The following is a 144179-nucleotide window of genomic DNA, read 5'->3' as shown; positions in this document are numbered from 1 at the left end:
AGCAGGTGCTATTAATCTATCCAAACGTAAGTATTCACATAATGGACTTTTTACCTCTGAGCTTCTCATCTAGACTTATAGCCCATAGAAAGAAATGGGCAATTCTAGAGTCATGCCACTTGACTTCTGAAGTGGACCCAGAATTATCCATTTCTTTCTGTTGAATAAATGCTACAGAAGACTAGCTCAGATATTTATTTTGAAAGCTGATAGCAGTATGTAGGATTTCATTTATTTGCTTGTCTCTCTAAAATGGAAAGTAAGGAAGGAAAGCAATCCTCTCTACAGGTCGACTCCTGTAATGAATGGTGTATAAGCATACATTGGAGGAGTTTGGTGTATTTTGGGACATTTGACAAGTTTCAAGTTTTCAAGAAAGACATATTTTATATCCAGCTACTTTCAAATAACTTCAGCAAAACTGTATCAGCAGAAATGATCTACATAACTATGTGATCTACAGAACTGCGTAGAAATAGTCTTCTTTTTATAAAAAATAGGTACTCCTAGATGCAAACAAAAAGCTGTGGGTAGCTGCCTCTTTTAGTTTTTTTGTTTTGAGATGAAAACTTAATTAGCTGTGCATAAAAATGCACATGTGCATGTAGGAAAAGAGGTAAAAGGAAAACAAGATAACTTTCACTTTCTTGCTAATCCAGAGAAGCCCAGTGTTATTTTAAAATAGTAAGATAAAGCTGATATTAACATGAGAGACTGGGATTGAGCTGGAGAGTATCAACCACATCTCCTTTCCTGCAATGCTCATGAATTTTATTTTCAGGAATGAACTATGAAAAGCTTAGTACCCTAGCAGTCACACCCATTTGTGTTTTGCTTTCTACACGCAAATATCCTGCTAAGAACAAAACGCAGGTCTGAAATACTGTAAAACAGAAAATTGGGAAAACATCAGGAAAAGTTAACTAGTCTAATGATAAAGAAGTAAGTTCAGGTGGATGTTTAATTTCAGTTTCAAATCTTCCAGACTGAATGTGACTCTAGAACAGAATTTCTGATGTAGACAAAAAATTACCATACAAAATTTCTCTCCTTAAATGGTTCCTGACTAGCAACCGCATAAAGCTGTTTGTAGAGTTAAAAAGAAATACTGCAATGTATAGATATGGCCACTGCAATAGGACTTTCTTGGGTGGTGAACACATATAGCTAAAGAACTTGGTGAGGAAACTGAGCACCGCTTTTATACACATAGGTCTGCCCTATACTCCCTCATTGTGGGATATTTCTTCTTGCTGCATGACCGCACTGATCTTCCCTGCTGCTGATCCCCTTTCCATACTTTACTAGACTTAGATCTTCTGAAGATTCAAGTTTTATAACTACAAGGACCTAATTCACATGTCCAGTATTTTGCAACCACAATAGAATACATTTAAACATATTTAATAGCTATTGAAAAAGTCATTTCACTATGGAATGGTGTTTGGTGACTCAAAATAATCCATTGATGATGGGGTCTCTGGCTTCCTGAGATGCTGAGCTCCTAGCTATTCTAGTTACACGTTAGATGCTTTACATTTTTTTGAAAAACAGGTCAACCTACGTGTTTGTATTATAGACAGAAACAGCTTGGTCAGTCAGAGAAGAATCTCAGTGGTGCTTTAACTTGATGTTATTGGATTTTCCTCAACCAGCAGTAAAATTGAAGATTTTCAGGGGTCTGAAATAGAGACTTAAGTAACTGTTTTGAAAGCTCATTAAAACAGACAGCTACAAAGGACTGTTTCCTAGAGACTTTTAAATTGCTTATCTGGTATGGTACGGAAGAAGCTATTAACCTCAGTAGCTTTATTACACTGCTGGCCATACAGTGATTGTGAACTCTGGAAATAATCGGCTTTAATTGCCTTTAAAAAATATGTTTTGACATTTGAACTGCTTCACTACTTGAACTTCTCTCCTATCTCACAGCTGCTCAAAACAACCTCAGAATGATATATGGGAAAGTGCAGTTCAGAGGAAACATCTACTGAGAGCACAGTCAACTCAATGCTTTTGGTCAAGGATTAAGTGTATTATGAAATAGTAAGTAGAAGTAAAAATCTTTTCTTCACATAGGTTCTGAGAAATGGACTTCTAGAGAAATAGAAAACCTAGATGATGGCTTACAGCAATCCATACTTCAAAATAGAAGTTGGAAATTTAGGAAAAAAATACTACATGACAATCCATGTCAATAACTATCCAGGCAAGAAGAAATTATTTGCCAGGGTTGAGAGTTATCTCCTCTAGAAGTAATAAAGATGAGGGAAGTACAGATCTAGCTCCCATATGAACCCATAGGAACTCTTGAATTAAGATTTCTAGTGTGTTTTTTGATCTTTCCAACTTATATTCAGGATAAGTTACACTATCACCCATGTCTGAAAAGCATGCAAACTTGAGCTGTTATTTCCCCCATTGCTTTGAACTGGTACTGCATCAGAAAAATGTGTCTGCTTGTGGAACAATCACTTCTGGCCCAGCACAAATAGTTAGTGTGAGGTCACTTTTAACTGGGCTACTTTTAAACAGAGAATGGAAGAAAAAAAAGCAGTAACGTGGGCTTAATAGTCAGTCATGAGGCTTTGCTGAAAAGATCATTTTATTTAATAAAAGTAAGTTGGACAAATCAAGGAAAGTAAATGCCTCTTTAACAGAGACACAGACGAGCTCCAGTGGCTTGATACCAAAGCCAGATAAGTTTAGATGAGGAGTAATGTATGACTAGCACTGTTAAAAATACATTGAAATGACTTACAGACAAGAAGGATTCTCCATTATTTGCAGATATCAAATAAAAGTGGATTCATTTTCTTGAAGATGTGTTCTAGTTCAAAAAAAAAAAAAAAAAAAAAAAGAAAAGAAAAGAAAAAGAAAGAAAGAAGTCATAGGCTCGATACATGTATGTTCTTGAATTAAGTTCCACAAACTGTAAGAAGCTAGGTCAACAAAACAAATCTTGTCAGCGTAAAAAGCTAGAACTTTGCATGTGAAGATATATCACAACTCATCCTGAAAGGATCTCAAGTGTACATAGTTCACCCTGTAATTACACGTAGCTTCATGACTCTCGAAGCAAAAAATGTATTTTATCCTTGAAGATAAAGATATTGCTCTTTGGTTTCATTCTAGTGCAAGGAAAACATTTCTTTATGCTAAGAAGGTTATATATGCTTTAATAGAGCATTGGCATTGATGTATAACATGTCATTATTTATCTGATGTAGACTGGATTGAATTGTAAATTGCAGATGTAAATGTCTTAATTGTAAAAATCTTTTCTGTTTTCAACAGAACACTGAATATTACGAAAATTAACACCTTTTGTAGCGGAAAGTCTTAAATTATAATTTCCAGCTGACTGCTTGCTGAGAAGAAATTACAACAGAAGAAAGGTCATAGTCTTTTGCATTTACAATTGAGAGAAAAACCATTAGTAAGTTTTACTACAGAGGCTCAGAAAATGATTTCCTTTGTATGAGCACAGTAGGCCAATATATACCATTCATCAGTCAAATAAAAAACACAGTTTGCAAGCTTAAATTGCTTTTGATTATTTTAATTCTAGTTTTTGTCAACTCAACTAAATGTAGTAACACATCTGTATATGTCATTACTTCTACAGCAAAAAGGTCCATTACATGTAGAGCACGCTTCTGCATACTTGGAGATCTTAAAAAAGAAAAAAAAAAGCCTGATCATTTCTAATTTTAAGTATTTTTCTACTGGAAAATTCATCCATCAAAATTGATGCATTTTACAGGAAATATTTGATTCCAGTGAAATAACAAAAGACTTGAAGAAAAGTTTTTGAGATCATTAAACATAACATTTTGACATTTACAAAAACAAAAACTTAGCCATCTCCTGTTTCACATAGCTTTATATTTATAATAAGTCATACTGTAATAAGTCATACTATTTTACGTCTACTTAGAAATGAGCTGGAAAGGTCAAACGCTACTCCACATAACATTTGTACGATCTCAACTCATTTTTCTCAGTTCTGAAGAACTCTATGGAATTCCACCCCCAAATGAGAAAAGAGATAAAAAAAATATTATTCTATGATAGTTAAGTTTATTACCCTTTCTTATCAGCACTGAAGGAAGCTTAACTGTTACGGGGAGCACACTCCATTTCTATGGGAACATTTGCCCACTGGTGCTACACTGGTCTGTAAAGGACAGTTTAAGAACAACTTGCTGCCCCAGAATGGTGGTTCTGCTCCCCCAGTAACTCAGGTTTCCAGTGGAAATGAGCTTCTACCAAGTATGCTGGACTACTCCTAGCTTTAAGCTACCTTTAATTTTGTTCCTTCTGCCTGAAGTATCCAACTCATAATTGCTTCCTGCTTTAAGCAGATCATAACAAATGGCTCAGCACTCAGATTCAGAGCCTACACATTTTCTAGCTCACTGCTGGCTGACAGGGTAAGCACGGAGGAGGTACTGAAGGAGAAGACGATGGAGGTTGGTGAAAAACTGCAGTCTACCAGGAAACTAAATAAAAGCAAATGATGCTTATTGCTCTGTCTTGACTAATGACAGAGGAAATCACTTTCCCCCTGTATTTTCTACAGAATAATTCATCAGTGTCTTGCTTTGCTAATGGGTATTACATAGAGCTGAGTCAGCTTTGGTCCCACTGCTGACCTCAGGATTACTCATGTTTCCTGAGATCAGGAACAGAAGTTTCTTTTATATATCACTAACTTTTCTGCATGTTAAGCAACTAACAACAATTACACTCCAAAACACAGTGATTTCTCAGTTATTGTTGATCAGAGCAAATGAAATCAGATCTATTCAAGTAGGGTATCTCCTTGTTCACTGACGCCAGGTTTGATTGCATGCACACTTCTCTGCATATTTGAAATTTCACAAGGTGCAAGCCTTATTTTGATTTTTTTACTGATAAACATCGGTACATCGTTAATAAATGAAGATTCTCAGCTAAGAAAACACATGACAAAAATGAGAGAGCAGGCTTTTGGGAAAAGCTATGAAATAAAATACCCACAGTTAAGTCTTATTAGCAAACTTTCAGCTGAACAGCTCACTTTATATTCAGTATTTAGCTTTCCTGTTTTTACTGAAATCTTAAGATAGCAAGGCACACACAATGATTATCTTTTGTTTTAATTAGAGGTGCCACATATAATATTCAAGCAATCTGAAAGAAGTGTTTGATGTGAGGGTCCTCTAACTTTCTTCCCTAAACACAGTTTAATAGATAAAAACTGGGATTTTGAATTTCTGGTTCTGAATCTACTTTTGACTGTAACATTTTAAATGGATCTGAACAAGTGATTCAAACACTACATGCCCTAGCTTTCCGTGTTTACAAAACACATACTGAATAATGCCAATATATTCTGCTAACATAGTGCTTGGGCATAGTGTATGCCTTGGTCTGGTTATGAAGCTGTAAACCATAGATTAGCCTTTAAGTTCATGCTACAGCAGGCTACCTTGTGAGCACTAAAAACGTGGGTCCAGGTTTTGTAGCCTCGACCAATCTTTATTTAAAATGGGCTCTAGAGCTGAAACAGAGAACGGGTAGCATTCAGCTCAATATAATCCAGACTGCAAGTTACAATTTGAAGGCCAGTATTTTGCACCACAAGCCAGTTCATGCTCCTCTGTACATTTACATTAATTTCTACAAGGAAAGTCAAGAAATATTAACAGCTGCTATCGTATGTTTATTCTAGTAAGTAGAAAATATGGCTTCCCCTTCCATCCTAAAGCCCTCAACAACAACCAGCTGTTGTTGCTGAGTCCCTGATGTGAAGAAATGGTCTGAAAGATTAATCACTTGACTTTGCAAATGCTCCTGTTGCAAAAGAAACACAATCATACCACAATCATTAGTCAATAGGTAACTATAACATAAGTACCTATGATACCTAGCTACCCTGATACTTAGTGGCTCTTCAGAGCCACTCTCCAGAGTGGCTGAAGAAGTCAAACAGAAGTTTTGGAACTTAGCAAGCAAAATACTGCCTATATTACACAAAAAATATGGGTGCTTTTTCAGGCCTTGCACATTTCCCCTGCAGAGCTACTGTTGTAAGCAAACAAGAATCCATGATGTTTTACATCTACTTAATTTACTTGCTGCTAACTCATAATGACTTGCTAATAGCCCCCATCTTTCAAATGTTAGCACATAGATTAGAAAATAAATAAGCTCAGTAAACATAAACACAGACCAAAACACTCAAAGGAAAAGCAGAAAGTATTTCATAGATTCATAAAACATACATGCAGACTCAGGTTCCCAACAGCTAGAACATATTTTAATGATTTCTCATTTGAGTTACTTGAAAATACGTATTTTCATGTAAAGATAAAAATTAGTTCTTATTCTCACCAGATGTGGGAACAAGATTTTAGATCTACAGGAGGATGTTTCTATGATAAAACCTCCCACTTAGATACAGTCATCTGACAGAAGATAAAAGCACTAATTATCAAAGGTTTTCCAATTCCTTTTTTTCTGTTACTGTAACTTAAAGATATCTTCTGTACTGAAAGTAAAGGCTATCCATATGGTAGCCTAGACAGCAGATATTTTTAACACATAGCTACTGTTAGCTAAATATAACTAAACACTCACAGCTAAACACGTAGCTAAATACTCATCAAGACTGAAATTTGAGTAGCTTTTTTTTCCCTGTTTTTTCTTCATAAATGCCATACCTTCAGAGTTTATCTTAAACTGAGATACAAACATTTATCATAGGAAAAACCTTTTGAGTCAGGCTGACGCAGAAGTTATCAGCTGCCAGCAATTTTTTGAGGATGTTGTCAAGATCGCAATGTAGAAAGTTGTCAAGTTTGCAATATATGATTTGCCAGAAGGAAGCAGCAAGAACTGGAAGAAGTGTGGATTAGGCCAAATTAGTGAAACATTACTCTTCTGCAGTGTCTTACAAACATATATATTAATTTTGCTGAGTATAATATTTCTGACTTTATAAGAAGATATATTATCCTTGATCCTAATAAAGAACTTTTTTTTTTCATTATAACTTTGGGTTTTGATAGTATGACTAATAGTTCTATATAGCTTTCTTGGTATCGTTACATATACACTTCATAGCATGTGAACAAAAGCTGGCCAGTCATTCAAGACAGAAAGGCCGATTTGTGAACATACTCTTGTATGTTGTTACCAGGAGAGTGAATAATTGGCACATACCCCAAATTAGAAGGGGGTGTCTATATTAGAATAGCATTTGACAGTTTGTTTTATTTTGTATTATTATTAATGTCCTATTAAAAACCTTTAGCATAGGATTTGTACTTGCAGGTAATTGGGATGCTTCACTTCATCATTTTCAGCTAAGTCATGGCAACCGCATTTAAATGCAATGCTACTGGAAAACGTAATCTTGCCCGTCTTTCCCTACCTTTCTCCCAGCTCTGATATTTTGCTAAGCAAATGAAGATAGCTGTACCCACAGACTATCCCCTTTCTTGACGGTTTAGCTGTCTGTTGGTGTAGCTGTTTTGCTGTGGGGGTAGACCAGAACCACAGGAGAAGAGGCAGAGGAGTCAGAGAGAAGCAGGAGGGGTACAGGGCTGTCTTTTCAGCAGCAGCAGGGTGCTGGCGGGATGGCATTGCCATCTTCTCAGTTCTTTGCCCCCTTGCTAATAAAAAACCAAAATGTGTAGGCTATCATGCCTTTACAGCTGTGGCCAGCTGCCATGGCTCATTTGACATGCTTTTTAAGCTGTGATCATTCAAAGTGCTTGGGATCATGTGCCTGGCATCTGACTTAATTAATACAAGTGAAAAACGGAGTAAAAAAGGTAGAGTAGTTGTTTTCTGATAAATATTATTGAACAAGGATGATGAGGATTCAGACCCCTTCTGTTGTGTGTATTCACGTAATTTGGAGTAGATCAGTTACCTTTACCAAGCTCTACTTTTTCAGATTTAAGATAAGAATAATTACTATTTTGAGCATCTAACAAGATGCTTGTACAGGTCCTGAATTAGGTATCATGTAGTGCTATTTCCTTACAGTTTTCTTGCTTCTAATTTTTCCTAATTCCACCAGCATTTCTACTTCTTAGGAAAATTGAATTCCTTGGCATGAGAATTTGACATGGATCAAGGCGCAGAAATTAGAAGCACAGAATTTACTGCTGGTCTCTTCCAAGAGCATAAATGCCTTTAGACCTAAACTTAGAAAAGAACCATTATGCATTGACAAGTATGACAATTGCTCATCTATAAATGCAGTAATACAAACAAGAAGTATTTATGACACTACTTCAAGAAATATCTCTTCCATAGAGATCACTCTTATAGTCTTCTAGCAGGCCCGTGAGCAGAACATAAAAACAAGGAGTCACAATTTTCTAACTCTATTTTCCCTTGAAATAGTAGTTTATTAAAAGTGTACAGGCTGCTTTCGGACTTAGACATTGAGTCTTCGCTGTGGCTAAGATTTCACCCCTCTAGGAATTGCTTTAGTTATTCATCACTGAAATCTACCCTTCTCATGTATTCAGCTTATTGAAAGTCAGAATACCAAAAAAATTACCTGTACTCCATGTAAGGAAACTTTGTAAATATTAGCAAGAATTTCTTATAACAAAATGGGGGGAAGGAATCCTTTAGCAAGCTGATATATTATCTAAAACTTTCAAAATATTTGTGCAGAAATGATATTTTTAGTAAACAAATTAGAGGTATTTGTAAACATCTCAAGAAATCACTCCATGACAAAAGACACACAAAGGAGAAAAAAAGAAAATGAATATGAAACATTAAAAGAATTAAACTCATTGTGAAAGGATAATAACAAGGGACTACCAAATAATCTAATTATGTTGCTTTACAAGAAAGAAGGAAGGAAGAACAAAATTCGTTATTCAGTGCCCTTTGCTTTTAGAAGATGGGATTTTACAGACCTTAGTATATACCAGTCTTCAATGCACGTACTCACATGCTAACTCATGCACTCTTGCATACAAATCTCACAGCCTATGACTGAACACGCTTTTTGTTCCTATTTTTGATGTATGTGGAAATATTGACCACTGTAGAATTAATGATGGTGAAGCACAAGAAGGTCAGAGTTGTGTTTGAATTAATCTCCTGAAGCTTGAATAACCATCAGAAAACTTTACTGGCTACATCAGTACTAATTTGTCCAAAGTGCATTTGGAACTGCAAAACTAGACCAGTGAAATTTATACTAGAGATGTCAACCTAGCCAAACTTTTCTTTGTTTTTCTTCGAGAAGCGCTCTCACTTTCAGGCTCTTATGTAAGAACCAGGCTCCTTATTCCCAAGAAAGAAGTCCCATCTTTTCTACTTTGGTCTGCAGCCCTTGTGCACAGTCCAGACTGGAATGTGTATCCGTGTGCCCCAAAAGCCTTACTAGATGAGGCTTCTCAGGGTATCGAATCTTTATATTGACCTACATGCTGAGCTGGTCATCTGTGTCCAAGCTGAAATGCTTCTAGGTAGGTATGTATGCTCCTGGAGGACTTCAGAGTCTCAGGGACTGAGGGGTTTAGGTGTGTGCAGTAAGAGCTGGCAGCTCTGGAGAGGATCTTGGACTTGTACTTTGGGATTTGAAGGCCTAAAACTCTCTTTCAGAAGCAGAAATCTTGTTGTTGGTGGTGGTTTTTGGGGGGATCTGGCCCTAATTAAACTTTTTATTTTCCACCTGTGACGTGAGAGTAGCAGTGTTATTTGCTTCACTCGGACACTGTCTTATACAACAGCATAACAACATTTGTTGTGGACTGCAAGATGATCCAGATACAACTGCACCAAGGCCTATGGAAGTACTCAAGATAAACAGATTCACCCTATAACAGTTCCAGCCTTCTACTCTTTATATGTCAGGCAGTAGCACTCAGCCAACAATTTCTAATTTTATGGGATAGTACAAGAGAATATGGCATTATGTGTGTGCAAATGCAAAGACCTGCATGTATACACATATCTCATTGCAAATATAGCCCTTATTGAATATTACTAGATTCTCAATGTCAAAGCAACCATGGGATACTCAGCCTTGTCCCTTAACCCTTCGTATGGGGTAGTGCCTCAGATCTTGTAGTCTTTGTAATAGCAGACACATGAAACAACTAGATTGTGAATTTTCAACAGGGCTATTCCACATTGTTCTTTGCTGTTAGCAAATCTCAATTATATAATTTTTTACATACAGTATAAAAAGACACATTCCTACTGGGATACTATACATGTAGTATAAAAGGTCCAAATCTGTCAGCTGAAAAAAAAGGAGCTGTAGTTTTGTCCTACATAAAAAATGAACAGCCTAACAGTCCGATTTTTCCTATTAATGTGCTATTATTCAATCATAAACCCAATAGATATTGTTTAATAAAATCATACAATAATTAAGTATATATGATAGAACTGAACAATAGGATTTATTTATTTATCCACTTTAAAGAAAACTGCTATCTTAAAATCAAGTGTTGTTTCATGATGCTATAAGAATTTGCTGCTGAAGGAGTTTTCCATTTGCAGATTTGTGTGATATAACGGGTCCGTGCAAGCTTTTCGTTTGTCACCGTACTGACTAATATGTACTCAGTACTAAGAGAACTGCCTGGTTTCACAAAAAACAGAAAGAGCATCCAGTAGAAACCCAGTGCTAAGTGTTTGAAACGAAGCAGGAAATACTGTGAGCAAACTGTCTGATAGAGAGGCTGGCCTGGAAACATAATTTAAAAACTCATTAAAAAGCTACAACTGCTTATGAAACTGTCCCCAACAAATTTCTCACAGAGACTCAAATGAAACACATTAGGAGGCAAATATTCAACTTAAGACATAACTAGACCATTCCAGTGTATTCAAGAAAACACTAACCTCTACGCAGCCTCTCAGCTGAGCTCTCTGCATAGTGGTGTGATCATCACTGCGTGTTTCACAGCTCTGGAGTAGTTAAAGAAAGGCCTTATGGCCTTTCTCAAAAAGGATAAGCCAGCTTCAGATGGGTTTTAAGAAATGAAAAGAGGCACAAGATAACTCATTAATAATTTTGATAAGGGACTCACGAGTTCAAGCTGAAATGATGCTTTTACCAGTTCTACAAAATAGCCTATTTTTTCAGATTTATAAAGGCAAGCACAGAGGAAAATAAATGATAATCACATTGAATTAATATAGTAGAAGATGTGGTAGCATTATTTCATTAAGACTCTAATTCCTATTTAAACTGTCAAGTAAAGCGATGTAATTCTGACTTGGAAGTCTCAGCTAACAGATTCCGTATTGCTACATAAGCTGTGTTATTGCCTGTCCTTTCCCCAACAGTCGAACCTAGTGTAATTTGCATAGATCTAGCTTCAGTTTTCAATTTGCTGTATCTGCTAAAGAGCTACTGATCTCTAGAATCTTTTTCCCAGCCAGTAAATCTAGACCATGGCCTGAAACATGGCCTGAAACATATCTGGTGCCGCTTTTATTACAGTAGAATTATTTTACAGTAATTCCACACTGGAAAATTAAATTGCTTCTGGTCTCCATCAGTGTAGAATGAGATATCCATTGCTATGAAGTCTGACCACAGATTAAAATGTTACATTGTCTATCGTCCCAGTTCTGCTCTTAATTGTGGCCTCTGCTTCATCTGGATTTTTAAACCTAACGTCATAAACTTTGAGCCTTAAATCATTCAAAAAGACTCTCCGATTTTGCGGTATCTGTAAAAGATGAACTATGATGATCTGATCTTCAGAAATCTAACAGCTGAATTTGTATGTTAAAAACAAAATTATGAAATACTCCAGTATAATATGAAGCTTGAAGTTATTTCAGATTCTTAGAATAAGTCAATAGTTCAGAGATGGCCCAATTTCCAGGAGAAAAAACTTATTCTGGGAAGGAAGAGTAGGATTTCAGCAGAAATTAAGATGTTGCATAGAGCAGGATGCCAAAGGCGGCGGGGGGTGGGGGTGGGGGGGAACAGTCTATTCTTTCCTTTCTTTGTGTGTCCTATATACCATCTTTCTTCATATCTTTACAGAACTCATTCTTTAGCACAAAGAAGCACATAGAATATTTTGCCTCTACAATCCCCCTCCCTTTACTCCACTCTGAACAGCATACCGTTTCTGAGAAGCACGGTCACGTGCTTCTAGCATGTGCCAGTAGCTTACTTGTGTATGGTACGTGTTAACTGGGTTCTTTGCAGGTATTATCTGAAATAACACCTTTAATTATAACTAACTCTGGAAATGGAAAACTGCTGCCTCAGAAGCTTCTAGTGATTGTTTAGTTGTGTAGACCTGGAAGTATAAATATTCTCCACCAGCTTGTTGTCAATAACTCCAGCTTAGCTGGTTTGCTGCTCCTGCTGCTTTATCCTTGTTGTTTTCTTTTTCTTTAGCAGACAGACAAGGCAACAAGATGAAGATCAAAGAGAGTATACTCTCCATATTTTTCACAGTACAAGTACTCCTATTACAGCTTATAAATAGCTATTCTGTTTTTGCACAGCTTTTAGAAATCATGGTTCACCTCAGAGCATAAAGAACATCACACCATATTCCCCATACACTCCAAGTCTTGTAGCTTAACCGTGAAAATGTTTTCCTCTGCGGAGGCGTCAGTCTTTAATTTTACTTCATCTGGAAGTAAGTAGTCTGTATTTTGGTTGCAAAAATTAGATTTTAAGTCCCTTTACATGGAGAAATTTTGATTACATATTTAGGGAAACGCTAAGACTACAAATGAATTGGGGTACTCTCCATAATACCTCATTTTATCTCAGAGCTTTCAAGGTTGAAAAGAAAGGATGCCTTGACATGAAATAGAACACTGGCAATTTCCTTAAAATGCAAAACATAAAGTTAAACAAGAAATACATGTGTATAGTAAGAATTGCTTATTGAATGGTAAGAGCTTACATTTTGGGGAAAGAAGACACTGTATCTGACAACTTCTTAAATTACAGTGATTTGTTACTTTCATTTATCTTGACATAAACCATAATTCATTTCACAAAATGTGATCAGTACTTTTGAAATAATGAATTACAAGGATTCAGTAAAAACATCAAGACAACAGTTAGCACAGGGTCCCTATTTTTTAGGGAATAAAAATATGGCTATTAGAATTGAGGAAGGTGTACTTTTTAATTTATAGTAATACATATGCACAACTCAAAACCTAACAACTGAATCTACATCATGTCAGACAGCTTTCTAGGCTGTCTGATCCTCTGTCAGTCATTCATTCTGCCTCCTTTAAAATCAACATTGACACTTCCCATATGGTATCTGGGGTCAGGAATTCCACTTGGGTTGTATGAACACAGACAAAAAAAACTGTCCAAGGAGCTAAATCTATTAAAGACATGAGTTTTGTATCAGTAAGCAAAGATAACAACATTATGTGAGACATTGTTAATTGATGATTCAAGCAAAGAGCTCATAATAAGCCTTTAATATAATGGGTAAAGCACCAAATATTAGCAAATATTAGGGGCTTATGAAAGACAGAAATAGATTTATATTTCTTTTTGTCAGGCTGCCAGCAATCAAATAATTCAAAGGGAATGATTTCAAGGATTCTTATATTTCTTCCTAAGCCTTTTCAAGAGCTAGTTACCAGTTAGGAATACAAAACATCAATCTTTTCTGTTAAATCTATTTTCATTTGTAGCAGGGCTTTTCTAGGTGGCCACCATATATTTAACATCATGCTTTAGTTCACATGAGAAGAAACACTCTGAGAGTGAAAAGTGAAAGGGTGAGTTGGACAGATGTCCCCGCGGCTTAGCACTTCTGATAACATTAGCTAACTCCTTTCCCCCCTGCGTCTGTGGAACTAACAGCTGCTTCTTCAAGTGGTGCTCTTTCCTTCAGACGGATCCCAGGGATGCTTCAGAATGCCACTGAGTTTATTCCCTCATTTCTTATGCTTCACATCTTGCAAACTGTAGTTCAGATTAATTTGCATAAACCAATTCAAATTTCAGGACACATTTATGAAGTCATTTACATAGCTGACAACTGCATTTCAGAGAGAGATTCATAGCATGACTTCTGGTCTCCTACTAATTGAGGTTAGAAAGGCATTGTTGATGTAAAAATAATAATGATATCCTGCAACTCAGTACAAACCTACTAATAATTCAGATCCAGAAAGACAACATTTTTTTCATATTCCCTTCTGAAATGTCTTTTAAAACCTTTATCAGTATTCTGTTTCAATTGTTTTCCTGATTCTTGATAACACATACAAACAATTTTACTTGATTTTTAGGTTGTAATCTCCAGAGTTTTAGGAAAATTAAGCTGAAAAAAGATTGAAGATGAACACTCAGACTGTTTTTAAAAGTTGGCTAATTTTTATGACCAAAGGTCATAGGTGATATTACTGAAAATCTGTGAAGTAGCATAAAATACAATTCAAAATATAGTTCACTGAAAAACCTCAAAGTCTAGCTGTACTAACTCATCTAATGATCATCTCAATTTATAGGCAGAAAAAAGTGAACCACAAAGGATTACATTCCCATTTTCAGAGGTCTATTTATTTGCATTCCTTATGCCAGGAGAATATCCAACAAGGATTCAACATCTTTTTTAATTCTTTCAAGTAAAGACAGTTGAATGTCTCAGCTCCCTTGGCGCATCTCCTTAACAGAGTAACTGTTAGTACTGCTTTTGTAATTGTATTGATCAAATATAGGCTTTAAATTATTTCTGCCTCTGCCTCCCCACATATTTTTTTCCAGCCTGGAAAAAATTTTTCCTATTTTTCCTATTTTTTCCTCCTCATTTCCACGTTAGAAGAGGCTTCCCCTTCTGTACAAGGATGCCTGGCTTCCAGCCAGGCTGCCTTCAATAACTCGAACCCATTTTGAACTCAAGCACTACCTAATTTCAATCCAATTTGACAAGGGTAAAGGCTTTCAAAATGTTAAATTCCTAAAAGTATCCTGAAAATAAATCAGTGTGGAAAATCCTTATATTGCCCCAGTTGGGAAAAAGCCATTATACAAGCTCTTAAGCTCTTTTAGATACTAGAGAATCCCTTCAGATCCAGAGCAGAAAGGTTTCATTAGCTTCATTGCTCGTGGAAATGCTTGTAGCAGGCGACTTCCTCTGCACCTTTACGTGCAGTGGGCCGCGGGGTGCCCGCGGAAGGGCTGCGCGCCTCCTCCCTGCCTTTGGGGATAGCACCAAGGCTGCTCTGCGATCTGGCCAACGGAGGGTGCAGTGGGTGCGCTCATCTCCGTCCCAGGGCTTTAACCCCAGCCCCGCTGACAGCCTGACTCCAAGCTGACGATTATGCTCTAGAGGCTCTGCCTAAGACAGCAGTGACACTTCTAGCTAGGTTCGTGCTTGCTGCAGAGCAGCATCACCCCACAGACCTGGGCATCTCCTCTGCTCTCAGTCCTCCACAGAGAAAAATCCCTATATTGTCCAGCATTTTGGAATTCAGGGATCCTTCTGAATGTTGCTGTGTACTTCATTCGCTGCTGAAAGTCCAGTTCCTTGGGCATGTACGGGAGAGATGAATTTCTGCATTCAGTGTGATGACCACTGTAGCTGTGTGAAGAAGGAAAGGACTGGGAGAAAGCCTTGATGAAATCAATGGGTAGAATACATGTATGCCTGTTTTTAACCAAACCTGACTCTGTCTAAATTAAAAAAAAAAAAAAAAAAAAAAGGATCATTATGATTTTTTTAAAGGATAATAGGTTGTGAATATTTCTTGATAATTCTTGATATGGACTTTTGTTCCGTAAGATCATGGTCTTGAACAACATCACATTAAAATGTGCTTCCTTCTTTATATGTAATTGTTTGGTGATATGAGAGCATCATTCTGCAAAACTCTCTGCACAGTCTGCATTTTTTCACACAACTGGAAAACCCAGTGCAATATCAAAACATACATCAAAACATACAGCTTATTTTACCAAGATGTAACTATTTCCAAATAAAAGTTTTTCCTTTCTGTTCTAAACACTTACACAAATTAATATAATTAATATAGTTTTATGGAATTAAGTTTGTGCTTTTCTTTTCCTTCTTTTCCTCCAGCTTGTTTGCTTCTAAAAGGTGGCAGGAAATGCAATGCTCACAATGACTTAACTGCATAAATATGTCAAAAGTTACAAGTGTTATGAAGTATCTAGGGAAGGTAATATGTCTTTGTTTATAATTTACATGATGGAACCTGTTGTTTGACTACTGTAATGCAAATAATGATCACTCTTCTCCCAGCAGATTTTGGGGAGATATCTTGTCTTTGCATATAATTTACATGATGGACCAACTCATTTGACTCTACTGTAATGCAAATAACAATCATTCTTCTTCCACTGACTTTGAATAATACTTTTATTTCCTAAGGTGCATGGCACTTCAATATCCTAAGAGCATATTAGTAACGATGGTTAAATAAGCCTTTTAACATCCTTTGCAAGAAATCAACTTTTGTGATAGGGAAATTGAGCAAAAGAGATGTTAAAGACCTAGCTCCATCACAGAATTTATTTTGTAGTTTAGAATACAATTATTTTCACTCTCCATTCTGCATATCACTTTCTACTCACACCTTTTGAGGAGGTAATTACCTTGTATGATGCAAGAGATGATAGGAGAAAACACTGCCCTTTTTCTCATAGTAGTGTTGGGTGTGAGCCTACACTGACATCTTTGCAGTATCTTTATGTTACGAGGTACAGAGCTAGAATTAAAGCTAGGCCTGCTCTCTTGGCAGATCACCAGGATTTCTTTCTGGGACTTGGTCCAGCTTCTCCTTCCTGTCTTTAGGGTCTTCTATGAATCACAAAGGTCATGAGTCAGAGCTGAGCGCAGTTGATCCAGTGTGTCACGTGCACAAGCAAGTTGAACTCGCCAGTGCTTAGTGATAAAAGATATAAGAGCTGACAGACTTTGAGCCAGGCACCAATAGACAACAGAGCACCAGCAGCAGGATCAGGTGGACCTTGATCCAAGGAGCAATCCACCTTTGGACCTTAAGACATTCACAGCAGGATGTAGGCTTCATGGCCTTGAACTAAATAAGGTAGAACCCTTTTTATCCTGCAGGCAGTTCTTCAAACCTTTTGCTTAATGCAGTCCCTGAAGGGAGAGAGGATTTTGATTATTGTCTAATCATGGGGTTTAGGAGCATTCCCTCTATCCATACAGTGGACATTTATATGTGGTGGCTTACATTTGTACATTGTCATTTAATTCTGAATCATATACCATGTCTTTTTTTGCCTGTATATGTGAGCCAAGGGCTTTTCATGTTATTTTTAAGAGAGTAAGATTATTTCTGTTTGTGAATCATCTGTCTTAATGGTATACAATAAAACATAACTTGCTTTTAACTACATCACAGAAAGTCATGCAAAGAACATGCAACATTTAATTCTGAAATACAATAATTTTTTCAAAGACTTTATTCTTTGATCCTCTGCCATAAAAATTGAAGCAATTTTATTACTGGCTTCATTACAAGCTAGATCAGGTCCTGAAATTTTCAAGAACTTAAAAGAACTGTCTCTTATAAATGCATTGATACATCTTTATGGAGTACTGTTTAATAATTTTTTAACATTTGCTATATTATATCTGACAAAAAAAATGAAAATATAGAACTCATTCTATATATATTCCTGTGGCATAATGCAGTGTCTTGAAGAAATACCCAAGTTAATTGTGAATGGGCCAGCACAGTACAAAAAGCCATACATTCCCATTAGCACAGCTTTCCAGTAGAGCTAATCAGCCCTGCTGTTGTGGTCCATGTAACAGCCTAAGAAGATGATCTTTATTAAGGCACTTCGAACGGGTAATTGCTCTGTGATGGCCCTTCCGGAAAACAAGGGACTTGCAAGATCTTTTGCAGATGCTAGCTTCTCTGATTAATCATCCAACAAATCTGGTTTTGTGCATGATTTGTTGACCTATGAGTAAACTAAAGAGAGTAAAGAAGCATACCAGATTTTTATTTAAGTAACTCTCCAGTGGCAAAGTATAAAGCTGGTTCTAGAATCCAAGAATCTTGACTCACATTCTCTCTTTTGCTTTTCTGGAAAACGTGGAAGTATTATGGTAAAAGTGCCAGAAAGCCGAGAAATTAAAGTCAGCCCAGTAACTTTATTCATCTTCAACGAAACAAGTGTTACACCTGACCCACTTGTGTTTGGAAAATGTTCAACCTAGCTATAGGTCTGGAAATTAGCTCTCCCCTCTTTGAAATTCATCGCATTTAAAGTCTCTGTTTTTATTCAATTCTCTGTTTTGACTGGTGAAATCATTTCCCATGTGTCTGAGAGGTCAAAATAAACACAACTCAAATCATCAAATTATTATTTAACTGCATCTTATGAAGCTTTGGAACTGTATGCTCCACTCATCTCATGCATGAGTTTTACTGAAATGAAAAATTACTTCAATTTTTTATTTTAACTGTATTAATCCTCCTCTTTAGATATTACAGTTATTAATGTTCAGGCTGCTGCAATAGCTCTGAATTCTTATCACTCATTCAACTGATATTAGTACCCAGTCAAAGCTGACATCAGAAACGGTACCTTAATATTAGAGAAAGAAAGCATGACTAGAATTATTCATAGATTACAGAGCAAATATTACTTGAAAGACAAAGGATAAGTGGAGTTCTTTTTTTAAATAAAAATTTATAGCCTGATCCAAAGTCAATACAAAAATTCTGTGTTACTTCGGGAAATTTTGGTAATGAAATTTAGAAAGGATACCAGGAGCTGTGTCCATAACATTCCTTCTCTATTCCAATTTAATTCAACAGCGCTGACAATAAATCTAAAAAAATACAGCAGAGATTTGTAGGAGTGTTTCTGTTACAGAATCAAACAAAAAATGCAGCAACTTATGCTACTAAAAAGTAACCACAGGAAAGGATAAGCATAATTACAGCATTTAGCAACAACAATTAAGTAAATGGTAATTATTTTTCAAATGTTATTATCCATGAGTAAAGAAAGTGACATATTACGCAAATATAGCTTATATCAAAGTGAGGAGAAAAGCATTCATTGCTATTTTCTTTTCTTAAAAAAAAAAAAAAAAAAAAAAAAGGTTGCAAAGGTCAGAATGATTGTAATTTCTTACTTTAAGTATTTTTTCTACTAGATGCTTTCTGCTGATGCTAATGTAAATATTGCTTCTCCTTCTCTCAGACAGTACTTTGTTGCTGAAGCGTGCCTGATCAACTAAGCCGTCAAACATTAGGTCTCCCTGAGGATACGAAAGACTACTATAACTGTAAAAACTGAGATGATATTGAAGTCAAGACCAAGAAAACAAAGCAATGGGCATTACTGTCACAAGTGTATATAAATACACACTGTAAGTTTTGTTCTAAGCATATTTAGTGAATTGTAAAATCTGATCACAATTTTAAATAGCTTTGCAAACTGTAATCATGTGTGTGTGCAAAGCTGTGGAATAGGAAGTCTTTATAGGTGCAATGTGATAAACATTTTTTGAACCTTTGTATGGATAGGCCTAGGATTGTTAGGAATGGATGAGCACAACCCTGTTTGTTCAAGGAAGCCCCAAGGATTCCCAACTATGCAGTCTTGTCAAAGATAATATGAATTCTTTGTGGCTGAATGTTGTCAGTTTGGTATCTTCTAAAACCAGTAAAAGGATAGTTTGGCAGAAACTTGGTAAAGGGTTTTATTAAAAGAACCACATAAAAAATACAGCAGTTTGAAAACACAGTGTGATGAGGAGACTCCAAACCTCACCCCCGAAAGAATCTGTGCCATCAATGACGGAAGTGTATTAAGACTGTTAAAAGCTATGGCTCTCCGCAGCAGTATTTAATGAAGTTTTGAATTATTTTGATGGGTGAAATTAGTAGGTTTGTCTGTACATGAGGTGATTTACTTGTTTTTCCCGTCATTAAAGAACTTTAACGAATCCACACAAATTCTACTTGTGACTTACATGATTATTTCTTTGCTTGACAGTCTAGGCAGCAATGAGTAGCAGCTGTGCTCAACCGCCTTCAAACATTTAAGGTCTTATGGAAGGCAGAGTTTCACATGGCATCTTCTGCTTTTCACGATGGCAGTATTTCGAGAGTATATCCAGTTCAGTAACAGTTTTGTCAGCTTTCAGAATACAGGAGGAAATGCCTGAGTTCACTGATTTTGTTTTAACAGAGATTTTAGAGCTCTCAATTGCTAAATAACATTACATTAAACCAGAATATTAAGTGAAAAGGATACTGATGAAAGTTGCTGACATTATCTTTTTTTGAAGATACTGAACATAATTAGAAATATTCTGAGATCTAGTTCTGCTTTTACATGGTTAATAGTTTTATTCAGAAATCTCTTGTCAACTGTTATTTAATTGCACAATGGATCAAACTTTAACTAGCAAATATATATATTTTTAAATAATTGCAACTTACTGCTTAGCAAAACAGTGATTGAAACATTTGATACTAACACTGTATCGTGTAGTATCATCTTTTCAATTCTAATGATGTCTGTGACTCATTAGGCTGTTTTCACAGCTGTTAATTGTGAAAGTAGCAAGTTAATCATGATGACTGTGAAAACCTGTTTTTCAAACATGTAAGAATACTGACATTTTGGTTACTTATTTAATAATTCATGTCATTATTATTAGCATGTTAAGATTGCTGGGCTTTTAGTTGTGTATTGGAAATATGATTGCATGGGCTTTTCAGACAGCTTTCTTGTTTTTTCCCTTTATGGTATCTGTGATGGAGTCATGTATTAATTTATTATTAAAATACATGAGCTGTTTGCAGTGTAAATGTATTCATCTAGTTTAATTGGAGGCAATAAAGAGAACCAACAAATGGTAACAATAAGAAAAGGCACCAGCAAGTGGGACATGTGGGACATTCCTTTTACAAAAGACACCTTTTAAAAAAAAATAATAATAATATCTTGGGGAAAGGAGATTGACATATATACTCCCTAAAAGGGGTGTTTGAAGATGGTACACCTGCCTAGGCTATTATTCAAAGATCACAGAAACACACTTAAGACAGTAAGCTTGTAGACTGCAGGCTGTGTACTTTTTTTCTATCCTTTTTTCTTCTTATGGTGTTTTGATAAACAAAACTTTCATCAGTCAATCATCTTAAAACCTTAAAAGTTAGCTACTTATTTTGGCTTCCTGACAGGAAGAGCTGCAGGTGCTAAGAACATCTGCAACCACACCTGCTGATCAAGAGTGGCTGATTTACAAAGTGATGTATTCCAGGTCGCAGCCTACATGTGAGAGAGCTCCCAAGGAATGGGCCAGAAAGTGTACAGAGGTAAAATTAATCATGGCAACATACTAATCTTATTAACTTTTTTTCCTGTGAAATGATTAACATGAATAAAACTGATTGACGGAAATATAACATAAACTTAAGTGAATGTTAATGATACCCAGTTGACCTCTGTGCCCAACTTGTGAGACAGAACCATGATTTCATTAACTTAATGTCAACAGTACTGTAACTTTTCTAGAAGGCGCTTTCAGTGTATTAAAAAAATATAAATTCAATAGGAAAAGTGTATCTGAAACATTAATCATGTCAGTATCATTTCCATGCTTTGCTGTAAGAAAATCTGAGGAATTAAATGTGGTTGTCATACTTTATCACTTCATTTATAAATCACATATAAAGACGTAATATGTTATTTTAAAACATTATAAGCAAGTTACAGACATGAATATTAGGAGTTGTGAACACCTTATGTAAGACTAACTTGCGTTTATTTTTATTTTATAGAAAAAAATAAGTGAAAATGAAAAACAAGCCCCTTAACTATGAATTACAATTCTAATACGGAGATGTATCTTTTTACCTTGATATTTATAAATTCATATTTCTTAGAATAAAAAAGGAAAGGGTAACGGGAAGAAAAGAAAGGTGACACACAGTATTCAAATATTGCAAAGAAATTCTTTTCATGTAGCAGTGGCTCCAAATATTACAATTTTCTTGGGTAGCATATAAGAAAAAACGTAAATAAAATTATACATATACAAGAGACTCAGCCAGCCAACAAAGACATTTTTCTGTTTTCTTCTGGACACAGTTTCACTCTCTGGTTCTGAATTTAGTTACAGCAAAGACTGTTTTTCCTCCTAACTGTATTGCATCAACTGTGTCTGACCAGGATATTGCTCCTAAAAGAGTTCAGATTTGTAGAACTGGGGAAGAACGTTTTCTCAGAATCTGCCCATTTGCTATAAATTTTACAACACTGCAGTTTTGCTGTTCTTAGAATGTAATTCTTTAAGACACCTCTTTGTCCTGGCAAAGTTAAGAAATGGCACCATCTGTGTACTTCAGACAGTTTTTACCATCTTTAATCTGGTGACAGCACTGGAAGAGTACTTCTTTTCTTGAAAGAACTGATTTACTTCCCTGAGTTGATGTAAATCAGGTCTCAGTTCATCAGTGGTGGCAGCTTGCCAGCTCATATAATTGCTGAGTTTCAGACAAAACTCCATGGAGATTTGCCTCATACTGCCTGGTACGAATGATAATTCTGCAGCTTGTTTCTTCTTTTTTCCTTCTCCTCCGTTTTCTACCTGCAAATAATGCTTTAGCGGAAATCTTGGATAGACTGTTCAAAGTAATTAGCAAATATTACATAAACTCTAGAGCAGATTTCTGCACTATACTCATGTCACTGTTCATAATCCTCTTTGAGATATGGGCATTCAGTTGTGATTGTGAAGAAAATAAATGAACAGCTTCTCAATGTTTATCTTAAAATTTGGCTGATACAGGACTAGTATCTCAGTTGAACTTTGACAAGCATAAAAAAATATAAATGTTACAATTATTTGGGTTCTACCCAGGGCAAAAGGATACACGAGCTGTCATATAGCAATTACATAGGATGCTAGCTGGAGAGCAGAGGCTTTCATATTGACCAGTGGTATTTTATTCTTCCTTCTTCCGCCTTACGCACTTAGATAAAGACTTGTTATATTGCAGACTCCTGAAAGCAGGAGTTTTGGACATTATTCAGCTTGTATGATACAAGTGGGTCTTAATCCAATCCTGCATCTTGTAGGACCTACCAGAACACAAATAAAGGCATCGAGGGGATGCTAGCTTGTTATAATTGGAAAAGCCAGTGTAGCTTCTTTAATCCCATGGGTGCAACACCTAAAATAGCAAACTCTAAATTGACTCCATGACATTGTTTGCTTTATGCTTGAGGACTGATAAATCACTCTGGTTCCGTCCTGGGAAATGAATTCAATTCAATGGCATAATGAACAAGCCAAATCTCTATTAAAAGGAGGTAAGATTCAGTTCTGACAACGCATTACATGAGGTTAAAGTGTGTAGTGGAGAGTAAGTTATCTTTGCAAATGAAGTTTGAATCATTCTGAGCTCTGAAGATTCAATAATAATAAAATCTGGAGTTTCCAGCCGGAGTTGCTATATGCTGCAGTAGCTTGCCTGTTGCTTACAAAAGAAAACCCCCAAAAGGGTGGAGAGGCTAAACTTGGCTCTGAATTTTTATTTTTTGACCATGTTACAACTGAAGACAATCATTGAGAATCCTTTTCTAACAAAACGATAGGGTAGTGATGACCTATTAAATTGAAGGCTCATTTTTTTTTTCTTTCAGGATCAATTCTTAAACTTTAACACACATTTAAAGAAGTGATGTATTGCATAAATTCATAGTTGGTTTATTTTCAGTAGAACTTGTTAAAAAAAATGAGAAAGTAATGATGCATCTGCTCTGTTAGCACCTAGTTCAGCCACCTCCCCTGCTGCGTTTTTTCCCCTGCAGCATTACTCAGCCGGTTTCTTCTGCCTCTCGATCTACTGTCTGGACTCCCTAAAATTTACGCGTTTAATAAATAAAGCCATTTTTCAAGGCCTGTTGTGAAAACAAACGCTGCCGCGGCCGAACTGCCGTTCGCTCTCTGCTTCCCGCCGCCTCAGAGCCCCGCGCCGGCTGCCGGAGAACATCCCCCGCCAGAAGATGCCGGCGGGAGGCCCGAGGCTCCGGGAGGCGGCGCCTCCGCGAGGCAGCGCGGCCCCCGCGCCGCCCGCCACCCGCCGGCGCCAGGGCCGGGCCGGGCGCGGCCGCCTCGCCGCCCTGCCCCGGAGGAACTACGCTACCCAGAAAGCCCCGCGCGCGGCGTTCGCGCTACCCGGCGGGCCGCGCGGCGGCGGAGCGCTGTCGTGGCGCTCGCGGGGTGAGCGAGCCGCGCGGCCGAGCGGGCGCGGGAGCCGGGCCGCGGCCGCCCGCTGAGCCCCCCGGACCCGCTGTCCGCAGCCGCGGGAGCCGCTCCCCTCCTCCTCCTCCTCTTCCCCCGGCAGCCCCGGGCACGGCCATGAGGCGCGCGGGGCTGGGTAAGCGCTAGGCCCGCGGCGGCGGGGGCGCCCCTTGGGCCGCCTCGTGCTGCCGGACGGCTCAAGGGGGAGGGGAGGGGAGCGGGGCGGGAGGCTCGGCGGGAGCGTGGGCCGCGCTGAGGCGGCCGGGCAGCAGTGCCGTCCCCGCGTGGGGCCTCGGGGCTCGCCATCCCGCCGGGGCGCTGAGGGGGTTGTGTAAGCGCAGACGGCTGGGGAGCTGTGAGTGGGGGAGGTGGTGTGCGTGTCACCCGGTTTCTGGCTCTCTTCGCTTTCCAGATCAACGTAAATTGCGGAACTGCGCTTGGATTTCCGTTCAGTACTGTTTTCCCAATGTGATCCTGCTATGGTTCTAACGCAGTGCTAACTCATGCCGTGTTTCCACGGATGGACAGATTTGTCACTCTTCAGTCAAATGCCATTTCCAAATTTTGATGTTGCTTCTTTAATTTTAATAGTTCTGTGTGTTTCCCTGGTGTGCTGGTTAAAAAAAAACACACACCCCTTTGTCAAGTTTGTTGCAAACATAGTCTAGTGGAAATGAAGAGGTCTTTGAGAGTTCCTGCTGAGTTTTGAGAAGCCTGTGGCCCATTTTTCAACCCCCAGCCACGTCAGTGACTGAAAGAAACCTTGAACTCTCATACCATGTTCTAGGACTTCATAGTGCTGTTACATCACGATAAATCTTAGGTAGTATGAAGTTCATGACCCAGAAGTTTATGATCAAATTCTGTTATTTCTTCATAGAAAGAAATGTTTCTAAGTGAATGTTTGTGGGCTGATGAACACCACGTAGACTCATAGTCTCTATAATACTGCCCTAGATTTATTTATCCACTTTTCTGTTGTGTTTTTAATAGGACGTGCAAGTCAGAACAAATATTGGAAATATGGAGCCTAGATTGAAAGTCTGCTCTTTCTGAAAGTTTAATTGAAAGTCTGTTCTTTCTGAAGGTGTGAAATAATGGATGTTTGTGGAAAGAGCACAAGAAGAAGAACATGCCTTCTTCTAATATGTCTCTTGGAATCAATGATGTAGAGAACAGCCAAAAAGTACATCTTAAAAAAAATACTAGAAGGTCAAGAAGAAGGCTTAATGTCTGTTAGGATTGTTTCCTGTTGAAAATAGAAACTGGCCACTAGTACTTCTGCTATTGTCTCCAGCCATCTTGTGCCATTTTTTTGGTCTCCAATTGTATTATGGTCCTGTCTGTATTATATGTCCTGTCAGTACAGTAATCAGCCACGTTGCAAGATGGTCCATAGAACAACCATGCTGAAATGTCTGCTGTTCCTTTAAACTGTAGTAGCCAGACTTCTCCTTAGTGTTTTCAATATATATAAGTAGATCTGCCCATTTAAAAGCTTTGGGACGGTTGTTAATATCTTTTATGTCACAGTATAAATAAAAATCATATATTTTGGCTGTAAGCTACATTGTATATTAATTTACAAGCATATTTTAAATCTTACATTACTTGATAAGAAATACTGTAGTTACATGCATTTGTAAAACAGGGACCATGGAAACAACCCTAACTGTCTAAAATGATTCCTTTTTAGACAACTTTCTGCATGTGGCATGAGTATATTTGATTAAAATAGCTAACATCAGCTCCTCTTGCTGTGGTGAAAAAGAAACATGCACTTTACCCAGTCTTGCTGAGAATTTGTTGTTGAATAAACTTACAGAACAAAATAAAAAAGTTTACAGATGCAGACTAAAAATTTCCATTACTTAGACTGAAAGAATGGCTTTATAGGTTAATATAAAATGGTATCTGTTATCAACGTAGCATCATAATTCTTTCTCATAGGACCTTAATGTAAAGTACCTCAGGTACATAGTGAAACTGGTTAAGAGGTGTAGTTTTATCTGTGAATGTGATTGGTGTCTCTTTCTCTTCTTTGTTTTCCCTGGAAAAGAAAAAAGCTGTCCAAACATACAAAAAAACCCCAAAGAAGTGTATTGAAGAGGAAACAAACAAAAGCACTCAAAGAATTTTGTGCAACATTCTACTAGTTACAATACTAGTATTGATTAGTATTATAACTAGATCGGTAGTTGAAATAATCTGGTAGGATCTTTATGCTAAAGCTTGTAATAGTTCTTTTCTGCTTGCCCGTCTTAGTCATGGACTGTCTTCTTTGGTTGCAGATGTTAGATTTGAGTCACGCAGTGACTTTTATCTAGAGTGGATGTTGCTTTCACTTTCTGTCTCAATGCTCCTGTCCAGCTGCTGTTTTTAGGAGATCTTTATTAGAGATGGGAGGAACTGATTCCCTTCTCTTCTGGTTAGTCTGTCTGCTGAGCTGGTTGGATAGCAGTCCTAAGGCTCTGTCACCCAGTAAGCAAAGGCACAAGTGGCAGTAGAATTGCTGAATGATGATAGAAGTGGCACAGTGTACAGCTGCCTAGCAGGCTTGGCTTCTTGTTTAAGTCTTGTTTGTAGAGGAACACATGTAAGAATCATATTCAAATGTGGTTGTGATCAAGTGTTTGAAAACTAATGGCTTAAAAATCCAAGCCTGAAGTCCTTGTTAGAGAATAATCTCAGGAAAAACGTTTGGAAATGGCAAGTGTGTTTTTCCCCATATGAAGAGCACTTGCTTCAATGGTGTTTTCAGTCTGTAATTGCTGGCTATTGTGTTTATAGGCGATGGAGGACCTACTGGAAACTATGGCTATACCAATAGTGGATACAGTGTATATGAAGAAGAAAATGAAAGGTTAACAGAAAGTCTGCGCACAAAAGTCAGTGCCATTAAATCAGTAAGTATGTAATTACAGTATTATCATCACGCCTGTTGAATTAAATTACGTGGACTAGTGAAGAAGTAGACTTAGTTTAGAACATAAATTTAATGCAAGAATTAGTCAGCCGGAATACACAATGTGTTCATTTGTGTAGCTGATTTTTCCTTTAATTAGATTGTAGCTCTAGGTGTCCTTTTGGGCTAATCTTGAGGACAGCTACAGTGTTATGTACTGCTTATTGTTCTAGAGAATGAATAACTTTCTCTGCAGAAACTGGAAACTTGACTTTCGGTCAGTGAATGATCTGCCAGTAAATTGGCTCTGGTTAATTTAAGAATTTGGACTACTTCAGCAGAAGTCAATAAGCCGAAATGATGATAACAAAAACATATGTTGATAAATCTGTAATGTGTAATACAACTGCCAGAAATAAATACTAATGTCTTCTGTAAGAGGAGCTTCTTGTTTTAATGATTCTGATTCTTTCCAGAAATTGAGAACTTCTTTCAAGCAAATCTAAACCAAAATCTAACTGAAAGGCAGCTCTGTGATAATTCTTTTTAAGCAACACTTTGTAAGATTAGCAGTAGGTGCTGTTTCTATAGATGTACAAGCCAATGTTATAGACCTAAAAGCATTCTAATTCCTACTGTGGCTTAGAAGTAATTTGTTAGTTTCAAATAGAAATTAAAACCTTTGATGTAAATTATGAAATTATCCACCTAAATTATTTAGAATAAGTTAAGGAGGTAAAAGAAAAAGCTTTGGCCTTCTTTATGGTATTTCTTTTTGCTCCTTTTTCCCTAGTGTGTTCTATTCCAAATAAGTTGCATCGCAGTTGATAGTGCTCCATGAGTAGCATGTGTGCTCTTCCTGTAATTGTCTTCTACTGCTATGGAATGGAACCTTGCATTATGGAATTGTCTTGAAATTACGTACCTAGACGCTTCATGTAAAATGAGGTTTCACTCTTGACTTGATTATAGATTGCTGTGAAATTCAGCAGTAAGAAATCATGGGATTGAGGTTATGGCACAAAGATAGATAGGTTTTGATTAATCCAAAGCATCAGGTCTGCAGCACATTCCCCTTCCTGACCCCACCCTCCTACCCCCTCCCCAGCCCAGGAGATGCAGCAGTTACGTTGTTTGCACCAGTCTTGTACCTCCTGTATTCTGACTCTGACCTGCTGAACTGCCTTTCTGGCTTGACCTTGGACCTGTCTTATCACTATGAACTTGCTGGGTGATACGGACTGTGGCTGACCCTGGTTACTATCTCTGGACTGACCCTGGCTTGCCTTGCTGGCTCCTTGTCCTGCTGTGCTCCTGGCTTGCCTTCCCTTGAGGAGCAGCTTGTACTTGTTTCCTGATGCAAAGCAGGGAAGGAGTAGGCAAGTTCACAAAAGAAACCTGTTGATAGTGTAGCAGCAACTTGTCAAAAGAGATGTGTTAGCAGATTAAGATGTCAGCTCTAGCAACACTGAGTCGAAAAGAGTGCTCTTGAATCTCTGTGTTGTATGCTAGTAGTTTTAACAGTTGTTCTAGAAAACAGATTATTGTTACTCAGACCTGAAGGACTTAAGTTTTTTGAAAGTATATGCAGTAATTCTAATAAGGAATTCTCAGTTCAAGGACAAAAAGGGAGGAAAAGCATTGAATACTTTCTGTGACTGTCTAGATTCATGTAGTCAAATGATGAATTTTTACTTTCTTAAGGATTATTGATAGAATATTGTACATCCAATTTTTATGACTTCCGGTTTTATTTTTTGAAAATATTAGATATTTTGTCCACATTTTCCCTGGGAAAATACTAGTTTGACTAGTCACGTCAAGTATTTTTAGAATGGAATCTCTGATCTAGTTATGTATAAGTGATAACTTAAATTTAATGCTTTCTTTTAATAGCTTTCCATTGAAATTGGAACGGAAGTAAAAAATCAAAATAAAATGTTATCAGAGATGGTAAGTAAATGTTCAGTTACCACTGACTTCTTAATCTAGCCCCATATTTAACAAAGTTAATGTCAAATTCTCCTTCTTTTAGTATAAACATTTGTATAAAAATGTTGACTGCTTACTATCGTTCATTAAATGTGACCAGTTCAGCAGCAAGATTTCTGTTTTACAGAGAATGGTGTGCAAGTATGTTGTTCCAAGGAGCAGCTAAAGTTGTTATGCTCCAGAGCTGACTACTCGTTTTGTATCAGCAAGCATATAATGTTACAAAAGACAATTCTATATTATTTGGACTTAATAGAAGAAGGAAGCAAAAAAGGAAGAGGGGAAAAAAAAGGAACTCTCAAATGCATTTTTTGCTTAAAAGTGAATTTGTTGAGGGGAGAGTGGGAAGAACATCCTGGATCAGTGGGCTAAACTTCTTGTTGTTAATTTTCAGAAGACTTGGAAAAACAGAAAGACTACATTTTACGATGAGAGTACTTTTCCTTATAGTAACTTGGTTTTGCTTTGTTTTTAAATGTAGGATAATGACTTTGACTCTGCGGGTGGACTTCTAGGTGCAACTATGGGCAGACTGAGAATGCTTTCCAGAGGGAGCCAGACAAAACTATTATGCTACATGATGCTCTTCGCATTGTTTGTTTTTTTTGTAATATACTGGATTATTAAACTAAGGTGATGAAAGTTATCTTCAGTTTAATTTGTGTAATTTCAACCGTAAGAGTCTGAATTAAGGAATACAGTCATCTAAAGTGGCATATTCTGTTAAAACAATATTGCTGTAAATTGCATTAAGTTTTAATGCAATGTTATATATTTTTTTTCTTACTGTATTAGAATATTTCCCATCAGCCCCTGTTTTAGGTGGATTATTTGTAAATATGCAGAAACCACTAGCACACTAGGTTTCCTTTTTAAAAAAGGCAGAATGTTTTTTTAGAATTAGCTTAAACAAACAAACTGTCCAAAGATTGTTCAGATGTGAAAAATCACAGAATTAGAGCTTTCTCTTTGATTCTACTTTTCATTTGGGACCATGCTCTAAATTAGAGCTCCAGTTTCAGGCGTATAATAATTTTGCGTTTACAGAAGCACAAAGAATACTTGGATCTTACTGAATTGAGTTTTATTTGCGGATTTCTAGAGGATTGGCATGAAGCTAACAAACGGTAATGTTAAAAATGATGCTCCTAAAACTATTTTTGATACTCAAAGGGATGAAGGTCAATCGTCTACAGATTGTGCAAGCTTAAAATTTGTGTCTTAGAGAGAAGCTGTGTAAAACTGGATTTTTTTTAAATGTAGCTAAGTAATGCTTATGCACCTGTTCCTTTAAGTAAATACCTTTGATCATTCAGGTCAACCAATATGGACACAATACAAGTGCTTTCCATGTTTTATTTTTATAGTATCTGAAATTTACTGATTCCATTGAATCACCAGACTTTTTATCAGTAGTATGTTCACTTTTCCATCAAAAATCTCTAAAGCTGCATGATATCTGAAATGTGAGGTCTGATATTTGACTTCTATATTGAGGTATATAAAGATGCACCTGTTGAAGGTGCTCTCATGTTAACCTTTTTTATGACTTAGTTTTGGCTCCCCAAATAGTTTCTTATATTTGAAGCTATTACATTGCAGAGTTCAACATTTACAAAATCAAGTTCCCTGGCAATTGAAATTGTATCTACAATTTTTTGAATAACTTTACTAGAAACACTGAATAAGGTGTTGTTTTGAATAACCTGATTGCAAACTGATAAATAAAGTGTCCTGTAGTACTCTAGCTAGTATGTAGTTTGTTTATCCGCATTCTTTTCTAATGCAGAATACCAAGGTTTTTTTTGGAAATGTTGCTGCATGTAAGGAGTTAGACTTGTGAAAGGATCACTATTAAACTAAGAAATGGATGTGTATGCTACCTGGTTTTTTCATGTTTATTTCATATGTTAACAAAAATATGGCAGATAAATCACTTGTTTAATTCAACATATTTATACTAAATGTGTTACAGTAAATAAACTTCAAGTATTTCTTTAATCTTTGACTGTTAAAAGGTCTATAAAACTTCTGCAAAAACCCAGAAAATCTGAATATTAATGCCAGAATAATGCATGTTCTTTATTTAAGAATTTCTAGGCTTGTTAAGCAAGTGTAATGTTCCCAAAGCCAACCTATAGGATGTAATTTGCCATCCAAAATTGATGTACTTTTATAATTTTAATGAGACTTTGGAGTGGAAGGTACTGAGTGAGATAGTTATTGACATAACTCTTTGACAGCCACACTCCCCTGACCACTGATCATCTTCTAGAAATATAGTTAGTCTTCATCTCATATCAGCTTTTTTTTTAAAAAAAAAAAAAAAAAAAAAAAAAAAAAAAAAAAACTTTGTGGCTTTCAAACATGATGCCTGAACAATTTCTAGATGTTTTTTTTTCTCAGTAATCAAGCTGTTTTACTGGTAAATGAAAATAGTTTTTAACTATCACTAGTAAGTAGAAAATGCAGAGATACAATAGATACAACTAGTTACATGGCTGATGCACTTATCTATGCTCTTGAGAATATGGCATTGTGGCCCTTAAGTCTTGACAGAATATGTTCCTAAAGTCTCTTACCTGTCTTTCAGGTCATGTGTAAAGTAGACAAGATTTCAGTTTTAAATCTAAAACCAGATTAAAAGGTAATTTGTGTAGGATAGGAAATCTTCCTGCTTTTCTGAAAGAATACTTTATTTTTATATTCCAATTACTATTTTTTTCAACCTTGTCTAATAGTTGGATGAGAGGGGAGTAGAGGGAAAAAGAATGGTAAAAATTTTGCATCTCTCTTCCTTTCTCTGTTTACTCTTTTAAAGCTGAGTGTCTTTTTTTTTTAATTTATCTAGACAGTACTAAGTTGAGGCAGGAGAGGGAGTGGGAGAAAGAAGGTATAAGCTCAAGAAGTATATTGAACTCTTCAAAAAATTTTTTTTACATCTATATTTAAAAAGGATAGATACGACTCTAATAACTTCTTCATTAGAAGAGGCACAAGAACTTTTTAATTAAATGGAAATAACTTCTTCAGGCTGTTTTATTTTGGAACATGAACTTTTTGAACTGAAAGGCAGATAAGCACATGTTATATATTCAAAACTTTGTTTCACATTTCTGTATGTCTTTACCTTATTTTACATTTGAAGAAAGTACAGAATATAAAATGTTTCAATTCACTTCCAGGAGAAGGTTAATTTTTAGTATAAAATCTGAAAAATCCTACAAGTTTCCTCAGAACAGTTAAGACAACTTGTGTAAAAATGGAACTGTCTTGAGAATATTTCATTAAGGAAAGGGAAATGTCCATTGAGGGGAACCATGCATTGCAGCCTCAGAATTTTCTTCTAGAACTGCTTTTGGTTTTGTGATTGTTTTCTGTTAGAAAGTTACTACTTTAAAAGTCTTTAGAATTCACAAATAGTAGTTAGCAAGATTTCAAGGTGTTGTAATAATGGCCTTGTAGAGTAAAATATACTATACTTGGGATGTTATAGAAAAATAGTCTTACAAAGTTGTGATTTATTGTATGAGTTGCATGAGAATGCTGCAATATGCCCATTCTTACTTTTGAAATTTTTACACATTTTTAATACTATTTATATATTGTTTCTCAATTTAATGTAACTTAGGTTTTTCCTACCAGATACACAGTCATTTCCATACAAAAGGTAATGTCATCTTTCAAATATTAAACTGTTAATCTTACAGCACCATGGAAATTCCTTAGAAAATGCTTAACACTATCATTTGGTTATAAGGGCAATTCTGCTGAATTTTTTTTTTTTTTTGCAGGAAGACAAGCTATATGTTCTGTCTTAAAAAGCTGTTTTAGAAAGAGTTGCTGATGTTTATTTTGAAGGTATGGCTGATATACAAGTAAATGTAAAGAATGAGATTTAAGTAAGACCAAGTTAAGAATTGGTGTTTATCATTATGGATGTATATTTCAGTTTGTGTGTGACAAGTCACACTAATTTTCAAAATACTTCATTTATTACACACCTGCTTTAAGGCAATTACAGCATATAATATAAATTGCACCATCCCTCATAAGTTTAAGCATTGACAAGCAACTTTGTTATTAACATGTTCAGCTTTAATTTTTTCGTTAATGATTCCAGACAAAACATAATAATCTTACTGAGGAAATTCAGGCTTCCAAAAGCTTAACATATAATTAAACAGTTGTTTGTAAACATTAAAAACAAAAAAGTCAACTCTCAGTCCCACCACCAAATGTCAATGACAGAGCATAGTACAAGTAAAAGTGAATGAATTGAAGATCACAGTTCCCTGTGCTACTGTGTTAGAGAGAAACTTGGGATTTTGACTCAGCTCTGTTGAAGAAACTCAATTTGACGATTACTAGCTAAAAGTGAAAGCTGTGGAAGGTACAGTTAATTGACAGCAAAATTATTGATCGCATATTTGACTTGGAATAATTTGTGCCATAATACTTTGCTTTCAAGATCAGTAAATTTAGGATAACTTTACCCTGAAATTTGTTTAGGGTACTAGGGGAATTCTAACTGTAGCCGTATGTTTAATTGGTGGGTTAGATACGCTAAAGTGTCGGTATACATTGGCTAAAGAACACAGGTGCTTAGTATAGGTGCTTAGTACAGCGTGCTAGACTGCTCAAAGCAGTAACCACTTCACTAAATGAAAAAAATCTTGCAGTAGACCATACGCTTTCAGACTGCTTCTCATCAACAAATTTAATATTGGAGACTATGTAAAACAAGTAATACTGGTCAAAGGCTGTGATGAGCATTTCATTGGCAAAATTACTGGTAAGTTTTCTCCTTATTTTACTGTTGAAATGTGCATTACCCTGTTACCTTTGGTATGTAGTAAAAGCCATGCTCTTGAGTCCTTTCAAGAAAGGAGAGATGGGCTACTTTTTTGGAAGTGTTTTCATGTATTTGCATATGATAGAAAGCATGGTTTCATCCGTACCACCTCCTATTGACATTAATCTCAAGTCTCTGTAGAAATAAAAAGGAGAAATTAATATATTTGTATGCTATATTGATGGAACATAGATTTTTCTGTGTTTAATATGGAGCTGCTTTTGTTACATTGAAATTTCTTGTTTACAGAAGCACATACACTGTATACAGGTGTTACCAGCACTGTAAATACCTTTTGTGTAGAGGAACGTTGCTGATTCAGTATCAGAAAGCTTAAGGTATAATTTGTCATGTTCAGTTTTCAGATTCTTTCAAAAATAACCTTAACTTGTCATACCACTAAGACTTTTCCCAGTATATTAGTGGCCCTGCCCAGCAAGAGCTCCTGCAGCTGAACTCTGAAGTGACTTCTATTTAGGTCTCATCACTTTGAATTGGCACATAATGTATCACTGGTTCTTGCCATGGTTTTCTGGCACAGTTGCTGGACTGTTTGGTTGCGTTGCCAGTGTATTACATACTTAGGCCAGTTGTTTGCAGAATGTCTCATCTGCTACACTATGTCTTGCTGAGTCTGCTGGTCTGTAATGCGCCTCACAATATCCCTCGTGATCCCTTGGAGCTGGTTTTTAAGAGTGGAGAGAGCGTTTGGAGAGCAAGCAGCAAAAAATCTTGCAGCACTAAACTGCGCTCAACTGTGTGGTAAAGAGTTGGCCTTTGATCCATAAGGCACTGCAAAATTACATGTTCTTTGACTGAGGAGCATCCTGGTCTTTCTAAAAGCTATATGAGGTCTGGCAAAACTTTAGTATAAATCCTTACCAGTATTACATGTCTGCTTCAAAAAGGAAAGGCTGCTCCAACACTATTTAATTTTGATTTGCTAGTTCTAACAGGACTCATTTAAAAGCCGACATTTATATCACAGAGTCATCCCTACCAGAATCGCCCAAGTTCCTTGCGCTATCCAGATTACAAACTACTGTGCACCTTAAGCAATTTTCTTCATAAACTTCATCCTCTTTGGAGAGAAACCTCGCCAAACAAAACAGTTCTAAACTACTGCTCTGGTTCAATAGCTTGAAAATTCCCTACCTTCCTATGGGCTTTGTTGATGGCAAGGGAGCTAGAACAACCGTATGTTATTTGTTCTTTGTGCTGTGGTGCTCTTGCTTTTTCGAGCTGTAGAATTCCCCTGGCAATGCTTAGCATCTTGCATCGTCACGGCACTGTATCAATAGTAAATAATTAAATCTCAAAACTCTTCTGGATTGCAGATAAAAATCCTCAATTTGCAGCAGGAGTCCTGGACACATGAAGCTTGTTTATATGAAGTTATAAATAGGCAGTGTTAAGATCTAGCTTTGGTACTGTGTGACAGGTATGTCAGACTATTTAATAGCAATTAGATAAATGTATTTGTGTTTATATTTAAAAAAAAAGTGGTATGTCAGTATTTGCTTATTTGCTGATGGATTTTATTTTTGTCTCTATGGGTAAGGAACATTGCCTGCAGGATTGACAAACAGGCAACCAATACAAATCTCTTCCCTCTGGAGAAAGGACAGAATGTTTTACCTAGTTAAAGAGGATCAAGATGACAGAAGGCTTGCATGATATTAATCTAGCAGCCCTCTTTTGGGAAGCAGAATCACTATCAACACAAGAAACAAAAACACAGGACTAACTATCCTGCCAGGAATTCTATGATGAAGCTGGGGAAGATGACATAGGAAGGTAGGCCTGTATATAAGCTATTTATGATTTGATCATTAATACTATATTAATAACACATATGCCTGTATATATATATATATATATATATATATATATATATATATATATAATTTATTGTTTCAGACAGGTTTTTTCTGGAATGCTTTTGTTCTGAAAAAGCAATGCTTTGCTTTCTGATTGCTCAGTAGTCTTGTCATTGCCCCTACAACAGAACTGAGTGTTTTGAAAAATCTTCCAACTTTGCAGAGCTGATCGCTGACCTATGGTTCACCATTAGATAATAATGCCCTCTGCGGGGCAGAGGAGGTTCACCATTATCTAGGGGGCAGAGGATGTGGGGTCCAGCTCTTTGTAAGGCAGAGGAATCCTTTTAGGCCTTAGTAGAGTAGTTTTGAGAGGGTGACAGTGTGGCAGCTGAGGTGCTATACGATATATTGCCAAGAGTCCATTGAGGAGCAAGTTTGTAACACACTGAACAGTTAAGTAAGGTATAATTTTGAGGAATTGAACTTCTAGCCGTTTCTTGAATTCTGTTTTCCTCAGAAAGTAGAGGTGGGAATCAGAATGCTCAAGCAGTTTGCCTGAAGAAAAAGATAAACTCTAACTATTTTATTCTGTTCTTCCTGAAGTACTCTCTGAAAATGGTTTCCTGTCACTCAGGAGGTCCCGTGCACCTGAAACATCAACTTTAGATGATAAGATTTATTTTGCTCAACCAAGTCAAGAGATATAAATATTAAGAAGCAATCATTTTTTTTCTCAGATGAAAAAAAAAAAAAAAAACACATTTGTGTCTTCAGTGCTGAATTTAAGAATTATGAGGGAAGGTGAGGAGCCCTTTCCACCCACCAAACTCAAGCCACTTTATCAACAGTTTCTGGTTATGCAGCAAAGAGCACAAAATGGATCCTCCAGATTGTCAGTTGAAGTTCCTTGTCTCCATAGGTACCATAACATATAACCTCCTTCAGAAATTTTTCAAGAACTACTTTGTGGGAGTGTGTTGTGTTTTTTTTTCCACTCAATCTTTCACTATTCTAATTTGAAGGCTGTCGCGTAACAAACTTACTCTGATGATTAAGAACCCTCTAATTTACAGCCTAATAAGCATGTTCATAACTAGTATAATCCACCTATTCTGATGCCAGTTTAAGTGGCATCTCCTCTTTCAGCTAGTACTTATCCTTTTGCTGTACCCACAGAGAGCAGTTCAGCCTTTTTCAAAAGCCAAGCTGTGGCTTTTATCTGGCTATAAACCTTTTGGTCCTCAGTCATCCTAAAAGCCAGGGTTGGTACTTGCTTGAGTCTGAGATCTTCCTTCAGTGTAATTTCACTAGGTATAAAGCAGGAACATGAACCTAGCTCACAATGAACACAGTCAGTGAGCATCAATAAAGGTTTTTGAACTTGCAGCATGCTATTCAAGCACAGAGACTGCAGGTAACACTACTGTATAAACTACTCTCCTCAGCCTCAAGCCTGAAAGCCTATAAAAAGTTTAGCATCTTGTAGCTCTGCTTTCTACAACCATATGCTACATACAATCAAGGATCTGCCTCTGCTCAGGTAGCCCTTCTAAATTACATTTTCCTCTTGAAAGCCATATGGTATTATGGTGTGAAAACCCCTTTTTATTCACAAACACTGTGAAAGAGGCTGCTACACTATCTTCACATAACTTTAAAGCTTGAGAAAATAAATTAAGTTTTTATCTTCCCCTTGTCTGGCAGGGATTGTTGGAATTACTAGTGCCCCTTTGATGTGGAGAAGAAACTGAGAATTCTATTGAGACTGAATTTTGGCTAATGCAGCTGTGTGGGTTCTGTTTTTTTCTGCATCAGCCTAGCATTGACATCACGGCAATAATTTCTCAGAGACTCTGTTCCCCGCTTTTCTGGTTGGGAGGGTGTTGCTAAATCTTAACAATTTTTTTTTAGCTCAGACTATCACTGTTTTCAAAAAGGCTATTTAAATGCTGCTTCCTTTCAGTGCAACGTGCGCTTGATTACAAAAGGCTAACATGTTTTTTAGTCAGCTAGATTGTTTACTGGCCATCAAAAAGTTAAACATAGTTTAAAAGAGTCTTTAGAGGGAGAAGATGGATCTGATAGCACATAGTGTAGTAGGCTCTAGCCAAACTAGCACAGAATAGCTAGTGGCTGTGCACAACAGTTTTCATGACCTTGCCCATTTCCTTCAATGGAGATTTTGAAAAAAAAATGTCTGTGCAGGAGTAGGTATAACCCTAGCTTGTTCTGGAGTATAGCTCTACTTTAAATTTACATCATTGTATGGTTACCTACTTTGATTTCCAATATTAGAGCTAGATGTCAAGTGCTCCATCTTCTAAAATCCCTCTCCCCAGTTACCTAGGACCGTGATACAGCAATGGTAGACCTTCCAGTGTTTGCTATGCAAGCCTGGGACCAGGTCTGTTTTTTTTTTGTTTTGTTCTTTTGGGGGTTTTTTTTTGTTTGTTTGTTTTTTTGGTTTTTTTCTTCCTTTCCCTGCTCTTTCCCCTTACTCTTTGCCTCAAAGAAATCATGAGAGCAAACCTTTCTGCCTTCCACATCCAGCCCAAGCCTAGACTCATTCTAGTTTAGTCATACTTTGTAAAGAATGAAAGAGTAAAAAAAAATAATAATAATAAACTGAATATTTCAATTCATATTTTAAAAATTTGAGGAACATAATAATTTAGAAGGAAATACATATTCAAAGAAATTCAACTTAAAAGCTATATGGAAGTTTGATTTTTACTTATCCTTAATTAAAAATAAAAACTCATACTGCAATACCTAGATGACCATAAAGGGTGAAAAAAAAAATCTGTTTCCTTCTGTAACTCTATGTATTTGGCAATGCTATTTTTATACTTTCTCTGTTTCACATGAGTAGCTGGTCAATATTTTCTACCTTTGCCTTCTTGAACCTTTCACAGTGCGTCAAGGAAAGAAATTTAGCATTCTTTCTATTACACCCCCCCCCCCAAAAAAAAATAAAACTTGTAAGAATTGGCAGCAGTTAGAAACAGTGCTTAGTGCTTGAAATTATCTTAATTAAAAAAAAACCCACATTTTTTAAGAAGGTAAGGTGACAATTTTTTTCCATTTTCCTGGAAGTGTATATAGTTGCTACTAAAATAGCAGTAGCTGAAGTAGCTTTCAGATCAGTAGCTGAAATAAAAAAAAAAAAATATTGTGATGAAGTCCAAAAAATTGCAGTATACTTGCTAAAAATTTTTCCCTCCTTCTGGTCTCTCATAACCTGGAGTTTTCATATAGATAAGTGTCTTCAGTAATTGATCTTTCCTAAGTCATGAGATCTTTGAGGCATTTGTTAAGGGGGAGAGAAAACCAAACACGAACACCAGTCTGTCTCTCTCCTTCTCCAGAATCATGCCGGGTGAATAAAGTTTGGAAAGTCCAATCCACTCCTGTTGATTTATATATTGGCTTGTATAAAATATTTCTATTAAACATTTTGATATTTGGGCTCAAAACTTTTTCCAAACTCATTCTCCTTCTCAAAATCCCTTCAACTGAAAATGAAGCATCTAAGAAGTATAAAAAATCAGCCTAAGAGAGCTATCTTTAATTACTCTTTCCAGAGAATATTATACTTTAGAAAAGTCATGTGTTCTACAAAGCATAAAAGACTAATGATTTAAAAAGAATGTTTATGAATAAAGTAAATTGACAGATAGTTTTATGTGGGACCTGTTTAGTATCTCCCCACCAACACTGATAAACAACTCCAAAGACATAATGTACAAACCATGTGTTATGCCATGTAGTCTTTGAGGAGTAACAGCCTGATGTATCGGACACTAACATTTCCTTGGAAACTTGGTAAGCCTTACGCTGCAAAAATCTTTGTATATTATACTGAATGTCATGCTGTGCACTTACGGTAAGTGCTGCTTGCTACTTTACCAACATCACAGTGACGTGAATGGTTACTCAGACTACTGCAGAAAAAAGAACTGTTTTAAAAAAGTTGCCGCTTTGCTTATCATTAGAGATTAATGTTTATAACATGAACCTGTAATTGTTTATTTAAGTAATATTCTACTTCACTTTTCCTGGAGCTTATGCTTATTCAGTAATGGAATTTTATTGATTCACAGAAAATGTTAATGTGTGGATATCCCAAGTCCTCTAACCTCATTTATTTCAGAGACAGAAAGATACGTTTCTTTGAACAGCTGACAAAATTGATACCAATAGGAAATACTCTGTATTTCTTTTCAGGAAAGCAAAAATGTGACTGTACTACTGTGCTTAGAAACTACTCTGGAATTTATATCGCAAAGCTCTGTCTAGAAGTAGCAATGATATATAAGGGTAGGAAATATATAAATGCTCATGGATTCATGGACTCAATGGACACATTACTAATTTGATAGTAAGTAAGTGCTTTGAAACAGGATTCATTTCACTCAGGGTGCTCACTTCTGCATCACTGGCAACCATTAGCTGCTAATAAAAGGTTGTGAAAAAAGTAGCTAAGAAAAACCGTCATATTGACAGCTGACTTAAAGCCACCATGGAACAGTCTGCACCTTCACTGGAAAATTTCAGGAATCCACAAATCAACAAAGATTGAAGATATCTCTGCCCTACCAGAACAGTATTTTTGTTCATAATATTAAAAATCGAAAAAAGAATTCCTAACTCAGATGAACCATGCCCTGCAACTCCGCTGTCGATGGTTTTCTCACTTGAGAGGGTGGACGCTGCAGAAAGACATATTTGACAGTAGAGAGCTTAGCTGCTCCATTTGCCAAAAGGGAAAGTGACTGTATGACCTGTACTGTTAGATCATATTACCTACGCTACATGGGTGAGGCAGCAGAGCATGACCTGAGAGTTGGGATCCCCCCACAAACAGACAAACTAGGAAAGGATAAGAGTTAAACATCAGAAAGTATCTCTCTTTCACTCCCTGGTTTAAACAGAAGAGACATTATCAGGAAATTATTGACAGGTTTATATGCCACTCTCTAGCATACTGTTTCTGCTTTTCTCCTGCTGTTTTCTACTGCTTTGGAATAACCTTCATTACTGCAACCAAATGAGCGTGCTATAAAGAAGTGAGCTTTTTATAGTTTTTTTTTAAAATGTGCTGTTCTCATTTTACACAGATGCAACGCTTATCAAAACTTTGACCTAACTGAAACACTAATTTTGCTAACCTTTGATTACGTATTGTATTATAACGGCTGACCTGAAATTTGTTAGAGTAAGAAAACAGAAGTTCTATGTTGGTTCTCCTAGAGGAGGACCTTTTTAGCATGAAATTAAAGAGGACAAATATCCCATATAAGGTATTTCTCATTTCATATTTTTCTTACATTAGTAAAAGAATTTTCCCATATTCACCACTCATTTGCTTACCTGTAAAATCTGCTCACCAGGACCTCACTGGTGAATCCCATTCCTCCCCAAAATTGAAGACAACTATCAGTCACCTCACGTGCCACACGACCTGCCTTTAGCTTAGCCATGGAAGCAAGTTTGGTCACATCATTGCCTTCTATATAGAGAGCTAAAACACAAACAAAAAAAGCCCCGCACAGTTGTACACACAGACTCTAATCACCGCCTGTCTCACTGCCAGTTGTCTCTCTATATTCCTTTATAAAGAACCTGAGAAGGTTCTTTACGTTAAGAAAAATACGTCTGAAAAGATGGACATGGAAGCTCACCAACAGTCCGGTACAGCAGAGAGCGAAGGAGTTCCACCTCTGTTGCTAGCTCTGCCAGGCGGAAGTGCACTGCTTGGTTATGCAGTATGGACTGATCAAAAGCTTTTCTCTGGCGAGTGTAGTCAATAGTTTCTTGTATTATATTTTCCAGTGGTGTCAGGACTTCAAGAATCAAAGCACAGAACAACACATTGTTTTACTTAGATCTTTTCAACAAGAAAGGAAACAACACATTTTATCCCCACACATTGTACAAGCAGTACGTTAGGTTTTTTGAAGTAAATTATTTCATATGCTCAAATTGCAGTGCCTAGTTCAAGTTCAAGTTCTTACAAAAATGTGTGTCATTCCCTTGTACCTTAAAGATAGGTTCTTTACATCTGATAGATTTTTTTTAACACCCCAAACTGAAAAAAAAAACAAAGGAGACTGAGGAAAGTGGGGAGCAGGGAGGAAAAATAAGAGAAAAGTATTCCTAATGACAAGTATGAATACTCTGTCTTTAGGGCTTTTTATCATTTGGGGCTCTATCAAAAGCTTGTGACAAATCCTGCTTTCTGTGCTACGTGTGTTCTAAAGTCTGTTACAGTCTCAAAAGAAAGTCTGAAGGTACACAGTCTGCTCATCGAGGAATGCCGTAGAATATATTTAAGGAAGCTTTCATATGGTAGAAACCTATTCAGAGATCAAGGAACACCAGTAGGCTGTTTGCTGTGTTTGCATTCTGTCATCCAAAATCCCAATAAAGGAAGTGAAAAGTATTAAGCTTCATAGCCATGTTTAGTAAGTCCTAAACTGCATTTCCAATAGAAACAAAACTGAAGCAGGAGACTGCTGGAAGACAGATGAGAGAGAGAGAAGAGAAACTCTGCTTTAAAGTAAGATGACTAGTTCACTGCCATTTTTTGAGTAACCTTACAGGGACTTTTAAACATTAAGAGAAGGAAAAGAGTTTGCTTTCCAAGGCAAACCAGCCCTGAGATGAAGGACTATGTTATCAGTCTCCTGCAAATTAGCTAGAGTAACATCAGGTACTGAATCAGTGCAGAAGAATTTTGCTTGACAAATGTGGAATCACGGTCATTATGGCAAGCAGTAGGGAGTGGGGAGAAAAGCCATAAATCCATCTCTATGAGAAGAGTCACATTTTCTCATTTGAAAGTATGCATATCCGTATATATAAAATTTACACTCTGAAATGCAAGAATTGGAATCCAAAATGCAAAATACAAACAACCCTTGGCTTCTACAAAATTCCTTTTCCATCTACTGTGGCTCTTCCAGTTTATCCACGACAGTGCCTTACAGGATTCCTCCATGCTTCCAGAATCTCTTTTACATCATTTTCAAGCCCACATCAGGAAATAACTTTGTATCCCACCGGTTCCTCACCTACACGACCGCTTGTCAACTTTTCCACAGAGCACCATTTTTCGCATACTGCCCCCACACTCCAGAATGTTATCAGCTTTTCTTGTTCCTTAAATATTACCCCTCCTTTTACAAGCAACTATATCATCAGTGCTTATTTTGCAAAGAGAATACAGAATAATGTCCTACTTTCACCTGCATTAACACACTAGTCTATGCTGTTACCCTGCTGCTGGTTCTCTAGACAAGTAATTGCTTTTTTGAGGGACAGCTCTTCTTCAGAGAGAACATCCCTTTTGAAGGACCATGTTATGCATTGCTGTAACACGTAAGATGCTAATAGGTTTTTCTTTTTACTTCTATAGCCTCTAGCTTGAGAGATGCTATAGAAAGTGATATCTAAGAGTCTCTTGTCCCTTTTCTTTGTACTTCTATAGTCTCTAGCTTAAAAGATGCTATAGAAAGTGATATCTAAGAGTCTCTTGTCCCTTTTCTTTGTACTTCTATAGTCTCTAGCTTGAGAGATGCTATAGAAAGTGATATCTAAGAGTCTCTTGTCCCTTTTCTTTGTACTTCTATAGTCTCTAGCTTAAGAGATGCTATAGAAAGTGATATCTAAGAGTCTCTTGTCCCTTGTCCTCAACCTGATACCTAGGAAGTATGCAGAGTCTGAACTGCTGGGAGGGAAAATAAATAGCATGCGCTAGTGCTAGGAAAGGAGAAGTGAGGTGAGAGGGATAAGGATGAGGAGTCCCTCGCTTTGTGTTGGTCTGTCAGAGCAAGGCAATGCAGCTTGGCTCACGTGGTTCCCAGCAGCCAGCAGCTGGTGTAATAAGGAATGAGGAATGGCCAAGAAGGGGCAGAAGCAGGACCGATTAAGAAGCAATAAAGCAGCACCTATTGGCTGCAAACAGGCCTAAGGTCACAAGGAGAGTTTGGCCCATCTCTGCTCAGGCTGCCAGCACACATCAGGGCCGGGAGCAGGGTGCCTGAGAGAACTGCATGTGCTTCCCTGCCTCCTTCCTATCCCCATTTCTCAGCTAATCCATCCTCCCTGTTTCTCCAATATTCCTTTAGCTGTCAACCCTGTCCCTCTACTTGTTCTCGGAAGCTGTAATTTGCATACAGAAATAAACAGGAAATCTTCAAAGGACAGGTATTTAGAGCTACGCACATAGCTCTATTACGGCAAAGCTTAACTGTACTGCAAACAGTGCAATGCAAAACATGCAAACAGCAATGACATGCAACATGCCATGAATACTATGAGTGACAGCAGCCTTGCAGAACATAATAGCTTACGATGCTTTGTTACATCTTTGTTAAAGATAGAGAAATGCCATTCTTAAGTTAATAGTGAAACTCAATTTCTCTCTGAACTTCTATCTTTCTTTAATGTACTCACAAATTTGTTTCTTCTTTTGTCACATAATCTCCATATCCTCAGGTAATACTGGATCCATCAGTTTTAACTGACAGCACATGCAGGAACTATCATTCTGGAGTGGCCCAAGGAGTCCTTTAGACATCAGAGATCATGAAGATCTTCAAGTTCAAAGACCCTGAAGTTGCCAAATGTGGAGTAATTTTTTTCCTTATACTTCTATCCAACTTATATTTTCCCATTTAAACTTTCTACTCACTGTAAATATAGTTTGCCTGGCTATGTCTCCTCTTAAAATGAAAGGAAATTAAAACATTTTTCTCACAATGTGGCTGATCACTGTCTAGTGAGATGCACGATGGATTACTATCCCCACACTGAACAATCTGTCTTTTAAAGATGTGGGCTATACATGCAAAATGATCCGTCATCCTGTTTACTGGCCATGACTCAATGCTACTCAGAAAAATTAGAATACAGAAACAGATAGAAGTAATTAGAAAAGTGCCATTCTACTTTCTCATATGTATTAAACTCCCTCTTTGCCCCCAAGTTAAGCAATTCACAAAAAAAAAAAAAAAAAAAAAAGTTTGCTTTCTCACCATAGCAACATCCTTTTCCTGTGATCAGTGTAACTGGTTCTTAAAGTAACTGCATTTACTTAGTGTCACAACATGGGAAGAGATGTGGCAGTTGCTTTTTTTTTTTTTTTTTTTTTTTTCAATGAAGCAAGAAACAGCAATTTTTAACAATGCTGTGGATACATATCACTCAGTAAAAAAGACCGTATCTGTGACCAAATTTTGATTTGTTAGAATAAGATTATTGAAAAAATATAACTTTGAATAAAAATGCTTCCAGGAAATTTGTTTCTCATTTGTGTTTTAAATTTGGTTCACTGAAAAATGATTTAAAAAGAAGGTGAAGTAGGAAGGGAACTTCTCACAAACGTTCTAAGAGTTGGCCACAAAGAAGAAAATTAATAACCAAAAGGAAGGCATGTGATACTTGATACAAAACAATACTTCAGAAGGAAAAGAAGGAAAGGAAAAGAAGGAAAGGAAGGAAAGGAAAAGAAGGAAAAGAATTGTTGTCAATTTATTCTTCCAGGTTTTGGGAAGCAGTCAAAACAAGCATGTCAGGATTTATCCTTGAAGTGATAAAAGTAGATTGATGATTTTCAGTGTTAAATGAGTAGTCATGATTGGGGAAGGAATAGAAATGTCTTTCTGAGGGCCAGAAATGAGGACTAGGAATACACATGCAGACCTAATCCTGAAACTAATCCTAATCCTGAATCCACCAAGCACCTGGTTCCCATCTGAATATCAGTTACTTTCTTTTTTTTTTTTTCTTGTTTGCCATAATTGGTTTCTTATAAGGTTTGCAACTTGACTGAAAGTCTGGGCCTTGTCCCTGCTCCCCATGATCTTCATGCATTTTGTATCAGATAGTCAATTGACAAAAAATGAAAATAACCCAGGGGGTTCAAAGCAAGGCCTAAATACACTGACCACTAAGCTGCAGGATCAGGCTTTCCCTCCCTTTGCCAGCTCCAAGGCTCTTCCATTCCAGCTGTGCTCGCCGGGCTTCCAAGGGGTGAAAGATGCCTTTGTCAGATTGCTCATCTAGATGAGAGGTTAGCCTGCTCTTACAGCGTTGTTCTGGCTAAAAAGGAGAATTGAGACGTGGCATCCCACTTCCTGAAAAAGCACTTTAACTGCCAGGCTATTATGCAAAGTTGGACAGTACCAAGCTACCAGCGGTTTTAATACAAGTGATCTAACCTGCTGTGCTTTGTGTTTTGATGCAGTCAGTATGTGTCAGAGTTGCTCGGAGCATGACTAACGCAGCAGGTTTCTCCACTGCCTGGCAGCGAGATGCTCAGGGAATGTCACTGGAACCTGGAATGTTTGATCATTTTGTTTGGCTAAGATCCCAAATCGAGCATAAAAATGTGCAGCTAAGTCCCTACTGTCTACATAAGCCTTGATTATGTTTTAGGGGGCAATTATTATTAAAATCCCCCTATTGCTTTGAAATGGCAGGAAGGCAGTCAAAATTTAAACAACTCTTCCAGTAATAAGTGCTTGAGGTGATCAGTTATGTGTACAAGAAGGGGTGAAATGCAGCTACTTGCTCTGGAAGGTAATTAGCATAAGACACAAAAGAACTTTGTAAATTAAAACAAATCCTGACAGCGGAGCAAAACTTTCTCTTCCTTTTATAAGCTCTGCTAAGGGGACATGGTAACTACTGTTTAATAGGACAGTCATTGGTTAGTGAAAAAGAAAGACTTTTTTTTATTTTGATGATGCTTATAAAATAATGACATGACAATATATATATCTACAGAAAAACAACCTTCAGACAAATTGCTTGATATTGTTTAATTTATGTTTAACAAGTTTGGGACAAATCTATGCTTGCGATAAGCAAAGAATTCTGAAGTCAGATAGCTGAAGGGTTTCTGGTGACGGATACCTGAGGTACCATTCAGTTGCCTCTGGAGCATAAGGGCAGTTCTAGATCAGTGTCAATGGTGTACTATCAATCCTATAGGAAGAAAAACTGTTTTAATTGTACCCTATTTACCAGATTTGCTACATATCTGCCTAAGATGTCCTAGGCAGGAATACTGTTATCCTAGAGATTTCAGAATTTGCCTGGACAAGGCCCTGAGCAACCTGATCTAACTTTGAAGTCAGCCCTGCTTTCTCCAGGAGGCAGAATTAGTTGACCTCCAGAGGTCCCTTCAAACTGAGATTGCTATCTGAATATGCACCACACGGATGAGCTCTGCTTGCAGAGTAAGCCAGGCATGCTAAGATCTTGGTTTGAAGAGCTACTCCCCTGTGTAAGCAGCTCTTCAGCACAAGTGCGCGGCCTGCAACCTGGGTGCTGCTCTGCTGACCTGGGCCGGCCCAGCCAGCGTGATGCTGCCAGAAGCACCAGTCTTGCTAGACACGTTCTGGAGGGCTGATCTCTGCACGGGCCACAGCTGCTTGCATGCAGTTTCTAGACATCCAGAATCAGTCCAATCTAAATATGGGGACAAATTTGAGAAATGCTAAAACAAAAGGCTCCCTGTATGAGAGAAAATGCCTGAATTGTAGTCGGATGGCCAAGCGTTTAAGGTGCTCATCTAGAAGAGATCTACCCCTTCTAGCCCTTGCTCCATGGAACATTTACCTTTGAAAGCAAAGCAGAACAGGAGAGGCTGACTGCTCACAGAGCATCTTAGAACCTGTGGTTAGAGCACTTCCCTTTATATAGCAGTTCCCATCCATGTTTTCGATATTAGGCAGACAGATTTGAACAGAGTTTGACCCCCACCTTGTAAGTATCCTAAACAGTGTGCAAAAGCAGGACCAGCAGTAATGCCACATCTTCCCAGAGTCTGCAATGGCATCCCTTGTAAGTCTAATCTCTTGTTCTTTGCTGAAATTGCCCCATGTTTACAATTTAGCTCAAGTGGAACTAAGAACTTTGGCTGAAAACAAAAACATTTTTTAAATATCTGAACTCCAAAATATTTGGCCTGAGACCAAGTCATAACAGATACTATTTTTTCTTAAATTTGGTTACTGAATCAGAAAATCAGTTCTTACAGTTCCTAGTTCTCAAACAACACAGACAGTAACAGATAAGGTATGTATGAAAGAGTACAAATATGGCAAGAATATTTATACAACTCTAAAATGTAAAGACCACCAATCTTCTTCCATTGAACCCCATTATACTTCAATTAAAGCAGTAAATATTGTAAGAAAAAAATTGGAATGGACAATCCAGACTTGGGTCTGGCAATCTGGAATATCCAGAATCTGGATGTCTCAGATATCCAGATTTGAGCGTGGCCTGGGTTCAGAAGAACAAGAACTCTGTGACAGCATAACTTCAGGAAAAGAAATTGGATGAGGTACTGCATACATCCAATATGCACAGAGGTAAAACAGCAGATCTGCAAAAACAAAGTTGCCATTTCAATTCATTTTTAAAAATCTAGAATAAACATAAACTGACTGTGCTACAGGAAAAGTCCCCATCCACCTATTTCATGTCAGCATTTTGATAAACTTTGTTCTACATTTGCAGCCCACATAGCACGATGCTGCATTTTCTTATCAGCAGAAGGCACCAAGAGGAAGAAACAAGGCAAAACCAGCCCTTATGATGCCTCACAGATAGTTCTCTTTCTATTTCAGGTTTTCCTACAGAAAGGGAAGGTTCTGAGTTTCCAGGCTGTGACAGATTGTAAAAACAAAAAAACAAAAAAAAAAAAAGGTGTAACTTACAATAAAACGAAAGTGCTATTAGTCATTCTGTAAGAGTGACTCCTGTGTCCCAGTCAGGCCCCAGAAGCGCAAATGATGACTTACGACTTACCAGTGGCTACTCCCCACAGCCGCTCTTCTTGGAATTGCAACATCTGATATGTAAAACCCATTCCTTCCTCACCGATGAGGTTTTTGCTGGGGACTCTTACGTCTTCAAAAAAGATCTGAGCTGTGTCCGATGACCTCATGCCCAGTTTGTCTATCTTTTTAGCAACGTGAATGCCTGAAGAAAAAGAGATATTAGAAAGGCAACAAAATGTAGGAGTTGGAGGTACAAGTATGGCATTTTTAAAGCAGTGAAGCTGCATACATGTTAAGATGTATGCCAAAGCTGCAGTGAACGTACACCTTTAAGAAAATATGAAAGTATTTTAGGCTTTAAGAACAAAAGAGCCCACAACCTATTTTTAAGAATTTATTTTTATTTAAGCAGCAAATCAGAATATGCAGTTGTAAAGATTTTACTTTTCAGAATGTACACAAATGAAAATTATTTGCTACCAGAAATAATCCTACCTCATAGATCTCTTGAAATCATGTGCTATTTGATTGCTTACATTTGATTTTTAATGCACTATAATCAAATTCTGGAATTCAACTTAAGAATACTTGTTGGATGCCTGTGCTGCAGTGAAACAGTAAAGAAATACTTAACAATGACAGACAGAGTTATGTTTTAAACTTAAACTAAAGAGTTCTTCCTTCTCTCTCTCTCCTACATTTACCCTCTCACTTTTACCCCATTCTGATCTTCTGTACTGACCTGTAGAAGAGAGAGTTACAATCACACACACCTCTCTTTCCTAATGATAAAAAGGTTAGACTCAAATTTACAAATACAAACATCCAGCAGTTCCAAGTCAACTGCAAATTTTGTTTAAACTATGGCCTACAATATACTACTTAGTCCATTTAAATAGTCACAGAAGGGATTATAATGGTCACGATTCACTCCTGTCGAGTTTTCATGTGGACATCCTTGCAGAGGGGGGTTGCTTTCCCACAGGCTTACCTATATAGAATAGATTCCCACCCAATGTGCAATGGCCTGTTGGAGGTGAACTGTAGAGAATCCTGTTGGAATCTCCACTGAGACCTCAAAACCACTTCAGTTTTGGCCACAAAAGATTTCAGCTACAAAATCACACCAAGTAGATGCAATTTCATGGAGTTTTTTTTCCTTGTTACAAGTTCTGCTTGCTATAATTCAGATGCAAGCGCTGTTTATCACTGTGCCATGAAGGCTGAACGGACATCCACAGATTTTGTAATAATTTCCTTGAAATCTTCATCAGTCTTCACCTCCTTATTTCTCTGGGATTAAGGCGTGAAAATTCTAGGTGGAAATTAAGAATGCTTCAGAGGTAAACTGAGGCCTACAGCCAGATTACATCTGCCAAGTCAATGTATGTAGAAAAACAATCATCCAAATCAGCATATATGTCTTTTGCAGAAAAAACAAAAACAAAAAACACATTTTGTTACCTACAGACATGGTCATCTAATCAGTTTTGTGATAAAATAGGATTTATGTGATTTTTTCCCTCTTTATTCTACTTTTTGCAATCCTCTACTAGTTTGTAATGTAGCTTATTTGGCTAACATACAGCTTGTTGTGGTCCCATTCTGCACTTATTCATTCCTTGCTATCTTTCATGGATTTTAGCATTACTTTAGTTTTGCAGGAAGGAGCAGCTGGCAGTCATTTCCTTTAAATTTATCCTCAGCAGCAGCACTGAATAAGGTATAGAAGGTTTAATCTCTTAGCAAATTAGAGAGGAAATATTGACACTGTTTCCAAATGCCAAGACTACTCTCAGTCCACATCGACTTCTATATCTTCCACTCAGTATTTTTCTTCATCAACAGTGACTGCTTAAGGCAATATACAAGCAAATTATGTTGTGAATACTTCCTCTGGTACCTGTTCAATGTAGAAAGATAATCAAGCCAGCCATATAAAAATCTTTGACTCTTGGATTGAAAATTATCCAGCAATTTGCATCCACTCGGGCCAAAAAGCATTTGTGGTTTTTTCCTCTATTAAAATCAGAGCAAACCAAGTATGCACTGAACCATTTACAGGCCCACATGATTTCTGGAACATCTTTTCCTAGTGGAATATTACCACTTGTTTTCTTTGAGACTCTCAGTGATCACGCCTTTGGTCTACTTCCAGCCGTTTTTATGTAATCGCTGCTCCTAGCCCATATGAAGATTTACTTAGTGCTCTTTTCACTGGGCACTTTCCCGAGGACTCTGCTGAAACACGTGCAACGGTTAGCAGTTCTTTATTTTGCTAAACCAATCCCAGTGTGTATTTCCCAACACTCATATACAGGAGCTATGAAAGACAACTCTTAACGCTCTGGTTAGAGAAGCTTAATGTGTTAATGATTTCTCATATCTATATTTTTCTTTTTTATAAATGGGTTATGTGTTTGAATTTCTTAAATATAGCCCCAGTCCTCGTTTGTTGTGCCTTATCAGTTTCGCTTGCTCGTAGATTAATTCACATTTCTCATTCAGAAAAAGGCCAAACTGGGTCAGCCTCGCACAGTGCCTCCTCTCCTGCCAGCGTACACTTTGCTTGCGTTCTTTTTTGAACACACTGAAACATAATAATCTCTCTGGCTATAATCAAAATCTTCCTTTACTTAATTTGACTATTTTAATTCTCCTCATAGTGGCTACTAGACACTAGAAATTACCAGCAGCAGTAGAAATCTGCCTGGATAAATCTTGGCATTTGTATTAAAGCACAAGCCATCCAATAACCCACAAATCTCAATCCAGCAAGGTAAGTGCCTGATTTTTATCTTTTGTACATCCACACCATAGTGATCCAAATTCCTTTATGCACTCAGCAGTGTCTGTCAAAACTAGACTATCATTAACTTTACCCCAAAGTAGACACTGTACAAACCTAAAATTAGAAGTAGCAAAGCTCACTTCAGATCTCCAATAAAATTCTGATTGTTGAAGTTAATACTTTCAGATTTGGAATTTTGGGGATTTTTTCTTTACATTACATTATGCACATATGAAATTATGTTTTTCATGAAAAATACTGAACCACTCTCTCACATCCTCCCAGCTGCTGGCAACAAATGCTTTGCAGCTGCGCTGTGCATTCCTTCCTTTCCCTGCCATATAGATGAGCGACCGCAGCAGTTAGTCAGACATAACACGCTCGTTCTCCACTGTGCTCACTCTTGAGCTTTGACATACCTACGTCTATAGACGCTTAATCGTGCATCATTCTGTGATGCTGCCTAGACACTTCCTGTACAGTCTTGGTCTGTTGCCCTCTAAAGAACATGATCTTTGGCAAAGAGACATCCTTAGGATGTATCAAAACAGCTGGAGCTTCCTTCCCATATCTGTGTCAAATGGCAGCCTTTTTCAAATCTTTCCTTCCCCCTCCCCCAAAATCTAACTTCTGATATGATCTTACCCACTGAGCACAACCAACCACCTTAATACTTCATTTCAGAAGTTCACCAGTCTTTGTACAGTGACCTTTCTGAAGGTTCACATCTTCATCACACAGAAGAATACAAACATACATACTTTGAGGAGTACAATTTATGTTTCTAGGAAGACTTCCACATCTCTGTGCATCAGCCTCAAGTGGCTTAGGCAATTTTTCTCCTCATATTTACCACAATTTTCTCCCACAATGATTTAGAAAACTTGGGAATTAGAAAACTCACTGGAAGTCCCCTTAATTAAGACAGAGTTAGGGATATCCAGTTTTGTTTTGTATTCCTCAAGAACACTGAAAACCAAGCAGGCATGAGTTAAAACTGTTCAAAACTAAATTTTGATAGCCAATAAATACAGTGTATGTCCTTTATGTATATAATACCCTACTTTTGCAAGCTGCGTAGACAACTCAGGAACAGACCCTATGTGGTCTGTAGCACTGAAACTTGTACCTCTTAGATCAGGCTCCATTTCATCAGGCTCTTCACTCAGACTCCTAGTCCATACTTCAAAAACAAGCCCCTATTTCCAAAATTGTAGAGGCTTTCACTCAGGCCTGCATTTAACTCGTATATCATTTGTTACTGAAGCTGGCATCCTGGATATACCTGCATTTCTTTTCAGCAAGCCCACCAGGTTGGATGGAGCAGCACGGTTACCTGAGGAAGATCAGGGCCCTCATCTCAATGCAATCACAGCATGGCTTGGCAGCCTTCTACTATTCAATACAACTGGTCAGTAGTCCCAGTCTGAGCAAGGGAGATGCTTCCCATGGGCTGTTGGGAGGCAAGTACAGGGATGTGGGATTAAGATTGTCTTGGAAGGTACTTTCCATGCATTTCCAAAATTTGAAATTTCTAAACTCCTTATCCTCTTATTTTCACAAGTTTGAACATCACTTTTGAACATTTTGTGAAGAAACGGGACAGCAAACATAAACATCTTATGTTATCGAAAAATATATATTCTGTTCACCAATTCTCATTCAAAAAAGAAAAGAATTTAACGCTATTTTTGAAAGATAAATTGAGAATATTTTACAGGTCGCACGTAGCAAAAGCTCCCCATGTAAATAATGTAATATTTATTTTGAGTACTGTTTGCAGTTTATTGTCTTTTGGGGACAGAAAAAACTGACAGAAGCTTTGTGGAATTTCAAAAGTGAAAGATGTTGGATGTTATAATTTTCAAAATGTTTTTGGCTCTCTTTGTAATGATTTCTTTAAGACATTAATTTTGTCCTTGGCAGTGGTTGAACTTTTTCACAGAAGGTTATGAAATACTCCCATGCAAACGTATCTGAACAACTTCTCTAAAGTTATTTTGGCAAAAAGAACTCTCCATATAAAATTATTTAGGAACCAGAAGCTGAAGTCTGCAAAATATTTAATTTCCTGCTCGTTTCCTCTTGTTCCCCACCTTTTTGTGGAAATGTAGGTATAATTGCCTTTTGGAACCGACTTTGTATGACAGTGTAACACTGAATTTAGCAGAGCATTTACGAGTGTACTTTCTCTCAAACACTTTCCAATCTGGTATTGTACACACACACAAAAAGACAATAATATCAAATTAGAAGAAAAAGAGTTCTATGTTATTACCAGGTAGATTCATTGGCAGACATATAAGAGATTTATTTTGATGGGGAGGTCCTTTACTGGTATTTGCCAGAAGACACATCCAGTCTGCTTGGCACCCCGATGTAGTCCACATCTTACCACCATTTATGATGTACTCATCGCCTTTTCTCACAGCTGTTGTCTTGATATCTGTTTCAGAACATAGGAAATTAAGGGTTATTCTTGTGAAGGAGGGATAAGCTGACCCCTGAATGACTGGTAGAGTCATACAGTTGCACTCAGATGGCTAATTTCCACCCCTCACTTTAAGCCCTCCAAGTCCTCTAAGCCTTCCAGGCTGCGAGAGGCAGACCTTTCGTACAACCCACTTTGAACAAACCAAGGAAACAATATAGCTTCTCTCACCCTCCTTTAAGGTGGGGTTTTCATTCCAGTGGATGAAAGTAGAAAGCATTCTGTAAGTAAATTTGACCCTCAAAAACTCAGGCTGAAAGTATTTCAGCCTGAGGCGCTCTGTTATGTGTTTCTGCTACTGTGTAAATTAATGGCCTCCTCAGTGACTAATGGAGTCCCAACTTAAACAAACATAAGCCTCAATATGCGTGTAGGCATAAGGATATACGTACGTGCACTTCCTGCATGTTCTAGGTCAGAATGGTGTAATAATTTAAAGCCAGTAAACTTTAACAGGGCCCAAGTTTAAATGTTAACATCTCTACGTGAAAGAGTTCTAAACACTCCTACTTGTACCATGCCATAAAAAACAATGTTATTTTCATTCATTAGTGTCCACATCACCCTTAAGCAGCCATAGATGCAACAGACAGCAGGAGCGAATCATTAGTTATTATATATGCTTCAGCAGGATTTCCAAGGGTTGGCTTCTTTCCTCTGAACTGTTGTCATAAAAGTATTGCAAATTGAATTTCTTGAACTAAAATTCAGCTGAGGGAGACTCTAATACATGCCTAGCTATAAGTAGGTGAGGGTAAGAGAGAAACCAACCAGCACTTGCAAATCTAACAGGACGATAAAGTCCATATGAGTGCATTTTACCACGTTGAACTGATGAAATCTACTGAGGGGAGTCAGTAGACCTGGGAGGGTAAGAGTCAGATGCAAAGTGGAGCGGGCAGGCACATTTAAGTCAACTGGTCATACCTTCACACAAACCCCCCTCAGTCTGCACATGAAACTTCTTCCTAAAGGCTCTAAACTCAAAACAAAGCAAACTCAAGAACCTGACATTCCTTTACAAGATAAACCTCATTGCTAACCTGGAACTGAGTTCCCACTGGTGAAAAGGAAATCTGTTAATGAAAAAGCTGGGGGAAAAGCAGTGGGAGAGAATCGTATAACTGTATAAGACAAGGGAGTTGTGGACAGAGCTGTGGATAAAGGAACTTACAAGAGAACAAGAATGAATAGCAAGACAAAGAGATAATACTGATATTGATAAAAACAATAGCCATCCAGCAATACAGAAGAACTATGCCAAATCTGTCCAAAGGACTTGATGTGGAATCTGCATAATAATGCAGGCCAACAAAATAAAGTAATCACAAGTACTGGTGTTGGTTTCACATGGACACAGACCCCAGGCAATCATATACATGGAAACTAAATAATATATGGAGGACATAAGTGCTGGAGTAAGAAATACAACACTGTACCAAAGTAGCATAAAAAGGTAAAAGGCGATGGGAGCATACAGAGAGTGATTTACATCAGAAATCCCCTTGTTCTGGAACAACCACTGCACAGCTGCTGCTAAGGTCTCGTGGAAGGTCTGAGGGCAAACATCAAGAGCTGCGATGCTATCAGAAAGATAAGCAGCACTTGCAAGTACGGCGTCACAGGGGACTAACTTCCCACATACAGATTAAAGAACAAATGCCATTACTAATGGGAGTGCCCAAATACTCCCAGATGTGACAGTTGACAGTTTGCTTCAAATACTTGAGAAACAACTATTTTAAAACAACTCATGAGTTGATTCTTTTTAACTTAAAGGAAGCATGACTAAGTCAATAAATTAGTTTTATATTTAAAATACAGCAGGCTTTGAAAATCTACAAAACTATTTACTGAAGTCAAGTGGACTCAATCTCAAGGATACTACTGTGAAAAAACTTTGGAATATTTCACTGTAACTATTCTCCCTGATAGAGCATGACTCTGGGAAAAGGCCACGTCAGTGAATGCTCCGCAGTGATTTTTGGCATGTCCACACCACTGGCTCTGTGCTGCCTATATCTCAAAAGCTCACAGGGCGTGCTGTGCCTGTCCCTGCACAAAAGACCACAAGGTAGTGAAAGGCATATGAGACATCTAGTGGCAACTAGGCAGCCGGGGCTGGTCAGTTCACAGTCCAAACTGTGACATACTTGGTCAGGTAGTACCATCATGTGGACTCAAGTTTCCATTGGGCTTTTGAGTTCAGGCATACATCTAAAAAACCTGGACACAAACTAAGGTTGGTTCAAGTTTTAAGGTCTATCTTACCATCAGAGATGGTCAACATATATCCTTTAAGTCAAAAATGAAGAAAATGCCACAAGTGAGATCGAGTGAAAACCTCATAGATGAGCAATGACAAAATCCAAAAAGATTGAGAAGGCAAACCAAAATGTTTCAGCCACATGTAAAATGAGGAGAAACATGAGGCATCTCTACAGGATGGCTCAAAACAAAGCAAATATTTCCCATGCAATTTCACACACACACACACACACACATACACACACAAAAAAAAAAAAAAAAAAAAAAAGAAGAAGAAGAAGAAAGAAAATGGTTTATAATGTAGCTGACAAAGCATGACATTGACAGGAAGGAGTGTTTAGAAATTAAAAGTAATAAAGAAGAGGTTGTTGGTTTCAGTAATCTACACAGCTTCAGCATACATTTGGAAAGAAAAGAGAATTCAGTTTACTAATGGTAGCTCAAATTAACCTGATCTGCTAATTATGAAACTGGATTTTCTAGAGAAAACCAGAATAGGAAACAGACCTTGTTGGACCCAAGCCAACTAAAATATGATATTACTAGTTAGTTATTAGTTAACTAATATATTATTACTATGTAATTATTAGTGAAAATTTTGCAAGGATGAGAATTAAGATAAAAGTAGAAATGTGGATAAGAAACATGGCAAAGGGAAGATCACATCAGGTGTTTTAAGAGAGGAAGTGCTAGCATTCAGGGGATGTACTAATGGAGTTCCTTCTTGGAAATCAGCCTTTGGATGAAACCTATTGAGTATTTCTGTTAATGATCTTGGCAAGAAAAACAGAAATACATTAATCAAACATAGGCATGAGGAAGTATTTATGCCATTACAGACAGCTGGAACGTCACGTGCAATTCTGGTCACTTGTGCTCCAGAAAGACAGCCTAAAAAACAGAAAAGCCGAAAGACTGAATTCCAGTGAGATGGAATGGGGCAAGATATCTATGCTGAAGAAGTATAGATGAAACGGGTTATTTGGTGCAGTTGCCAGGAAGATATAACTTGAAACATAGAAAGTTTCTTTCCCGATGTGACTATTAGCTACACAGTTATATAAACTGAGGAATAAGTTGTCCATTTAGTTACCATTTAGAAGCATTGTAAGCTGATTTCTCAAATTATACCAGGGATCAGATCTATCATGGCAGGTGAAAAAGCAACATCTTTTCATCCTACAGTCTTTTCCTCAGCTGAACTGACAAGCTAGGTTTATCAGATAAATTGAGCAATATCTTCTCAAAATTCTCCATTCCAAATTTCTCTTTAATTGTCTTAATCCAACTACATCATACCAATTAAGCTAAAAGATAAACAACATGCAAGTAAAAGAATATTTGTGTCACTTATTATCTAGAGTACTGCATCAAAAAATTAAAATCGTATTTAGAAAGTTTTGATAATCACCTAATTAAACTAGAAAGATATTAAAATAAATGATGCTGTGTTTCCTACATTAGAAAATTTCAATTTTCAAATTATTTTAATTAAAATAAGGTTATAACTATGCAATGTTTTTTTCTTATGAGCAAAATTAATTAATTAGAAAGGAAAATGGTATTGGATCACAGAAAGAGACTTAATCCCATTATTACATTACCCCCATTAACACTCTTGAAAACATTTTGCTATGTCTCTGCTTTAACACTGAAACTATCTGTCTTGAGAAAACAACATGAGTTTGGTCACACAAGTATTCAAGAAGGTAGACAGAGGGCTCAGTTTGGTCGACCAAAAAAACTTCAGCCAAAGTTGTTTTTATCCGTGGGAAGAAGCTGTCACTGTAATTTGTAGGAAAGCTGTGTTCAGGTTAGCCCTTTTGTGTTCAAAGAGCAAAATCCCTAAAAGTGGTTTCTTGTCATTCTCTCCCCTCGAAGCCTGGAAACGACAGTCAGATGAAATATTTTTAACTTTATCTACATTACCCATTTATATTTAATTGTTCAAATACACATGGCTTCAGGTACACCAAAACAAGACAAGTAGTCTCATGCAAAGTGACCAAAACACAGAGCTCATACATTTGGCATGGTGAATTCTTCATTAGCTCTGAATAAAATAATAGTCAATTCAGAGACATTTTCACTACAGAAAAATGACTGAAGGGACTGAGGTGAGGTCAGAATGAGCTAGAGGAACCTCTTGAGAAAGTATGATGCTATAATTTTTAGAAGGATTAACTCTGCAATTTTCCCACATCCACTGGAGAGATCTACTTTAAGAAAGGGCAAGTTTGGTCCGGTTGAGCAGGTTGCACACTGTTGCACATACACCTGCAGGTTTGCACAACTGATGATTGCTGTGCAACTCCAGAAGGTGTCATAGTGCTCATGGCCGTGTAGTAGTGACTGGGGACACTCAGCAAAAACACAATGAGAACTCCAACGTCAGTATGACAGGTGTATGTAAAATATCTTCTCTACTTTTATCAAATTACATATTTCATTTGAAGATGGATTATGATTCTAATGTCAGGCAAACACCAATATTCCTGCATTTCCAAAGATTCCTGCTTTCCTCCCCATCTCTTCAGGCAGCAGTAAGTTGAAAAGAACAACTAACAGCAAAGTCTGCAATAAGAAAACACTATTTGTGAAATCCTAGAGGGAATGGTAGACAACTAGCACTGTAAGGCAGTGCAGCATCTAGTGGCAGAGCATTCAGTATTTTCCAGTGGTCACCACTGTAAACAAGCATCGCAGCTACGCCAACAAGCATCACAAGTGCTTATGTCTGCATCAGAAAGTTATACTGCTCTCAGGCTATTTTCTAAAGTTTGCAGCATCCATAATTAGCGCTGTATATTTTTCTTCTAAATGGTTGGCCAGAATCAACAGACGCATCAACTGGTACCTCCCTGCTGTCTTGCTGGTTATGTTTTTACTGACTTTGACATTTGCTGACTTTGACAAGTCAATGAATGTCGTAACACTTCTTATACTGAAAAGACAATTTACACCAATATTTACATCTATGCTGAATGTGGCCCAGGTATAGAGTAGTACCTGTTTATGTTGCATATTAATCTGTTCTGCTTAGCCCATACAGGATTATATCTGTTCATGCATTGACAAATATGTTCAATTCAATTACTTTTAAATGCCTCAGAGACATACATAACTGCTCCTGCAATATCACAGTATTTTCCCATTTTGCTCCAACCACACCAGACTTTTCCTTCCTGTATACTTTTCACATATGCTATTGGCAGGGGAAGCTTCAGCGAAATCAAATTCTTTCTGCGAGAATACCAGGATATCCAAAATTGGTGGTTTGCTAGGTTAGCTTACTTGCAACATCTGATCCAGCTCCAACTTCACTGATTCCCAAACAAGCCACAGAATCTCCAGCTATAGTTGGCACAAGGAACTGTTTTTTCAACTCATCTGAACCAAACCTGCAATAATATAACAAAAATAGAGGTTATTAAAAATTTTTGAAGGTAAATCTTACTTACAGGACCCTTACACATTTTGTTCTACCCGTACAGGAACCAAATAACTTTCCTAGGACTAGGTGAAATCTATCCCAGAGCCAAAAGACAGAAGAGATGCTCAAAATCTGTGATCCTGACCCTTCAATGGAAGGGCAGTCACAATCATTTTAAAGAAGTTTTTACAAGTATTCAGGCATCTCACTCCCAGAGAAATCAGTGTGGGTCTAGATGCCCCAAATCTGATTTTTATGGCTGTTGCATTAATAGCTATCAGATACACATAAATGTAGTCTCTAGGATTTCCCCTCAATGATTATTCAGTCTGCAGTTAACCATGATGGAGAACCTCCCCTCTGCATATCTTCTGACTTTTGTATCAGGTCTTTGCCAGGTTTTACTAGTGACAGGATGAATGTGCTGAGAAGTTATAATAGGCCATGGTTACTCTGAGTCTCTGCAAATATCAGTATTCCCAGGATTAATATATCTAATATCTGCATTTAAATCTTACAGTGAAATCAGACTGCTTCTTCCCAGCTGCTCTTCTACGCCCCACAAAAATAAAAATGGAAACAAGCACACCATTGAAGGTATTTTAACACACGATAGCCATATTTTAATCCATTTAATGTGAGCTATGCACATTTTGTTTAGGCTGATTTAGATTAGAATTTTAGAAGGACTAAATAATATAAAATCACAGTGTATTTTGTCAAAACAGTGATTTTACTAGCCAAAGGTGTCACCTGATCAAAAAGAAATGTCAAGTGTAGTTGATAAAACTGTTCCCCACAAAAACCTATTCTTAACAATCACTAGCAAGCAGCTACTTTCTAACACCAAAAGCCAACATCAGCATCACCAGCTGCCTGCCAAGCACACATCAACCACAACACTTCCCAGAAAAGAGGGACTAAATATCTCTCTGAGCAGCAGAGCAGCAGCAACCCCTGCCAAGGCCTCGGAAGAGCAGTGCCTGGTAGCAAGGCCTCTCTTTCTTTGGGAAGACACAGATAGCTCAGGAATGACGATTAGCTGGTGCCTACTGGGGACAGAAGGGAGCTGCTAAGGCCACAAAGTAGCAGTGATTCCTTCCCTGAACATGATTTTTTTTTCCAGTGCATCAGATTTTTTCTCCCAATGCCTCAGTTACCCTCACTGATTCAGAATGTGGTCTATCTCACTTCAAGGTTAATTTTTTTCTAAACAACATCCCCCAATTTGGTCTTGCAGTGTGAACGGTGAGTTCATGGCCTAGTTCTTATACCAGCAAGGCTGAAAAATTCCTCAGGTTATCAGATCTCTCTTCTATGAGCAGGAATCCACAAAAGACAAGCTACTCTTCAGCCTCCTCTCTAGTTAGAGGCGTCTAGGTCAGCATTTCCACGCCTCTCCCGAGGCGCAACAGCTTGCTAAGGAGGCTACAGTTACTTGGGCCATCCTTCAAAAATATTGGCAGCTTACTTCCAAAGTAGCAATGACATTTTGGTTAAGAACAGACCCTTACACCCTCCCTCCACGTTGACACAAAATAGTCAAAGGACAAGAGAAAGGAAGAGAACCAAGTAGGAGCTGGCAGGTATTTTTGCTTTGCACATGTAGGGAGTTCAAATCATATTCCTGCCCCTGGTGAAAGCAATCACAGTAGCAACCCCAAATATAAAAAAGAAGTGAGCTTGGAGTGTTTACTCCTTCCCTCAGTATACTGGAACAAGGTCTCCTGGTCTTTTACACAGGATACTTTTTTCTTTTTTCTTTTCTTTTTCTTTTCTTTTCTTTTCTTATTTTTGAATGTGATCAAGTATAGCCAGCTGTACATTTATCAGACAAAAAAACCATGAAAACACAGATTATGAGAGGAGCTAGCAGCATTGCCTATTAAGGCTGTTTGGCAATGTTTTCTGATGCTTTTAACTTTGCCGACCTTTTGTTACTTCAATAGAGGATTTTCATGACAAGAACTTACCTCAAGATAGTGTTTTTGGTTTGATATTTCTGTTTGTTTGTATTGAGTTCCAGAAAATAGTTCAGCTATTCCCAAAACTGAGGCTGGGGAAATGTTACTTTGCCATTAAGAAAAAAAAAAAAACAAAACTCTGGCAAGGCTGTCTCAGAAAATCACACATCTTCATGCTTTGTGGAAAGGACACGCTCAGCAAGTGGCTGGCTATTGTGTTAGAAATACTTTGTTTCTGTAAAATTCTACCCATCTTAAACACATCCCAGAAAAATCTCATGTTTGCCTAAGTACCACATGCTCTTCTTTCCAGTCTAACAGGTTCAGAATTAGAAAATTCTGTTCCCAATGAGATCATGCTCTGACCAGATTATGTCTGCTTTCTGGGTTGGGGCCGTGTACTAGGGCCCAGTTTCCCAGGTGATTAACTGTGCAGCCCTAGCATCCCTCTACAATACACTTTCATGCATATGTGTATATAGACAGACAGACACAGGAGTCAATAAACTAGACCTCCTTGATGCTGAGTAAGCCAGAAGTCCCAAGCATGCCATTTAAAAACATCCTGTGTGGTTGTAGTTCATTGTCTTTTGCTCCACATTTAATTAGTAACATTGCCGGAATGTCATGAATACTAACACAAAAATGACAATGATATATGATCCCATAAATGATGATAAATTGGGTAAATGGAAAAAGAATCACAGTGAAATACAGTTTTAAGAAATTTTACAGATCCATATGGATCTGTTTATGTGCTCTGACCATTAGAAATTGAAAGTCATCTTTACTCATTCTAAATACATATAAAAATTTGGTTTCTGACAGGTTAGATTGCTACATGAATGAAAAATGTCTATTTGCACATCACTATTCTGGCTTAATTGCGCTGATAGTCATCCTGTTAGAACCACAGATCCTATTCACTTTTTTTTTCTTATGCTTCTGGGAGAAAAAAAGCTGAGCTGCAGTGAATTAATTCAATTAGCAAGGAAGATTCTGAGTACAACTGGCATTGTATTATACACTACTAACTGCAAACTGAAGTTTTGAATACAAACAGCTGTAGGCAGTTCTAACAGTACTCAGGATTTAATTTTAAAGGCAAGTGGTTTAAACCAGTGCAACAAACAGCACAGATAAGCAACAGTCAGAATTTTGCTTGTGGGCCAATTGACTGGAAAAACATAATTGTGAACAAGTTCCAAGTGCAGATCTGTAAGCATTTCTGTTTTGGAGAAACTCAGAAATACAGAAAAACACTTCAAGCATGAAAATACATGCTCCTGTAATTCCTCTGGAAAGCGCCAGCTGCAGCCCAGAAGGTCTTTCAGCATGTTTGTACCCAAGTGTGAACATGCTCTGGTTCACCACTGGGCTAATTAATGCAGGCACAGTCTCCCATTGCTGTGACCACACAGCGCCTGGCCAAGGCTGCATGTGCCAAGTCCAGAGATGGAGGGAATTTGGTTACAGCTGGCTGCAGCCAGCTGAAGGGAGACCTGGAAAAACAGAGGATGGTGAAACTGGGTGCTACAGATATTTCAAATCTTCTCTCATCAGTCTCCACTAGCCAAACCTTTAATCACCTATAACAGCCTACACCATGGTTCAAGACAAGATCTCACCTACCTTATGCACACCAGGAAATTAGGCACAAAATGTGATGGAGGGACAACTCTGTACTTCTGAGGAAGCATGAGAACGAGCTTCTTTCACACTAAGCCAGTGGGCAAGACATCCAGCTCTTGAAAGACCTGTTCTCACTTCACTGTGTTCCCAGCCAATGAAGTGGATGATTCTGCTTTCCAAAACCACTGTTCCGATCGTCAGTAACAGCAAAATTGTAACTTTTTTGAAGAAAACATTAGTTCTCAGATATGCTACTGTTTAGAGCTTTTCATTTTTCAGCTTATTCAGCAGAGTAAACTGATCAAACAGAAAAGCACTTTCCTCCAACTGATCACCTTAGTATCCTTCTTTAGTATCTGCTAGAAATAATACAAAAATTCAAGCAAAGCCTACTGCTAGGATAAAAATCTACACTGATCTGATATCATGATGGATGTCACACTACAGGTTTGCTTAGAAACCCAGGGCAATGTATTTCATCCACATTCCTACCTGACAGCTGCTTTCTCCACATGAAAGCAAGTAAAGCGTTACATCTAGAATGTATTTGGAAGATCTGGCAGAAAGTTGTGTTCCAGATCAGATATATCAAAGATCAGATCACTGCTGACAGAACATTCTGCATTTCATTCTCAAATTTAGAAGCTCTACTGCAGGTGGTAGTAAAGGTGAATACTGATGTAATACCATGCGAAAAAGCAAGGTGAGCAAACACATGGAAAGTTTATAGGCATATATGGGCAGCATAATACCTGAGCTAGTTTTAGAAGGACTTACACCAATATCAATCATTATTTCTGAAAAGCCACAGACAACAAGGAGCATCTTGTAAAACTGGAAAAAAAAGCAAGTAAATTGTAAAATGAAATTAGACTGATCCTAATCATTACAACAAAATGCATCCTTAATATGACTTCACTGGGACATCCGGCTAAGAAAAAAAGCAAGTTGCAAACAACACAGATTTGTGAATAGGCAGATTCAGGCATTAAGATTGTTTTATCAGCTGCAATGCTGTGTGCTTGGAAACACATCACATAAGCTTTTAGGAAAGCCACACACTCCAATTTTATAGAACAGTTATTTCCTCCCCTAGAAACTAACCTGTCTGAAGGACAGGCTAGAGAGCAGCTTCCTTTTCTCAAGTGTTTCTGAAGAGCAACTAGAAAGTAAATCTATGCAGTAACGTTCTTCCTACTCCTAAACACATGGGTTTAGTTTGGGTTTTAGGCTAAACCAAACATTCAGAAAGTTACCTTGTTAGAGCGGGCGTAGTCATGCCAACTTGCACTCCAATAGCCATCGGAATACCTCCGCAGCGGATATATCCCAGTTCTTCTGCCACTGCAACGTTATACGAGAAGTCCAAGCCCATGCCACCATATTCTGAAAAAAAGAAAATGTGTGCGACATCCGTGCTAGAGACTCTCGTAAGCAATGAGGAAAGAAAAATAACACTACCGCAAGGACTTGCGACTGGGATTTTGCTATTAACGTTTACAAATTTGACTATTATCTTCCTTTTAAAAGGAAGCGGTGCCACACTTTTCCAAAAAAGAAAAAGGAATTAAAAAACCCCCCAAAACGTGAACTTAAAATTACATCTGCTATAATTCTCTATGTGTGCATCAGGTCACCTCTGGATATGCTAAGTAGCATCATTACTTATACTGGAAACAGCAAGAAAAATTGAAGGGCTACTGAAAACAGCATCTATGTGAAACTAGTCTTTCTAGCAGTACAGTCACACAAACACATTACCACGAAGCGAGACGTGCGTCTCTTCCGCGGCGAGAGCCCTCCACACGTGGGCTCTCACCCCCGTCCGCTGGACGGGAGCTAACCGTCCTCGCGCCGAGTACCGACGGCAGCACAGAGCGAGGCCGCGCGCCCACCGTCTCCCCGGGGCAAGTTACCGTTGTAGCTTAAAACCAACATTAGAGAGAAGTAGGATACCGAGGGTGCATGCTTCATATCCCAGCGCCTGGACGCCACGCTCATTAAAGCATTTTTCATTAGCACGCGGGTGACGGCGCCGGGCGGTGGCCGGGCGCCTGCACAGATGATTCTTCCTGCCCGCCCGCCCGCCACCCCGCGCGTCCAGTTAAAGAGGATATTATTCCCCAGCACCTCCCCGGCCACACAACAGCGCCTACGGCTGATAAACCACCACGCAGGAGAGCACAGGAAAGCACTGCATTTCTGTGACAGATGAGGTAATTTCTAGGCATAGCAAGCCGTTTATATCCCAGAGGAAGCACGGTGAGACATCAAAGGCCACCGCCTGCTGTTAGCCGACTGAACAGTTTTGATCAGATAACGCTCCTCTCCCCTGCCCCATTCGCTCCTAACCCATTTGAAGAGGAGCTAAGGAAACGCCCCACGGACGGATGCAGTCCTCACCCCACAACCGCAGCCCGCTGGAGCAGATGAGCACCTGGCGTTTTCACGAGCGAGCGGACTCGGTGGCATCCAGCGCCTGAGCTCACCCCCATACTGCCCTCCCTTGAAGTTTTCAAAAAATACCAGTATTTAAAAATGAAAGCAACACAGTGCATGTAAATACAGGGTATTTATAGGTAACAATTAATAGGATATTAATAGGTAATAATTGATTACCTCTGCTGTTATGTGTTCCCTAAACCCACGGGAATGTTTTTGTCCAGCCTTTTTCAGCAGAGGGAAGGTAAATAACAAATTGAAAAGATGAAGTGTGAAGTTTAACTTTCAAATAACATTTGTACTTAGGACAGCCTGAATGGTCTGGACTGTCAGAATTACAAAATAACTACTTTTCAAAATTTTCACATGAAAATAAAGCATGTCTCTTGAAAAAAAAAATCTATATATATACACATATATATACATACATATATACATATGTACACACATATATATACATTTATATATATATATATAAAATTTAAATACAAATTGCTATTTGGAGCTTATGCAATTCAGTGAAATGATAGTAATATGGAGATCTTCAGTATAATATATAATCCAATTCTCTTGTTTTTAAAAAGTAGTTTTGCATGATTCTGTAGCAGCAGTTCAGATCTGGAAGGAGGATGTACCAGACATGAACTGCAAAACATTTAACAGAGCTCAGTAATCCCCTTCCTGCCCTTGAAATAAACACAAGGAAATCACACCTGAGGCATTCCAGCCTCAGCGCTCAATTTACATCTGTAATGTGCTCGGCCAACATGGACTCAAGTGTGAACAAAATTGAAGAGAAGATAATAAAGAAATACTATTTCCTCCTCTAACTACATAAAAGCTAGTAACAGTATGGCACTGCTGGGATAGTGAGGGGTGTGCTGGAAAACTTGGTATTATAAAATTAGTTTAGAAATGAAAACATTCAACAATCAGAAAAACATCAGAGAAAAACATTATAACTGATTACCTTTGTTTTGGCATCATAGAAATGCTTTACACTTGAAAACAGCCAATCACTTTATTGCCAGATCAGTTACTATTAATTTTCTCTTCGCTTTTGTCTACCAGCCACTCATATTTGTCTTCCAATTTCTTTCACAAATCAAAAGCCTAGTTCTTGATTTACCCAAAGTGATTTCACAACTGACCCTAAGAAGAACCATTTTTTATAAGTGTGCAGCTCATACACATTCTTTGTTCATGCCCTCATGCGTTAATATATAATAGATCTAATGTGGCTCTCTTTCAAAATAAGCTACTAAAATGTACATTCAAAAACAAAATGCTGCAAATGACAAAGTAACGTCATTCAAGATAAATCCTACCAGAGAGAGAGGAAAAAAATAGCATGACGCCTCAGGGGTTGAGCAGGCGGAGGGGGAAGCCCTAACACGGCGCAGCGACGATGCACGCTGCAGCCAGCTTCCAGTCGAGGGATAGGTAGCACAGGAGACAACCAATAGATGGAGATAGGCAGAAACAAACTGCGAGACCATTAATCAGCATAAAACTATCCAAATTATCATCGGCTTTGTTCCAGAAGCCAAGGGAAAAAAGGTTTCATGGAGAAAGGAGAGTGGTAGTTTGATGGATGATTGCAGGGGGTGCCTCTTTTGAAGGGTGCAGCCATGCCCACTGGACGCAGCACTTCATTGAGACATATTCAGCCCGTTAGAGCAGTTTGTGCGGCTGTATCTCAAACTAACTTGGGAAACTTTATGTCACGGCTAAAGATGATTTTGTGCCATTTGCGTCACGCCTCTGTTTCACTCACTGCAGTTGTGATAACACACAGTAACCCATAACACTCTCTAACACAAATACTGAATTCAAAGCTGAGACAAGGAAACAAGATCATTTTTATTTCCATTTGCTTGAGTGATAAAGGCGAACGTTTTCTGGAATGAATGTTTAAGGTTTATTTGGAATAAGAGAATAAGCTTCCACTAAGAGGGTTGTATAAACCAGTCATATCAGCAAACAACACTTCCTGGAAGCATCTGTGCAGTGAAGTAATAACTAAGTGCAATAGTTCAACTTAGTTTCATTTAAAAAAGCAAACACCATGCCTAATGTAATTTTTAGTGAAAAATCAAAAATGAGAGAAAAATAAATAAATTTCAGGATTGATTGGATTTTTAAAAATAACAAGATATATATAAATATTCAAATGTAAAACATTTCTAGGGTAAATATTTCATTTAACTTTACATTGACACGTGAGGCTTCAAGAGAAACATTTAGCCACATTTCCATTTTTAATTTGCAGGAAATACTGAAAGAACAAAACAAAGCCAAGCTAAACAAATCTAATGCACTAACACATTAATAACGCAGAACAAGTACAATGAGGCAACTCTGTTATATTCAAATTGTTGATGTCTTGCTGACAACAGCACAACAGCTTCCAGCTGTTAAGCACCAATTCATCCAATATCTTGTCCATTATTCATGGATTTCAGGTGGTTATAGAAAGAACCGACAAAAACCAAAGCAAGCTTACATGAACACACAAAGAAAGAAAAATTCCTTACTATGCCTTTAAACTCTTACTTTAGTCACAGAGATATCAGACATTTGTCAAAGGAATCACCCATCATCACCATCAAAATTCACTATCACACGCTGTAGATGCATAGTTAACTTCACAGCATTCTTAGTAAAGGAACTGAATTACATTTCCATGGTCAGTATATTAACCTGTTTCTTTAAATTGTCTCTGTGGTTTTCTGCCAACCACAACCACATTATTTGAACCTGAGGAAACAGACTCCTCATTTTATAGAGAGCAACTTGTTTCTACACTGCTACGTTTGTGAAGCAGGAGTTCAAGATAAAACAAGTTTCAAAAAATGTATTTTTTCAAAAGATGCAAATGTACATTCTTCTCCTCAATCAAATGATTTAGGGTATCAGGACATTTATATATAAAGATACACAGACAGCAAACTTGATATCCAAAAATACAAATAAAAGAGGAAGATTTTATCTGATCCTCAGCTGCAACAAGCCAAAACACAAAAACCGCTAAGAAAATCAGTGGGGAAAATAGTCAAGGACATTAAAAAAAAAAAAAAAAAAAGTCTGCGCAGAGGGACTTGCAAATCAAAGGAGAAGCTGAGGTCTTTTGTATGACCACACTATTTTTGCGAAGACTAACACATTTCCTGTGACTTGCACAGGTACAGGCTCCCTGCTCATATATGACTGTTCAGTGAGGAGAGGCCTGAAGTCTCTAGTCCAAATTTGGTAGGAGTTTAAGCGTGTTTCTGCTTGGAATTCAGCTTCTGAACTCCATCTCACAGCTCTCTGTTGGAATGACATCATCTGTGATGAAAAAGGTTTATAAGGGACTAGAAACAAGGAAAAACTGGGGATCTGCAGTGTATTTTAAAAACGTGAGTTAGCCTGGAAAAAGGAATAGTGAAAACACAATACAGATGAATGGTTACTCAGTCTTTAATGCTTATATGATTTACCTTGTTTGCTTATAGAGCTGCCAAAATTCACACAAATTATATCTACCAAAAGGATATAATGCAAAATGACTTCTAGTATTGCTGCATAACTCAGGGCAAAAACATGCACTCTTATTTCTAATCACTGTAGAAAGAAAAGTAAAACAGGTATCAACTCCCATGAAGATGGGTCTGAGAGAATCCTTCATCTGACGCCAAGATGACAGAGCTAATTGATAGTTTTTACCATAGCCTACAATTTTAAATCAACAGAAGCAAAATTTGAGTGTTCAAACCTTACTCATCTGTCATAAATATAGTTTAAGAATTTCAATTCCAGAAGACTGCAAAGCGCCCTGATGTTACATAACTGTGTCATCAGTTAGGACAGTATATAAAGTCCTACCAAAACTCTCTTCCTGTTCCTTATGTAAATGCAATTGAAAGAATTTTCCCAAGTGCGTTCTCCTCGATGTTCAATTGCCGGGAACCCATTCTCAAAACCCTTGACTGACCGAGATCAGGAAATACCTGTTACCTTCTTGGTCATTTGCTTCTTTCTGGGTGCAGTGAAGGAGCCTCTCCTTTCATATAGCAGGACACTGTGATTCCCCTTCAGCCTTCCTGAGATGAATGTTTGGGGGGGTTATTTTATTTATTTATGTGGCTAAATCACCCTGATTAATCCACGGAAAGACCAGACCAAAAAAAAAGGAAAAAAAAAAAAAAAGAAAACAAAAACCCAACCGCATAAAAAATGTTGAGGTCTTGTAGCAGATGTAAACTTTTCCTTAACATATTATCTGAATCAGGAGAGTTGATACATATATGTATGTATATATATATGTAAAAAAAAAAAAAAAAAAAAAACAGATAAAGATCTTTTCTAGTCCTAAAACTTTAGTCAGTGATACTACTCTTGTGATGTGGTATTCTCTGGAAAATGAAAAACTGGAATTCCGGAATTTGCTGTTAGTTCCTTTTGAAACAGGTACAGTTAGCGAGAATTAGGCCAATTATCGATGCAAATTATGTGTTCCTGCAATACTCATTGCTATGTATTATAAGTCATCATTGCTACTGCTTCAGAAACCAAATTACTGAGATGAATAAGGTAACTGGAGCTGCCTAGCACTGCCTCAGATGCAGGCAGAGCTACCCTGGAAAACATGGAGGAATTTTTCCTCGCAATGCAAGGACAAGAAACTTTCTCAAAAAAAATGCATATATGAACTCTGCAAAACCTGCCACTAAGCAGATAAATGAATCACACAGGCCTGGTCCTAGCTGGGGGGCCACAAATGCATTTAAACAGGGTTCAAAGCTGTCTAGGTCACTCTGCTCTGGGAAGCCAGAGTAATGTATTTTAAGTCACTGTTTGACAGCAGCTGCACTTGCTACCCTCTGACTTCCAAAAACATCTCTGTTACATATTTATAAAATTTCTTGATTTTTTTTAAATGATCATGCAGCATAACCAAGTGCCCTGTGGGTCAGCAATCACATCTGCATAAATCTTCAAGCTCAAAAGAGTATCAGAGCTCTTTAAAAAAAAAAGACATAAAATCAAAAAATTACATAGAATTAATGTTACGGGTAAGGAAAAGCTAAGCTGTACAGTCTAAACATAGTATAAACGTCCACACGGCAACAAAAGAAATAGTAACACTGTGAAATGATGCAGTAGACAAAAAAAAAAAAAAAAAAGCCCCACACGATTGCATACAATCCTGAATATCACCTATTGCATCAATTCTAACTCAGACAAAACCTGACGTACTTGCTGATCACAGATTCCTCCATCTTTTTCTATCTGCTTTTAAACCAATATGATTTTTCCCCCCAGCAATTATAATCCAGCATCAGTTTCATGAAAGCCGAGATAAACCATCCTACAATTTCTTTGAGGTTAAAAAGTACAGATCTCAATTACTATATATTTGAAAGTTACAATCAAAATAAATACCACAGCATGAAGAAAACCGGAAAAAGAAAAACAGAAGGAAAAATGAAATCAAGAAGTGCGTAAGCTGAATATCGCACCTCCTGAACTTCTGCTCAAGGCTATGCTTCCAGCGTGGTTTCCATTCTGGCAAGCTCATGAACAAAGTACAGCTCAGGTTTCTGAAACAGCGCTTTTGCAACCCCCTTGCTGCTTGTGGTCAAGCAATCAGTAGCTGCAACAAATACAGAAAAGACCCCTGATGCCCACTGAACACGCTGCTATAACCTGTTGCATGTTCCCCTACTTTAAGCTTTGTTTGCGGAAGCTCAGTTTAATCCTCTGAGTCAGGCTTATCTGGTAGGGAATAGAGCTACTCTCGAGCTCGAAGGTTGCCACCCTTGTGACAAACGGGCAAGTATTGCATCAACATCCTTTGAAATGGTGTGTGCAGGCCGGGGCTACTGACATCACTGTGAATCAGCCCTCGGAGTCACTGAAATCGCTCTTCGGGCTCGATGAGGCATCTGCGAGCCTGTGCTAAACGTACTCCTCGTCCCAAGAAAATGACCGCAGCTTGAAGCTGGAAATAGCTCGAAAGCAGCCAGCCAAGAAATACGTTCATTCTTTTTGAACTGATTTTAAATCAGTCGATCTCACAGCTGTAGAGGAACTGTCAGCCCGAAACAGCAACTTCATACGCGGCTGCTGCTCCTGTACGCGACTCCTCACCTCACAGGAACTACCAAACCACCACAAAATGCTCATGCTACTCTGCATCAAGGCAAGCCTTCCTCCAGCAGGATCTGATGAAGTACGAATACACAAAAGGGAATTAAAAGGAATACACAGTAAAAGCCAGACATGCAACATCCTGTAGATGAATAGGCCACAGAAACCGAGAGAAGATGTAACAGATAACACAGAAAGACCCCAAAGAACATTCTCCTGTTCAAGTACAACAGAAAGAAAAGATGAGCGACAGGACTAAATACAAGTATATGCACTCATAAAGAATTTTTAGAAGTTTGATGAAAAGTGGCACCTGAAATCAGAAGGGAATTGTACTCAGTTTTGCAATAAGCCTTATGGCTAAAGAGCAGACTGATTGCTCTCATTTCTTAAAGGCTTCGGAATATAAAATTAAAATTCAGAAGATCCAACTCATGTTCTAGCTCTCCTGTACTTCATGCATATCTACTTAATCCCTGAATCACTTAGCGCTGCTTTTTAGTTTAATTATTTATTAAATTAAATTCACTATTTATTAAAATTGCTATGTTATTAGTTAGTACAAAGATTGACTATTTACCAGCCAAAGCCTTTACTTTACTTTTGTTCTTGGAAGATATTTTATTCAAGTGTAAATTGATAAATATCAGAAACCCAGATTTGTCTGTAATGGCAACCTTTATCTAACTAGCTCAAGATGTCAAATCATAACTGCAATGTTTACGAGATCAAAAGTTCTGAAACTTGCAATCCCCAGATGAAGGTTATAAGCTGAGAATTAGAATTATGGGGAAATTTGAGAAAAGCTGGTTTTGAACAAGCTCTAATAAAAAAAGATTTCCGAATGTGCCCAGCAAATATTGTAATGAACTTTGCACATATTCTGGAGGTAGCCTAGCTAGCAAAAGAGTTTTAGCCTCAGTAGCACAGAACTCAAAGCAGAAATACAGTGTGGGAGACTTCGGTGTAAATCAGCCCAGCTTTACAGGACCAAATGCTTTTCCAGTGGTTGACTTACTAAGATCCTGAGAAGCTGGGCCAGATGTTGAAAAACACCATGCCATCCCAGAAGATGTGTCACACTGCAGATCAACATATTTTTAGCGCTGTTACAGTGAACAAATTATTAAAGAGACATTTATGAACTAATGCTATGGCTATAAACACACCCCTTAACGCTAGGCAATTTCCTTGTTTATGAGCATCCGGAGCCAAAATTCTGGCAGCATCTGCAGAAGTGACACCACGGCCGGCGCGGGACAGAGTCGGGGCTGACAAATGCACAGCTCCCCGTCCCTGGACCCTCTGACCCCTCGCACTGCGAGACGGCTTTCACAGGGCTGCGACCTTCTTAGATGTTTCAGTTCAAGACTAGAGCACAGACAGAAGGAGAGCTTTTTGTATACTTTAGATTAGCTGATTGTTTTTGAAACTGTTTTGCATTAGCATAAGTAAAGCAATAAAAGAGCAGGCTTATTTCTGAGCAATAGACTGTGGTTAACTGTGTAAACTGAAAAACAGACTTCCAGTTTTCCAGTAAATGTCATGAGTCTGATCTGGAAAAAAAAAGTCAAACAACAACGACAAAAAAGCAAAATTCTGGGGGTTTTTATCACAACGATTTTCTAAAAACTTTCATCTCAAAAAATTTCAAAATTTTATTCTTTTTTTTTTTTTGATTTACTTTAAAATAAAATTTCACAATGAAAAATCCTTCTGGATTGGAAATGGAAGATATCTCAATGTCAGAACAACGTATTTCCTCTTCTTTTCTCTGATAAAAGCGATATTTCAGTAAAACTGCCATATTCCCACACTTGCTATATTCTTGATGAACTGATACATTTAAATGGAAAAAGATTTAATTGAAAACTTTTGGTTCGCTAAAGAAGTATGGGGGAACACTTCAAGCACTGTTCTAGAACTGGAAGTGTCTAGTTTGATTCTCATTCCTGCCCAAGATTTTGTGTGGATGCTTTCTCTTCTGATTTATCAGCCATGTTCACAGGACAGACTGTCCCTCTCTGCTTGTAAAAAACTAACGCAGCAGTTTCTAATCGAAACTGCAGTCTCCAGTGCAAAGAATGCTACACTACTATTTTCTTCATCTATTTATATTGAGAGCGTATGAATTATATGTGATGCTGGCCACAAACAAATTGAGTTTCAGTACAGTGAAAAGCATGTCAAAAATAAAGTTTTCCATCCAAGACTATTTTCTTCAGAAGTTTCTATTCAAAACAGTATTTCTATAAGTATTTCCTCATCTGCTGTGATACTCTCCAAGAAAATATCATTTATCAGGATGATCTGTACCCCTTGAGCTGGTTCTTAAATCAGTATTCAAATCAGCATTCAAAGAAGTAAAGTTAAAACCATAAAAAACAGGATACTCCAAGTGGGAATGACAGCACTCAGCTGTACAGAGGATAAAATTATTATGTAGTTTATTACTAAAAACACAAACTGCCTCATACATAATCTTCCTACTGAGAGGATAATAACCTAAGAAAAGGGGAATAGTGACATAGTTAAAGCCATCCATAGGAAAATAAGATGGGCTTAAACAAAAAGCAACACCACAAACACAGACACAAGACAGTACCAACACCCTTCTGCTTTCCCCTGACTCCCACTCCATCTGACTGAGAACTTTGGCCTAAGTGCTTAGGCATGCAGTCGTATAAATATCCTTTTACTATGTAATTTAACTTTTTAGAGCATCAAAAATAGAAAATAAATTTGACTTTAGCAAACAAAAGGATATAGTAAAAGCATATTTACACTGCTGAATGCATAAACTTGCATAGCTAAAGTTATACCTCTCCCAATCTTGAATACTATCTTAATTTACAGACCATTCCAGGAGCCTCATCCGGGCTAGTTGTGCATTAAGCTGCTGCTGCAGAGCTTTTAGAATGTCAGAAGCTATTCATTTCAAACTTTTTTTTTTTAAAGTTGCTACACAACAAATTATGTCTTAAGTACTTGTTCTTAAAATATCACACTGGATTCACAAAGCAATAAATGTATTCTTCAGGAAAATAATGCTTTGCGCACGTGGTGTTCACACAGTACATCTGCAAAACAATTAAATTTTATTGTTTATGCCAAGTAATTCTGGAAGAGAAAGTATATTAAATCAACATATATACTGCATCATATATATTCATGCTTATGGAAAGTCTTTGGAACTGAGTTTTAAATATTCACATTCAAAAATAAAAGCAGCAGAAAGAGTTCATATATATGCTAACAAATCCTTCTTTCCAGAGATCAGACAATTATTCCAAGAGATGTTTGAAAAACAAACTTAGAAGTAATATCTTGGTTATTATCTTCACTGCTGAATAACTTAGTCAATAACATAGCTTTCTGTCAAATTAGAAAATACCAGTAAGGCTAGAATATTTTCTGCCTCCCATAGAAAAAAAAATGCTCCAGAGCCCTCATATTATTCCCATCTCTCCAACACCTTTACAAGCTGACAAAAAACAGAGGGGGAAGGGAAGGCAGGTAGGTTTTTCTCCAAGGAAAAAGCATTTGCTAAAGCTATATATTATGACCATGATTTTTAAGTTTCTCTTGTATTGTGCACTTTCCATTAGATCCATTTAATTGCAAACAATTTTAAAAACCCGATAGGCCTGGCAAACATCTATCACATAACCAGTTTTATTACCGTGTTGTGTGTACTGTTCCTAAATGAGTCAGTGAAACATTTGAAATCAAAAAGAAAGTCCTAGGCAATTTATCAGTATGTAGGTGTAATAATCTCCACAAACAGAACACATAATTATAAAATTATGTTGTTATTAATGCTTTTTGGCATGTGTTTGAGAGTAACATTCCTTTCCATCACATAAACTGTTTATGCCAAGTATTTTAGAGGCTCTCTTTTAGAAACTTATCTAATAGTCACAAAAACATTGGCCCAGTTTTCACATGCTTCCATCCACCCAGCTCCAGCACAACGCGCTTCTCCAGCCATGAGCCCCTGCTGGGTAGCACAGAGCTGGGACAGAAGGAACTGAACAGGATTTTATTACCACGGGCACATTTCACCACGGTTACACGTCTCACTGTTGAGCTGCTCTACAGAGGCTGACGATGCAACTTTCGTTTTCCATGCCAACGGTCTCCTAGATGCTAATTTTGCTCAAAAAGGTAATACGTGGTTTCACCTTGTTGCTACTCCTAAGCCAAAGGACCTAGCTGATAATCTTGTGAGTATTTAAGAGATGTGCTGAAGACATGAGCCCATCAGCTCAAGCAGGTGTCGTGTGTTGGACAGGAGGTGATGGGCTGGCGAGTATCACCCGTGCAGGCTGCATGCGCAGCCCCTGGCTCCCAGGCTCCTGTGCCCACCTGTGGCTACATCACCCTACTGACCATCTCCAACACAAACGCTTCTCTGCACTAAGCCCGTAGCTCAGGCCCATGTGAAAACATGGTGCAAATTCATCAGTTTTGGGTACTTTCAGGCTGGTGGAAATGCCAGTTGCACCCTGACTCTAATCTGTCCTCGTAAGCTGTCCAAGAGCCATGTTAGTTGCTTAAACTTGTGAAGCAGCAGGTTCAATGTCCAACTATTGAGTGTGCTGCGTATTCCTTCACTGCTGCATCATCATCACGTCTTACCTCCTTCTAGGGACCACAGTCATATGTTAATTCATTATGCTTAATGAACAGCCAGTTTACAGCATATCCCAGCATTAGTTGGTTTCAAATGGAGCCATTCTAGCAATTATAAATTAACAGTGAGTAAAGAAACTGTAGCTGTGCCTCCTTTCCCCCTATTGCATCATTACAATGAATCACAAAGAATGAGAAAACCCTCACCAAAACATTCCTTTACATCCAATGCTCATGTTCAAAATAGTGAAGGAAAAAATGAAAACATTGTTGACTGAATATTGAACATCCACAAAACTAGTAATAAGGTTTAGATCATGCCACGCTTCACTGAAACAATGAAATACACATGAGCTGCAGATAAATCTTAAATTTGCTTTCCATTAAAAAAGTTTAAAAAGTAGAAAAAGGTAGAAAAATAAGTTTAAAAAAGTTAGACAAATCCTTCTATCTGAAAAAGAAAATTATAGCAGCTCCTAGATTGCAACATCATCACTTAAAGCCAAACATGAATTAATGTGTATATTCTCACTCCAAAAACCCTGGATACAAAGGAAAAAAAAAAAAAAAAAAAAAAAGGACAGATCATTTTCTTTGCTCACATTTAGGAAAACAGGGTTACTTTAGTGACTAAAATACTGATTTTCTGTTTTTCTTATAATGCTAAGAGTTGGTGAAGTCTTTCTTCATGTTTGAAGTCCTTCTCAAGTTGTGATCATTCCTAGTCCTGCTTTCTGTGATCTTAGAACAACATTGATAAAGGATAGACTAAACTGAGCAGTGATTGATTAAAAAAGACATGATAAGGGCACCAGACAAACTTTCCTAAATAGAGTGCCAGAACACACTGACCCTAACACTTTCACTTTCAAACCAAACCAAGCCACTATCCTCTGCCTTTTAGGGAGGTTTGTACAAAATAAAATATAAGATCCATTTCTTCATTGGGCCGATTCTTCTTATGCAATAGGAATATTGCCATGAATTACCCTCTGCCCCCCTAAATTACTATTTCAGGGAAACTCCTGTGTTTGGGAGTTCTGCTGCTGCAGACCAAGCTTACCCTGGTTAATACTTTACCACTGCAAAATGTTTTCCCCTTGCAACTTAAATGCAATTCACTCTGCAAGATTTGGTCTGTTCTTGGTTTGCGTTGGAGTGGCTGGTACCGTCAGGTCCCTGATTAAGCCAGTCCTGCAAGTTGACTGAACGTCTGCAGCTGGCCAGCTACCAGGAAAATTAACCTTAACCTAAATAACTTAGAGGGGAAAAAAAAACCCACAAAATTTTATTATACTAAAATAAAGCACTTTAAGAAATCAGTTACTCTATTTGAGGACAAGTATGGGTAAATTAATCAATCTCCCTAATTTCTCCCTAGCTGATAGGTTCCCTTAAGTGTGAACTCACCTTTGGGCACCGGGCAGCCCCAGCCCTATTTCTTATGCTAGCAGAGATTTATCTTCTTTTTGCCACATTCAGGGAGCTTTTGGAATATCCTACCTTGATGAGTGGACATTGTTGATCTGATTATTTTGTTGACTATAAACAAAGAAAAGATAGGAAAAAAGCTCCAAACAAATTCATATAGATTTTACAGCTGGATGAGGAGACCTCTCTGGGGCCTGTTGCAGTGGAGAATGAGTGACAAAAAGGTTATATAGATTATATAAAAAATAATCATATTGGAATTTCATTATCCCTAATGTTTCCCTGTTGACTCATACTTTTTTTTTTTTTTTTTTTTTTTTGGTCTATTTTAATTTGATTCTAGCTAAGTTTCTCAACTGTGGCCAACAATAGCCACAGTACTGTTCCCTGTTCATCTCTGAGCAAGAGGTCGTCAACTCCTTGTTGCTGTCCCTGCTTCTTGATGGTCGTGTTTCTCCTTGGGAATACAGGTTGCTACCTCCTGTCAGATCTTTTCTGATGAGAAAACCATATATCAAAGAGAGGTGCGAACCACCGACACCACTATCCCTCATCTATTACTCATTTAGCTTCATTATCCACTCTCTTTGCGTAAACAGTAAATAACTTTGTACGCCTTTAAAACGGCCAGTGAGGTAATAAAGTCTTCTAAAGGTATTATACTGTGGACTGTCTTGTAAAATGTTTTAAGACATTGTAATTTTTTTTTTACTTTACCTTTATGATGACTGCAAGATCCACAAAGCTGATAAAAGGTATGGTAGAGGAAAGGATGGAGGAAAAAAGTAATTTAGAACTTTAGCCTGCCATCTAAATTACCATGCATTTTATTGACTCTATGGCCAAGTAGACATTGCAAGTCTAACAGAGGTATAAGGAATATGTCCCTTGATATAAAAATTGCAAGATTTTTCCATAGTGTCAAAGACGTCACAAGATTGGGGGAAAAAAAGCTGGAATTTAGGAGGAATGTAATTCATTAGGGAAACAATAGAAGAGTAATTTCAGGGAAGCTCGGGGGAAGGAAGGCAGACAGATGGGAGGAGAGATGTTCTGCATCACAGCAAACAAAGCAGAAGGAAGTGTCCTGCCTGTTATATTTTATTTTTAAATCTAATTCAAAGCAAAGGATGGCAGGAAACATTAATTCTCACAACCTCTTTGGTGTATGTTCTGACGGAAGATTCCTCTTGGTGAAAAACAAGCAGTATGAGAAGCCTTCTAGAGGGGCAGGTGTGGACCCTGGAGAAAGGCAGCCTAGCTCCACCACTCTAAGTAACCTAGAAGGACTCCTTACACAAGGGTACACAAAGGTATAAGGTAAAGGTGTTCACAGCAACCCAGCCCTACGGGGAAGTTGCCAGCCTCCACAGCCTGTAGCTATCTTACTGGTGCAACTAAGATCTTTGCTGCGAAGTAAAATTCAGGAGTAAAAATAAATAAATGTTTTTCTGCCTTTCTAGCCTTGCAACCAGGAATATAAACGCAACCTTTACTAAATCAAGCTTTTTCATTGCCATCTTGTAACTTTATCTAGCAATAGGAGTGGTCTCCCTGGAGCCTTGCAGACACGGGACAGGGTGCTCACCAGAGACTCCGCTCCAGCCACAGCGGTGAGGATGCACAGTCTCTGTAAGAGGCTGCTATCCAAAATACAGACTCGGAACTCTTACCAGTTTAATCTGTAATTTTTCCATTGTAAATGCCAATCTGAAGATGATGGAAGCAAGTATGAAGCGGTATCCCTTCTGCAAGCAGAAGACAGCAGGAAGACAATTTTTGACTCCCGAAGTAGCGGCAATCTTCACACCAGTGTTTGGCAGCACTGCCACAGTTAGAGCCTGCCCACCACAGTGGGCCCCTATTTTTAATTCTTAGAAGGAGAATTTAAATAAATGCACCTTGTAATACCTGCAATAATGCATCAGCTTTCAAAGATCTTTGTAGTGAGAAGATATGCTTCCACTTAAAAATTCTCTCTCCAAATATTTCTAATTCTAGTAGGAATACTGTGCACTCTTTAATGAATCTCACTAACTGCAATAGAAAGGCTGTCTGAATACTGCAAAATCAAAGTAGATATATGGTCAAAAACTCCTGTTCCATACCCAAACTCTGTAAAAAGTTTCAAGTTTGCCTGTCTGATTCCTTAGTTGGGCCTTTTATTCTATAACAGAATAGCAGAGATGTGAAGAAAATCTTACAGATCTGGGGTCTTTTGGTGGTTGGTTCCATAAAGTTCATTCAAAAAGTCTTTCCACCTCACTCACTATCTCCCTTTCATTTGACAGAACTAGCTGCCTGGAGGGAGCAACAGGAAAAGTAAAGACTCATAGCCTTTCTGTGTCTATAATTGAGACTAATTTCTTGGTTTCAAGATAAATAACTTCTCATTTTTCACTACTTTTAATGATACCCAGAATCAGGTTTCTTTTACACAGAAATGGAACAAAGAAAAAAAAAATCCAAAATTTTCACAAAGAAATTCACAAAAGAAAAAGAAAACCTCTAGTGAGGATTTATACCTGAAATTATACATATGATTGAAATGTTCATAGAAAGAAATTTGCAGTAATAAATCAACTCCTTCTGCCTGTCAATAGAGAATAAACTTAAACATCTATTTGAAACTGTTTAATAAACATTTTCTCTGAACAAATTTATGAAGATACTGACAACAGATAATTTGTCTTCAGAAACACCCTGACATTAACTTATTATTATTCATACTGTGAAATTGCTCACTGAAATAGATTAATATTTATATTTGTGTGTATCTATACAGATGATTAAACAAGAAAGAGTTGAGGACATGAGAGATGAAGCCAGGTAATTCTACAGACACAGTAAAAGTGATTGTATACAATTTAAAGAATATGCATGTCTTGAATTCTTACTTAGCTATGACCACATTGACCGAGAAACCTCCTCTGTTTTTACCTTGACTCACACTCCTACACTAAGTTATGAAAAAGACATTTGAAATGTCTCATTGCATTGTTATTTCACTGCTGTTTCAAAGGTAAAACCTCTACAGTATTTCCTGAGTTTCATGGGAAAAATAATTTAGAAGTCATTTTATAGGAAGGAAAAAAAAAATCTGTAACAATTAGATAGCTTCATAGCATAAAAAAGCATCATAGATAGCTGCATCACAGAGTTGTTCAAAGCCAAGATTCCACAATAACTGATATCAAGCCAGTGCTTTACCTGATCCATAGCAGCACAAATTAAACCTATATCAAGCATGTGATCACACTTCTGTCATGTCAGCCAAAAAAAAGAAGGTTACCAGCTTTTCGCTGACTCTGAAAAGGAAAGATGCTACCTGCTCCGGCATGAAACCTGTTGGAGGTGTTACCCTTCAAGTATTTCTTAACAAATGTATTCGAGTACAGAACGTGTTGATATGTCTGGGGTGGGGGACTTGGGGCTCCCTGCTGTTACCCCAAATCCACAACCAAATGGGCGATTCAGGAAGGGGTAGGTCATATACGATCCAACAGCCAGGAGATGCAACTAGAAAAACTGAGTCTTGAAATAAAACACAGATTCACTTCAATGAGGATAATTAACTCTTAAAACGATCTTGCTGAGCAGGGTCATAAGCATTCCCACTATGTCTGTTAAAACATATACTGACATATAGAATATCTGAATTGTTTTTCTTTAGGCTTTTTTTTTTTCCCCTGTCACAACCAGAACGTTTTCTAATTAAAATTCAAGACTACTGGTATATAGCTTACTTTCCTTAGTAACTTCTTGCATTCACCTAGTGTCAGTTTGCCAACAACCTTCAGGCCAAGACATGCCAAATGAGAGCTGCCATTCCAAATCCGTCTGGATTTTCTGTTTGGGTAAGGAGTTGTAGATGAAAATTGCCTATAATGCCCAAACAGTCAATTTCACCTTTTCTGAGCTTACCCAAGAGTTACCAGGAGGCCTCTTGCATGACATGAAGTAAGCAGTTGCAAAAAGCAGCCTCATAGCAGAGAGAAATAAGAAATCAACTTTTTAAGTTAACATAGGATCCAATTCTCCTCTCTCTTACACAAAAGCATAACTGCAAACCTCTGAGAGCAAACTAAGTCTAGTGCTGCTTGCAGAATTCAGACATCTTCATTGCTAGAAGCAAACCAGCACCACAGCAAAGTTATTTAAAACCAAACACATCAAATACAATCAATTTTCAAAAATGCACCTCTTGCTGACGGAAAAATGTTGTATAAAAAAAGATTTAAAATCAAGATCATAGGCCATCCAAAATTATAAAAATAGATTAAATTGATTCATAGTCTCGCAGCATGTAAAAAGAAAAGGAACATTTTTGGATATTTTTATTGAGGAAAAACAAGAGAACTATAATAGAATTAAGCTGACGCGGTTAAAAGGTGAAAAACAGTTCTAAAGCTATTTTTATTGCCACTAGACACAGCATGTGCCAGGAAAAGTGCTGTTGTTTCTAACCTAGTAATCAAATAAAACACAGTTTTTCTTGTCAATAACTTACATGGTATTAACTATAGATAATTAGCTAAAAGACTTAGGAATTCCCTTAGGAATTATCCTCAACAGCTACTTCATAGGATCCGGAGTGGCTGATGCATGGAGATCCAGTAACCAATTTTACCGCAAGAAAACAACGTTACTTTTTCTAAGAGGAAAGGGTGACAGAAATTACAATCATTCTCTCTGCTACAGACTTATGTTGCCCAACCTCCAGCTCCTCTAAGAAATGTGAAAATTGCTGCACATGGTCTTCTACAGACTTCAGAAGAGAGCTCTGCTTACTTCGTTCCCTCCTGCAATGGGAGAAATAAGCCGCGAGGCTGACAGACAAATGCAAACGCAACCACAATTTTGATGTCAGCGTGAAGAACAAGCCCTTGAACTTTGTTACTTTGTTCTGCAGCAGCTGAGGGACTCAGAAATCTAAATACCCAAATACTAAATAATTCATTTGGAAATATGCATTGTCACCACATGAGGAACATTTGTAAACGTGCACAAAAAATAAAACGGGTCTTGCTATATTTTTCCATCATAGTCACTACTATTTTTTTTTTAATCAGACAGAAGGTTGGTTCACACTGCCATTGGAATAAGAAGACAAATAGAAAAAATAATCCCCGTATCACTATGTGGTCAGATCACCCAGCACAAGAGAGTTTCTCAGAAAGCTTGCTCTCTGACATCCGTACCTATAACATTGCCAGAAGCTGAAAACTAAGCAGGAGAATGTGTAGCCAGGCTGAGTTTTCACATCACAGAGCAGTAACGCTCCCAGTGCCCACACATCCAGTGCTAACAAATGATGTCTGAACATGCAGTAAGACAACAACTTGGTAATAATGCCACAGGCAAGAATCTAGTTATCAGGAGAAAAAGCCTACAATATTGCTTTGGAATATGTTAAAAACCACATTTTACTTTTTACTTTTTAATCATTTAGAAAGAGACCCCTGAGTCTTCTCTTCATACCTTTCTGAACCAACAAGAGATTCAGGTGTATGCTCTTAATGACAGTTTGCAATTACTTAAGAAATGCTTACACAAAACTTTAGGAATTATGCAATACTGGTAAGCTTCCTCACATCAATCAAATTGACAAGTTCTCAGATTTCAGTATGACACTTTTATTGTAAATTTTTACAATAAATGCATCCGCCCAGTAGTGAGAAACACAGAAATTTACACTGTTTAACTGACATTCACTAGCCAACTAACAGGAGGAGAATCTCCAACTAGCAATACCTCTACTAGCAAAAGAAAACCCCCCCTGATGCTATCAGAAATAACGTCTCCCCCACAGATCATCCATATCTGCAATCCTGTTAGGAGAAGGCTTCAGGAGATGCATGATGTTCTATAAAGTAATGTAATTGTCTTCCCCTTGAAAATTCATGGCAAAATAAAGTGTTCCATGATATTTTTAAAAACCTGAGAAATATGTGCACGCATGTCTTCTGTGGTGTGCAAGTTTGTATGCATATATAAAGCATATATATTCATGCATACCAGCAAGCTGCCTTATCACTACTGCTCATACTACTGCCAATGTAACTGAGTAACACCAACTGGGACTTTCCTGGTTTTCCTTGGGGGAAAAACACACAGCAGAAAATCAAGGCTGAAGGTTACCCCTCTTACCTCTTCCCCCTCTGCAGAGGGCAAAAAGGGGTACTGAGAAAGGTGCAGAGATTCGTCCTGGTTTCCTGAGCAACAGCTGAACTTCAGCCTGACCCAGAACCGCACCCAGCGTCTTCACAGACACTGACTTCCTACAGGTCATGTATCTGCAGGCTTGGGTAGTTAACAGCCAATGCATTAGTCCCATTAGTTTCTAATTAAATCTTTAAAAATTGATGGTAAATTACAGCAACTAAGCTAATTAAATGTGGAAGCAATAACTGAAAGCAAGCACCAGGAGCAGTTTTTCTGTGCCCCACTCCCAATACTTAAAGGATTTAAGGGCATTTAGTGACATTCATATTAACTGGCTCTGCAAGCTTCAGTTTGATTCCTAGTTTTTCTTTAACATATTTAGGCTATGTAAAATATGTATAAGTGCATGAATACATAAAAGCACAGCTACTGAAAACAGATTTATAAGATGCCTTAGAAAAAACAACTAACCAGTGAAAACTTTTCTAAAATGTCAAAAAATTTCCATTGCTGCATAAATAACAGAAAAGAAAAACACATTTGACAATACCACAAAACCTTCTCAAAGCAATACAGAAATACTGTACTACCAAAGTACACAGTACATATTAAAAAATACTCTTTGAAAAATAGCAGAATAACTCTTTTCACAATAACCTGAATATATGAATATTACAGTAGCCCACAAGTGATGAGTGTACATGAGAAAGAATAAATTAAACAGGCATTTTGGCAGTGAGCAGTGAACCAATAAGAATAAAAAACATCATTGAAAGTTGAAGAGGAGATGTAAATTTTTTCCATAAATATTTATGGTATTGATGATGGTCATTAATCTGCCTTGCATTGCAGCAGGGTAAAAGAGTTAGACTAGAGAGTGAGAAAAGAGTTAGTGGCATTTTTTGGCATCATATCAAAGGAAATCATGTCAGATAAAGCAGAGACCCAGGTGATGGCTCTGTTTCTTCCTCTCCCCTATTTCAGTCGCGTGTCTTTGCTAGGAGCTAGAACCATTGAGGCAGCGAGGACCCAAGATTTCAGCACACGTTCGAGAGAGATCTCCAGTCCTGTTTCTGCCTCCTATACCCAGCAGCCCTGAGCACAGAAAAGCCCTCGTTGCTGCAGTCCTGTGCGTCTAAATCCCCCACGCTGACTTCAGCATGCATTACATTTATCCCATGAATTTCTCTTCCCCACCCCTGCAACAGCACCTCTAGTCTTTCCAAATGTTCCCCAGCTTTTCCTTCCTCCCCTTCCAGCAATTCCAGTCCCTCCCCAGTGTCCCAGTCAGCAGCTGGATAGGAGCCAGCACATAGGTAATCAACTTCCAAGGAAGCCAAAGCAGCTGGCACACAGATTTCACACGTGGTCCATGCCAGATATCGAGAGAGCAGATATGCAGGTATCAGCCCAAAGGGAGCCCATGACATCAGCTCATGCAACGGTGTCTTGTACTGGGGACACCTCGCCTTTGACTCTCTCCTCTGACCTTTAGTGATTTTCTCAAACGTGCAGGAATCATGTTATCTATGGGACCTCAAGTTTATTTGGTTATCATCGAGTACATAATCCAAAAGTTTTAAAGGAAATTGAGCACTTAATGTCAGAATTATTTCTGAGGAAACCCTGGTAAAACCCATGGCTTCACAGCAGTGTCCCCCCCTCCTTTCCAAATATCCCTGTTTCAGCCTGGATAGCAATAGCTCTGTTTCATCATGGATATAATTCTGCCTTACCTTTAAAAGTTATCCCAGGCAAGAAGTGGGGTAAGCTCTCATCTGCATATTACCAGAGCTGGCACGTACACAGATGGCTTAGGGCATGTCAGTTATGGGAAAGTTACAGTGAGACACCTTTCCTGCCTTTTAATCCAGTGCTCATTAAAGTCAATGAGGGTACTGCCCTTAATATCACTGCAGAAGGAATTTGCCACCTATCTCATATTTCCCTTACTTTACCTTGTGCCAGTGTAATCATTCCAGGAGAGAATCTAGATCTACAGATGTTAAACACTTATGGCAAACTGATTGATCTACTTATTCAGTTTAAGGCAGTTTGAAGGAGCTGAAAGGTTTGTTAGAAATCAACTGAAAAAGAAAAAAAATGACTGATGTACTAATGAAGTAACCAAAGAGGAAGCATAATATTTCTCACATCACCTTTGTTTTTTCAATCATAAGGTCTATTTTTGAAAAACTAAAATTCTAAACACATGCCCTACTCTCATCAATGTTCAAAACCAGAAGACGACAATAACCAGAACTTAGGTCATGCACCAAGATCACTTAAACAAAGGTGCCATTCACCTCTGAGTGGATAAAAGGTATAGGTAAGCAATAGGGAAGATATACCCCGGTATCTGAGAACCTCAGCCAGTCCTATGAGTGTTTAAGGCACTGCTGCAAGATCAAGATATGAATACTAACATATGGTCTCCCCAGAGTATCATCTTGAAAACATACTTAACAGCAATCCCTTGAGTCTGTGTCCTTTGCAGAGAAGGTTGAGAGATGTGTCCTCATAAAAAGCAGTGCTTTGATGCTGCTTTTTTTTGCCCATCTTCACAGAAATGATGGGTTCAAAACCTATGTTAAACTTTGATGCAAGTATCTAAGCCCAGCACTTCAAAATGACTTCATATTGCTGCTCTGTTTTTCACTCTGATACTCTAATTAGTTACAATTCATTATTTATGAGTAAAAATACAGCCGATCATTAAAAACACAGCTGCGGTATCCTTCATATTCCGGGGGGGGGGGGGGGGGGGTCAAATGAAATAAAATTTTTACTTCCAGGTGATTTCACACCCAGATATCAGAGCACCGAGAAATTCTAAAAATGTTTATTAAAAACATCCCCCACATTACTGAAACTGGCCACTCTCTCAAAAAAAGTGCGACTGAAGAATGTCATAGACAACAGATAGGAGCTTCTCTGCACACATCATCTACTGGGATCTTTCAGACTTGGGTGACATTAATTCCCCCCAGCTTTTCTGATTACCAAGCAAACAAACCGTCCTGGTGAGGAACTTTCTCTGCCTCTCACGTTCATCACAGTGACACAGACTCATAAAATCAGGGTTCGGGTTCTCGCTCTGCTCCAGCCTCCACACCTCAGCTTCCCATCTGCTAAGTACTGACTACGCTCCCTCCTTCCTCCTCTGCCCCGACTGCTATGCTGTCGGGCCAGCGACGGTATCGAGGCAGGAGTCTACAAACCATCCGACATGACCGAGCCCTGGCCTCAGCCAGGGCCTCCAGACACGAGTAAAAATAATCATGACCTCAACTTTCCATCTCACTTTCATAACCCTATAAGTGTAGCTCTTGGATTGATTTTTGTCTTTTAAAACAAGCCAGTGTTTCCCTGGCATAGACTGAGATAAAAAGGAATCGTGTAAGGGCCTGCACAGCTCATAAGCCAGGGATAATTGCAAAATACGAACCTTACTTCACCAGTGTTTGCTCTACTGTGTGTTTTGCAACTGTGGCCTCAAACAAATCCATGCTTGTTATCTACAGAAAGTTGTGATTTCTCCTCATGTTTTCTGTATCATTTTTCTTCTTTCTCTTTAAAGAATGCATCAACTAAAAAGTTCACCAAAAAAGTAGGTTGCCATTACATATACATTTACATGTCCATGATGCTATCTGTTTCACAGAGAGTAGATATTTGGGAATGTGAGAAGAATTTGAGCGTTATTTCATTTTACCTTTGCTTATTGAGCCATGTTGTGGCTAAAGCTTACAGATTTAAATTAAGCCCTTCATTATTATTCAGTAGAACTTATATTTGAATCTCTTATATCTGAGCCCCCTTAAAACTGTTAGTATGCTTCAATAACTTACTTTAAGGACATTCCCTTGCCAGAAATTGAACTGCAGAGCTTTGTGGTTATTTTTGAGCATTCATGGATTAAACTTAATATTAAACTAAAAGCTGTTTCACAACGTCAAAAATAATGCTCTGTATAACAATCTGCCTTCTGAAGGTAATTTTGTATAATTAATGCCACCTTTTCATGCAATCTTTTGTGTTCTGAAGTTTATTCTATACTCCCACATGGAAAATGAGATCATTCAACATGTGGAAGACATTTTGAAAACATAGCTCACTACTATTCCTTGAATCAATAAAATACTCAAAGGAACTGAAAATTATTTTAAAGTATCAACTATTTTTTCCCTTTAAGCACTATTAGAGGTTTCATTCAGAACACAGCAAAGAGGATGAGCCTAGATAGTGTTAAGGATCAGATCAGAGATCATCACCCTTCACATCTACAAATCAGGACACTGCAAGTTTCTGTCTGAAGTTTTCTCTGTCTTGCATTACAGACAAGCTTGTTCTTACTACAGTATCAGGCAGGGGAGCCAGAGGCATTCCCCAAAATAACCAGTCATGTCAGCTTACCCACTTCCTATGTAGTTTCTTCTGAATAAATCTATCAGGGAAGATGATCTGCAACACACAGCAAGGGACAAGCACAAATCTACTCCAAATGCAGGCGAGACGTTTTCAAGCTTTGCAGAGTACCCACGTTCACAGTACCCAGCAGGAGCGTCCCGTAGCTTGGAAGTGGGAAGAGATACCTGATGCTTTCTTCTGATGTTCCCACCATGAAGTGCTACATGGCACATCCTCTCCTCTCCACCCTCCTCACTTTGCCATAGGCTCTACACTTGCCTTGTGAGCAACCGCAGAAGTCACGCTACACTGTAGACCTAACTACACATGGTCACTGCAACAGTAAAAATACCCATGTTTAATAATCTTATGTTTTTAAAACAATCTAAGATTCCAAACCTAAAATCGCTTTTCTTAAAATTGAGAAAAAACAAAAATTGTTAAAGCTTTAACAAGATCAGAGACAGATTTTGAAATTCTATACTCTTATGTATATTATGTTTCAGAAACCTAGTTGAATTGCTTGAAAATATCCTCTGAAAAAGTCTGAATCATGTTGTTCCATTCCATACTACCCCATTCTCACAAAGAAAAAAAATGAGGGATTTTTTTCCCTCATTTTCCTCATTTAGAGGGCAGTACTATATAAAATGTTTGGAGTCACAAACTCTGGTCTACTGTAGACAGGTACAACTCTCTGAAATCCCTGGAGTTGCTTAGGGGTTTCACAGTGACCTCCATGGGCCAGAGTACTTCTCATGCACATCAGTGTGTGTAAGCATGTTTAGTGAGTATCTCAAAACTGAAAAAAATCTCAATATTCAAGAAAATAACCAGCAGAACTCATAACACCTTCTGCCTACATGACTCAAAGATGATTGGTAACAGCAGACAAAGTTTCTAAAGACCAAAATAAAGTCTTTCTTAGCCAATATTCTGGGAAAGAAAAAAAATGGATTTTCACTAGAAAGAAATACATTTAAATTTGGAAAAAATTAGATCAGCATCTTGAATACAGTTACAAAGTAAGTTTTGCTGGAACAAGCTGAACATTTCCTGTGGAAATGAGTCCTGCTTTAAATAAAGTATTTTCCTCCTGGAATTGGTTTAATCCTTTATTCTTTTCCCTCCATATATACTCGTCTGTGACTATGGGACTGGATGGCATCCAGCCACGACTTAGGCAGAGACAGAAAAAGGGATTCCCAGCACTCGGTTTGGAAGACGATTCCCAGAGAGCACAGGGGACTTCTTTTACTTTTGAGACACACTGGTTTATTCTGATGCCTCATTAGCCTGACGACTGCAAGACCAGGAGAGCACCTGTCCAAATGCAACAAATGCATCACAGTTTCCTTTACGGGTCCGAGAGCCTCCAGTTTTTACAAGCGCAAACCGGGATGTACAGTTCATGCAACTTTTCCCACATAGGGATGCGCAAAGAGGAAAATACAGTGTAAAAAGGGGTCAGCGGACGTTGCCCAGCCAGAAATCCCTCACAGAGTGCAAAGATCATTAGAGTGCAAAGACCTGGTCTACACTCCCCTTAAAATGCAACAGTGCTACAGTCCTCAGTTGCTTTAACTTTACTTTTTTAGTAATGCAGAACCTGACATACCAAAAATATGAGAGAGCCTATTATTTTGAGGACAGCATATAGGTGGCATAGAGAAGAAAACTGAGGAAGACTTTCAACAGCTAAATATTAATTTTACTTTGTACCGTTCCTTTTTGTTTTTCAAAACAGCCCTGGGCAGGGTGACACTGTGGCCAACTAGCAAATTTTCCCTCCATGATGCCAAATGACCTGGCTAAACACTAAATAAAAAGCAGCCTGAATGTATTTTTTTTTTTTTTTTTATCTTTTTTAAAGCATGGGCCAAGCATGACAGTGTTGTGCACAGGAAGCATCCAGGAAGCATCTGGACACACTGGAAAGAATTTCCTGTCTTGCTGCAAGTGACAAGCTGAGCTAACGGTTACTTTCTGTCACCTACATAACAGCAAATCAGTTGCTCCCATGTAGGCAGAGACAAAGAAAAGGATTTCAAGCCAGTTTGAGTTTGGAAGAAGATAAGGAAAGAGCATAGGAAAATTCCTTTATTTTTGAGAGAATCTGGTTTATTCTGTCCACCCCTCTGCCTTCCTTAAAAAAAAAGGGGGGGGGGAAGGGAAAAAACAAAAACAAAGGAAGAAAAGCTCAGTGTGCTGAGTTTTGAAGATGGAAAAACACTAGGAAAACAAAAAACAAATTAAATGAGAATCAGATATTTTTTGTGTTGTGAACATAGACTTCCAGGATTTAGCCTGAACTGCTCAGCTATAGGGAGAGAGACTTGGAAAACAATTCCCTGTGAGAATTCCAAAGAAGTAAGATATTATATTATTTTCAGAATGAATCTTCTGAAAAGGTTATTGAGCAAGAACAAACAAAAGAGCAGGTAACGGAAACACAGCATGTTACTAGCTCGAGGGAAAAAACTGCAATTTAATCTTTAATAAGCTATTCCCACAAAGAAAATCTCTCTGTCAAAATTTCTCTTAAGTGGCACTAGCTTTGAGGAATAAATCCATAACATGGAGATGACCGGGGAAAAAAAAAAAAAGAATAGAAAACCAGAAAACCTCAATCTCCTCAGCCTTTAGGAGCTGTAGGTCCTGAAGTGCAAAAGCTGTAGCTTTAGCTGTACTAAAATACCTTCAGATTTTTAGTAATGCAATGAGTATCTTAGCATAAAATCTGCTGAAGCTGCCTCAGGCCTAGAATTTCATCAGTTTTTCACAAAATATCAAAATCAGTATTTTTATTCCTTCTACTCCTTCCCCCAAAAAGCCAAGAAAAGAAGAAAAGTCAAATAGAAGTTTGTTAGAGAAGTAACATTCAGCCACCTGAATCCTCCTAAGAGGGGGGAAAAATGGAACAAAAAAGAGAGCAGAGACTCAGTAGGAAAACTGTGGTACACAGATGTGGCTGAAAAATACTGATAACATTTAGGAAAGAAATATGCATAGTAAAAGTATCATAATAATCATCATATTATCATAATAATAAATTCAACATATTAAGAAAGAAGAAAGTGGAAAATTAAGAGCTTCCTTTCAGGCTGGATCTGGAAATCTGAAGCACCTGCTGACTTTTTTTTTTCTTTTTAATTACTTGAACTTTGCACTCCTGACAAAACTGAATCCAGAGTGCATCTTGTTTTCCTAGAAATTACCCAGAGGGTGGTTTTCTTTTCACGTGAACTAGAACCCTGGGGTTTGTGGCACTTCTGGCTGAGAGCTTTAATCGCTCAAGGCTGTGGAGGAGCCCACTCTAGCTTGTTCTCCTTCCATCCGTTTCCTCAGCCCTTGCACTCCTGGCTGCAAAGCAGCTCAGGTTCCTGAGAAAGAGGCGAGTGCCCTGACAGAGGACTTCACGACCCCCTCCTCAGATGGGCTTCAGACCACATAGCTCTCTAGCTGATACAAGGCATTTACCACAGTTGCTATTCCCACAGCAACTTTGCAGCACTGCACAACATGTGGATCAGATCATACTGACAGCTCTGAAACTCCTTGCCTAGTCCATAGGTAAAGAGAAATGCTTCAGTCCAGAAAATAAGATTTCTCCCCATAGCTCTTCAGGGCCACTTGCCTTTCTCCGTTGACTCTACAACAACACTGGGACTCTCCATCCTAAGTATCAGAGTTGCACCTAATATTTCGGTGAAGCATTGGACTCCATCCAAACAGATGAGCCCCAACTACCTTCAGCAATGTCTGCCCTAACCAGTAGCAATGCAATTGCAGTTGCTACGCTTTGCCCTGAAGCAGGTTACAAGTATCCAGTGTCCCATGGAGCATTTCAGCCCAGAGCGTTACTAACGCCTCAAGATGAAGTCCAGATTTCTGTTCTGAAACTACAACCTCACTGCTGGTACTAAAGCTCTGATCGACCCATCATGCTACTTTATTCATACTAGTCTTTCACCTCAGCACACAGTACAGTATTTGATATGGCATGTAGGATGTTTTAGGGAGCTAGTACAGGCCAGGTAGCATAGGAAATCAGCCGAGTTCAGTGAGCAACTTCTGATCAGAAATACAATTACTCTCCTTAAAGTAACTGTGGATATTCCTACCACCTATACAAATATGAAACAGTTTTTGGATTTATATTAAACTTTGCTGATTTCTGTGAAATGCATTTCAACAGACACATTACCGACTGATCTTCCACCCCACTGAGAGACCCTGGCTCCTGAAGAACAGAGAGGACAAACTTAACTCTGTCATTTGATTCCTCTGACGTATAGAGCAAGGAGAGGGGAAAAATGCTGACTAAAGTCACCTTCAATTGATTTGATGTTGATTTTTACAACATCATTAAGTGATAATAAATTAAGAAATCAAGCAGCTGCTTCTCTGACACTCATTCAAGGAAGTTCTCCGTTAATTCTGCCCTTTGTTTTCCCAGCTCAGCTAATGATGCTAATTTGTAAATGCCTGAGGTTTGGGGGCAGTGAACGTCTTCAGCTAGCTTCACCTGCTGCAGCCAACTGCACACACACAGGCCATGTTGTTCCAAAGTCCCTGCACAAAAATAAGTTTTACTGAGAATGCCTGCCAACATCAAAAAGATTTCTGGCACTGAAATGAATATTGATATATAGTCAGAAGATAATCAGCTATTCCACTATGAAGAAACTGGAAGGACTTGAAATAGGCTCTGAGCCAACTTTTCTCTACACTTCTTAAGATGCATACAATTAAAAGTAGCTCTCAGAAACACTGAGGCCAAAGTTCCTCAGCCTTCAAATAACCATTTTATCCTCATGTCCTTTGTTACTCAAGTTCCCTGTCCGGACCAGTTCCCCATTTAAGCCCAGCAGAGCACCCCATGACTGGCCCTTGCTTCCCCAAACTGAGGACATCTGCCAGCATAGACCGGGCCACTGAGCAGGTTTGGATTCTTACAGGAAACTTTAGCTATTATATTAGCTAAACTATATAGCTAATATGTATACTAGCTAGCATTTAGCTATTACAACTAAGTAATCAACTCTACTAGGCAATCCCAAGGAAGGCAGAATGAACAGGCAACAAATGAACATATACTTCAGACAACATCACTGCCCTGCAAGAAATACTTTGGTTTTCCTGACTTCTCATATGTATCTGCTTAAAAATATACATATATATACATATACATATATATATATATATATATATACACACACATATATATATATATGTTGGTAACAAAAGCAGAAAAAATAGCAGGATAATAGTCCCAGCAAAGAGGAGATCAACTAAAGAGAGTTTGAGCTAGGGTTAAGGAACCCCTGATTTTATTATTTTATTTGGATACATTAGTAAGCAAGATGAGGCATACTTTTTTTGTTTGAGAAAAAGAAAAGAATGACACTGAAGTCTGATGTCAGAGCTGATATTGTAAGAACAAAACAGTGATATTAAATTACAGATAATTCTGGTGTTTATAAGAACAATTCCCTTATCACACTGTCCTTAATAGCTGGCCAACAATTCAAATGCTTAAACAGATATTTTTTCACAGTTCTAAACACTGAAACTACTCCCAGCTCTTTATAATATTGTCAAAAAATAGAAAAAATAATGTATTAAAAGGATTTCTTTGAGAGTAAACAAAAAAGAAACTACAAGTTTTAATTCAGCTTCTTCTTTTCATGTTCTTTTTTTTTTTTTTTTTTTTTAAGTCAACAAGCACATTTTTATATTTTCTTGTTTTCTACTCTTCAGAGTAAAGTACAATCATGGCTGTGAAATGGGAACAGAAAATCAAACACATGCGGAAAAAAAGTTAAACAAATCCTCACCCTGTTTTGGCTTCTTCCCTCTGTTTCTCCTAAAACTGTTATTCCGTGTCCTTCCCTCTCACCCCCAACCTCTGCCTTTGTTCCAGTGTACTTCTGAGTTGTCTCCTTCTCAAGGTGGGTATTGGTGGAGACCCAAAGCTTAGCTACGACATAACTAAACAGCTGCTCTGATTTCAGGGCTGGAGCAACGCGGGAGCAAGGCTGCGAGCCAGCCTGTCCTGCCCAGCACGCCGAATCTGGAAATTCTGCTCCGTGCTCCTTTCAGGCCTAAAGACTGGTATCATCCCACACAGCCTTCACGCTACGATATTTTCCCATCTTTAGTTTTTGCATTCTTTTGTACACCAGTCCCCCCTGAGATTGTAGTGATACTTCATTCAGTCTCCTCTGAAAGTTAGGGGTGGGCATTTCTTTTTAAAGATCATAATTTAAAATATGAAGGAGGCCAAATAAACAAAATCCACTCAGGCTGATATACTAAACTTCTGGCACAATGACATTAGTCTTCACAGACAGTATCTTATCAGGTTTAACTTGATATATATAAAAAATAATCTCAGCAATTTCAAAAAGGCACATTTGCTTACATTCTTGCTAGGTCCCATGATACGCACCACAAATGAAAACCCTGAAACTCGACAATGAATCAAACCATTTCTTTTTGCTGTTATCCAAAACACTAAGAAAAATAGCTATCAATTAATCATACCTTATCACCATCCTCTTTTAATTGGACTTCAGTTTGCAACATTTGTTATCGTTTTCATCAGACATTATTAATTATATTAGGAAAACAGCAAAAGCAGGGGCAACCTGACATCAGGGAGCAACTAGTTCATATCCCTTATGGACCAAAGCATTAAGGTTAGCTGAAGGATTAAAACATACTTAAATAAAAGGGCAAAGGGGTATCATGTGCTGCATGATCACAGGTTTGAGGAGTAGCTGGTAGGCCAAGTAGCACCAGCATTTTGCTCGACTCCATCAACCACCAGGAACATGCTGTCCAGGTGAGAAAGAGCCTGTACAGTTCTTTTGCAAAGGATTTACACAGAGCAGATACGCTTGCATTCTATGTTTAACCTTTCTTTTAGCAAACTGCATGCTCAAATCTTACCTTCTTTAAAGTGCAATGTTTAAGCATGTATTTAAATGTTTTGCTGTGAAGTCTGTTTGGCAGAGTGTTTAAAGTTTTTAGAAAAAGGGCAACGAACCTAACTGTGAAAACTCCCTCAAGCACGAACAATCCTTATTCATGTGAAAATGAGCCGGAGCGACGATTGCCCCTTAGTGGTTTACAGAAGGCTCCAGATTAAATAACTGATATTTATGCTGGGCGAAAACACTGGGCTCAGGGAGGAACAGGAAAACGAGCGGTCAGACGGACAGACAGCTTCCTCCTGGCAGGGAGCCGGCGGGGCGCTGCGCCGCTGCAGAGCTGCCGACCCCGGAGGGCTGCCGAGCCCCGCACCCCGGGGAGGCTTTACTTAGCCGAGTGCGTAGGTGCCAGGCCACGTCCGAGGGATGCTCGGGGTGGGCGCTGCTTCCCGGGCAGGTATCTTCTCATATGGAGGCCACAGGCTCTCGAGCGCTTAAAACATTACACTTTATCACCTTGTTTATCGCTGGGAACGGAACGGCAATAGTCCCAAGAGGAGACCGGTCAGCTCAGGTCCAGGGTGCCGGTCTCACCGCGTAACCCGCTCGGAGCCGAGCGTCCCGCTCGGGCTGGCGTCCTCCTGGCCGCACGGGAGCCACGCTGCAGCAGGGGCAGCTGGAAACGCCCGCACGGTGCTCAGTCCGGCTGACGCCACAGCTCGGTACAGTTTCTGCTGATTCAGAAATCTGACGAACATATCTGTGACTACCTCAAAGCGGTTTTCCCCATTAGGGATTCCCTCAGCAGTTGCAATTAATTTGAGACAAAAAGAAGTACCAATTTTAGCAACAGAAAGCCTAACTATTGCAGCAAGACCAAACAGTACTCACTATAGCTCTGCATTGGTCTAAAGGAGTATTATTTCACGAAAGATTTAAAATATGAAGCTCGAACAGAAAATAAGGATAGGCCTTTGAAACAAGTGAAAACCAAACAACTGGGAAATATTTTGCCTGACTCCCCATGGACCTGACTAACTGAGTGTTTCTTTTCTTTAAAGATTTGTAGAAGATTAAAACAGTAAAATTAATCAACAACTCCTTCTGTTTATACAAGAATAGATATATAAAATTAAACATACTTTACTGATACATATAATATATATATATATTAAAGTATACATACAATCATGCTCACCACTACAAAGTACTATGCAGGAAAAAATAATATTTCTCCACACTGAGAGCATGGATTACAGCTGAGCAGAGCAGCCTCACAAGCCTGAGCCTCCAGCTCAGTTTGCCCCACTCGTGAATTCACACAGCCCTCAGAATTGCAAATAACACAGCTGAAGTGTGACAGCAGAAAGCATCTTCTTACTTCACCACAAACGAACCAGACATTTATCTTGCACTGGCTAAATCCATTCAAAATAACTTGTTCTAAAGCATCACTCATTCCTCCGTCTCCAACATAACTCCACTTCAAAAACAATTCACATTTTTAGCATTTACTAATCAACTGAGAAACTGAAGATACATAGAGCGATTGTTCAAACTCACAGCGATCTACAAATCAGTGCATTTTTTAGGCCTATCAGGCCTCTAAAGGACCGTCAACATAGTCGTGCCCATACACCAGAATGAAGGTTCTAAGTATTTTTAAGGCCATCTAAATAGACTTAAGAAGTATTTCAGAATAAAACCAATCTTTTAATTTCTTACTTCACTTACTAGGGGATATCATACAGTTCCTAATGTCTCGATCAGTATTACATGAGCATAAACAATGAAATCAAAATAGACCTGAAGTGCAGTAGAAGTACGAGCCGCATGTCACATAACTACGTTAACATTCAGATATTCTATTAAAAAGTGGTATCCATTCCATGCAACATAGCATGATTAAAACACTGCAATCTAAATTCTCTGCATCCTTGCAGATAACTGGAACTCAAAACTCACACGTTCCACTCCACCAAGTGGAGCACCTCTAACCGTATCTAAGTGTTAAGCACAGAGAAGCTAAATTCCTTACTATGGTATCTTTCTCTGAGATCTTTTTATTATTACAACACATTTGCAGTTATTACATTGTGCATGTTACTCATTTCCTACGCAAGTTGCCTGTCACAGATCCACAATGACCGGACCTGTGCTGTTGTCCTTACTTTATTCTTTCCACAATAAATGCCAAAAGGGATTAACATTATCCCCAGGAGTCCAATTTATAGTGGAGGAAGCCCTTCAGTTGTGTTGCAAGACTAATGACAGGATCCACAAAGGTGACTGCAATGATAACCACCCGTCAGAAAGGGAGAAAGGTATTGATGAGACCTGTTTTCCACCTGCACAGAAAGGTGATTTTACCAGTATGGGGCCTTCTGAATTTCCTTATGGATATTGGAACAACTAAGGGCTTATGCAAGATTTCCAGATTTCCACAGATTAGATTATTAATAATACTTATTTATTAATAACTGTGTATCAGCTAGGTTACTAGGGATAACAAATGTTAGCTCAGAACAGGAGAGCCAAAACTTCTTTTCTTTTTTTTTTTTCTCCGTATTCCTTTTTATTCAGCTTTTATTCAGCCGCTCTAGTTTGCACAGCCAGGTTCTTATTTTACTCAAATGTTCGGGACAGGCCCACGTATCTAGAAATAACACAGTTTACCACCATCTTGCAGGAAATAATCCCCTCATCAAGCCAGCTGTCGTTCAAACGTTCCAATTTGGTTATTGACCTACGGGATGTGCATGCATTCACAAGCCAACAGCTCTTCAGTCATTTTCTGCATAAAACTCAGAACGACTGTTTCACAATATTTTTCCCCATTTCAACCCCAGGAGAGAAATTTAAGTTCACTCCCAAAAAAATAATAATGTAAAAGTGAGTGGGGAAAAGCGAATCAAGCCTACATTTCACAAACATAATGTTCCCACCTTCTCCACATTTGATGTCCTAATGTGTCTCAATGCATAAAAGGTGCATTTATACTTTTCTGAAAACTGCCTGATCATGCCATCCATAATAGATGCCATATATACCATACATGATAGATGTCAAGCATCTAGAGTCAAGTGGCTGAAACTAATTTACATATAACTGTCTTCCTCCAAAGAGACTTATAATACCAAGGTTATTTTAGTATAAGCATATTCATTGGTCTAAGCTTTGTCAATTGACAGACTTGCCATTTAATCTACAGAAGCACAAAAATAAGATCAATTCCTTTAAAGGAGAGCCCCAAACAACATGTCTTACTTGATAAAGTCTCAACATTTGTATTCTTTTCAGATGTTGCAATGCTTTATATTTCTTTAAGTTACTCTCTTTGGTGTGTATTCTTTTCCTCTTCACAATCACAAGACTAAGAACATCAGATTTTTAGCAGATTTGCTATCTAAGCTACCCACTCCCAAACTCAACACTTATCTACAAAATTGAAGGAAATTTGAACAAAACTTATTTACAAAGACCTCCAGAAGCACGGAAGAAAGAGGAAAACAAAACCAAGAACACTCTACACACAAATAAATTTAATTCTAATATTCAGCTCCTTAACCTAAGTGTGTTTAGGCTACAGGTTCCACAACAGAGCCACCACAAGATAAATCATCATGAGATACTACTAGCAGTGTTTTGATTGTTCGTAACTAGTGTTTTGTCATGAGGTTACATTGAGAAATGCCACTTGGCTTTTGATCCAGTTCAGGGATCCAGTTCAGTGAGGTGGATGAGATCTGGCCCCCGATTCTGCACCCATATCTCAGAGCAATACGTGCAGGTCTTCCTCTTTCCTTTTTATTGAAATAAACAAACTATTATTGCTACAACTCCAGCACTGGGGAACAGAGAAAACAAGCTACAGATAAGATTTGTCTGTCTTGAAGCCTGAAAATTAGTACAGTTCAGCGATAGGTAAGAGCACCATTACGATTTTGGAAATCCAGATGCTGTTTCTGACTCTGATACTCTCTTTAGTACAATCTTCAAACATAATGGCTGTTTCCTATCTTTCTCTACCTGTATTTTTCTTTCTCTGTTTTTGGACTATATTCCTCAAAAGACACATACTTGGTATGTGAATACACACATTTTTGTACAACCTTGAACTCATTAACATGTCTTATTTCCATACGAAGCACTTGAGCTGGTTCATGCCTAACCTAAAGTCAAGCATAAGAGCAAAGGACAGGCTCTCCCTCAGCTGCAGCCCGGCACAACCCGAAGCCCAGCCGGGCACACCGTGCAGAGGTGGGACAGCGCAGCAGCGTACCTGAAGGGACGGCTTCCTTTAACCATCTTTTAGCAAATGAGGAGTAAGTGCTCCTCATCAGCTTGGAGACAGCTTGGATCTGTTAGCTTGTGCTGAGCCTGCCGAACCCAACACGCCAAATCCGCGCTTGCGTATGCAGCGACAGAACTGAGGATGACAAGCTCAAGCACTTAACTGCATGTACGCAGTTACTGTTTGTCACTGCGTGTCAGCCTGAAACAAGTCATGGTGCTTCCTGAACCTTGTTTGCTCAAGCATCGTTATCACAGCAGGACCGCACCGTAGCGGCACAGCTGCAGCAGCACCCTGCGTCAGGCTGCACGTGGACAACGGGAGCATTTGTTCCCAGTTAGAGGCTCTTCTAACGTCTTCCAGAGGGGAGGCAATTTTATTTTTTTTCCCCTCAATGCTATTTTGACATAATCTGTAACTCTCAGGGGAACATCTACCAGATTTCAGAAGTTTCTGGCACTCTTCTATGGTATTGGTATATGTAGTCCAGGATCAGTTGGGTTATTGCCATGTACTGTGTTACAAGTCACAAGTTTGAGGATTTGTCTTGTCTCAAGTACAAAAGCAGAATCCTAGGGACTAATCCGATCTCTCAGCAGTACCTCTTATTTGTGGAAGAGATAATCTTCTTTTAAAGTCTCGCTGTCCTTTAGTAAGACTGTTTTCTGCTAGATGTTTCTTCAAAACTGCTGTTCATAGCTGTACAAGCTACCCTCACAAGGTACTGGTATACTACCTACCTAGACACAAAAAATGAAGCACTCGTGTTTGAGTCATTTGCAGAATCAGGAAAATCAGAGATGAGCTTAAGTACTCATTTTCTTTTTTCACTCAAAACAGAACCTCACATATCTGATCTGTGAAGTCCAGGAAACACAAACCTGTCACCCCCTTACCATTTTCAATTGCGTTTCATCCTGCACTTGCAAGATACTACACAGGGCTAAAATCGTCAACATTTCACAAGGAAAGAAATAAAAAAGTCATCTATACAGAATATTCACGCATGCACACAAACCCCTATTTTCCTGAGATTTCAGTCCAATTCATCAAATTAAGAAGGTCAGACAAGCACCTCATACTTCTTATACTTACCTGAAATAAGTCTCCAAACCACTGCTATCCATCACTAATTTTTTTTCAGGAATTTGTATCAAACAAATCAGTGACTAATTTTGGTCCACTGTATTTTAAAGGCTTATCAAGGTTATTTGTTGATTGCAGTAGAGGTGGACCTCATAATTGGTAAATATTTCAGAGTGCTGATTTACTAGTTCATCAGTACCACAACACAAAGCACAATGGCCTGTTTCCTCTAAACTTTCAGAGCACAATTATTATTAACATCCTTATTACATTACTTTGTAAGCAAAAAAGGAGAACAAGCTCTAAGTTCAGCTGGCTACGTTTAAACCCACTAAATGCCACCTGGCTATTATACCTGGCTCACCCTCACAACAAAGAAACATTTCTGGGCAAACAAAATCTTCTCTGGCAAATATATCCTTTTTAGCCTCTACCCATGCAAACCCCTTAAAATTTTGTTTCATTTACTCTCTGACAAGCTCTAAAACCCTGTTTCATCTGAACTACTAAAACTTCTTCTAGTGACAGAATTCACTATTCCTCCTAAGTCCTTCCTTCTCTAATTCTACCTAATGATAAGTCTCAGTATTATGAGGAGAGGGGAAGAAGGAAAGAGAGAGAAACTCCCCCCCCCCCAACTTTCCAAGTTATGTTCCACTAGCAAACTCTTATAAGATCCCATCTTACAGAAGAAATGTGTAATCAAGAATAAAACAACAAAATTAACATCAGAGGATAATCTAGATCTATAGTCTCATGTTCAAAACAGACTCATGCAACAAACAGGCTTTCTTAAGGAAAGGTGTTGCATCATTTTCCAATTGCACAGTACTGCGATCAACCAGTTGAGATGTATGTTTTCTTTCATCAGATGCTTATCTGTCCCACGGGAGAAGCACATACTGCTTATTACTTCATCCAGCTCAGTATCCAGATATGTCCCAGAAGTAGGGGAAGGATAAAAATATACTTTCCCACGTGTGAGTCTCATACTTTCCCAATTTTAGGTTTATGAACGTGCTTCTGCCAACACACTGCTAAGTGTTTGCTGGGATTAAGTGAAGGCTATTGTCTGTACATACTACGATAATTATTTGTACGTCCAAACATGTTCTGTTAAATATTGCTATAGGAATGCCAGTGAAACTGCTAGTAAAATACACACAGCAGCAGCCACAATCATCACTCATGTCTCACAGTAATGCTGTGAGTAGGAGCAGCACAGGAGACATTTCCCCCCTTGCAAATGCCTTTTCCCCTCACACTTTTGTTTTCACCAAGTCTTTACAGGACAATTCCCATGCTTTTGCATCAGTTGATAAAAACAACTGATAATCATCTGCTTCTGCACATATAACTGTATGCAGGCACATAGCATTTTAGGCCTGTGCCTTTGGCAAGGCTTCCTAAAATTTAATAACAGCTGAGATTTTGATTCATAAACCATAAGATCAGAAAGAACCACAAGGATCTTCTCAGCTTTTACTCCAACATCTCATCTAATCTGAAAATAAAATACCCCAAAGAACGTGTCTTGCCCACTTCCCTTAGCAAAACGGTCAGTGGTCATTTTCCAAGGCTGTTTAAAATATTTTTGCTGCCTAACCTAATATTTTCTGTCCTTAGTTTTAGGACTGGCAGTAGCTCACCAGTCCAGAAACTTTATAATTTGAGGAGAAACACACAGCAAATATAAATTAAGAGTAATAAGTATATATAGATGTTGGGTTCCCCTCACCTCAGACTAAGCACTCACAGCTGAACTAAGCAATTCCATAAAACACATTTTGCACAGAGTAAAAAGACACTTTCCTTTCATAAACGACGTTTATGTATTTTACTACTAAGAAGAATTTCCTAATAGAACAACATATATTTCCCCCCCCCCCGGAAAATGGTACATGCGTTATTTTTTGAATCGTGTAAAGAATAGCGTAGCATAGAACTGAAATACACGATTTAAGGAAAATCTCCTTCCCTAGCAGAGGACTGACAGGACAGTGCAACAAGTCAAATCCATTGTTAATCTCCAAGATTCTCCAATTACCTATGTACGGCTTGGCAGTATGTCCCTGTATGCAGGAATACATAATCCCTAACTCATGTACTGAACTATTGTAGTACAGCCAATATTCAGTACAAACATAAACAACTGGGGAAAAAAATATACGTGAAAAAAGTACTGAGATGGTTGTAGACCACTACCGCCTACGATGGAAACTGATGCAGCCTTTGCAATGCAAACAGGACCCCAATCAGTTCTCCACAAGGAGAAAGTTTCCAGTGATAACATACATGTGTTAAGGTACGTTCTCTTTTAAAACTGGCTCCCATTAAACAGTTCATTGTTCATTAATGGTGTTTACAAAGGAAACAAAGTTCAGTTTCCACAAATCTGAAGTCCAGCAGATGTTTCCTTCTATCTAAGCAAAACAAGTTTGTGACCCATTTCTACCCAATAAAAACACTTCAAAATTAAATTCTACTGGAGAAAAAGAAAAGGTTGTATTCAACAAAATGGCTTTGGAAATTAAATTCAGGAAAACATCTGTTTCAAAATTGTAACTGCTGCTATAATAAATTCACTTAAAGATACAGTCTTCTTTACCAGAGAATGCCTTATAAGCTGAGTTTGGAGGGATACAGCGTGAAAGTTATGATTTTGGTCTGTGAGGAAAGAGGAAGTAGTGTCCACTGTCAGTGACGCTGCTCTGGGGCTAGAACACTTTCCTCGAATCAGTGGAGCTCCCTTCTGACTTCCCCCACGTACCCCAAAACGCCAGGCTGCTCTTTGCTCCCTCAGATCCCCCACGATCTCTCTTTCTCTGTGTATGGCAGGTAAATAGTAAAAGTGGTGTGGCAAAGTGTTAAACGTATCTCTCAAGTTTCAGGCATTTGCCAAAGGGACTCCCACTAAGACTATTGCACGTCTGACACTATGTGAAAATCTCAGGACTTTCTGCTGTGTCTGATGTTACTATAGCATTACACAGTGAAAGGTGGGTCTGGGGACATCCCCTTGCATGACTGCAGCGAAGGCAGAATATTCCAGGAGCTAGTGCATTTTTTGTGCCTTTCAATATCTTTCTGAAGACAACATGAATAAGTGAATGAAACAAGTGCCAGTGAGAATGTCATCCAGTATTTTATAGGTTTTACAAATTGCAGCTGTAGAGGGCCAATAAACTAGATTAAAAACAAGATACAAGCATCAAAGCCAAGGATAAAATACTCTTAATCATTAACTATAACTGTAGTCAGTGTATGCAGAACTCTGTGACCATCTTTGCCTCTACAGGTCCCTTCTTCATCAGATTTCACTCAATGTCTCTCTTCTTCTAGCTACTTTGTGAGTGTTATACAAGAGTTTGCACCTCCACAACGTTTTATGCACTGCATGCCCAACAGCGAGGTTTCTTGTCCCAGCTGAGGCCTCTGCATGTCCTCAGAAGCATGTAACAACAAAGATGGGGCTGTAATCTAACAGCAATAAAACGTACCATTATTATAAGCAACGTGAATATTAGCAGCGTGAAGGACCCCGCTGAGATACATTTCAAATCTATCTATCAAACAATTATAGTAGAAAGTAGAGGTGTTTTTTTCTTCACCCAATAATCCTACTTGTCCTTTAAAGAAATCTCAACCACAACAGTCAGCGTTTTTGTAAAGCACCAGCTCAGACCTAATTGGATTTGTCAAACAATCACAGCTAAACAGTTCTCAGCACTCAGAGGAGTGTGGAGCTCCAGCAGCTGAACAGCAGCAAAAGGAAAAGCTTCCAAGTCAGAATATATGACAATTTAATAGTTCATTTCAAGATGAAAAAAAATCCCCTTAAATCTGTAAAAGGACATAATTTGTCCCACAGTTCAAACCCTGTCCCTTAGCAGCGTAATGATGTAGTGAAGTGTGGCTTAGCTAAGTTCGTGTAAACTACCCTGCAAAGATGATTATCTGCAGTTATGTATTGAATCATTTTTATTTCAGCCTGCTCCGAATTCACAAAGACTGCTTCAGGCTTGCCTACGCAAGCTTGCTTCCTTTATTTCTCTTTGTTTTGAAGTTTTTAACCACAAATAAGAAAACAGGAAAAAAAAAACAGAGAATTCTGGCAGGAAGACCTTACAGTAGTACTTGAAAAGAAAAGTAAGTATATCTTACACATACAAACAAAACAAAGCTTGAGGAACATGTTTTAGCTGGAGAGTTGAAACACTTCCCACTCTTCTGGACTTCCTGACTTTTTTTTCCCCTCAAAAGTGTGTGTATATATAAACAGGCAAATTTCTCTGCTCTTGCTGTGCATATCATCAACTTCTTGATCTCTCTGTACATGCTTCCATGGGCTGGAGGCTTCAGAACAGTGCATTTTTAAAGACAGCCTAGGATATAATGGTCTAAAACCCACAGAAAGCTCCTTCTCTGAATGGTGAACAAAATACACCGTAATGCCGTACAGATGATAGGCTCAGAAAGTGTAACAGGCCCAGTCGCACACAGCTTTCAGTGCCCTCAAACTGGGGTGTCACTAATGAAGACTGAGATTGGTCAGGATGTGTCAGGAAACAGAAGAAAAAAAACTCATTATACAGATTGTACACTGAGAATTGAAATGGCATTAATTTCACTGACTTTCAATAACAATCCCTCAATTTTTTAAGAATATTTGTTTTTTAGAAGAATATCAACTTGTGCACTTAGCTACAGCATTTTCTGTAGCTGTACAGTTTGTAAGGCGCATGCCTGTCACTTGTGAATATAAGTAAGCTTTGCACTGAATTCTGAAGCATGTTTTGATCTAGGACAACAGTGATTTGAAATAATGTCAAAAAACTCTATCATCAGCATCATCAATATCCGAGAGTTGTATACTCTTACCTGTTGGCTTATCCACACCAAGGAATCCAGCCTGTCCTAGGATTTTAAATATTTTATGTGCGGGGAACTGTCCTTCTTCTTCCCACTGGTCCACAAAGGGGTTAATCTCCTTGTCGATGATCTAGGTTTGAAAACACATTTAAAAAGTTATTAACAAAGACATTCCTACGGAAACACTTTTGACTACCTCTGGCTAAACACTTTAAAGAGAAAAAAACATATAGGGAAAGTGATGTGACATTTTGAAATCACATGATTTTGCTTACTTTCTGTCAGATGCTCTTATTCTCCACCCAACCAAATAATGTTATAAATGCAATGATGCAAATACAAATTATTCTTTTAGCAGTTACAGCTATTACAATAGGAAATCATCAAAGCTAGTTTAAAGCTCTCCAAGGTTTATGAAAATAGCACTTTCCCCTCTCCATTCATTATGCTTCCCCCTCTCCATTTGTTATATTTCTGGATACAGTTTCTAGACAGCGACAGGAAGGGAAAGCTGGCATGTCCTTAGAGGGACCTTGCCAAAGAGGGATGACATTCAGTTCACTGGGATCACACAAGACACAAAACAAGCAAGTCTTAAGGACTTCAGTTCCTCACTGTTTACCTGAAATGCTACCAGTGACAGAGCTGTTGGGGCACTCAAGTCCTGTCTCAATTTAGATTCCCCTAGGGTTTAATAAGACTAGGAAGGCCATATCCTGAGCTGTCTGGCTACTGCCCCTTGCTCTGCTCAGGCTGTTGTCTTCTCTCCCAGCCATTGCGAGCAAAACACGGATGCCACGTTCAGTAACACTTTGGGTTTCAGAGCACAAGGGTTGCACATCTCATCCAACAAGTCCCAAATTTCAGTGGTTGTGCAAAGAGAGCAAATTGGGCAACCTGCAGTTTTCCCAGCCTGCCTATAAGTACCTGAATCTCCTAACAAAGCCACCTCTGCACCTTACAGCTCTGCATTACATACTGCAGGGGCAGATTCTGACTTCTGCCATCCCTTTCTTATTGCTTGAGCCCTACCAGTCTGCTACTGGGCAGCACACTTCAGTAGCTTTCAAGAGATTTCACACTGTATTCTGCCCATCTCTGTCTGCCTCCACAGGCAGGGGACATTGGGGATTAACAACTTCTGCTGGGCCTCCAAGTGCACCATGCACCTTTTTCAGCACACTTTAACATTGAACTCATAAGGTTCTCAAAATGAAACAAAAAAGCGGAATACTTAACTTGCTCAATAATTTTCACCTCTTTCCCTCCCTTATACTGAATAATGTAGGCCCCATGGTCACTAGTAAGAATGCTGCTGTAGTTCTTGCTCCCTAGGACACTATCTAGGAGAGTCTACATAGAAGTTTCTATACTGCCATGTCCTATATGCTCACATTCTAGTATGTGGATCCTTAATTTTGAGTTACAGGTGAAGAAATACCTTTTTGATTGCACTTTTTGTTTGCGGCAACCTTTGGTAATGCTCACCTGACAGCATCTAGGAAAATGCCGAAAAGTTATTATAAAGTGTGCACAGAAAGTTATTGCAATGTTTTGACGGATCTTGGCAAAAGCATGAAGTGAGTGCAGTAATACTGGTTTGTGCCTGTTCGGGCTGGTACTGGGCCAAGTGTTTCACCGCCTACGTACAAAGCTACCTTTGAAGTTAAACAGTCAGAAGAATGACTAAGGCATTAGACTCAGATAAGTTTTTTACATCATTCTTGTAGATTAAAACCTGCTCACTTCTGTGCCTTTGAGTAAAACTCAAATTATTTAATGGAACCAAGAGCTAGTTATTACCAAGAAAAGTAAAATTTTCAATTTCTAGTAAAACAAGGTTTGTCTTGCATGATACAACAAAAAGATGAAGACAGCCTCACTGTACAAACTGCAAACAGCGCGTGCCTCTAATATTACGGAAAAAAACCCTCAGTCAAGATACTGATATCCACAATTGTTAGCTAATCATTTCACTGTCCACTTTAAACTTCATTTTTTTTAAACACATGAAATAGGTCTTGTCAAAAGTTTTCAGACTTTAGACACAATACAAAAAAATCGCGTTATTTACAATCATAAATAAGAATCTAAACAAATTAACTTTTTTCAGGCATGCAAAGTCATTCTTTTAAAAGTAACATTCCTTGAAAACAAGTCATCAGAAAACATCCTCAGGTAATCTGGACTGCGTGATCAGTCAGGCTTGAGGGGCAGGCCATGGGGCACTCGGAGGACAGAAAGCTCAGGTGGAGAGAGCACCAGGGGAGCACATAAACCACATTGCTGCAGAACTGCAACGCTGGTCACTTGGCCAGTGTTTTAGCACCAGCTGTCCAATATTATCATCCCTTCACATATTAGTCAATGGAAACAGGGAGACGTGTTTTCAAAGGGCCAAGTCAGCAACCTTGAATGAAAGAACATGTACAATTACAGAATGTGTACTTAAAACACTTCTAAAGATGAGTTTACTCGAATGCAGGTCAAATACACTGCATACCTAACTATTCGATGTGTCCCTCCTCTCGCTTGGCTTGTTTCTCCGATCTGTGCCCCCAAAGAAATATTTCAAGGTATAACTAATTTAAATCTTGATTAATTTTGAATTAACTTTATTTTTTTAAAAAACACAGCGTGTTAAATAGTGCTAGCACAAATTATGCAACTACTTTAATTTAAGATACTTACACAGTGTTCGGTAAATATACAGAAGCAAGTTTACAGCAGTAGCTGAGCAGCAGTTCTATTTATTTTTATAGGTTTTATCATGAGAAAAGTAGAAACCATGAGTGATAACATTTAGACTTACATTACTAAGATGCTGACTGTAGTAAGACCTAAAATTTGTCTCAACAGAAAGATTTTAACACTGCATCTGGAATAATAAATGCTATCTGACAGGTATTCCCAAGCGCAAAGGTAATCTTCTAATCTAATCTAGACAGCCAAATCTCAACAGAATTTGGGATATATATAGTTGACTTGGAAGCCATATTTCTTTTCTGCTTGCTGATAAAGTACTAATAAACCACAATAACAGGAATTCTGTTCTTTTCCTGATGATTAGGGCATAGCAAGCCTCATGCACAACACTGGTATTTTTCTCAGGCTGCTCCACTCAAATCATGCAAAGCCAAATCTAAAGCACTCAGATTTGAGGACAATATTAGCTTAGTCTACATGTCAGTGTGAGCTCTAGCCGCTCTCTGGAAAGTGTCTGAAAGAATGGTATAATAGCAGGTATCAACCCTGGCTTGTTCTTTTTTTAAAAATAAGTATTATTGTTATAATTAAACAATGTGGATATTTGCCCAGCAGGAAACTAATTAAGCCAAAAACTCATTTCATTTTTGATTTTTTTTTTTTTTTTTAAGTTTTTTTTAAAGTAGTCTTTACAAGGTTGTGTGAAAAACAACACCTGTAACTTCCTGCTCAGGAAAGGGGAAATGGAATGGGAAAAGAGAGAGTAATGCAGATTTTTTGTTATAGATTATTCTAATCTCTCTCTAAAACAGACAGATGGAAATATCTTCCCAAAATATTGCCAGATAATTGTATGCTTTGATTATTTTCCAGAGGAAATTATAGTATATATTTTGTGTATTGAAAGAATATATAGATGTCTTGTTCAAGAATTAAAGATTCCTTCTCATGATTCACCAGCAAGTTTAGTTTCTATCAAGCGCTTCAAATTAGAAGTTAAAGGCCGTAACATTTCCTCATGTGCTATCTCCTACATCTATCCTTTATAATATTATGGTAATATAGTATTTCAGTGCACAATAAACAGGACAATATTCTTGAAAAGAAATCATTAAACTAAATTCTTACAGAAGGGCAGAGTTTTAATAAAGCTTCTTGTGAGTTATACCTCAACTGAGATTAGACTTACTTACTAGAAAAGTGACAAAAATTATACAAAAAAGATACATTTCAATTAGGAAGATTAAATGCATTCAGTGATGCCATACAACCATATCATATTATGTTAACAGGAGTATTTTTTTCTTAAAAAATAAGTTACAGTAATTGAACTTAGCTCTATTACTATAATAACCAAAGACAACACAACTAATGGAGTCTTCAATGTAATGAAAAAAAGGAAAACAAATACACAAAAAATCGCTAATGATAGTTCTTCACCAATTTTATCTGAACAATCAGCAAAAGACTGGCTTAAAAGAATTGAGAAAGCAGACCAGAAAGACTTTACCTTTGGCACTATTAATAATTACAATACAATATTGTACATAATCTCTGGCACTATAAAACAATTTACCATCCTACAGATACTGATGTCCAGGATAGACAGTATTTTAGCAAGAAGAAAGAACTTAAGGAGAGATGACTTAACTGATGTAGCCAAATCTACTACACTGTTCATAACTACTAAAACAACCCTATAGTCATCAGAGTTGCCATGGAAATGAGTTTCCTGTTGACAAGCTCCTGGTGACTGCCACTCAGAACCCGCTGCAGGTCTTCCCTGTTTCTCCTCAGAGGTATCTAGCTCTCTTTGCTGACCAGGTACGGGGGACTGAGAAGGAATTTATGCATCTAAATAATGGTTGTTTGCTTCCAACATGTTGCTCTCATTTGGGATCGCATCTGAGATATAGCACACTAGAACGGATTTTCCTGCAAATATTCTGTTTCTTCTCACTCCTGGACTTAGAGGCCACAGTTCTCCCTCAGCTGCCTCACAATTCTTCTCAAGCTCCAGGCAAAGTTATTTAGTAATATTCCTAAGAAAGGTAACTGAAAGGCAACAGGGAAGGAGATTGAGATATGGAAATATGAGTGCCCAAGACAGAATCAGAGCAAATCCAGCTGAGTGAGGAAAGGCTGAAAAAGGAAGTTCCCTTGAAGGTTCTCACAAAAGGTGGTTTCTGAGCACTGCTTCCCCTTGAGAAGCTATGGTGAGCCTGACATTTCTGACATGTGGCACCTGGCTGACAAAGCATGTCTGCCTATATATGACGGACAAAACAGTGTCCTGCTCTCTCTTCTGCACTTAAGAGATCCCTTCCAGTGTTGGTAGCATGGTCATTCATGTATAATTCAAAATTAGGACAATCAGTTCTACAGCTTGCCAAAGGATTTATTTGATTCTAATACAGTTTTGCTATTGAGGAGATATGCAAGTTTTTGTACAACTTTCTCTGAATAGCAATTGCTTCTGTTTTTATGGTCCCCATAATACACACTAGGAGATCCTGCCCATGTGGGCTGTCAGGGCCCAGGGTGGCTGAATCACCCAACCTGGTGATGATGAACACCATGGTAACAAGCCTTGACCAGTAGTTGCCACCACCCAAACAGAAAGGCCTTCATTCAGTCTCTGACATGACATGCAGAAGCAAAGGCAGTACATGACTTGGAAGACCACAACAGTTCAGAAATAACCCCATCACACATCTACATTTAACCACACATTAGGTAGAAAACACTCCTTGCAGTGCTTAATCAGGCTTCTCATACGCAGCTATTTAGCATACTGTCTTTTGGCAACCAAAATTCAACATTACAAGCTTGCCTGAGGTCTGAAGTGATCGAGTCAGCAAAGCTGTAGCTTGCCATTTCCTCCTTCAGGATACATACCACAGTGATTCACTGCGGATTTTCAGGAAATTCTACAGATTTTTTTGAAAGGGATTGTTTTTTAAGTACTAATATAAGCAGAGGAATACCCATGGATACTCAAAAAAAAGCATTTTACCTCTCAGCCTCTGGCCATCTCTCCTTCTCTTACAAAAGCACACTTTCCTCTTCTTGGTCAGGACTCATCTGGAATACCTACATGAAAAAGGTGACCCATGACTATACAAGGGGTTCTGCAAAAGAAATGAATACCCTATGGTCTGCAGAAAATCTTACACTTTCACATGAGAAAGACTCTCTCTTGCTCATAATGTGGAAGATGAGGCATTTGGATACAATCTGTGCCTATTGTTCTGTATTCACACTTGACTATTGAGCCAAGTTTATGGTGCAACATCTATATTAATGACTGTCCACAAACTACTGCTAAAGAACTTGCCCTGTTTGAGCGAGAGATTTGGGACTGGGCCTCAGTGATAATAAAGAAATCTTCTGTGCTCTGAGCTGTCATCAGGCTATTGCTGAGAACAAATCAAGAAAACATTTTCCACAATGATGCAAGGTTGAACTTCAGAAGTTCAATTTAAGTGTAGACATCTGTTTCATGACCCTGCAAAAAACAAACACTTGACAGGAAAAAGTTCTAAAAACAGAATATTGAGATAATTAATAAAAAGAACAAAATAGTAGTAATTTTGACTTAAGCTTTTAAAAGTAATATTATTAATTTTTACAAATGTCAAACTAAAAGTTCTGGAATTATAATCTAGAAGGAAATTCTTTTTAAATTCTTAGTATTTTCAAGTCGTCATCAAGATATTCAATAACAATGTGAGCACAGTACATTAAGTCCTGTGTTTTTTTCCACTGTTTCCCCAATATTTTAATATATGTAACTCAACATTTACAACTAGTAGAAATTAGAGAGAATGGTTTAACTATTCACAAAAAGTTTTTTTTTTAAAAAAAGCTTGATTTCTTTTCATATTTTTCTGCAAGTACTAGAAACATTTTTTTAAAATATTTTGTTATTCTACTTAAGATTTTCAATCTTGTTTTCCCTCTTATCTAAATCTAAAATAAGGAATTAGCACATGTATCCACATGTTCTTTCCCAAAAACCTCATCATACTTGAAGGAAACATATTTCCCCAAAAATTGTATCATTATTTTACTATTCACCTCTTTTTATTGCATCTTTTTTTTTCTCATTATATTTGAGGACTAATAGGTCCTGAAACATGAATTCAATTTTAGGAATATTTGTCAACTACAGCAATAAATATTTATAAGCGTTTTGTTGTTGTTGTTGTTTTGCTTCACTTGAAAGGAGCAAGATTTACCTAGCACATGTAAACAAACTTACTGATATAACCCCAATCACATTCAATAAATAGAGAGATGCATGGACTGAAATTTGCAGACTAAAAACCAAAGAGACAGAAGCTCTGTATAAATGGCATTAGACAGTTGTTCATTCTTGTCCTCATCTCTTTTTGAACTATAAACACACACTTTTGAGTAAGGAATGAGTGACTGAGGGAGTACTTAAAACCAGAAGGTAGGAAAGTTGCTCTAGAAACGTTGCCCTCAATTCATGAATGTGCCAGACACTCATACACCAGAGGGGATGTCTGTCAACTCCTCCCCCTTGAAAAGGTCCAGGGAAGATCCACACGACTCTGCTCTACTTCAGTTCATTTTGGTCTCCCCAGCTTTTCATGTAAACTGGACCCAACTGTTCTGCATGGCATCTGCAGAGCAAGACATGATCAACCAGGTTAGAAAACAGCTGTAGAGCAAGGACACTTTAAGCCAGCCAGAAAATATCACCAAAAAGGGGAAAAGAGAGGTAAGTCAAAATATGACCTTTTTTTTAATCTCCATACCTAGAAGTCTTACATAGTGGAATAGTTCTCAGCAGAATACTGGCCCCATCTCCTCTGCTTAAGCTCACTGCCAGACCCTTTGACTTTGTGGGGTCCCATACAGTTAAAGTTAGGTGCACACTGAAGGACCTTGCTGAGCACGGGCTGCATGGCAGAAACGTCTGCTCACCACACTCCATTTAAATGGTAAGCAATGCAATCCGCTTATTCAGCATGTAAATGTACTAAACACTTCACACAATAATGAGAGGGAAGCATCAATCACTTTAGTCAGGGATGTCCCAACCTACTCTGTACACACGTATATGTTTAGACATACACATAGATTGCAGGTTATTTAGCTTTCCCCCGCTTTCTCCTTCCCAATGGGCAGTACACAAGCTTGAATTGTAAGAATTAAGGAGAAAAAGAGAGTCACTAAAGTTTAGCACTATGAAGGTGGTTCAAAAGCGCAGGCAACTCACTGTTGGTAGGGCCTAGGGTATCTTTAGGATTCTTCTGCTTTTCTATTCACTGCGGCAAAATGAGGGTGAGCAGGCCTGGCTCACATCTGGCTTTTCCCACTGCCATTAGACATAGCTGTGGCCAGAGCTGAGCCTCCAGAGAAACTTCTAGTGGATTTAAAACCAATCCTCAGTAGGCTTGTATAAGAGAAAAATAGAAGAATTTCTTCAGCACTGGAAAACACACGACTGAAATGGGAAGATACACTTTTCGAATTGATTAATTACAGCACCACAATTCCTTTTTGTACCATCAAGTTAGCCATGTTACAAGCAACAGAAGAATCATGTAATTTGCTACAGCACTGGTGATACAAATACTGCAGTGATCAGCAAATGTAGGAACAAACTGTTACTAAATGAAATTCTATTTTCCCATTCTCAAGCGAAAAAAAATGAGGGAGGGAAAACTCTGTAACATAAGAATTGGCAGGATCTCATTATATAATGAAACAGACCTATCTTCATTTATTTTTACAAAATCTGATTTCCAGCAGAAAGGCACACTCATTACAAGGGTTATGTAATTTCTTCTCTGTTCTTTTGGCAGTAACTGGGCACAATTCTGTCTAAATCCCTCTCCGTGTGACACAGTTCCTTGCAACATACAAAGTACATAAAAGCAAAGCTGATTTTTAGTTCAGAAATTTGAATACTGCCAAACTTTTGGTCCCATTATTTTGCCTCCTTCACTGTAGGAGGCAAAATAAATAAATAAATAAATAAAAATAGAACCAAAAATTTGTGCCACACAAGTAAAACTTAAAAACCTTCATGCCTTCCAGGGAGTGAGGGGCTGAGCAGAAGTATGTGCTCTGCCTCCACTCTGCCCAACCACCAGTGCAAGCAGGAGCCCCACCACTGGGGCACACAACTTCACCCTACTAAGGAAATAAAAGCTCCAGCCCAGTGACTGGGGGACTGGGTCCAGCTTCACCTCTTTCTTGGGAACAAGATGTTGAAAGACTAGCTACAATTGGAGAAGGACCCACATAAGCCTAGGTGACTCCTCCTTCCTCATGCCTCTCTGTGCCAGCCCAAAGGACAGTGAAATTTATTTGCAGAGTTCTGAAATTAGAAAGTGGTTATGCATTTGCATTTAGTTTCATGGAATTTCTTAACTTCTCTCCTTTCATCACATTCAGATTTTTATACTTCATTTCTCTGTCTCATTGGTAATAGCTACTGTATCTTCCATTAACCAAACCACAACGAACAAAGCAATGCACAACCAAAAGAACATTTTTCACCTCCTGATACTCAGCAATATGTGTTTCAAGCCACTTGGGGCCTTGTATTCTACTTGGACCAAAAAAAAAAAAAAAAAAAAAAAAAGTTATTGTTACAGTAACATTTTTGCAAAAACGGAAAACTCTCCTGGGGATCAAGAAGGTGTATTCAGGTTCTATGGTATTCATGTTCTGTATACAAAAATATAAGCAATGCATAGTACCCAAGGAGACATACATAATAAACGTAACATAGGGAAAGAATAAGGCTTCTCCCTGCCGTTACCACTACAGTATTCCTCCAACATCCATCCACAGCTACAGATGTGTTATACATCTCTGAATGTTGAAGTTTTAAAAATAAGAATAGTGGGAACAGAGTTGGCTAGGAAACCCAGAAAGATTTTTGGAGAGTACTTAGAATATCTGAACATTTACCCTTGCAGCTACTTATTTCAAGCCCACCACTGTGCAGTCCTTGTGACTTACATAGTTATTAATGTGAACACACAAAACTCATTTGCTTTCCCTCATCTTCAGTCAGCAGGATTTTTTTGTGCATGTGGTGTCACTGTAGGGAAAAAAGTAGGTCAAAGAAATTCCCTTTTCCACCTACAACTAGCCAGATAACTGCATCCCTCATTTGACTGGATTCAGGCTCAACCACAGCAACCACAAATTCTGTTCAAGACAATTGTGATTCTTAGTATTTTGTAATGAAGTGAACTCCCCAAGTACTCCGCGAGTCTTACTGCACTCCACACACACAACACCTCTACTCTCTTCACTGAGCACAAGTACAACAATATCTAGAAACTTGGGACATAGGACTGTCCCAAGCAACTTGATCTTCTGCCCAACCACCAGCGCAAGCAGCAGCCCCCACCACTGGGTGTTTTGTCACCTTGGCACACACCTTCACCCTACTCAGAAAATAAAAGGTCCAGCCCAATGGCTGGGGAACTGAATCCAGCCAGGTACAACTGGAGAAGGACCCACAGAAGCCTGGAGAAAATAGAACGAGTACGAATCACACCGCTTTCACAACACAATACATAAAGACATTTTTTTGTAGCCTGGAATACAGGGAAACCAGAATTAGTGAGAACAAGGTGAGTGCCAAGGGCATGGCTATTCCTTTGATTTGAGGGCAAATGCATTCAAAGTGAAGCAATTGCACAGGAGCAAAAATTTCTGCTTCAGATCAAGTCTGTTTTGGTGCTGATTTCAGGCAAGTCTTTAGGGTGGCTAGTAGCTGTTATGTAACTTGTATGCAGTTATGAAAGCAATGCAGAGCTGGGTGTTACCTACACAACTGCGGCATTTTTGTCCTCCCAACTCATATTTTCTGAAATATAATGTAAAGCCCACTAGAAGTCTGGATATTACAGTTTAGAAACTACTTTTTCCTTTGGGTTACACCCCAGCAGAAAAACAAGGTATTTCACTGTGAGCCACACCATCCCAGGCCACCTCTCCACTGCAAGCTGTTAGGAATGAATTTGACTTCATGAAATTGTATGACAAGGTCCAACTTCAAATGTGTGTGCTGCAGGAGTTCATCCATCTTTGCCACCCACACTTTCCCTGTCACTGGGCACAGCACCAAATGCAGTACCTGGGTAGAACTGGAATTTCAGTATTGGGTAATAGCTGGAGATGTTGGCTGCTTTTAATTTAAGCAATGCTTTTTAAGTGCTGTCTGGGGCATATGATTCATTAGGATTGCAGACTTCTTTCAGAAGATCGGTTAGCAGAGCTTCCACATGCCCGTGGTACTTTCCCACCAGCCAGGATCACAAGTGGCAACCAGGTTTTCCTGGAGCATGTGAGTGGGCTGCACTCAAACAGGGAGAGGTGCACTACGACACCCAGAGAGGTACAAGACCTAGCTTACCAACGGCACCCAAGAGGCCCAGACCATGACTGTGGCCTTTATCTAAACGAGAAAAGGACTCATCCTAACGTGGTTACTGCCTTCACCATTTGTTTGTCTCTGATCGCTAAGAGGTGGAGCAACACTCTCTAGAGCTATCCAAATTATAGCTCTGCATGTGCTAAACTACAGATGAGAAGCCATTACAAACTCGCAGCTTATGCCATTTTGTGTATGTGCTGGTACTTAAACTATGCTCATCACCAGCTGGATACAGCGCCTAGAACCTCAGATACATGCAAGCTTCTCTGACACTGAGCAACAAATAAGAAACAATTCTGCTTATAAAATTGCCAATACTACATTTTTGCTACATAATGAGGCATTTCTATGTTAAATGACATTTTTCCTATAATCAGAAAAAAAAAACTTTCTTCAAAGCTTGCTTGATTGTGCTAAAGCTATTTTTTTTCCTTCTTTTCCCCTCTCCCTTCTTCTTCCTCCCACATTCCTAAGCTCTCATTTAAAAGCCACTCTTTGGTATGGATGCATTGGATGCATCCTTTATTGCACCACTATATTGCTGCTGGCTCTTCCAATAACAACAGTATCAATTTTAGACGTTTCCTCTCTGTCAAATTACTGCCAAGATTTCTTGGCACTAGCGAAGGAAATTGCTGTGTTCATCTATACCATTTCTCTATCAGAAATCTGCCCCCAAAATGTTTATATGATGTTTCTGTCAGACATAAGATAGATAACAAAGGCCACTGCAAATACCCTAGAATTTGGGAATACAATTTGTTCCCTTAGACAGACACTCAGTGCAAAATCTGTGAGGCTTACTTACGACAGATTTTTTTAAAATGCCTCCTTCCTGAAAATTATTTCAGGTATATGACACATGTTTTAAAAATACAGATCCAACTTACACATTTTGCAGTTTCTACTTTCTCTTTCCTCTCTCCTTTTCTCTCAATTTAGTGAGAAACTTGTTTTCAAGAGATTTATTTATAATGCCAGCAGTAAGTTTGCTATTCTGTTGCTACTTTTATAATTTGCTACAAAGTTAAATAAATTAACTCTATCCAAGGTGCTCCAGTGGCAACAGCCATTATCCTTCAGCATTTTTCAGGAGGTCAAAAAGAGTCATATTCTCCTGGCAGAGAATTTACAGTGATTTTACTGGAAAGTTATGGTGAATTTCTGTTTAATTAGGATTCTGTGGGCTTTAATACACAGGGGCGCTTATTCTTGTAAAGATTCATCTATGAATAAGCAGAAAGCTTATGACACTGTCAATAAGTTAGCTCTGACATACGAACCAAGAGCGTTTTGCCTACAGCCACGTGACACACTGTAACTAGAGCAAGTCATCACAACTAATCTCATTTGTATTAGATGCAGCTCCAGCAGAATATGTGCCAATCCATTTCAAATCTAGTTCCCAAAGCTTCTTACTACTAAGGCCAGAGGAAAGAAAAAAATGTATAGTACATACAACATAAATGCATATGCATACAGCTGTGCACACACATACAGCAGGTTAAATCTTTTTCCTGCGAGCAAGTTAATTTAACTACTGCAACAAGTGGCAGGATACCACAGCACTGCAAGCCCTGCTCAACAAGTTAAGAAAAAGTTACATTTTTGATTTCCAAGAGGAAGGGTGGTGACCTATAAAGTTGTAAAGGAAACCACTCACAAGGTTATTTCAATGCCCTTTCTAAAAACAGCTCCCTGGAATTATAGGAGTCTCTTCCTCATCCTGCTCAGAACAATTGGAAAATTACAGACCATTTAAATTACATTAAATTAATAGATTAAAAAAATAGAATGTATGGAAACAAAAAATAAGAGTTCATTGTTAATGGAATTACTTCGCTTATTTCTCCAGCTTTTCTAGTAGTTGCATTTAGATTTATCCATTGGAAAGAGTGCCCCATATTAAATAACAGTTACATTTAAAATGGGTTACAGATCCTGAATGGTCATTCTTTCCCAAAGAGTTTATTTTTCAGTTTATCTTAAATGCACTGGGGACACGTTTAATTTAAGCCATAATAAACAGTGACTGCTAGAAACTTTGGAGTGAACAACAACAACATATGCTGGGATTTGAGATAAATTCATTACATTTTTTTTAAAAAAATACATAGTCAAATAGAGGCTGAAATAAGTCCTATATAAGCATTTTGCAAAATATCAAGTTTTTTTTTTTTATTATTAATTATCTTGCTTACTATAACTTCTTCTACAGTATATTCATCACAAGTATTTATGTGATAACCATAGCATCAGCATCCCACTTAGCCTTTAATGTGGTTATCCTCACTAAATTCAGAACGTTAGAACATAATGTTAGCTGCACTTGGGCAAAGAGAGGGTATGCAGCCCAAATCGGAACAGGCGAAAAAAGTCAGTGTGTCTGTGTCACACGACAGAGCAGTGTTCACTACTCCAGCAGATACCAATACAGCCCCTTTCCCCTGCCTTTTCTTTGATTCCTCAGTAAATGCTCAACTACAGACACCTGGAACACAGCTAGATTAAGACACAGATTTGTGACAGATTTGCTTTAAAAATCCCAGATCTAGACTACTACCTTCACTAAAGGTCTGCCTTCACCCTCTGCATTTAGGAATGACATCGGCTTTTAAGTTATGCAATTGTAAAGTGTAGTTACCAGTAGTATTTTCTGTTCCTCCTGCACACACATATGGAAAACGCACAGGAACTGGGATAGGCTCCGTGGCACATGCACGGATGAAGGCAGAAGGATCTGGCTCCCCATGTACCACCAAACACGACGCTGTGCTGAGCTCCACATGCCTCAGCGAGTGACAGGGAGCAGCGTGCCAAGGGAACAAATTTAGCAGACATAAGACATTTGCAGATAGGGACAGCAAATGTTCCCTCCACAGAACAGACCAGCACAAACCTGACACCATGGTATGAACCATGAACTCCTTTGCTGTTAATCCAGGCGAGAGATGAGAATTCATTTCCAACTTCTTCTACTGGTCCTTTCTATGTCAGCTTATTCCTGCTTTGCAGAAGGTCCAAAAATTTTGACTAGTTTAATTAGTTTCTTTTGAAACAGGCTAGTTGCAGCACAAATCTTTTTCTTTTTGCTCAGGTTCCTTCTTAAAATACATGAAAAGAACACACAATTGCAAAGCTCAAGGATAACAGGCCTTTTTATTCATAAAAATCTTGTTTAATTAAATGGCCTTTGGAATATCCTGTTTTAGTAATGGAAGTATGAAAGCCAATTCCAAAAAAATAGAAGTAGAAACCACATGAATCAGAAGTAGCTCTATTATCTTTTCTCCACAGTGAACTGTGAAAGATAGGCAATTTGGGAAAGTTAAACTTATCCAGGAAAACATAAAAGTAATTTTAAAGAAGTTCTAAAGTAATTTTATAAAGCATCTATCAAAGCTATGACAGCACAAGGCCAGAGTCACATGAATGAATGAACAAACATTCTGCAACTCAATAGGTATCTGTAGCTTTCAAAAAACAGGACATAATGCTACACCTTGAACCAATGCAACACTAACTAGGACTTGTAAGTTTATCTATAGTCAAATTGGGGACAGCATCTAACGCTTGGGAAGCCTACCATTGAATGCTTGCTTCTATTCTGCTTGTTTGTGTCCTGCTGCCATGGTAATCCTGTTTGGTCCTTATATTAAGTCCTGAACTTCAGCACTTTACCCACTGGTCCATAGTTTAAAAGTTAATTCCTCATACACATGGCTTTTACTTCTCCACCCCTCAAATGTGCTCCACTACTCAAATGGCTTCTTGCCACCAAGAAAAAAAAAAGGTCTAACTATGTGATTTTGTCAAGTGTGCTGTTTGCATGTTACCTTACCAGAAGCGTCTCCGTTTCTCTTGGAGTTTTACAGGAATTGCTTATTACTCCTCTCGGAGAAAGGCCGCAGCGACCAAGCGGCTCTGTTTTGCCTTTTCTCGCCCGGCGCCTGCAGGCGCACCAAGGACTGACCTGCCCTTTGCAGCAGCTCGGGGGGGTCCCGTCACCCCCGGGCACGGGCTGCGACGCTCCTCTCCCCCCACCTCGTCTCCCAGGGCTGAGCCCACCGGCTCGGCCGGCCCCAGCCCGGCCGAGGAGCGTTGTTCCGCGCCGCTGTCGCTCGCGGCAGGCAGGGCGCGCACAAGGCTGGATTTCAGGCCCTCGCAGGCGTTCAGGGGTCCCCAGGTCGCCGGGCTGCAGCGCGGCCCGCGCAGCGGCGGCCCCGAGGAGGTCAGCGAGCGCCGCCCGCCGCGCTGCCGCCTGCGACGTGATACGGAGAAACTTAAACGTCTTTTCCGCTTAAGCTCGGCGCTTCCCCGGGCCGCCCCGCGGTACCTTCCTGAGGGCCGCCCGCAAGGCGCCGTGCTGCGGCGTGTCGGCAACGCGCGCTCCGGCCCGCCGCCGCGCAGCGCCGCGCAGCGCCGCGGCCAGCGGCGCCCAGGGCCGCCCGCGCCACGGCCGCAGCGCCATGGCCGCGCGCTCCGCTCCGCTCCGCGGCCGCGCTCCGCCCGCGCGGGGGCGTTTCGGGGCCGCCCCGCCGCTGCCCCGCGCTCCCGCCGCGCCGCTGCCCCGCCGCCCCGTCCCTCCTCCAGCCTCTCCGCCGCGCAGCAAGCAAGTGCCCAGGCGCTCGGGTTACACGCAGGTTTCTTTAATTCCAATTAACAGCCAAGAAGCAACCGATAAACAGACGATGAAAGCGAACGGCGTTAGCGTGGCACGGAGCGAAAGGGCCTGTCCCCGCTGCGGGGGGAGGAGGAGGAGGAGGAGGAACGCCGCGGGGTCGGAGAGCAGGACGCAGCGACCAGCGAGGGCCTCATCTGCTTTAAAATTCCTTTCTTCTTTGTTTTTAAGAAAAAAACAGTCCGCTCTTGTACTTGTTCAACAAGGACCAGCGGAAGTGAGGACGTGCTAGTGACTCACTAAAGGAACAGCCCTGCCTGCTCCAGTTGCAGGTGGGTTTAATTTTCTCATGCAATGACACAGCCTCCTTTCTCCTTGAAGGGATTCTTTTCCTCGGGGACACCCTTCACCAGGGGGTCCTCGCCGGACCGCTCTTCGATGTAGTTCTTGATCTCTTCAGAGCACTTGGACACCTTGAGTGAAACAAAAAAGAAGTTTCTGCATTATACCCACAACTCGTGTTGCACATCAGAGTGGCAAAACGGTTAATTGTGCTTTTTTTCCCCCTCTTGTTTGCCCTCCTGTTAAATATAAACGATGTGACCACATAGTAAGCACTAGGCATCTATACACTCAGTTTCCTTAAGATAACTCCTTTTCAGAGACTGATAGTCACAGGAAGTGTCAATACCACTAGAAATTCATATGCCACATGGAACAGCAGTTTCTTTGCAGATAATTTTCCAGTTTTTTAATTAACCAATATAGCTATATTAAACTGAGGATCACACAAATTCCCCTTTGATACTGTCATGATATAGTCAACTGCTTCAGGACTAGTAAAAATTCAATTCAGCAGTGTGGCATCTGTTTTCCAAGTATGTATAACTTTATGTGTCTTTCCCAAATAAAACATTCAATAATGATTTTTCACTGAGGTGATAGAAATCGTCTCCATATGGTTATACAGTAGCAACTATGTGCTGAATGGGAGTAAAGAATTAACTGGGAAAAACAATTTAGTCACAGGTTACCTGGGGTTACTTCAAACAATGGTTAATAAAATATTCTATTGTGTTATGAAAAATATAATATACATGATATTTTGCATGACATTCATAGCAAAATAGTGATGATGTGTATCTCCACAAAAAACCCATGAATGAAGAAATGGGTTTAGTTTGCATTATCTGAAATAAGAATACGTGCAGCAAGTGTATAGTAATGCTGTTTGTGGAGACTGAGGACCCATAAGCAGATTCACAAATCCCAGAAGATCCCTTTTCCTTCACATCTAATTTCTTGTCCCTAGGGTAGCAGAATCTGCCCTTTGATGCTCGAATATCTGTATGTGAGGATGTGCTCCCAGCTCTTTCCCCACCTCCTCCCTTCATGTTCAATAATACCTGCAGAGACATAGTAAAGCAGAGTCAGCAGAAGGAACCATCTGTTGGCCTGGTTGAAAGATGTCTACTATTTCTAATTTAAGCCCCCTTGCCTTCTTTTTTAATTGTATTTTACTCTTTACACATAATTATGACGAGAATCAACAAATTTACTTGCTCTATGAGAGGCCAACGGACCATAGCCTGTGAAAAGTTACGCTTTAAGCCATTAAAAAGAACTCTTAGTTAATTTCTGCACTGAAAAGTGTATCAGCTACGATCTGACTACCTGTATCTATCACACAGCAGAGAAGAATTTGGACCTGCAAATCCTGTTACACATGTACCTTGTTCTTCTACTCTTAGCAAACCTGTTAATTCAAACCAGGACATTTTTTGCTACAGGTAAATTGTGCTCCTGAGTATACACAGATCTGGGCTTTCTTTTACTTCAGTCAACAATTTCAGTATCTTTTTCATGCATAATGAAAGAAGCCTGTTTATATACCAATTTGGGCATTTTCATTAATTCAAAAAACTATTTAAAGGGGCATTTCCTCATTGTGCTGTAAACGTGTAGGATGCAGGAGAAAGGGATCAGGAAGACTTTGGCTAAATATTTATATTTTTGTCAGGAACAGAAGTTTGGAATCTGTCTTTCCATGTATTCATACCAACTATACAGATACTGGGGAACTGTGACATCTAACCCCCAAATTTAATTCTCACACAGTGGAACTTTTATATAATGCAATGGTAAAACTGAGAGTGTTATCTGTGCTTTGCTACAAGTGATTCCAAAATATCAATTTCCCTAAAATGGTCAGCCTTTTTATTTGATCGAAATACTTAGATAGGAGTTTATTATTATTATTTTTTCTTTTTAAGGAAAATCGAAATCAATATCTCCTGCAGAGTGTATTTCAGTTGCTTGGGGACTCTGAGGGATGATCTAGATGCCTATAGTGTTTAGACAGTGCCTAGCCGTCAATACTGGAGCTTTGGCCATACCACAGCATTAAACTGATCTTTAAGTAAAGGAGCTATGGCATTGTAATTTTCTGGTTTAAATTTCTAAACCTGCAGACTTTGAATCTGAACAATGTAGTTCACATGAGTAGCTCCACCGATACCGCTATATAAACACATTTATGGTCCTAAACAGAAGTGGCCATTTAGATGTAGTCTTCGTTTCTGCTAGCATGCAATTTAATAAGAGTTTTAGCATGGGGCCGGGCCCAGGGCAGCAAGCCCCCTCCGGGCCGCGCTGCTGCTAACATTTCCCTCCCTCCATCGCGTCCCAGGAGCCCGCACGTCCAGCCGCTGCTCCGAGGGGCGAAGTGCGCGTTTTCTCTCCAAATCCTGGGGCGACCAAGGCCCAGCACCCAGCAGAAACCTGCACCCGCCGGGCAGTGCCCCCCGCCCCCCGTCCCCGACCCGCACTCCCCCGCGCTGCTAGCGGAGTTATTTCGCCAGCGCCACAAAAGGGGGTGGCAGGTACCGTCGGCGCAAACTGCGTGCCGGCAGGGCGCTCGTCTGAAAATAGCGGAGCCTCCCCGCGCACGGAGTGCGTGCAAAGCCGCTGCCGAAAACCCGCTGCCCGTGGCTTTCCCACGCCGCCGCGGGCACCAGGCTCGGCGCCGCGCCGCGCCGGCGCGCCCAGCCCCGCCGCCCGGCTCGACGTGCGCCCCGCGGCCCCTCCGCGGCCCCCGCGGCCGCGGGAGGGGGAAACCGGCTTCTCCCCGCTCGGGCAGCAGCCCCCCCGGCCGCGGGCCCGTGCGCCGCCCGCACTCACCGGCTGCCTCTCCAGCTTCACTTCTTTCCGGAGCTGCTCCACTTCCATTTTCAGTTTATCCTTCTCGCTCAGATCCTCTATGTTGATCGCTGGCATCGTCTGCACTGCCGAAGCGCGGCGGGAGGGAGGGAGAGAGGGAAGAAGGGAGGACAGAAGGTTACCTCTGGGCAGGGAGGGCGCCGGGGCGCCGAGCCCCCGGACGGACGGCGGGACGGCCGCCCCCGCCCCCGCCCCCGGGCTCACTCACACGGTGCCGTCCGGGCTGTCCCGCTCCTCGGCGGCAGCGGCTTCCTCTCCTGGCGCCCCTTCTCCGCGCCGCTCTGGCCTTTAAACCGCGGCCGTAATCCCCCCTAACCGGATTAACCGCAGCCGCCCGACCCTTGGGCCCGCTCCCGGGGCGCCCGGCCGCAGCCTGCAGGGCAAGGGGCTGAGCTGGGGGGCTCCAGCGTGCTGAGCCACCTCTCACCTCCACTCCCCCTTCACCCCGGCTGCGGTGGGGACCATGCAGCGAGCTCAGCTGAGTGCTTTGGCCCAGCGTTCAAGTCTTTCCTCTCCTGTTGCCTTCTTCCACCTCCCATTTCCCTTGCAATGGTTCTTCTTCACGTGTATAACCAGAGCTCCCAGGGTCCATGCTCATGGGCCAGGACCTTCTCACATGGCATGCCGACCCACAGCAGCAGTAGGTGTTTTGCTCAGACATGTTCCTGATACTTATGCATTAAAACTGTGAAAGGACCGGACTAAAAGGCAGAGAAGGGAAGGAACTGCTTTCGTGTCAAGCATCCAGGCAGCCGGCCAGGCCCGTTAATGGCAGATATAGCCAACTTTCTTTGATAGGCATACCTGTAAATCAGAATTGCAGCTTTGCAGGAGAGGGCCACTGTGCCAGACTGCGCAGGGCATCTCTGGACTCATGGAGTTATGACGGGTGCTGAGAACGGGACATTCTGTAAGAGAAGTGGTGCGTTCAGAAAATACAAGAAAGAACTAAGAAATTCTTGTGTGACTTCTGTTGTTCACTGCATACATTTTTGAAGTCTAAGATCTCAAATAAGAAACTATAAGCTCTGGAACAAGGCCCATGTGTGGGCCTCTCTTCGTGCATGTTTGTACAGCACCTGGTGTCTCTGATCCTGACAGCCACTTTGATACAAACCAGGAGGCAGCAGCCACACAGCCACATCCCTTACACTGAACAAGCTGCAGGCCTGGAAGCAACCCTTAAAATGGGCCTGCATGTGTGCGTCCTTTTGTCCTTTCAGCACTTTAAAGGCAGGCAGTCGCTTCTCCCTCCTTCATCTTCTGGCTATAGCCATATAGACTCTCCTTTATCCTCCTTCTCTCCCCACCCACCAGATATAAGCAGCTGCCAGCAGTGTCCTAAGACTTAGCCCTTTCTCCTCCTGTGCTGCTCTTACAGTGCTCTTGGGGTTTGTCTTTGTTTTGTTTTAGCCGGTTCAGTAAAACCAGGTCCTCTTCCCACCCCTCCAGCTCTTATTCCTCAGCACCCTCCAGCTGCTGGTATCCAATTTCTACACCACCACAACATACACTGACAGCTGCACCTCCAAACCCTGCCAGCTGTTGGTGCTCGGGCCAGTCAAAACAGCTGGAAACAGCTGGTGGCCAGTCAGGACGTGTGTGTGGCCCTTGCTGCAGCACCACACACGCAGCCTTTGCCCATGCTGCAGACCAGTACCTGGGCCCGTAAGCAGTGTGAGTGCAGGGTGGAAGGGATGACAGGGTGCCAGGGCTGGCGGGGCAGCAGGGGCTGCCCTGCAAGTGGAAATGCTGTGATGGGGAGATGGGAAGGACAACAGCAGCTTGGTATCAATAACCTACAAAACATTACTGACATGTCTAGCTCTGCTGACTGCAGTTAATAAAGGACTTTTTCCCAACAGCCTGTAATACTTTAAGCCAAATGACCACTTGCAATGTTAACCATTACATTATTTCAGATATTTTTACAAATACTTATATATTCTAAGTGAAGTTCATTGCTGTTATAGCAATGCTACAGCTAAGTAAATATTTTGCATTATGCCGTAGTATTGATGGATAGCTAAGTTTAGTTCAAACTTTGATTTCTGTGTGTATGTACAGAGAAAATGGAAGTTGGCATTTGTGTGACTGCATTCATTTTGCTGCTTTTGCTTAAAATGATATTTGAACGCCTTTCTTTGCAATTCTAACAAAATCCTATGAATGGTAAAGGACATCAGTCTAGTCATATTAAAATCACCTGAGACTTTCTTAATATTAGAGAGATGGCATTTGATTTTTCTACAAATTGAAAATGTGTTTTTTTTTTTTTTTTCTGTTGGAGGGACCTAAGCTGCATTGTAGCTATTGTGCTTAATAAGCCTAACAAAACCACTAAAAAAAATTGGGAACGTCTGTTATTAACTGTTGTAGCAATAAGGCTGTAAATCATGGCAGATGTGTCCTGTGGTGATGCCTCAAGTTATATCAGGGTTTGGTTTCTGTCACTAAGACACTCAGCAAAGACAGATTTACGTTGTCAGTCTGAGATTTTGAAAAAGGAATTTTTTGGAAAGGGAGGAAGGAAGGTGCTATTCTTATCCTCCTACAAGCTATCTATTTTACAGGGTTTTATAGGTGTTTTCTCCTCTTCCTTGCGTTTATGGAAAATAAAATCTGGTCAGAATCTCCCATGATATATCAGAATAATATAGAATAATATAGAAAAATATAGAGAAAATCAATCCCTGAAAGAAATTAGGATGCTAGGAAGTCCCTCCTTCTGCAGCCTGTACAGACTGTGGGTTCTTTTCTGCAGGGCACAGATTTCCGTGGGACTGTAATGCAATCGCATCAACGGCAGCGGCTGCCTGAAGGACTGAAGTCCAACATTATCACTGTAAAGGGAGTGGAGAATAACAGGGGATCAGATTAGTATATTGTTATCTATAGAGAGCTGGGTGCCCAATTTGCAGTTACTTTTATCTCTGTTACTGCATTTAACCTGGAGTAAACATTAATTAATGTAATAGCTCTAATAGATTAGACAGGGAAAGCATGCTGCTCTCTATTCACCTCTCCACCTCCAAATCACGGTGGATTGCCTGGCGGTGTTGAAAGTCTGCAGAGTAAACCAAGCCATGATTTTCCAGGAATTCAAGCCCACTGACAGTGCCCTGGCTTTCTCCAGTTCATTACTGTTATCCGTAATGTTATTAAACTAATAAGCCGGGTTAATTAGTGTTATCTCTAGTGGTACTTGCTAAGTGGCCTGCGCCTGACCCGACTTGATTACGACCTGCCAAACGGTGCCGTGTTTGGTGCACAGGGTCCTGCCGCCCCCTGTCTCCGGAGGCTCCCGATCAGCAGCAGCCGCCGAGAGCCACGGCAAAGCGGCGAGAGGACTTTCGCTGACCGCCCCGTCCCGGATTTCTCCGCGCTTAACAGGAAATGCCCTTCGAGCATCATCCCATAATGTGCCGGGGGGAGGGGGGAAGTGGTGGTGGCCGTGGAGCCCCGCCAGCTCCCGCCGGCCGCGACGGAGCGGAGCGGAGCGGTGCGGAGCGGCACATCCCGACGGGACCAGCCCTCGCTGGGGGCCGCCCCGCGGACCCGGCGGCGTGGAGGCGGGGGGCTCCCGCGGCCGCGCAGCCTGCCGCGCCCGGGTGACGGCCGGGTCAGCGGGGCTGCGGCCCCGCTGAATCAGACCTTCTCCTCCCACCACATGCGCAAGGAGGAAGGCGGCCGCGCCAGCCGCCTCGGCGCATATAAAGCGCTGCCGTCGGGCCGGGCAGCGCCGCCCGCTGCCGGGACCCCGCCGCCTGCCAGACCGCCCTCCCCGCCCGCCGCCACCGCGACATGGCCACCGTCCGCCTCCCGCTGCCCGCGCTGCTGCTGCCCGCGCTGGCCTGCGCGGCCCTGGCCCCGCGGCCCCTCACAGGTAGGAGCGGGCGCTGCGCGGGGCCCCGCGGGCGGCTGCGCGGGGCCGGGGCCGCCGCCGCGGTGGCCTCAGCCCCGGGCGCTCGTGTCTCCCGCAGAGAAGCAGCGCGCCTGCCTGCTGCCCCCCGACGACGGCCCCTGCCGCGCCCTGGTGCCGCGCTGGTACTACGACAGGTACACGCAGACCTGCCAGGAGTTCACCTACGGGGGCTGCCAGGGCAACGCCAACAACTTCCTCAGCCCCGACGACTGCGAGAAGAGCTGCTGGACCATCAAGAGTGAGTCCGAGGCCCCGCCGCGCCGACGGGGCACCCCCGGCCCCGCTCCCGCCGCCCCCCCTCCCCGGCCCCGACGTGCGCCGCGGTCCGCACTGGGGCGCGCTGCCCTCCCCCCGGGGCGGGCAGGGCCCGCGGGACACCCAGGGAGGCTGCGCTGCTCGAGGGGCTCTTCTGTGCCCTGCTTGTAGCGACTGCCTCGCTGCTTCCCGCCTTACATGGAGCGTCGTGGTAGAGCAGTCATGGGGGGTTTATTTGTTAATTTTTAAAATTTAGTATTACAAAGCGTTGCTAACTGATAATGCATTGGATTCTCCCTGTATGACAAGTGGAGCCTTGGGTATGACCAGAATATTAGCACTTTATGTAAACTTCTATGTTATTTAGTATGGGTGCGCAAAGGGTGCACTATACTGAGGTCGAAATTCTTTTTGTTGCAGAAGTGCCTAAATTATGCCGGATGGAGGCTGACGGGGGACCTTGCCGAAGTCATCTCAGAAGATACGCCTTTAACTTGAGCTCGATGAGGTGTGAGGAGTTCATCTATGGTGGCTGCTATGGAAATGACAACAACTTCAGAGATGTGCAGTCTTGTGTGGACCACTGTCTGCCAGAGAAAAGTAATGACTGCTCCAAGTTTCTAATAAAATAGATGGTTTTGAAGTGATACAAAGATGATATTTTATTTGGTATTTTCCTCTGGATACCCTTACAGTGGTATTTTTGACTTCTGTGAAACAGATGTTTATATTGTCTGCAGACTTTCATGGGTTGCTTGTCTCAGCTATGTTAATTTAATATTGTGACCTTAAATATGCCCACAGCTGCACCTGACCAATCTCTTGACTTCTAAAGAAGTATACATGTATAATCTGAAGGGATATAAGGTCATACGCTGTGTTGAGGCAAATGTATGAGATGTTTTGGCTGTCATGTTCAGGGAAGTGAAATAATATAAAGTGCAAAGTGCCTTTCTAAATTTCAAGACTGATCAAGTGATATTGTTAGGTTGCTTGAGTTTTTGACACTCGTCAGCTCAACTCCTGATAAAAGTTCTTTGGCTCATCTCAAACGACTCTTCACTGTCTCTCTGTATGAGCTATATAAAGCAGAAAGATAGGAATATTGAGCAGGTGACTGTATCTTAACATTGTCATAAACACCAGGTTAATATCTAGTGCAAGATATTGTCTACCAGAATGTGCCAGAACTATCACTACCTAAGCTTTATTAGCACTTAAAGAGACAAGTTATTTTTTGTTGATGACAGATCGGCAATATTTTCTTTGGTGAAAGCTAAATTATTTTTAGTTTCCTTCTTGCATGTGCAATAAATTGGGAAAAGATTTCCAGCAACAGAAGCGAAATCTTGTTCAGACAAAAGGTAACATGATTCTTGTGAGGAAAATGGTGGGTTTTGCAGATTTTGCTGCAAGAGATTTATTTATAAACCGAATTTGCTGTCAAAATCATAGAAGGGATAAATAAAACACTACCTTTATCATCTACAGAGGTAGTTCCATTGCAATTATTATTATATTCCTACGTATATGGAATTGGACTTTGGCCCAGATTATTAGAACATCTCAGCTGTCAAATGTATAGCACTGCACATGGGGAAAGCAGCTGAATTTCACCTGTGCACTAGTAACACTATTTTGGAGACTGTCTGTTGCTGTCTGCAAAGTCGTAACTGAAGAGCATAAGATGTAGTGAGTCTCTGAAGTCAGTGATAACAATTGTGGCATTTCAGTGGGAACAAGAGCTGTTTATCCACAAAATTTGCAGTAGGGTAGATTTTAAGAAGCCAGACATAGAAATTACCTTTTTTTTTTGCTCTTTCTCTCTCTGCATTTTTTTTAGCTGGTCCCTTGTTGTGCTATAGCCCAAAGGATGAAGGATTGTGTTCTTCTTCTGTGACTCGCTATTACTATGACACCAAGAGCAAAACATGTAAGGAGTTCAAATATACTGGCTGTGGTGGAAATGCCAATAACTTTGTCACTGAAACAGATTGCTACAAAGTCTGCAGAAAAGGTAAGATTTTGTATTTTTTTCAGTCAAAAGTGGGTCAGCCAACCCAAATACCAGTAACTACTGCTCAGAGTGTTCTTTTACTCTTCGAGGCTTTTTACAAATGTACGGCTTTTGCATTTTTGACTCAGTATTTTTAGAGGGCAGGGAGAACTGAGGAGCAACACTAAATCCTTCTGACAAGAACCATGCAGTGTGAACCGTTTGAAAGTAATTTGTGGAGAAGGGCACACAAAAAAAGTCTAACTTAGTAGAGGCCACAAGGAATCAGTATTCAAACAGTTCAGTACCTGCAAGAATCAAGGTCTCTCTTTCTTCCAGATATTTTTAAGTAGGACTAGAGTGAGTTGTGAAAATCAATTTACTTTTTCTTTAGCATTTTAAAGCCATTATCATCTTCTCTTGGTTCCCTGCTGCTTGTTCCCATTTCCCATTCCCATTACTAAAGATTTCTGCCTCATCTGTTGTGCTGAATCAACTGTTTGTATGGCCATGGGGTGAAGGGTGTGAATGATAACTGATTTTTTTATGGTTTGTTCAAATCAGCCACCGGCTCTGCTTGTAAGTCCAAACAAATCTGTTTTTACCTGCAACAGTATGTTCATACCAGCGAGTGCAAAGCTTAAAATTCTGGTTTATATGTAAATCAATATGTTGACATGTAAATCAATGAGCGAGAAAAACATGTTGATCCCAGGAGTTACTCAGAAATCAGACTTTGTGAGAAACAACACAATATTTAAAAATAAATGATAGTAATGGGGAAAAAAATGAAGCTGTATCTAGCATGCACCTTTGGAAAGAAGAAACAAATATCAAATCCATTGTAAATGCAAAATGCTCCCATACTGCAATATTTAATATGTGTAGTAAAAACATTTAAGTGAGGAAATGTAGAAGTAACAGCCTGATTCTTCAGCTCTGGAGGTGAAAGCCAGTGGCCTGAGAATTTCAGCACAGCAGGGCTTTTACCCCAAACACAGTCCTCAGAAGTGAAAATATTATCTGCCAATTATTCATGGCAGCAATATTTTTGTGGGCAGCGAGTCTGAGCGTGTCTCTGCTGTTCTAGTATTTTAATGGGGTCTTTAATGGCACACAAACTCTGCCTGAGAGGCTTGTGATTGCCTGATTTGCACCGCTGGCTTCCTGGCTGATGCGGGGCCAGGTCTGGCTCGGCGCGCAGAGAAGGAAGGGAGTTACCTCGTCAGCATCTCGCCTTCACGCTCTGCCCCTTGCACGCGCGCAGCTGCATCCACTCTGACAGTTCTTTCATCTGTGGAAGAAAGAAGGAGTAAAGAAATATCCGTCTCATAACTAGAGCAGTGGACAGCAAAACATATAGGATATAAGCTTTTTCACTAATCTCCGAATTTCAAAATTCAATAGGGCTTGGTCAAGCAAAGCCCATTGTTAAGGGCATAATTAGTGCCAATTAATGCTGAGCTGTACATATACATTTCTATAACCTGGGAGTGCCCAGCAACATTAAATAGATCTTCAAGGTAACTTAAGCTGCTCCTTCTCTCTTGTTCCTGTATTTCTCATCCTTTTTTGAGTCTAGAGTTGAATTCAGTTGACCTTTCTTGTGTAAATGTGTTTGAACTGACTATGGTTTTTGGAGTAAACAGGTATCTGATTCATTAAGTACAAAAAATAGGAAAGAAAATAAACAAGCTTAACCCACAAGAGTTGTGGCGAAAATGAAAGGTTTGGGAACTGGCCACAGGGGCTCTGCATGTAGGCAGATCAGTAGCATAAAGACAAAGATTCAGACCTGTAAAGTACTTGTATCCCGAACTGCAATGCACATGTTTCGTGCGCTTCATAAGCTCCTGCTGAAATAACCCTTACAGCCGTTTCTGACCACTCTGCAGTTCCTTTGTGAAACCCAATTCTGTGTGGAAACCTAAATCATTTTTCCTCTTCATTTTCCATGGGCATATTTTAAACTTTGTCCCCATGTTGTTGAAAGGAATATAGTAATAATAGTTCTGTTTTGTTCTGTTTTGTTTAAGATGTGGAAGAGTCTTGACTTCCATTCTGTTATCATAATACTAGGACAGCTACAAAGATTTTGATTCTTGTTCAGGAAAAGAAGAGCAAAGTAAAATTTCAGTGCCAAAATTGGACATATTAGAAACCTTGTGTGTGTGAGAAACCAGAACATATTTTACTTCTGATATGATTGTTATTATATGCTCAACTGCTTGAATAGCATAATAGGAAAAAAAAAAAAAAAAAACAAGCAATAAGGAGTGGTAACTGTTTTGTCGTACTGTTTTCCTAACTACTTCCTTTATTTTTGCAGCAGGGAGTCAGAAGCCAAGAATCAACAAGCCAACAAATCTACTCCGCAGAAAAATGATGAGAAAACTGGTTAAGAAATCTCAGACATATAACCTGAAGTCTTAAATCTGGTGCACATACGGATGTTTAAAATTAACTTTCCTCTTTTGTAATATAGTTTCCACACAGTTTTATCAACACATACATCAACAAATAGTTCTGTCCTTCAGAACTGCTTTTTTCCATTTTACTTTTTAGAAAGAAGAACTGCATTTAATAGAAGAAGAATGAACTTAAATTTCATTCTCCTGCTCTGTTGTACTTGCAGTAATACTTTGGTAAAAACCAAATATTCAGATTTCCATGTTTTTATGGGGGAATGTTACTACTGCCTTGGGAGAATATTCCAGCTGTTGCAAATCAATTAAGATTTGAAAAATCTATAGTCTCTTAGTATAACTAAGGAGAGTACAATGCAAGGTCCCTACTATGGATCTTTTTGGCATTTTCTACTTGCTGAAGAAATGGAACCTTCCAAAAGTGCGTGCAGAGGTTTATAGATCTGCCATTAAACATCCTTTGGCACTATCATATAAGTAGACTATCCTTTATAGTCATGTTCATAGTCAAGGTTTTCAGAAGCCTTCATGAAAGAAGTATAAGCTTAAATCTGTCTCATTCCAGAAAAGGAAATTGGGAATAGGGATACCTCAACAAATACTCTGAAGAAGATGTTTAACCAGCTACTCAATTATTAAAATGTAAACACAGACACTACTTTTTCATGACATCTGAAATCTCCACAGAGTTATACTCTAGTCCTCACCTGTCACAAATCAGCAACTTTCTGTTGATTTTCATGGAGCAACAGTGATTTACATCTTCTGAGGATCTTGATATTTGTGTTTATGAGGGGTTGTTACAGAAGAACAGCAGAAATGCAGAAGCTTCTGCAAATTTCATGTAATCCCTCTTTTGAGGCATTATTATATTTCTTGTGTTAGATTATGCCTCTACTGATAACGTTGCACCTTCTTTTTGTATTTGAGCCATGTCTGAATTCCAATTATTTTTACCTACAATGTTTTCTACTATGAATTCATAACAAATGTTAATAAAATGTTTTTGGGAAAAATAGAACTTGTTCTGTCATATGATTTTATTAATTATCCTGAATTAGTTGCATAGATCAATATGTTTAATGAAACTTATTATTTACTAATTATGACTCTAGCAAAGTTTAGCTGTGTCTTAAATCACTTCCCTCCACCGAGGTCTTAATTTGAACAAAGTGAGTAAATTGCATCAATTTCATTCATTCCCAGCAGTCGTTACGGCTCAGTTGGCTCCATAAGGAGTTGTTCTCAAAGGATGCTTAGTTAAGCTGGTTATCTGCTGCTGGGTCTCCTGTTCGATGTTGCACTGTCTGAATAGCATTTATGAAGATAGCCAGCTTATGCATAACCAATTACATCTGCAGCATTTCTGCCTAGAGCCGCAGCTACCCTGCTGACAATCAAAATTTAATATGTCTTCTTTCTATTTTATAAGTAGAACCACTGCTGTTAGGTTGTCTTAATATCATTTCTGTTTATTGAAGATGAATACAGAGGCCTCTTGCTTCTAAATGAGTGAGTTTTGCTTCAAATTACATTAACTTTCAGTTAAAAATTTTCAGGTGTGTGTCTTATCCCATTCCAGAGAGGGAACATGGTGGGAAAACTACTAAAGATTTTTCCCATTTTTTCTCTCAACTCTAGACTTTCTATAGCTAAGCTTTTGTCTTTGATCTCAAAAAAAATTATTTAAATAGTAGACCCTGCTGTGTTTGTTGCAGCTCTCTGACTGGACTCAGACACACAAGCCCATTTCAGAAGTCACAGTTCAGTTTAGATGCTGTTTCTAAGTAGGCAGGTTTGTCGTCTTTTTAAAGCGTCACTGTGTGGTGTAATCTCTGGTGACACATTTGAGAAAAGGACTATTACTTCTTATCTGTCTTGATGCTTGACATGAAAACTTTTACTGGAGTATTTGGGGGCTAGATGCAAAAGGGGACCAGAGATTTAAATGGGCAGTAAAGGGAAACATGGGAACTGAAGCCCCAAATTTGAGAACGGCTCCATCTCTCCTTACTTTTTGGTCTCAGAATTTCCTAGGTGTCTGGTCACAGGTGACATAGTCTGGACAATTTGATAACAGCTAGCATCTAAACCTAGAAGGGATCTAAGAATTTGATACTTTGCTGCTTGTTCCACCTCAGAGGCTTAGTGAGAGCGTTTTTTTTATGGACTGGACTCCCTCCAGAATGCAGCAGTGGCCACTTATATATATATATATATATATATATATATATATATATATATATATATATATATATATATATATAAAAGCATCATTCAAAATCCAAGGAGATATTGCTAGGGCATTCAGTGAAATATCAGAGACCTGAATTTGAATCCCTTATCTACCTGGTATCAATCAGGAATTTAGCCTAAAACAGCTATAATTCATGCAGGGTTCCCTAATGACCATGTTCTGGAGGACTCGGGGAACAGGAGAAGGCGACAGGAGTTTCTTTCGATCTCCTAGTGAAGCTATTTCACTTTGTATAATTTGTCCTTCATTCCAGGTAAAATACTTTTACTGCAGTATCCCCTTTTGCATTTCCAGTAAATAAAAACTAATCTCTTATTTTATCTACAATGAATTCCAGCTGCCACTGCCCTGATTTGCTTAAAGTTCTTAGGTTACTTCCATGTCCCTCCAGACTCCTGTGGCTTTGACTAATCTAAATAATTCTTTATCATCTACAACATTTTATATGACTCACGACTGACTTCCTTTTTCAGTTTGCTGATGAAACAGCAATGGTCCAAGGTTGGGTCAACTGTTAGCATTTTGCCTCACTGAAAATTAATGTGGCCCACACCATCCTGCAAATTAACCTTTGTTATAGTAGCCAGTGTCCAGCAACCGGAATAGTGTGTCACAGTGCAAATTTCTGTTGCAGAGGAGGGAAGCAGTGATTATAATCAGCAGGGTTCATCTTGTCTTGCACAGGTAAACTTCCACTGAAACACATGACTAGTGCTTTGCATGGGACTGTCACACCTGCTGCTGAACATCAGTTGCTGGAACAGGCAGATTTAATTAAACTCCATTACATAAGGTCACTGCTCGATAACTTTCCATTCCTGTTCAAAATTTCTCTTCTTTTCTTAGAGGTGTCCTGTGAAGGAATATATCAAAGACTTCTTAAAAATTAAAACATAAGCTGGCTCTTCATCCTGAGTTTGTGGCACCACTCAGGGACCTCAAGAAGAATCTCATATTGCTTTGTAAAGTGTTCCAAGAATAGGAGAGTAGCTTCATCTTTCTCTGTATTTCAGTGGAATTTAAAGTTTCAAAAAGAGAAAAGAAGAAAATTCATGTGGAAACATAACTTTTTTACCCACGGACTTAATGCCGACTAACAGACTTTTCTTTCATCATATCTCATTTTAACAATGACTGACACTAATAAATGAGTTTCTCATAATTCCATGCTTTAGGAGAAAAAAGGCAGTCAGTTCAGATTGTATTTCTTGAGCCAGATTTATGACTGCCATAAGTGTCCCCATTTCTACTGATTCTCTCAGCTGCAGAGGGGAAAAAATGGGGAATATTTTACCGAACAATGTTTTATTAGACACAGTGGTCCACGTTAAAAAAAAAAATCAGTGAACTTGCATCGTTGAACACTTGTGGAAGATTTGGTCCCTAAGCCTTAAAGTCAGTTGTACTGCTGAGGGCAGCTGTTCATGATCCAGACAGTGATAAGAAATCTGTTCTACTAGATAAATTCAAACTCGCTGTGGTGATGTAAATCTGGAAGAACCACACTGCAGATGTGCCAGAAGAATTATTATGCATTTACGTTAGTGTTATTGAAAGCAAAACCTCCCTCATTATTTTTCTAGAAAGTTTTAAATTATTATGCATAACTCTCATTGGTGATAATTAGCACAGAGATTCTTGCTTCTGTTGAAGTGAGCCTAATTTTTCTGTATATGGTGGTCCTGCACAGTAATTTCTGTCATCTGAGAAATTAATTGTTGAGGTGAAGGGGTGTTAATAACAGTATATACAGCCTAAGGAACAGCAATAACATTAAAAAAATCAGTGTAAACAAGAAGTATGAAAGCATGTTGTTTGAGGTATTAGGCAAGTGATGTGATCATGAGCTGTGATTTCCAAATTAATGCCAGAGACATGAGCATTCTCAGTTAATGTCTGAACTATTCCAAAAAGTGAGAGAGATCATTCAGACAAGTTAAAGACTAATTTATGTAATTTAAAACATTGTGTCTATTATGTGTGAATAAAACAAGTCCCTTTTAATAAAGTTTCCTTCTGTACTGGCAACACCGACAGTAACTTAGATGAATATTGACAAAATGAACACTCTTCGAGACACAGTTTATTAAGTCCTGAACTCTTGTGTATGAAGAGTTTTAAATACAACTGGAACTCACCGTAGATCCCATTTTCTCACCTGATGGGGCCCAACTTTGATCTGATGAACATACAGTGATATTAGGCCTAATAGTTTCTCATGCTAGATCCCTAGTAAAGGCTTTAACATACTAACCGTGGGTTAAATTCTTTCATACATCCTCCAGCTGAACTGTAACTTTTTGCTCAGAGAGCTTTCTTGGAGGTAAGGTACTATGCACTTAGCAAGTATGCAGAATCTTTTCTAATGGGATAATGCATGATTAATGTTTTTAAGGCCTAGTGTACAAAATGCAATAATAAAACTCTGTGGTATTTTTCTCCATGTGTTGAAATTAAGATAAAGAGGCTATTCTAAAAATAAAAGTTATTTAAGAAGTTAAGAGATAAAAGAGATTGAAAAGCTCATTATTGAACCAAGATCATGCTTGCCATTGGAACAGAAGCTGTCAAAAGGAAAAATCTTGAGTTTTCTTGAGGTTTAAAAAAAATCCTTTGTAAAATGCCTTCAGTAGAAAGTAGTAAGAACTGCAAGACTTTTTTACGCTTCTTTTCTCTCTAGGAAAGGAAGGTAAATCTGACGATAAAAACAGTGATGCAAAACGCTACTTAACACTCTTATAAAGATACAGACTGATGCACTTCATTACGAGAAGTCTGTACACTTCCCACTGTGCCAGCCTGTGGGACTCTACCAACGATTTCACCAATGCCTGGAGCAAGTCCACAGGCTGCAATAACCTCCTTTATATGCAGAAAAGCTGTCTTGCACATATCAGGGTTCTTCATGCAGCAGCACATATATCTGCTTTGTCTGAGGTCTTCTCTGTGAATTTAAAAAAAAAAATTCCTAGCTTTATTTCAGAGCCCATACAATTTCTGGACGGACAATGTGAATGTTTGTGTTCTCTAGTGGAGCAATATGTTCTTCTCTGTTGGGAAAGGAAACTTTAACCCGATTCTTTATTCCAGTATATCTCCAAATAGGAGATATACTTTAAACCAAAGTTGCTTTTAAGCCTATAATATAAAAACCCTAGAAAATCTCTGCCTTAACAATAAGGTATTTCCTTGTTTAGGTTTTGTCAGGGACCATTCCTTCCAACTTTAAAAAATCTGTAGCTTTAATGTCACTTTCAAGACTCTCTAGTGTTAGAATATAAGGCAATGTTGAGGTACATAGATACTGGTTTATAATGAAGGAGAAATTTCTAAATCTTTTCTAAACTTTTATTAAAATTCATCAAATAGATTGAATATTCCTTCTGATGCATCAAAGGTTAGCAGATATCTAATCTAGTTGTCACTTTTGTGCTGGCAATTAAACTGGGCTCCTTAACTGATCTCATAATAGCAGCTGGATGTCTTTTTAGTCTGAGTTAATCTGAGCTGTGATAAAAAGTACATTATAAATTTCAATAAATTCTTATTTTCATAGAACATCTAAAGCCACAAACACCTGAAAAATGTAAACAAATGGTTGAAGCAAAACTTAAATCATTTTTTTTTCAATTTTCAATTTTCCCTTTAAAATTGAGACTGAAAAAAATTGCAGACTATATTCTGCAATTATGCTGATGGAAAGGTGCTGTTGATCTCCAGGTATACAATAAAGAGGCTCTTTCCAAAACTGTTGAAGTTGAGTTATCAGAGAAACATCAAACTCTTTGTTGCTCAGTTTTGAACAAACTTGTTAATATTTCCATTCCTAGGAAGCAGAATTATGCTTTGGAATGTGATAGTGAGCACTTAATTACATTTAGGTTGGAGTCTTTCTTCTTCAAAAAGCTCATTTGTTTTTATTTTTCTCAATTAATTACTGAAAAGTCTTGAAATCCTTCTTGTTTTAGACCAAAAGATGTTTTGCACAAATATGCTGTGTTTCAGCTCCAGAGGGTGGGGCTCTGGGCATCAGAGCAATAAAACACCATCAAACTATTTATTGCTAAAATCCTTGGCGCTGTCAAGGAACCACTGAGAACCCATTCAGATGACTTCATGGAGAGAAAGGAGGCAGGATGTATTTTAAACCCTTGAGAAAGGTGAAAAATCACAACTCTTCCAGATTCACCTGTGTTCACAAGAGACATTGTTCAGTGATGCTCGTTGTATGCACAGCTAGGAAATCCGAAATTGGAAGGAGGAGAGAGCCCTGTCTGGCTCTTTACACATTCTTCCCGCTTTACCCTTTCAGTCTCTGCCCACATAATGTTCATGTAGCAGCCAGAAAACTCAGGACCTGACAGTTTGCTTAGAAGCTGTTGTTTAGAAGTTGAGGTTGGACCAGATGATCTCTAGAGGTCCTTTTCAGCCCAGTTTATTTAATAATTCAACAAGTATAAGTGACTATCTGAAGTGAAGAGCAAAATAATGCTGGCAGTCAGGCTAGCTGAGCTGAGGCAGTGCAAAGAAGAGCTTGAGGACACCGCAGAAAGGTCCAGGATCTGACCGAATCCCTCTTTTGGGGAGGCTGGGGTACTCCCTGTTGCCATTACCTGGGCAAGTCCCTCCTCTGCTGGGCACCTGGATTCATGGAGGCACCATGCTGCACTGTGGGCAGCTCTGCCCCACAGCCGGTCCGGCTGCATGGGCCGGAGTAACGGAGCAAAGGATGCAAGGCACAGCGAGCGGGTTGTGCATTGCTCAGGGGTGGTCTGGGGAGGTCTGTAGGGAGCTGGGGCTTTGCATCATGCCATCCTGCCTGCCCGTCAACCTGGGTATGAGCCTTGCCTTCTCCTTTCTTTCCAGCAAATCCACTGCACCATACTTTCTGTGCACTAAACTTTATCCCTATGGTCAAGACACATATTTTACTGCACAGAATAATATTGGTTTTATACCCTCTGAGCATTACATGAAAACTTGTTGGCCGCATGGTCATATTACAGCACGATCACTGATCAGCTAATGTACAAACATAAAGAGATAAAAAAATCCAAACAGCTATCTGGCTTCTCAGGTTGAAAGCACATAGTATTAACAGACCTTTGAAGAGTATCACTGTGCTCAACAACAGCCTAATGGTAATATTTTCTCCATCAAACATACAAAAACATAAAACAATATATGTTTTGTTTTCCAGCTGATGCAATAATATCAGCACATTGAAGTCAATGCTCTGTAAGGTGCACCAAGGCACAGCTTGAAGAGTTGCAGCTGAATAATTGCACTATTTTATTACATTCAACTGAACAGATGAGAAGATAAATTGCAATGCATAATTAAGGACAAATCAAGCAATGGCATACATTATTGCTAAAGTACATACACTATTGTAGAACTTACTCTGTTTCAGATGCTTGGATACTTGCATTCTGAAACATCGCTAGGACTCAATTTTTCTCTGTGTTTTGTCTGTTTAGTTTCCATTTAACAGTCACTCAGTTTCAGGAAAAAATGGTTATTGCCCTAATCAAGAGCCATGGAAACTCTGCCTTGTGTCAGAGAGACAGTATTGGATGTATTTGGTTTGCACAATGTCTCCTTTACTAATGATACAGATTTTGCAGTCTACTTTGGTCACTGTTCTTTTCTTAGTTTCAGTAACAGAGTGAAAAAAGGGGTTATTAGGGAATGAATTGCATATCTTGTATCTCTGTGGAGAGTGTTTGGCACATGGAAGGTGAAAACAGAACAGGTTAGAAAACAAAGATTGCATTTGTAAAGGTATCTGATCCCTGATTATTCGGATAAATGATTAGTGGAATTTTTAAAAGTGCCCAACAGTCTAACTATGATTGAAATACCAGGGATTTTTCCAGACGCTTTTCAAAACCTCCCTACATCTTTATTTATTTAGGTAAATATATTTAAAAATATGACTGACCAAAAGTCTGACTCCACCTTTCATTTTCAAAGGTGATAGAAGACCAGATTGTTCACAGTCCATATGAATTGTCTTGCTCAGAATTGTATGCTTTGGCATCACCTAACATTTAGACTCTTTCCTGTCCTGTGTTTCAGGTGCCAGGGATCTCACCAGACAGTACTCAGGCGACCAAGAGAAGGACAGTCAGTATTTGACCCTCTAGAGCTGACTAGAGTTGGAAAGCTGAAAACGATGAAAAGAAATGGAAAGGCACATAAATGTCTGACCTAGTACAGCTGTTGAATTGGCCAGAAATAAGAGTCTTCCTCTATGCGGAATCCACAGCTAGATCCGAATCTCTGCTGGACTCTGTCTTTGGGTCAATGAATTTCGGTCAATGACTTTTGTAATACCAGGAGCTGCCCAAAATATAATTAATGTGAATAAAGCAAAAAAAGAGGAGATTTCTATTAATGCTGTACTACAAGAAGATACCAAGATGTGAACCACCTCTGGTTTCAGTTTTGCAAACTAGAAACCTGTCCGTTGACATTTTGCGTAACCAAAACCACACCCTATGCTATTCAGCTCTGATTTATTAAACAGAAAGCTTTCATATCATGCCCTCTTTTCACGGTTGTTGGTACTATCTACAATTTTAGGTAACATAAAAGAAAACGTGCTATGCCAAAGATGTCAGTGGTTATCATTTTCGTTTTTAAATGTCTATGATTTTCACATTTCCACTCTGTGTTTACCAGTTCTTAAATGAATCATGCATAGAAGAAAACCCCTCCACAGATTAAATTGGTATCAGAACATTAAGAAAAAACATCCACCACACCCTGTGATTAATCCATTAATCCATCTTCCAAAACAAGTAATCTAATTAGCTTGCAAAAAAGAACATGACGCACACGTGGCTTTTCAAATGCTGTTGACATATGGAATAGTTCAGATTCCTGAGATACCTGGCCTTTCACTTGCAACTTCCAGTCCCAGTAAGACCCAGATCAGAATGTTTTTGCCCTCTGAAAGTCACTTGATGCCCAGCATAGATTGAACTGATGGTCTTAGGCCAGAACACAGAGAGCGGATCTCTTCTTTGAAGAAAACTGAAATTGCAAGTCCCTCCAAGTAGCAACCAGAAGCACAGGTGACTAAGCAATCTGCAGACTTCAAAAGACCTAAAGAGCTATCATTCAGACTCTTCATGAGCATTAAAACTCAACCAAAAATTGAATAACTCATGCATATATATGTATTTGCACACAGGAAAGAGGAGGAGAAATGGTGGAAGGAGAGTGCCTGGGGAAGGATATAAAGACTGATAGAGCTGTCAGCTCAGTTAAGAGAGCTACATAGTGTCAAGAGGCCACAAAGCAGAGTAAACTAAGAGTGATGGTTTTGGGGAGGACTGAAGCTGCGATTTCATACACTCCAATCATCCAGTTGTAAGGGGATCTGGAAAGAAGCATACAGAAAAACATTGTCATTCTATTCATAGCAATACAATTAGCTTTTAATATTTTAAGAAGATCAACCAAGATAAAGAGGTTGTTTTTAATCTCTTATTTTAATATATTTTTTATTTTATTATGTATTTTTCCATTTATGTCAGACTCTGCTGTCAAATTACAAAAACTCAGAAATGGAATGAGAGTAAACATGTGGCAACTGTCAAGGTCTTTGTCAGTGGACCCACCTTTCAGCTTATGGAGGTGCTGCTGCACGGAATTCATCTTTGCCAGGAGGACTTTATTCTCAGGTGCTGATTTTTTTGCTATTTTTTTTTGACACAAAATGTGATATAACTGGAATTATTTCTCAACCAAAATTTCATCCCAAAGAAAATTAGGGTGCTAGAGATCTTTTTCATTTCCTTCTTTATTCTGGAAATCTCTAGGGATCCTATTCAGTTCCTAAGAAGTTAGTTCTCCCATTGGCAGCTGAAAAAGAGTAAAGGCATGAATGCTACAGCTAAGATAAAGAAGGTGGATGATCCACCACATTTACCATGGTCCGACAAAAGGTCTTCTGTCACACCTACTACTTAGTTAGAGGCTGGGAATGGGTGCGGAGTTAGCATGGGGAAATGTGCATATACTTTATGAGTTGTGTAATAGTCCTTGCATTGGCTCCCTGCAGCTGATCTGAATCTGCTCTCTGGTGGGGTGGCCTTGTTGCAAATAATGGGAAAGACTAGAGATTAGGGTTCATGTGGATCCACACATGCTGATAAAGCAGCAGGGAGGTTCATGGTTACATTGATGGCTGACACTGACCAACATAAGGGTAAATCACAAACCGACAGAATTCATCCCGCAGAAGCCGCTCTTGTAAAGAACCTCTTAAACTTCCAAGAACACAGTCTGGAAGCAATCAGAGTGCTCAGTAAATGCAAAATGCAGGCCTGGTGAGCAGCACAGTTTGTCAAAAACCAAAATTCCTGTCCTTTGTGTAATTCTGAAGCTCCAAATATTTTCTTCCATGCTGGACTGGAACAAAGAAAATAGAAATATCAGCTTTTTAATGAAAGGCTAACCTTAGAAGATTGAATTACATTTCAAATGTATCATTTTTACTAAAAGAAATTAAAAGTAATCAAGTCCAATTAAAATGTGTCGAACGTAAGGAAGCAAAATGTTTTATTCTTTTGTCTCCTGAAGCTATTCACAAAAATATGTTCTCATGAAACAGCTAGTCTCAATGAAACTGATATTTCTCAACAGAAAAGTTGTTCTTTATGTAATGTTGTGAAGTCTAGCCAGGGACTTTCC

At 39.1% G+C, this 144179-nt stretch overlaps 4 protein-coding genes and 2 long non-coding RNA genes across 10 annotated transcripts in view; 3 read left to right on the top strand and 3 right to left on the bottom strand.

Annotated features, from left to right (window-relative positions):
• Window positions 1-24256: 24256 nt before the first annotated feature.
• Window positions 24257-29812, top strand: BET1 (Bet1 golgi vesicular membrane trafficking protein). The gene is made up of 4 exons (XM_062569132.1): window positions 24257-24405; window positions 27060-27175; window positions 29071-29127; window positions 29648-29812. The coding sequence occupies exons 1-4, from the start codon at window positions 24387-24389 to the stop codon at window positions 29801-29803; spliced, it is 348 nt and encodes a 115-aa protein (XP_062425116.1). The 5' UTR covers window positions 24257-24386; the 3' UTR covers window positions 29804-29812.
• A 2985-nt stretch (window positions 29813-32797) lies between these two features.
• LOC134136882 (uncharacterized) lies at window positions 32798-45075 on the top strand. 3 transcript variants are annotated; one of them, XR_009957571.1, is made up of 4 exons: window positions 32965-33027; window positions 35359-35462; window positions 35583-35818; window positions 44347-45075. It is a non-coding gene; the product is annotated as an uncharacterized LOC134136882 (long non-coding RNA). The 3 variants fall into 3 exon arrangements; XR_009957570.1 differs by having other exon boundaries at window positions 32798-35462; XR_009957572.1 differs by lacking the exon at window positions 35359-35462 and having other exon boundaries at window positions 32959-33027.
• Window positions 33243-121245, bottom strand: LOC134136880 (probable acyl-CoA dehydrogenase 6). 3 transcript variants are annotated; one of them, XM_062569130.1, is made up of 9 exons: window positions 121111-121245; window positions 105641-105761; window positions 64480-64609; window positions 59489-59595; window positions 53714-53881; window positions 48673-48846; window positions 41529-41690; window positions 41218-41368; window positions 33243-34156 (listed from the first exon to the last, which is right to left on the bottom strand). In XM_062569130.1, the coding sequence occupies exons 1-9, from the start codon at window positions 121243-121245 to the stop codon at window positions 34066-34068; spliced, it is 1239 nt and encodes a 412-aa protein (XP_062425114.1). In that variant the 3' UTR covers window positions 33243-34065. The 3 variants fall into 3 exon arrangements, with proteins under 3 accessions (XP_062425114.1, XP_062425113.1, XP_062425115.1); XM_062569129.1 differs by lacking the exon at window positions 121111-121245 and adding an exon at window positions 119419-119571; XM_062569131.1 differs by lacking the exons at window positions 41218-41368; window positions 121111-121245 and adding an exon at window positions 119419-119582 and having other exon boundaries at window positions 34064-34156.
• Window positions 121246-121407: 162 nt separating this feature from the next.
• Window positions 121408-124821, bottom strand: LOC134136045 (guanine nucleotide-binding protein G(I)/G(S)/G(O) subunit gamma-11). Its single transcript, XM_062567753.1, has 2 exons — window positions 124576-124821; window positions 121408-121868 (listed from the first exon to the last, which is right to left on the bottom strand). Exons 1-2 carry the CDS (start codon window positions 124669-124671, stop codon window positions 121743-121745), a joined length of 222 nt encoding a protein of 73 aa, XP_062423737.1. The 5' UTR covers window positions 124672-124821; the 3' UTR covers window positions 121408-121742.
• A 3456-nt stretch (window positions 124822-128277) lies between these two features.
• On the top strand, window positions 128278-134237 carry TFPI2 (tissue factor pathway inhibitor 2). Its single transcript, XM_062569128.1, has 5 exons — window positions 128278-128500; window positions 128598-128777; window positions 129215-129394; window positions 130638-130811; window positions 133120-134237. The coding sequence occupies exons 1-5, from the start codon at window positions 128419-128421 to the stop codon at window positions 133221-133223; spliced, it is 720 nt and encodes a 239-aa protein (XP_062425112.1). The 5' UTR covers window positions 128278-128418; the 3' UTR covers window positions 133224-134237.
• Window positions 134238-143519: 9282 nt separating this feature from the next.
• The window catches only part of LOC134136044 (uncharacterized), a 4005-nt gene continuing 3345 nt past the window's right edge, over window positions 143520-144179 (bottom strand). The window contains exon 3 of the long non-coding RNA XR_009957414.1: window positions 143520-143897. This is a non-coding gene — a long non-coding RNA (uncharacterized LOC134136044). The remainder of the gene's footprint in view (window positions 143898-144179) is intronic.

The sequence above is a fragment of the Rhea pennata genome, chromosome 2 (genome assembly GCF_028389875.1).
Source record: "Rhea pennata isolate bPtePen1 chromosome 2, bPtePen1.pri, whole genome shotgun sequence".
In the NCBI taxonomy this organism is placed as follows: domain Eukaryota; kingdom Metazoa; phylum Chordata; class Aves; order Rheiformes; family Rheidae; genus Rhea; species Rhea pennata.
The sequence above is the reverse complement of the archived record's forward strand: the minus strand, read 5'-3'. Positions and strand labels throughout refer to the sequence as shown.

Coding starts and splice junctions, on each gene's coding strand:
- BET1 (XM_062569132.1), top strand. Junction 27,176..29,070: donor AAGTCAGTGCCATTAAATCA/GTAAGTATGTAA, acceptor TTCTTTTAATAG/CTTTCCATTGAAATTGGAAC. Junction 29,128..29,647: donor ATAAAATGTTATCAGAGATG/GTAAGTAAATGT, acceptor TTTTAAATGTAG/GATAATGACTTTGACTCTGC.
- LOC134136880 (XM_062569129.1), bottom strand. CDS start 119,562: ATGTGGAGCTCAGCACAGCGTCGTGTTTGGTGGTACATGGGGAGCCAG. Junction 59,596..64,479: donor ACTACGCCCGCTCTAACAAG/GTAACTTTCTGA, acceptor ATATTATTGCAG/GTTTGGTTCAGATGAGTTGA. Junction 34,157..41,217: donor CTGGTGAGCAGATTTTACAG/GTAAGCAAATGA, acceptor TTATTTCTACAG/AGACTTGAGATTAATGTCAA.
- LOC134136045 (XM_062567753.1), bottom strand. CDS start 124,671: ATGCCAGCGATCAACATAGAGGATCTGAGCGAGAAGGATAAACTGAAA. Junction 121,869..124,575: donor TGAAGCTGGAGAGGCAGCCG/GTGAGTGCGGGC, acceptor GTTTCACTCAAG/GTGTCCAAGTGCTCTGAAGA.
- TFPI2 (XM_062569128.1), top strand. CDS start 128,419: ATGGCCACCGTCCGCCTCCCGCTGCCCGCGCTGCTGCTGCCCGCGCTG. Junction 128,501..128,597: donor GGCCCCGCGGCCCCTCACAG/GTAGGAGCGGGC, acceptor TGTCTCCCGCAG/AGAAGCAGCGCGCCTGCCTG. Junction 128,778..129,214: donor GAGCTGCTGGACCATCAAGA/GTGAGTCCGAGG, acceptor TTTTTGTTGCAG/AAGTGCCTAAATTATGCCGG.